Here is a 144,179-nt window from a genome sequence, read left to right on the forward strand (position 1 = left end):
ATTAGAGTCCCTGAATGTTCAGATGAAACACAGAGAAAATATCATCTCGTTTAGAGGAGGTAGAACCATTTAATTGCGAAACATAGTTACTTTTAAAAGCCGAATTAGAATCATTATTCATCTGATTTTTATATCCAATTGAATTATTAATAATATTTTCAATGTCTAAAGGATTATATTGTAAATCAAGTAAACGATCCCCCAAAGAGTTGATACCAGCCTGGCCACTACTCATGGTGGATGGCAGTTCTGCCCCACGACCAAGCCCACCAGACGACAGGTATAAGAAGAAAATATAAGGAAAGAAGAGTAAAAAATAATATAATCAAGGTATGGATAAATAATGACAATAAAATCAAGGTAAGAATAAATAAGAAAAAACAGGGAAAGAGAAGAAAAAAGAAACAAGGAAAAATTAAGAATTCCTCCCCCATGCCTCTCCCATTGAAAATTAAAAGCACTAAAACTCAAAGTAAATGGGTTTGTTCTAATTATATACTGTTGGTGCAAAAAAAAAAACAAATAGTAATACAATAAAAAAGAAACAATATTTGTTGTAACAGAAGATACCATTATATAAGTCACTATTACTATTTTTATTGCATTGGACCAAGCTAACTCAACAAATAATTCAAGCAATACTTTTTTCTTATCAAAACACAAAACGTGTCCGGGCTTCTACAAACTAACTAAACAAAAAAAGAAAAAAAATATTCAGTCATGTAATCCAGTCCATAGAATTGCCCCGGCCATTTCCTTGCCTTCGCTGTCGTTGCGTTTGAATCAGGCTACCAATATCTGGTGGGATTTCATCAAACAAAAACATTTCCACTGGCCCTTCCTTAAGGCGACGAACACATAGAGATGGTGGTATGGATATCGCAATCCAAGTTTCAAAACCTGTTTTTTCCCGAATACTCGTTCGGATAGCTAAAAGTTTTTTTCGAACTTCTCGAACAGACGGGGAGAATCATCGGATAGAAAAACATTCTGATTGCCCATGATAGTTTTTCCACGAAGATTTCGAGCCTGTTTTAGAACTGCAACTTTCATCTCCATATTCTCCATGATAACCTTTATCAGCTTTTTTTCAGGCTTAGCATCAGCTATCGTGTATTTGGGTACCTCATGAATTCCAAGGCATGACGAAATTATACTATCGAAAATCGCCTTAGCGTTTACAGTATCAATCGCTGTAACGTTCCATACTAGAATATTTTTATCAGTTTCTTTACTTTCCAGCTTCATCATTGTATGCCTTAAGCTAGATAACTGCGATTTCAGTAAAGAATTTTCATCAACCAGCACAGAAATGTGGTTCTTCAAATCGTTGGTTTGTACCTCAAGGCTAATCACTTTAGGCTTAATACCTTCCATCTCCAATTTCGATTCCAATACAGATTCTTTGATCTTAGAAATCTTTTGATCTAATCCTTTAAAATTAACATTCAGCTCATTTAACGTAGTTGAATTTTCTTTAACAGTCTGTAAAACTAGACTCAAACTATCAGCCAGTGATGTCAATGAGATTCCTTCCATAGGACTGGATGTGAGAAAAAACTCGTCAGATTTTTCCTTCTTCCTCTTTCCTCCCATTATACAAAAAAGTAATTGAACTCCAAGAAAAAATAGACTGTAGAAATATACTACCACATAAAACTCCTTTAATTACTCACTTTGCATAATATTGGCATCTGAATCTATCCAAAAAAATTTGGACAGCAAATTAACCTTGCTGAACATTAAATGAACGATCCGACGCAAAGTAGGAGTATTTACCTCGAATGCATTCTTGTTTTATCAAAACTTTGTGAGAGTAAATTCGGTTTAAGATGTTCACTGAATGAATGCTATATGTGAACTGATTTAATCAATAGGTGGCTGGTCATCTCATAGGCAGCGCAATAGCGCTGCCCGAGTAAAGAGCGAAATGGCCACAATTTTTTTTTTAATTATTATTATTTTTTAGACTAGTGCACTTCGTATACAAAGATTTGTCGTAGAAACTTCACAAGGGGCCCATTCGATTGGCAATTGAAAGGGGTAGTGTCTTTTTTTAAATTCAAAAGTGATCGAAGGGCAACAAGCCTCCCCACAACCATCATTTCCCCAAATATATCCAATCAAAAGTTTGAGATAGCCTTTTTGTTCAGCGTAGCCAAAAGGACCTGAACTTATTTCTTTGACGATTAACCCCCCCCCCCTACTAGCCTCAGAGCAAGGGTTATACCCTTGGGGCACAGTATTAGTATTAGCAGTAGCGTAAACATATTGCCTTTTGGTAAGATGGTCTTCACCTTTAAGCATTCTCTGAAAGTTCCTAGTACAATACCCGAATCAATTCTTGAGATACGCCCCTTTTGACAATATACATACACTTTGCGTCTTTTGATTTAGTTCTAATTTCCCCTCGATTTTTCAAATGGCGTAGTGTGGTAGGAGTAGTGGTAGCAGCAGCAGTGGGGTAGTTTTAGTAGTAGTGGTAACTTGCAAATATTGCCTTGATGATCACCTCCCTTATCATTTCCTGAAAGTTCCAAATTAGCATGCTCAGTCATTCCTAAGTTACTTTCTTTTGACGATACGTATACACATAACGTGTTTTGATTTATTTGAACACTGTTTGAATGGCTCATTTGAATGAACTTTGTCGTTTTGGAAAGAAAAGCTCAAACAAGCATACCTTTCTAAATATATACCTATTCGCCTTTGACTCTTAAAAGGGCACTAGGACTTCCGATTTCCAATCAAATGAGCCCCATCCGATCCAACATTTATACGGGCACCTGTTCCATAAGGATATTTGACCTGGGGAATAACTTACGATCCTTATCCTTGGGCTCTTGGGGGTTGTGTCCACCCTGAAGATATTGTTATATGTTCTTTGGACTATTGTGAACAAAATGGCTATCTCACAATTTCCATCTAATACGTTTGGGGAAAAGAGGATGTCAAGGAAGGAGAGGGGTAGTTGCCTTCCATCACTTTTACTCTGAAAAGGGAATTAAAACTATACATTTCCAATCAAATGAGCCTCCTCTAAAGCTCACGCAACCACCCCTTGCAAAAAAAAACTTTGTATGCCCCCGATAATATCTTACAACCCTAGCCCCCAGACTCTGGGGGATTTTGCCCCAGGGTCTGGGGGGCTGCCTTTTTGTGTGATCTTTGGACTATTTTTTGAAGAGACAGCTATCTTAAAATTTCTGCCGTATGAATTTGTGCAAAATACGACTTGGGGGGGGGGAGGTTTAGCAACCCGACAGTCACTTTGACCCTTAAAAAAGGCTCTAGAACTTCTGATTTCCAATCCAATTATATCTCTCCGAAATTTATACGACCATTCTATCCATAAGAACCTTATACGTCCCTGGTGCATAACTTACAACCCTTACCCGGTGGGCTTTCGGGGTGCTGTCATCCTCAAAGACATAATTTCCCGACTTTTCAACTACACTGAGCAAAATGTTTATCCCTTTTTGATTGGATGTATTTGGGAAATGATGGACGGGAGGGGGAGGGCTGGTTGCCCTCCAATCACTTTCACCTATTAATAAAGACACTGGACACAGAGTAAAATTGCAAACATCTTAATTAATAATAAACAGTTAAAATAAACATATCATAGAATTGTCAATTATTTAACAGTTAATTGTCCGTTAATTGAGAATCTAAAAAGCTATATAATTGAACTACTTGCATGGGTCACATGTTCTAAATCTCTCAGATTAGGAGAAGAGTTACTTGAGTTACAGGATAATTTTAGGATAACTAAAAATCACAGACTTAGGTTTGTTTTATCAGAATATTCGATCAGGACCGAACAAAATATGTTTCTTCAGTTGAAGGGGAGGAGGCCACCAAAGGATTTTTTCTGAGGTAGGGATGCTTAAGGGTTTTTCATTTTACATTTTTAAGACCAATTTAGGAGCTAGAGAATTTTTTTAGTTTTTAAGAGAAATATTATCTTTATCTTAGTTTTTACGCCCAATTTACGAGTGAGAGGAATATTTCATGGGGGAAGCCAACCCAGTCCCCCTGTTCAAATAGAGTAGAAAAAAACAGAAAAACGAAGTAAAAAATGCAGTCTTGATCTAACGATTCTGATTAGCGATCGATTCTTATGGGCTTCGCCTGTTTTGAAGGGTGTTTTCGGGCTGAAAAACCTCTTCCTAGCTAATTTATCTAGTATAGGTTGCCTCCCCATAGTAGCATAATAAATGTAGGCATGAATGTAAAATGAGTCAGGGGTAATAGGCTTGGGACTGTATTTGCAGAATTTCAACTCTTGTTGATAGAAGATCATTGCCATGTGCTGACAAACTATGTTGTGACCAAAATTGGCCCAGGATTGCACTAAGCCTCCATTATTACTGGAGGTACCAGGGCTTCTTGCTTTCTGGTTCTAAGCCGGCTTAAGCGCTTCGTCGTAGACTTGAGAAGATATGTTGATCCCCGTCCTGCAAGGTTATCCGGGATCATTGCTTTTCCTGAGGTCAAAATAATTTCATTGATTTAAAGAACATAAAAACTGGGAATTAAAATTGTTACAACGTTAAAAGAAAGATAACTATTGTGTCGATATTTTGACTGACAAATTTAGACGACTCGAACTGAACTTATAAGGAGTTTCAGAAACTCATATCCAAGGGGTAGGAAGCATGAAATTAGGTGATACAGAATTTGTTTTCTCAGGCAGGAAGGATGAGGTACATAGACAGGGAGTAGGGCTCATGGTGAATAAGGAAGCTGCTAAGTCTTGTTCAGGCTGGGAAGGTATTAATAACAGAATAACAATTGCTCATTTTGTGACTAAAAAGTTCAGGGTATCAGTAGTTGGAGTATATACCCCTGTTGAATCGATTGATGGAGATACTAGTGACTCAGATGAATTTTACTTACAGTTACAGGAGCAAATAGACAGGGTCCCAGGTAGAAATATGGTGTTTTTACTAAGAAATTTTAACGCCCATGTCGGTAGAAATAAGGATGGATAGTATCCTAGCCGAGGTAAATTTGGCGCAGGAAAGGAAAACAGTAATGGCTATAGACTTTTATAATTTTGTAGATATAACAATCTAGTTATAACCAATGCGGTGTTTGGTCATAAAATGGCCCATAAGTTGGCATGGTATTCGTGTGATGGTACGACAGCAAACCTTATTGATTATGTTATGGTAAAGACTGGCAGGATCAATACAAGATGCTAGGATATATAAGAGTTCTTTTATTGATGTTGCAAGTAAAGTTCACCATGTAGTAGTGTCTAGGGTTAACTTGAAGCTGAAATTCCGGAAGGTTAACTACCTCCCGGAGGTTATGATGCTGGTAGACTCCAGGATGAAAATTTCAGAGAAACTTTCCAGGAAGAGTTGAACACTAAACTTGAGAGATTAAAATTTGACCATGTGAAAGATGGTTGGAATAATTTTAGAAAACTAATTTGTGAAGTTGCTGATGATGTCTTAGGGAAGAAAGTTACGACTACAGCTAGGAATATTATTAAAGAAGCTTTATGTTTATTACAGAGTAGAAATCTGAGTGATAGATCATATTAAAACAAAAAGAATGTAGAGAAAGTAGAAAAAGCATTAAAATATGAACTATGGAGGCGTGAAGTAGAGGTCATAAATAAAATTGCCGAGAATCTGGAAGATGCAGCTAGACGGCATAATAGTAAAATATTTTACTGGCATGTTAATAAATTGAGAGGGAGGAGTCAGTCCGGATTTATCCCAGTTAAAGATAGGAAGGGGGCCACAATTAGTGATAAGAAAAGAGTTAAAGAGAGATGGGCAGAACATTTTGAGAATGTACTAAACAGAGATACAGCTGCAGGAAAAGAAATAGAGAAACATGAAAAAGTTTGTGATACTTTGGATGTGAAGGAAAATTCGTTTTGTGAGGATGAATTAGCGACAGTACTAAAAGGATTAAAAGATAATAAGGCTCAAGGTGCTCATAGTGTGGTAAATGACTTTCTTAAATATGATGGCTCTGAGGTAAGAAATAAGTTACTGAGGACTATGAATATGATTTTTCAAAAAGGGGAAGTACCTAACGATTTTCTGGAAACCTTAATTATACCACTGTATAAGAAAGATGATAAGGATGAGTGTCGTCATTATCAAGGCATTTGTCTAGTCTCTGTAGATAGCAAAGCACTTTCTAATATGATACCTGTTAGACTGAGAGATGATAAAGACAAAATTTAAGAGAAGAAGAGTACGATCTTAGAAAAGATAGAGGATGTATCGACCAAATTTTCACTCTTAGGTTAGTAATTGAGAAGTGCCTTAGTTATCAAACACCTTTGGTCCTCAGTTTTATAGAATTATTCTATTTTATAGAATTTGGTCCTCAGTTTTATAGAGCAAGCGTTCGATTCTGCTGATAGAAGAGATTTAGTAAAGTGATTAGTGCTATGTACGAGAATAATACTTCTACGATTAAGGTAGGAAATGAGGTTAGCAGCTGGTTTTGTATTAAATCAGGAGTTAAGCAGGGTTGTGTTCCATTCCCCTTTATACGAAAGTCACTAAGGCTAGGTATAAGTGAAGATGAAAAGTAACGTTGGGTAACGAAAAGATTGATCAGCTGGGCAGCTTCACTTGCCTTGGTAGCATTATTAGTAAAGACGGTGGGAGCAGTGAAAATGCTAAAAGCAGAATAGCTAAGGCTCAAGGTGTTTTTTCCCAGTTAAAACAAAGTTTGGAAGAATAGGAAGATAAGTCTGCAAACCAAGATTAGAATGCTGGAAGGTACAGTGATGACAGTGGTCAAATATGGCTCTGAAGCATGGGGCTCCGAAAAGATGTTTTCCAGAGAAATTGCCTTTGGACTGTTCTGGATACCCGGCTGACTGACCGCATTTCATACAGTAGACTGTAAGAAAAATGTGGTTTAATCCCGCTTTCTGGGGCTATAATGAAAGAAAGGTTGAGGTGGCTAGGGCACGTTCTGCGGATGAAGGATGAGAGATTCCCGAAGATTGCACTTTTTGGCCAACCGTCTAGGGCTAAACGCAAAGCAGGTCGTCCTCGTCTGGAGTGGGAATATGTCATAAAGAAAGACTTAAAGAAAATGGGAACTACCTGGAAGGGTGTTAAGAGGGAGGCTTTGAACAGGTTGAAATGGAGGAGGAGCATGCGTAGCTGTGTTGGCATCAGGCGGCTTGGTGCTGCGGTGAGTTGTAAGCAGTATTAGTAGTGATAGTAGTAGTAGTAAAACCCATGATTTCGTCCTGCTAGCAGGAGAGGGAAATCAAATAAGCCACAATCACAATAAGCCACAGGTAAGAAAACGAAAGAAAAAGAAAAAAATAGATTATGAAGAATCTCCCAGGAAGGACTCTCTAAACACAACAACAGCCATCGACGGCTGATTCCATTTGGAATGGGCCATTTCAATCTATGAAAGAAAATTAAATAAAAAAAAATAAGTTTTTTTTAACTGAAAGTAAGGAGCGACATTAAAACTTAAAACGAACATAAATTACCCTGTGCTGCTTCCTCATCAACGTCCCGCTCTTTACGCTAAAGTTTGACTCTTTCTCTCGGCTCTACTTTTTGAAACAGTAAAAACCTTTAGCGTAAAGAGCGAGACGTTTATGAGGAAGCAGCCCTTTTCATATACGGGTATTTCTGTTCGTTTTAAGTTTTAATGTCGCTCCTTACTTTCAGTTAAAAAAAACTTGTTTTTTTTTTTATTTAATTTCTGAACGTTTTTTAGTTAATTTATGTTTTGATTTCGGCTCTCCGCAGATGAATAATTAAAGCGAAATTATATTTATTTATTTGGCTAAATGGCTTTCCCATGGTTTTGATCGAACGATTATGAGAAAAAAGGAGGGAGCATGAGGCCCAGTTGCCCTCCAATTTTTAGGGTACTTAAAAAGGCAACTAGAACTTTTAGTTTTCTTACGAACGTTTTCATTAGTAAAAGGTATACGTAACTTACGAATTAGCTTACGTAACAAACTTCTATATTCGTATGTTTTATTACGTATGTTCGCCCACTCGTCAATACCTCGCTCTTTACACTAAAGCTTAAATTTTGTCCCCTGAATCACAAAGGCCGTAGAATAAATAGTTGAAATTAATAAAAGTACTTTAGCGTAAAGAGTGAGGTATTAGGAGGAGGTGAACCCCGTATATGCATAATATTTTCTGTTCGTTTTAAGTTTTAATGCTACTCCTTACTTTCAGTTAAAAAAAAACTTTTTAATATTTAGTTTTTCATTGTTTTATAAATAATATTAGAAAATGCTGCGCCCCCTTCATGGAAATCTTCTTCCCCTATGGCAAATCCCTCCATCTAAAGTTTCTCCCACGTAACCCCCCTTCTCAACTCCTCCTCCTCCTAACCAAAACATTCCCTCAAATTGTCTTTACGCTTCCCAATCACCAATACTATATGCAAACACTGGTCAAAGTTTGTAACTTGCAGCCCCTCCCACGGGGCCTGTGGGGGAGTAAGTCGTCCCCAAAGACAAAGTTATAAGGTTTTTCGACTATGCTGAATAAAATGGCTGTTTTTTTGATCCGACGACTTTGGGAAAAAATTAGCGTGGGAGGAGGCCTAGGTGCCCTCCAATTTTTTTGGTCACTTAAAAAGGGCACTAGAACTTTTCATGTCTGTTCGAATAAGCCCTCTCGCAAAATTCTAGGACCACTAGGTCGATACGATCACCCCTGAGAAAAATAAAAAAAATAAAAAAAAACGAACAAACAAATAAACAAAAACACAAAAAACAAAAAAAAAACACAAAAAAACACGCATCCGTGATTTGTCTTCTGGCAAAAAATACAAAATTCCACATTTTTGTAGATAGGAGCTTGGAACTTGTACAGTAGGGTTCACTGATACGCTGAATCTGATGGTGTGATTTTCGTTAAGATTCTATGACTTTTAGGGGGTGTTTCCCTCTATTTTCTAAAACAGGGCAAATTTTCTCCGGCTCGTAACTTTTGATGGGCAAGACCAAACTTGATGAAACTTATATATTTAAAATCAGCATTACAATGCGATTCTTCCGGTGTAACTATTGGTATCAAAATTTCGGTTACTATTGGTTACTATTGAGCTGGGTCGCTCCTTATTACAGTTCGTTACCACGAACTGTTTGACAAAGACCATTACATCTTCCAACTTAGTACCACAACAAGATATTTCCAACAATTGAAATGGATCAATGTAAAAGAGCTAAGTTTTGTGAGTTAAGTTAAGTAAGTAAGAGTTAAGTTAAGTAAGAGCTAAGGTGTGAATTTAATTTAGACTCATTGCAAAAACAAGCTAATTCCTGAGTCAGTGCAAAAGAACGAGTGACCAAAAGACTCAGTGGCTGACTCAGTGCCAAAACAATTAAGTTCTCTTAGTACTTATTGAAGTTATTGACTTATGAAATCCAGGATTGGTTCGTTAAAAATTCTGCTGCTTGAAATGGGCTCTTTTTTGTACAGATTCGGGACTTTTTTCCACTGATTTATTACTTTTTTGCACTGATTTGGGACTTATAATAGAACACATTATAGTCAAATACAGTTCAAGTTTGTGCTTTTTTTTCTTTAATATTTTTTAAGAATTAAGAATGTTAAGTATATTTTACTGGGGACTGGTCAATTTGTCTTGTAAAAAAAAAAGTAACTTGCCGAGTCCAAACAGGGGCGGATCTAGAGTAAAATATTTGGGGGGGGGGAATAATTGACAAATTTATTCTAAAAAAAAGAGTGACAAAAAACAGAGAAAGGGCACCAGAAAAATCTTGGAGAGGGCGGGGGAGGCAGACCTCCCCTCCCCGGCCCCTTGGATCCGCCAGTGAGTCCAATCATAAAATGAAGAGAATGCAGATTAGATCAATTTGGCTTCAGAACAGCTGCAACACAGGTTTTGTAACTAAACTATTTTAATGGTTTAAGTCGTTTTTCTGGGGGGAAGGAATGCTGAACATAAGAATGAAAAGTAATTGCCTCTCTGAGGAAGTAAAAGGACAAAACATTTTTTATGCGTCTTTTCATTTGTTTTCCTAAAGAAGTTACAACTTTGGCAGTAATTTTAATGCCTGTAGTGAGTAATTCTAGTTTTGTAGTCTTGTTTATTATTTGAACTATCCAAAACCTGCAATTACTGGTAATAATGTTGGATTTACCAGGTAACCATCGAAAAAAACAAGGTTTTGATTTTACAATTCTTACCAATCCAATGGTTCACAATGAGCGGCATTGCGTTATAACCCCATTTTTCCATTTTATTGAAGCATTTACTAATGACTTTCTCTCCCTGCCCCTTTGTTTGTTTTTGTGTGTGTGTGTGTGTTTGTTATTGGTTCTGCTCGAAAAATATTCTGGGTTACATCCATAGCCTGGTTAGTTATATAAAACCACGAAGTTTTATAGGCGTAAAGACTCTAGCTGCATGAGCCTTGCAGCCACACTACAATTTTCTATGGTAAAACAGCAAGAAATGTCGTTAAATAGCTAATAGTATTGGATACCTTGCTGGATACTGACACAGTAAAGTTCAAATAGGTTTCTAGATCGTAAGATATACAACAACAAAATTCCAAATCTAGAAATCCAATATAACTTGAAACAACTTACGTTTATTGGCAAGTACTTTTAAAGCACTAGACAGACAAGTAGCAACGATGATGATTATCTAGCCACAACCAGAACATCCATTCGGCCACTTTTATTGAAGTGAACACGAGTACCAAACTCGATCTTAAAAATCGAAAAGCAGATACGGATGTCAAAATCAAACTTAGAAAACTGAAAAGCAATCTTAAAAATTTAAATAGAAACAAAGCTTCATTTGACCCGTAATAAAAACTGTATATGCTTCTGTCGATAAGACAATGCAGAAGCAGATATAAAACTTATTTCAAGTTTCAATTCGTATTCAGGATACGAGAATTACACGCAACCTACGTAGCATGAAAACTGAAAAAATTAGATAAAGAGAATACCAAAAGTTACATGTTCCTTGTTACTGAAATGATAATAAATTATATAGATAAAAGGAAGATTAGAGACTTCCTTTGTCGTAATATTAAGCTATGGAACTGTAATCTGGACTGGAGTTTTTCGCCAAATACGTTTTGTGATGCGTTGATGTAGTATTATCGACTTTGCAGTGACTATTACAAATTCATATTACATTCTATTTAACATCCTCCGTTTTTTTCTATGATACATTAAATGGTAGAATAAAATAGAATATGCTTGAGTTCTGTTTTTTGCCATTTATCTAGAAAGATTAATTGAGTGCACCTTGCTACTGATAAAACTAATAGTCATACCTCCGATGCCAAGGTTACAGGATTTAGCAGCAACTACAACTGGTAGTTATAGCAAAATGTTTGACCTATAGGTTAAAGCTGTAGAGCGACAATGTTCATCGGATCAGTGTCAAACCCTCTAAAAGCGCAATGAAAGCCTTACCTGTTATTTCTTGCAAGAATTAGTTGAAATCTACTAGGCCTGTGTTAATGGTATGGCTGACAGAACCCTTTCGTCACAGAGGTCCGATCAATCAGGGACATACATGACCACAACTGTGGGAGTTGATCTGGATTTTTGGAAAAATTCCAACAGTATACAAAATAATTAGACTGGCGAACTTCCAATCTTTCGTAGATTTCATAGCAGATTCTTTACCTTAGACCTAAGATTTCCTTGTACCACTAGCCATCAATCATCTGCCATCAATGTTGAGACCCAAACATACTCCCATCAGCCCATTCTTACTTTCTTTCAAGTTTTGTTGAGACCTGAAAGCCCTTTCTAACAAAAATCCGGGTAAAAATAGTGCAGGAACCATTTGCCTCGTGTATGGGATGGATAGTACGTAAAAACACCTGATATAACAATTAGGCACTAACTCTTATTTCCCACCACATTTTGGTCAGAATTCAAGGTTTCCTTCTAGTAGTTGTTCTGATAATGAGAGTTTAAAGGCCTCCCTTTCCAAAACACATTGAGGCCATGGGCCCCTAAAGGCGAAACTATTATTACTAGTTGCTGTTACGGACGGACTCAAAAAGTCAAAGCTCAGACCACAAAGGCCCATTGCCTTCAAGCAAAAAAAAGAATAAATTGTGTACCAATGGCCCCAGGGCTATTGGCCCTTTTACTGAACAACTTTTAGTATGTCGACAAGGGACAAGGTACTATTTTTTTTTTTTTTTTTTTTTTTTTTTTTTTTTTTTTTTTTTTTTTTTTTTTTTTTTTTTTTTTTTGCGTGAAGTAAACAAACACATTCGAGCAAAAACTGCTGAAAACCATGTTGTGTGTTGCTTTATTAGATACTAGAATAATTTGCCAGTTTTTGGATTTTTTAGTTTCCTTGGAATGTATTTCCCTAGAATTAATGTCAAATTTTCCATGAAGAAATTCTGAATCTCCACAAATTCTAAGATTAAGATTATAATGAGGATTTTAAAAATGCTTTATGAGTCTGCTGCTCTTTAGGGACCTCTCCCGGACCACTCAGCGTGTCCCCAGGTGGCCAAAGGGGAATACCCTACAGGTATGTAAGGTATCTCCATAGGAGGCATGGACCAAAGGGGGACCTTGTCCCTGGGGGTCCATAATAGAAACTGGGGTACCCTCACCCGGGCCATAAATTCAGGTGAGCAACGAAGAAGGCTCCTCAAATGTACACTCAACAGGGCCCACTGACATGTACATACGTCCCTTGAGTTACAAATCTTCTCCCAGTAATGGGTTAAATTGCATAGTGACGCAGAACACCATCGTGGGAGAATCCTCTATAGGAGGACAACTGTACCAGGGCGTAAGATTCAGATCTATGGACAACGGCCTCTGCAAAGGGTTGCCTCGACCCCTTCGGGGTAGCTTCAAGACTGGGAACCTTGAGGTCCACTCTATTCCCACTTGAGGAGTGGCGCCCCTCGAGGAAATTATAGTTTAGTAAAGGAAACAGCATTCACATTTCACACGGAATTCTTCTGGGCTTCATATGTTTTGACGGGCATTTTCAGTCTGAAAAACCTCTTCCTAGCTAATTTGTCTACTGTGGGTTGACTCCCCGTAGTAGCATAATATTTACAGGCATGAATATATAATGAGTCAGAAGTAATAGTCTTGGGACTGTCTGTGCAGGATTTCGACTCTTGTTGATAGAAGAGCATCGCCACGTGCTGAAAACCATGTTGTGACCAAGATGGGCCCAGGATTGCACAAAGCCTCCAATTATGCTAGAGGTCCCAGGAACTTTTTGCTGTCCGGTACCAGCTTAAGCGCCTCGGTGTAGACTTGAAAAGATGTATGATCCCCGTCCTGCACTGATATCCGGGATCATTGCTTTTCTTGAGGTCAAAATAATTTCAATAACTTAAAGAACATGAAAGTTGAAACTTGGAACGTTATGACGTTAAGAAATCACTATCGTATCGACCTTTTGACTGACGAATTCATACGATTCGAACTGGACTTATTAGGAGTTTCAGAAACTCATTTCGCAGGGGTAGGACACATGAAATTAGGTGATATAGAATCTGTTTACTAAGATAGGATGCTTGTGCCACGTTCGGCACTACCACGTTTGTGTGTCCACGGCAATTGCCTATTCATTTTAATGATTAATACGGGATCATTTAGGAACATTATCTAAATGAAGCATGAATAATTAGGAGTAAAAAGATGTCCAGTATGTCTATATGTAAGAAGTTGGGCAGTGGGAGGGGAATTGGCCCTTATTTTGGGCCCTAAGAACAAATAAACTAAAATACTTATATGGTTTTGATTTCCAAATTTCTATTAGGATGCGTCTGTGAACCCTCTTTTTCGAAACAGGTTTTCTGTATAATTTAGAAACTTTGTATCAAGGTACGCGCATCAATATGTCCCAAGACGTCTACTTTTTGGAAAACAGCCCTATTAACCTTAATTCGATGCCTTTAGGGGCATGGGAACGGCCAAAACTACACGAATCACATGGATTTCTTCCATTCGACTTCGTCCATTAAAAGGACATAAGGTCTCAGAACTGGTGATCGAATGAGCCCAGAGCCACTCAGGGGGGGGGGGCACGGCTGGAAGGATGCCCACTTTGGTCAAATTTTTCACTATGATGTGGCTCTTTTTTATTATATTTGAGTCGGGAGGGGGCGCGCTAATTGATCTTTTCCCCGGGCACCACCACCTAGGAACAGCTTTGAATGAGCCCTTCCAACTTACGGTCCATTCCTTATGATTAGGCAGAGAAAAAAAATGTATGGGAGACGTCGCTCAGAACCTAGTTTAAACAAGCATATAGACCACGATAATTAACATCAGTTACACATTGTGAAGCAACATTTTGCACATTTGTCAGTTATAGCAGTTACAACAGACAGATAAGCTTTAATTATAAGGCTAAAATATAAAACATATTACTTCAACATATTAATTTTATCACTTCATGCCGCACTTTTTAAATTATTTTTCTACTAATAATTAGTCTTTAACAGTAAATTATTCTATTTGCTAATTATTTTAAGAGAATTGCTGTTAAAAATCCTTACAAATTTTTTCCGGATAAATAACAAGGCGCACAAACGACAAAAAAAAGGAAAAATACTAAAGATTCCAAAAGAAAAAGCCAGAAGGTGAAAACCGAAAAACAACAAGTAACTAGAAGAATTTTAGAAATAATAGCAGAAAGAGCATGACAAAAGCAAACACCTCAAGTGACAGCATCAAAAGCCTAGTTGGTTTTTGGTTTTTCCGTAAAGAAAAGTTCAGAGCTACCATGTTTGGCTCACATACGACAAAAAAAAACGAAGAATAACGGAAAATAATTAGAAAAAGATAAAACCAAATAAGGGTAATTTTCTGCCACTTATAAAACAAAGGATGAAGCTGATGTTTGGGTAAACTTCCTCTAAGCCGTCCTAGTCAAAACAAAAGGAAGAGCTAAGCTTTTGGGGTAGCCTTAACAGAATGAATAAAAGACTAAAAATCAAGCTACAAGTGAAGGACCATCCAAACACTGGACTAAGTGCGAATTCTTTCCCTGACTACTAATGCAGCCTGTCAACTGAGTTGACTAGTATTAAGACAAGCTGATCTTTTTTCTAAGAGAAGGAATGTCAATTAAATCTCTTCATGCTATATTATCTGGGGATAAAAATTTCCTAAGTATCTCTTTTTAAAACTAGGTCTTTGTGTATGTATTTTTTTCCTTTAAAGATTGTGGTGAACCACTTACTCTGGTGCCTCATCAACAAGGACTAACTGATCTGAGTATTTAAAAGTGTAGAGCACTAACGCAGAATCAAAAACGTTATTTTTACTTCTGCCTTAAGAAATTTATTTATTGAAAATTTGTGTTCTTGAAGCCTTTCTCCCAAGTTCTGACTAGTTATGTCAATGTAACATTTTCCATTGGAGTAGAGGACCCTAAGCCAATACCAAGGATAAAATTAGCCCCATCTTTCCGAAAATAGAAAAATCTTCAATCTTGATTTCATTTTTGTAGGGGGCAGAAATATTATACTCCCGTGATTTTTTAGTCTAGGAAAATGTAGTAATGTCGTAAAGTAATTGTTTTACTCAATGAAATTGACCAGGAAGAGGAGGATATGGTTATTTTTTTCTCTTTTTTTTACCTTTTTCTACAGTCTGTCCAATAATCTCAAAATGATAAACATTACAGCAAAAAAAAAAATTTAATTTAGCTTCGAGGCTACATGAAGGTCCGGATAATCTTTCAAATTCTGTCAATTAAAGAGATAACCACGCCTTTTATCGGAGAAATGCGCTGGTAGGTCGAGAAATGCGAATAAAGATCGTTGTAAGTAGGCTTCCTATACATTGAAAACTCGAGATTGGAAACCTTCTTTAGGGTTAGGAAAACCAAGAAAGGAAGCATCCCTGAATCTTAAACCTCAAACGTAAGTTATAGATTGGAATCGAAACTATTCAAATGCGCCGAGAATTCATTCAGAGAAGAATGTCATCATTAAAGTGGGCCCAGAAAGAATGTTTTAGAGGGAAACAAGCCAAAGCAGAATTATTTATAAAATATAATTAGAAACTTTCGAAATAGGAAGATAATAAACTTAATAGATCCATAATTTGAAGGAAAACATGTCCCTTTAAACCCAATATATTAGGGTAATGTGTGGCCAAGTCGAACAAGAATCATGATAGTGTCAATTTTTAGAGTTTAATACGTCTTGAGTTGAAGAATTTAATTTTCTTGTTTTCTTTTTAAGCATGTTCACATGTTTCGACACCGCTGGAAGTTTATATAAATTGCACAATTGTAAATTGAAAACTCGCTAAGATAGTGTTACCGTTTATACTTCGATTTTTTAACTATTCAACAAGATGTATTCAGCTGTTATTTTGCGTGATTTTTTTGTCCTATGAACTGGTTGAAGTATGGTGGCCAAAAAAAAAATGTCCAGTTTTATAGCTAGGAAACTACAGCATGCTACGATAATACCCAAAGGAATATTTTTTTTTATTGATTTGTAGAGACCACAAATCTAGGAGTGGGAAAACCTTTTGGGTAAACTTGTGGTATGTTTGGAGCGTTATTAGTCTATCATCCTTTAAAGTTTCCACTTTCTTTCTTAATAGCATTGTGGATTTACCTTTAGGGCCAGTTTCGATTACTTTGCAAGTAGTTTTGTCTATCAAAATTGCATTTTATCATAATTCTATTTTAAGGTTTTTTTTTTATCATAATCTATCTTGTCCATAACAAAAAACTGTGTTTCAATTTTCTGCTTCGTGATTATTGTGTTTTCATTTTCTTTTTCAAATGATTGAGGATTTTGTTTTCTTGTTTATCTTAAAACATGATGGATAAGGCCTAGAATCGAGCGTATCCTTGAGGATACACCCCTCGTAGTGAGTCCCTTCTTTGAACTTCCCCGTGAGAGTCAAAAACACCGGACTTTACTTTTGTAATATCTTCTGAGACATTTATATGTGTCTTAGCTAGGCTCCTTGGTTTTGACAATCTTGGAAGAATCGGGAAGAAATTGTCTTGATCGTTGAATTTTTCAAAAACCAAAATTTATAATTTTTCTTAGAAGCGGGTTTTAGCTGGATGGAAGTCGTGTCGGAAAGAATTCTATAAAATACCAAGAATTTGGTCAATATCCAGCAAAAATAAACTATGATAAAGGAGTCATTTCAAATCACAGATTTCATTATTAAGGATATGTCTTTCTGGCCTTTTAGAATATGTGTTAGTGTTTTGAAACTCATTTCTCTGGGTAATAGAGCTTTAGACTGTATACCTAAATATAGATCAAATCACACAAAGTAAGGAAGAATCCGATTTGCTTTGCAATCTCGCATAAAATGACATTGGCAAATGAGATTTGAATGTTTTTTTCACATAATTAAAAAAAAAGTAACCATGGTTAAATTCTCCTCGTAAGCAGTGCGTTCTTGACACTGTTTTTATAGCCTACTCCAGATTGCTGCACATTTGTCTTTTCAGGATTTTTAAAATTTAGAGCAAGCAGGGACGTGCGCAAGGGGGCGTCTGGGCCTAGCACCCCCAATACAGCAAATTTTTCCCAATTTCTTGGCGCTTTTTATTCAAATTATTAATTAGAATGTTTTTTTTTATTATACCAAGACAACAATGGGTATATATGATGTACGACAGGAAAAAAATACAACGAAAAAAAAATACTAATAAGAAATATGTCCCTCGTTTTGTTCTATAATCTTTTTATTTTATTTATTTTGTCGTACAGGGCCAGTGGGTCTTACAATGCATATGCCTGGCTGACAAATATGATTAGAGGATGGATATACAAGTTCTCTCCGCTGCCGAAGGTGCCATAAAAACGATATATTTTTTATTTTATTAGAATCCTACAAAAGAACTGTTAAACTAATGTTTTAGTGACATTTTTCACATTACTATCAGGTCACAAGGTTCACTCATAGATTAAGGAACAAAAGGTTGCGTCAGAATTTGATTTTTAAAAACCTATCAGAAAATTTAGACCATTTCACCGGTGGACTACCTTCCGTGTTGGCACATCACACCACCAGGTTTGATGTTGACCTTAACCCCCCCCCCCTCCACCACCAAAATCATGATTTTGAATTTATACAACCGTTTGTCATTATCGTGTATAACAAGCTATATTGAATGTCTTTTCTGAAGTTCTAGTTTTTCCTTTATGAAACCCATACTAAATAGAAGAGTAATTTTTAACTACAAAGCAGAATCAGGTGCAGCAGGAAAACTAAAATTTATCCTAAATAACTTTAATTTCAAATCTGAACAAACTTCGCAACAATAATATAGTTAAAAAAGAATAATCAGAAACAGAATTATAAAACAATATAGAGTGAAAATCACACAAAATGACCAAAGAAAAAGAAGCGACTGAACTTAAAATGACAGTAGAAAATAAATCGACGCCTAAACATTATAAGCAATAAATATGCCTTAAAAAAACCATCATAATCAGTAACGGAATAATTTATAAGACCACAGAGTCAATAATGAGAATTAAGTGTGATAAATAAATTGATGCAATAGAAGAAAGCAAAAGGGTAAAAGACACTATATTTTCATAACTAATAAAACTAGGTAGTAATTAAAAACTTTACGAGTAAAATCAAAAATGGAACATTTAGCAAAGGTTTAATGTTTTACCAAACTGAATCTTTGACATAGAAAAGAGTTTCAGTAAAAAAAAAAAGAAAAAAAAAACGTTTTTCATTTCAGCTTTTAACGACATTTTTCAAATACTTTATCATAATACCATTTTTGATATTTCAGTAGTGTTAGATAAAAACCAGTCGAGTCACATTCCTAATAAGACTGACTTATTAACATTATTACCAGATATTTCGCGGCAGATCAAATGGTGCAGTCAGGAATTTACTCCAAAACTACAGCTGCGATTGAAATTTGAAACTTTAATCTCATAATAAAAAATATAACCTCCAAAATTGAAAAAGTCGTAAAAGGTTCAATTTTGCTTTAAAAAAGAAGTATCTTCAAAACAAATTACAAGTAACAAAATAACCCCAAGTCCGAACCATCTTTAAGGTTTTGTTGCAATCCCGATTCCAAAGTTGTTTCTTAAAATACTCTTCAGTAAAATTTGAAAAATTTAACTTGGACAGTTTTTTCTTATCACTATTAATTTTGAAACATCTATTTAATTCATTGGGTTAAAAAGTGATTACATTAAGTTCTTAAAGTATTTTACGTGACTTACCAATGCACATTAAAGGTATCACTAGTGTTTATCACAATGCAGTTTTAAACTCTTATTTGGCACAAACAATAGAAATATCAAATAAATACCAATTAGCTTCTATCAAACAGTCCGTCTAGACACGAGTGAGCAAGATTATCCCCGTCAACGGTTTTCGGCCATTCTTTAGCGGCATACTCTTTGGAAAGGTTATTTTCATTATTTTCTACCTTCTACTCCTCTCGGTATTCCACTAACGATAACTTTCATAATCATTACAACTATCAATATATATATATATATATATATATATATATATATATATGTATATATATGTATATATATATATATATATATATATATATATATATATATATATATATATATATATATATATATATATATATATGTATATATATATAATATATGTGTTTATAAGTGCAATAGCATCAACAAAACTTATATTTAGCATAAAAAAAGATCAAGTTTCAGTTAACGCCACAAGAGTAATAATAAAATATGTAACGCTTGCAAGCTCTCCACGTTCTTCCGGTGAAACGCAGACAGAAAATACGGAATTGAGGAGAATAAAGGCCCTTAAGGTGCTTTAATTCTAAAGAAATTGAAAACTACAAGTGCCACAAACGGCATAATGTTGCCTGCTCACATCAACATTTTTCGAAAGCCTTGAATAACACTGGCGCCATAAAGCAGTATTGTGGTTTGTACGATTTTACCAAATAAGGCTTTTACAAGAAAACACCAAATGATACTAGACGAGCCCAAGACATAGTTTCTCCCTGATCAGAAATTTTCTGACCTTGTTAATTTATGAAGTCTTTGAGATTACGAACCCCAAAGTTGAGAGCCACTAGCCTGAAAAATAAATTAACTCCGTCGACACCAAACATAAAGTGCATGCCCCATACAATGGCCACTTATTAATTTTAGGGGTAGCCTGAGAACCTCTGGAACAAGTTAAGAGCCTTCTTGGATTTCTCTAATTAAAAAAGAGCTTAGTTTCTGAGCAATAAGAAATATACTATTGGAGGGGTCAGAAAATTACAGGTACTTTTATCAGAGTAAGACCATAGTAAGGCTGAGAACCACTGAAGCAACTAGAAAGTGTTGAAAATGGGAGTAAGAGAAGAAGAAAATTATATTCCTTGATTGGGCCCTCGTACGAAGACTATAAGGAAAATAAGTATATCTTTTAACTGCAGTACCTTAAATAGCCAATATGGGTAGCGAATTCCTATTTTCAACATATGTCCAATAAGGTATCCTTTTACAGATAAATCAGGTTTCCACCTAATCAAGATCCAAAACTAGAATATAGGAAAAAGGGAATGAGAAGGTTAACTGAGAACCTATCTCAACCATCCCGATTCTTTAGATTGTAATAAATATTAAGGTCATTCTCCAAGGTTGAAAGCCAATGCTATTTTCCTATAGCAGTGAAATAGTTTGCTATAACATGAATAGACCCAACAAATTTGCATTTTTTTTTTCTTTTGAGCTTGAAAAAATTAATCAGTGGGGACACCTCTAATTTTTAAAAGTAGTAAAAAATTATTTTTACAAGACGTAAAAAATTGTAAAGTAGCCTCTCGATATGCCACAAGATTCCAAAATTTTTGATCATGAATGTTTTTTTATTATTATCAGTTTTCTTCGAAATTGGCCATTTAAGATATGCTTCCCTTAATATTTATAAGGATTGTACTAATCATACAGCTTTGATTTTTATGTCGTTTTGTAAATCTTATACCGATAAATAATCCCAATAATGCTTAAGTTTGCAGTTATAGGAGATGATTTTTAGCAATAAATTTTAATATCTAAGATTTCCTCCTTTGTCATTGGCTTAAGTTGGCTTAAGTCAAGAGTCTTTAGATATTCTGGAACACCCCTCAAGGAGCAATTAAGCCAATGAGAAAGGAGGAAATCTTGTTACGTATTTCAATGCTATAGGAAATAGCATTGACTTTCTACCAGGGACACTCACATTAAAGGAAAAATATAGAAATTATGCCCAAAACGTAAGCCACGACCTAAACGAAGACTAGGACATATAAAACATAGATTAAATAAAATAGGGTTTATATGTGAAGAACAGGATGAAATTTACCAATTAATTTAGATTTTTTTTATTTGATTCTGGGTAATCAATGAGTTTTGAAAATTATAGAGGGAATTTTATCACCCGATTATCTTATGTATCGCCTTGTCAGAAAATATTGTAAAATACAATGATGACGAAAATCATAACGAAATATAACCCTAATAACCAGGCAAAACCATAAAAATATTATATCACTTAAACTTATGCTGGAGCTTTTTCACGCTGGAACGAAGCGTTTGACGTTCTGCTCAGTCCACGAAATATTGGAATTGGATCCATATATCCGTGAGTCATTAGCAGAGTATACCACCTTAGCATCTCGTCTTCTGAATACACACAGAGCGTATAGCCACAAAACGGCGCATCTTTAGATCTATAAATAAAATGACCAATAACAAGCGATCGATAAACTTGTAACTAATTTGTAGCTTACTGAGCTTATTTTGCTATGTAGTGGCATAGCAAGCAACCCAATGTTTTTAGAAAAAAAAAACGAATATGATACAAGTTGAGAGGCTTGATAGAGCATTACCTTGAACCAACAAATTAAATACGAATGAAACAGCAAAATCAAAATAAATGAGGATAGGAATAAACAAACCAAATAACGACGTAACAGTTTCCACCTATGACCCTAAGAACAGCTTTAAAATAACCAGCAAACTAAAATGCAACTCGAATAGAAAAAGATTTAATATTTACCCTTCGTCACGTGCACTACGGGTATGTGACAATTTTGGATAAATTTACTGAACCCCTTTCAACACTGGCCACAAGAACAGTTAATTGAAAGAAAATTAAAAACCCTAATCATGATCAACCCATGCGAAATTTGGCAATTTCGTTGAATTAATCTAGCTTCCTTATTTTGGACTATAGCCTGAATATTGCAATTACCCCAGTATACATTTTAATTTGTCCTCCGAGCCTGCTAGAATCAGCTTTGAAGAAAAACTGTTCTCAAAGAAAATGTACGTAAGATACGTACGTAGGTAAGATGTCAAAGTTGGTGCTGTTACGTTACCAAGCTGCATATACTGAGCAATTCTGACGGATTAGAGCTGAAATTTAAACAGGGAAAAGAAGACAATCATCCTTGACAAACCAGGACAAAGAGATTTGAAGGGGATCAGCAATGCAATGCAGGTTATCAACAATACAGATTGTAACTGAGAAAAAATATCCCTCAGAAAGTAAATGTCATATCGATAATTTCTTCATTTCAATCCCTTTAATTTGTAAATAGAAAGCTCTGAAATAGAAAATATAGTAGGGAGCTGGTACTTTCAATAGCAACTGCGTGACCCGATGCCCTAACGAGAAAACGAAGCAGAGAAAGGGGAAGCAGCTGTATTAGGTGCACACGAGCTGGTTGTAGACAGATGTCTTGACAACAGTACTGTCTCTTTGACAAACAGTTTGTATTGAGGAAAATGTATAAGTACAATCCTAGATAAGTACGAAATTGCATTTGTACAAGTTTCACAAATAACGGCGATTAGAAAATACAATGGCAGCATAGTTGGGTAGACAAAACGGTCACCTCGTGAGTGTGTACTGCACATACAATGAGTCTCGTAAAACCCTTATTCAAGCCATCTCGTCTACCCCACAACCAGCTTGGAAGGAGTGCCAAATGGAGACGTAGAGGGATAGCTAATCCCATGCAAAAAGGGAAAGGTCAACCCATAGCCTGTTTTGCGCATTCAGTTTAATTGATATCACCATTGGGGAGTTCGTAGAGGAGAGAATCAGGCACAGAGATGCATGATAAGCTGCTGAAGACTTGGACCCTTAAGTAAAAGAGACAGACGTAAGTTGAGCTGTGTCTTATGGGATAAAGGAATTATTTCAACATTTTCGCACAAATTGAAAGTCAATATACCATTTTTTTTGTAAAGTAAGCCATTCACATTTTCTAGTTGATTAGAGATCTATTTTATGCGCCTTAAGGTGATACGAAGCCTTAAGAACTACCAGCGTCGGTTGGCCATTTCAAAAACAAAGATTCCATTAGCGAATTCCCCCGGGGACTAGCTATCATCAAAAGCTGTCGAGCATTTGTGTTTCAACTCAAAAATTTAACTAAAAGACAGTAAAATTTCATTTCCCTGTTGTCGTCGAGTTCGTCAATTAAAGCGAGTAAGACCACAGGAAACTCCAAAAGCGGACAAATTACTCAAATATAATTCGATTGAACTGACTTTTAACTTTGTCCGAGCAGGTATGCTAGAGCGTTTTTAGGGACTCCCCTTTCATGAACTTTAAAAAGAAAATTCTGCTACGTTTAATCGAAAAAACAAAACTTCTTATGATAAGCTAGTTTCACCAAAACTTAAAATCTCTATGTCCGGCACAAAACATGGGAAGTTAAATGTTTTTTTCTAGAATTTTCGGGAAAGTAGGTATCAACTTTCAATTTTCTGTCGTTTAATCGCATCTTTTAAGCAGGCTGTAGAAGTTATGGCAAGACATCCCCATTAATTCTAAATAGTTTGATAGCATAAACAAATATAGTTTATAATGGATGAGATGGGATGATTCTTTAAGGTATCATTTAACCTTAATAGACAAATCGGAACAAACCACTTTAGTAATAGCTTATTTATATCCTTGGCTAATTTAAATAAATAAAAAAAATATCTTCCTACTGCAAATTACGAGTGAATGAATGGAATAACGCTTCACCATACGCAATCTAACCGTGCATCTAACCATGTAATTTTTTCAAAACTATTCTACAGACACCTACAATGGATAAAAACTACATCCACCATGTTTTTTCTCTAACGAAATAAACTTCAAGATACGTTTTTTTTTGTTTTTTTTTATTTCTCAGTTGTTCGTTAGTATCCATCGATGGCAGTTCATATTTGTTTGGATTTTGTGCAAATCATGGATATTGGGGAATAACTCACTTTATTGTTGTTAGGTATTTGATTTTAATTTTTGGTCTTTTATTGAATTTTATTTAATTTTTTGGCGGTATTTTTCATTGGTTTTTTGTACTTTCCGCGTCTGTTTTTCCCTTGATCATATTATTTTGTTCACGCTGATGAAGAGAGGCGGTTGTTCTCTCGAAATATTCACTTTCTGTGTTTTCTTCAGTATTTTCATTTGGCCTTTAAAAACCCCATTTTTGATCGTTTTCTTTCTTTATGATATTTTGTTTTATATATATTCACTCTCTTGCAATTAGTTTAACGACATTCCCTTGTAAAACTTTTCCGATCAACATCAAGACTTCTACCATTAAGTGTTCGACATAACTACTGTGAGACCACAAAGTCTGTTTTTGACACCATATGAGTATTTTACCCCACCCGTACTACTCCAGCTAAGGCCCAAATTGGAGCCAATTTCAGCCTGAACTCAATTGAAGTAAGATACTAAGCTGTTTAAAAGATTAAAGACAAGGTTCAAGCCAAAACCTAGTTCTCTATAAGCGCTAGACTATAGATTTACTGTGATAGAATGATAAATCTTTTTCCTTTGATCCCCAATATCCCTTGATCCCTCCATCCCTTGATCCCTTGATCTTCAATATTTGTTTCTCCAGCTTTTGTCTTCTACCTCCATTCCCTCATGGTTTTGGCCTTCGTAAAAATCACCGCACAAGCAGGCTGGGGCCTTTGGGCCTTGCGAACATGACATCCTACTGTCTTCCTTCGTTTGAAACGGTTGGCAACTCAGACCTTCGAGCCCGTTTGAATGTAACGATCTCAGTCCTTCAGTCCTCTTATGCTTGTTATCGCAACGTCAAATGTCCATTTTTATGGTTTTGGTTTTTTTTTATTTCTTTTTTTAAGTTGTATTTTCGCCTAGGTCCATAACCTAGGTCCATTTTTCAAAAACTATACGGCAGAAAATTTCACGTTTCTATACTGGATTATTTAGCTACGTATTATATAAACATAAAGATAGACACTTGATGAACAGACAGAAAAATACTTTTTTTTTTATATAAACCTTGGGTATAAACAAAAGTACAGAGGTGGCGCAAGCAATTTCTTACAGAGAAGATATCGACACCAAAATTCTCCATCAAGAACAGGATTGACTAAAAATTTAGTTGAGGCAGTTAATTTCAACAATTTACTAAACCTTCATCACTCACCTTTTTAGATTTTCTTTAACTGGTAGGATGGTTATAGAATAAGGAGTAGCTGGTTTCCTTTTTGGCTCATGACCGATGAAACACTGCACACAATCCAAATTCCATTCATGCAGCAGTGATTTGGTTTTCTAAAAAAAAGCTGAAAAAGCTAAAGGAAAAAAATAGGAGCCTAAAATTCTTATATAGTTTTAGGCACCTCCCCATGAAAGAATCTTCATTTTTCGCTTTTCCCTTAACGACACGTATTTCATCGTGCCGTGCACATAAAGTAAGACCTCTTACGTCGCTAGTCATTTCCCCAGTGTTATCGTTAAGCTTTTTACATATGTCTAATCACTCTTAAAGAGATAAATTTGATGGAACAGTCCCCTCAGAGAAGCGGTTCAAGGTGGATGTACAGTACCAAACAAAGCTATTTTTCAAGCATTCTTTCTTAAGCATTCTTTCTTAAGCATTTCTTCCTCCGGTTCATCAGAACAGTCCGAAAGTACTGTACAGTCTTTGTGTATACTAAACCATTCTTGACCGTTAATATACAAAAGGATACAACTTACTTTTTGATCTTTGTGGATTTGAACTCTGCCATCATCGATAACTACAGGGACAAATTTGTAGGTCTTCGATTTTCTATCTGCGAATTGCACCACTTCTAATTCGGGTCTATTGTTCATCTAAAAAAGAAAGAAAGAAAAATCAATGGTTGGTTAAGCCTTAAACTACTACTGATACTAATACTGACAACTCAATGCAGCTGCATTCCTAAAATCACTAGGTACTTCTCCTTTTTCAAAATCATATTCATAATCTTCAGGAACTTATCACTAAACTCACAACAATCATACCTGAAAAACTCATTTGCGATACTATCAGCTTATATAATATTGTTATATTTTAGTCTTTTTAGTATTTTCACAAATTTTTTCTCACAAAATAAATCTTCCTTCATATTTAAAGTGTCACTAACTTTTTCATTCTTTTCTATATCTTTTACATAACCCTATTAAGGTTTAGCACATTCACAAAATGTTCTGTCTATCTCTCTTTAATTCTTAATACCTAATTCTTCTCATTCTTTAATTCTTCATACCTAATTGCGGCCTCGTTCCCATCTGTAACTGGGACATGTCTAAATCCACAAACCCTTCTCGATTCATTAACATACCAGTGCAGTATTCCATCTTATATATCACCTCAAACACTCAGTAGGTAACTTAGACGAGCTGAAAAGGCAGCCATGACGTAGATACTCGAGTAATCAATGAGATTTATGATTAACGAAGCCAGTGTTACCACATGATTAACGAAGCCAGTATCAATATCAATGCTTTACAAATGTTTTCTTGATTAGGATAGGTTTTTTTTTGACAAACAGCTAGTCACGACTAATCTGAACTGCAAAACCAGAGTAGAGGCGTGGGACCCAATTACTTAAAACTATTTCATTATCAAATTTTTTTAGCTAAATAGTCATTCGCACATACCCACTTCTATAGATAGATCGAGCAGTGATATCTGGCTCTTGGTGGAAATAAATACTTTATAGAAATATACGTTTTTGCACAAATATATAGCTTCGTGATTCTAAGATCCCTGAAAAAGTAAAAAAAGAAAAAAATCTAAAGCTTGTTGAAACACCAATACATATAGATTAAAAATAAATGCCGAGAAGCTTGGAAGACGAAAATTTCAGTCATTAAAAATTTGATGTTAACAATGTTAATCATCTGTCAACCTTAGCCAACTATCGGCACAGCCTGGTGCTTCTTTCCCACAATGACTAATACAAATTATTGAAATAATTTTAATCAATCGGTTTTCTAAACAGTTTCTTCGCCTCTACTGCTCTTATATACTTCTGAAGAAGGTCATCAGCAATTTCATTTTCCGCCAAAAATTTAATCTAGTTAGCACAATAGCTATATTTACGGACAGTCACCTACCCTTTCAACGCCCTTTATCCCCCAGACTCCCATATATGGCATCAAAAATTATGAAAATGCCCCAATTAATTCAGGGGCTTCTCAAGTAGAGTTTTTACAGTAGACAGGCAGATAAATTATATCTCGTTAAAACCAGTCTCGCTCGAAGATGCTGTCTACATAATTTTAGGGTTTGCTCTGAAAATCACAATTCGGGCCTTGTACTTTCCATGTACAAGGAACTTTCCATAGCATACTTTCATAACATACTTTCCACACACTACTATCCAGAGATACAATTAAGCTATACAACTTTAGGTCAACACATTTACGCAAAACCACAAAAGTTAAAATCCCTGATTAACCTGGCGAATTAGATTACTGAACAAAAGAACACGGTACCTTTGCTTAAAAATAGAGAATTGTAATTCCTATAATAGCTTTAAGCTAGAGTGAGCATGCCCAAAATTAAGAGAAGAAAAAACAAAGAGCTGCCAAAAGTAGAAAAAAAAAAATCCAAATCAAATCCTAGGTCGAGACCGACTTATTTAGATAAAAATAAAAATCAAGCAAAAATCACTAGTTAAACCGAGGAATAAAATGCTGCAAAAAAGAAATTATGATACCTTTCCGTTGCCAAAGTGAAATGGAAGTAAGAGTCTATCGCTCTCGTTATTTAGCTGTCTTGGTACGGACGAGGAATGTAGCAATAAAAGTCGAACCAGAGGCATTTTAGTCCAAACGCTGTGGTAAGATGACTATTCTCCATTTCAAAGAATTCTAATGAACCTGAATCAACATGTTCGTAAACGGTGAAGGAAGAGCAAGATAATTTATAGCCTCTTTTGCAATGTTCTCAATTTCATATGTCTGATCTTTTCTGAGACACGGATATCAAACAAGAGAAGTGTTATCAAGTAAGGGTTGGACAAAGAAGCAATAATAGTTCTTAGTCTTGTCATTCAAATAATAAACCCTTGAAATGGAGAAAAAAAACAATTAACCAAAAATTTACATATTTTAAAAAATTTGATATATGAGGATTAAATTTAAGGTCACTAAACAAACATATACCTAAAAGCTTTACAGAGGTCTTGGTACTCAGTTCCAAGTCGGTGTAGCAGCTTGTAAAGAATTAAGAAGAAAAATGTCTTAATATCTTTATTATTCATAGTAAGATTCAGTTTATCAAGGTCGTTTTTCAGTATCTTACGTGAGGTATCAATAATATATTCTTAGTAAAGGTACTAACACGTCTCAAACTTTAAACACTCATCCCTAAACTTCGAACAGTTGTGATGGTTATTAAAATTATCAAAATGGATAAAGGAGCTAATTTTGTTATTTGGACAACCATACAAAAAATACTAATAAAATTAAGCACATCCTCGCTTGAGAAGGACAACACTTCCGATTAGACAGAAAACTGCCAAGCATTCATGTAATGAGCTTCCATGCATCAAGTTTTCTGGCTCTGACAAGAGTAACTGAACGGTCCACGTCATCAAATACTTATAAAATATCAGCAAAAATAGAAATAAAATAAATTATCTGTTTTATTTTGGATCCTTTAAATGGTACCTAACATCAAGACTTTGTCCATTAGACTTTGTCCACTCTTCAATTGATTATACACCCTCACTGCTAATCCGCAGGTTTGCATTGGGACATTATTGTTATGTATTCTTCGGGGTAAAAAAATCACAGTACAATTCATTAAGTCGGTTTGAAAAGTATCAGCCACTATTTCAGAAAATGTCAAATGCAGGAAACATAATCAATTACAAGAGAAAGGCCTTAAATTCTGCTATGTATACGTGAGTGGAGCCCATAAACAGTATGTTTTCACTGCTCGTTCTGGAATATATAAGCTAGAACTGAAGACTATGAAGTTATAGTACATTGGCTAAGAGGTTTTCTGGCGATACTTACAACTTCCTGTGAGACATGAATCAAGTCAATAGTTTTGTTCCTGTTGACGGAGAATTTACTTCCTAAATTAGGTTTAGGAAAATACTGGTGTATTTCTGGTCTAGCTCTTTAAAATCCTCGCAAATTGCAATAGCAGCAAAAAGGTAGAGATAGCTAAGTATGTCAGCTTATAACATTGCATCTATGGTAAGAGAGATAGCTTATTCGTGCAAATTGGTCAGTCAATTAGGCTGACAGATTTACCCGTTGATGGTGACTAATAGTACACGTGGGACCCTTGGTCCCGAGTCCACTTCAGTCTCTTTGCCAACTTTATAAGCACCCTTTAGCTGTCCAATGCTCATTCTAGGATTGGCGTTAGATTATCTGTCCAAGATAACGATTTAAAGGAATCTTTCTTTGGACTTTATATTTTTTGGACTAGAGTATATAGAGTAGGGTTTTTGAGCCCAGTATTTGAAGTTATCAATAATAAATATAGAAATTAAACTTCAGATTTTGTGTCAACCATGTAAGGAACCTTGTAAGGAAAACTGAACCATGTAAAGAAAACTCAACCATGTAAGGAACCTTGCCTCACAGAGCTGGTGAGGGGGGAGCACGGCGGTTCCAAGTCCGTTAAAAGACGAGAAGTAGGCAGTGGAATTAACCTCAGAGCTTTTATTTAACCGAAGTTGGGGGATGTACAAGCTGCGGCAAGCGAACGGGATGATTGGAGGCTCTTCCTCAATGCTGGGTACCTCTGGGGACACAGGTGGAACTAAGGTCTAAAATCAAAACATAATATGTTCCTATGTTCTTCGCAGTGAATGTAATTTCCCACAAAGCTTTGTATTTTGAACCACTGAGCTTATTTTTTGCTGTAAGAATATCCAAATAAAGTAGTTCAAAATCAGAACATATTAAGTATACATTTCACAGAATGTGGTTGTTTTTCACCAAAGTTGGTAAGTAAGGTGTTTGAAGTCGCTAATCATAGTCAATACAAAAGCTTTGGATCGGCAAAGAGTGAAGCGTCTCCCACTTTTTTTTTCCGATCCTTGCCCTTTAGAATGGATGATCGTAGAAAGGATAGCGAGGATTCATTAATTTCAAATTCTCAGAGCTAGTATCGACAAAATCTGATTGAATGGCATCCAACCGCCCTTTCTATGTCAGTTTAGTCCATTGGCGCCTTTGAACCCGAAATATACAAAAATACACCTCTCGAAAAAACATGGGACTTGCAACCCCAAGTTATGTGAACAGTCTACTTTAAAGCAGAGACGTGATAGTGAAATCGAATCACATAAATCAAGGGCAATCATGATCATAGGCTTCTATTAATCACAGATCAATCGTGTAAAGGTACTCTCTCATTCAGGTTTATGTTTATAGGGGCACATAAATGTCATAATTCTTCACCTTCTTCTATTTTTTTTGTTATTAAAACGTCTCTAGGTCTGTTTAATGTTATATTTTTCTCCACTTCTTTTTTTACTGTCTTTTTACTCCAAATACTGTTAACCACATTTTCGTTTTTCTTTCTTTCTTTGTGCTTTCTTGGTAATTACTTTGTATAAAATCAGAAGAGTTGCCAAGTCTGAGAAGAATATTCAACTGAGAAAGCTAGTTATTAAATTAAAGTTTTAATATATGCGCATGGACTATCAATATATTTTATATTGTTCCGAGCAAAACTCAGCATGAAAATTAAATTATTGTTTATTGGCAATGAAACTTGGACCAAATTCATTACAAACTGAGAATTAGATGCACTTTACTCCTAGACAAATACAATAACATAGCACATAATTTCAAAAGGCAATAAAGCCAAAAGGCATAAATATGAAGAGGTTCAGTCACATAAGGCACATAAATTAATGAAAAATGTACTTTCATACAAAAAGAAACATACCCAAGAAGCAATCCTCTTCAAGAATCCATCTGTCCTTAGAATCAGCTTGTTATTTTTCCCATCTTCTGCATCCCATTCAGCCCAACGTAAAACTGCTGGCAAAACTGGTTCATCGGGATGAAAGGGTCGAAGCAAATTATCCTTAAGTACCGATTCAACCAGCATACAAGGACCATTATAGTCGAACTTGTTTCTAGTCTGAATTGCTTCAACAATGTCCGAAGCAATGGTAGTAGGAGTTATCTGCAAAATTAAGTTTATCTAAGACCACTGTTCATACCTAGAGGGAAATTTTTGGAAGAACTTATTCCCCAATTTTCCAGAAAGTGTCAGATTGCCACAGAAACAAGAAGGCATCTAATAGAAGAATGTCTAGCTGGGATTAGGTACCGGGGAGGTTTTATAATTTGGATACTAACAGTGGTGGAGGGTAAGGTCGGACAGGTAGCAGGATATATGATAAAGATGAGAAAATCTGTCCCTAGTTCCCAGACAGTTGGTATTTCGTATCCTGAGCTTTGGCTCCGTTTGGTAAGTCCGTTCATGATAGTAATAATAAGGGAAATAGCAATAAGTGCCATACTGGAGGCAGAAGGCCACGAGTTCTGCCTGTGGTGGCATTTGTTTATTTGTTGTAGTTTTTGCTTTATTCCTAAATTTTACTCTTGAAAAGCGGTAGTGTACATACTCCTTATTGTATATAAATAAACAACTGCTTGAAACAAATAAACAGCCGTTGTACGCAACTGAACAGCCACACACAATAAACAATGGGCATTTAAATGCTCTCAGTCTTATCCACAATCGGTCATTGGTCGTACATTGTCGATCATAGGTAAAGACAATGTTATGCTTTCTACCGTACCCAACGGTTCATTGTACTCCCCACCGAAAGCAGAGAATCAGGAGATCGGTACTGCGCTACGCACACCATTGATCAGCCAGCAAAAATAATTATGTCTGTTAGACTTAATTTTATTCGCCATTTGAATCACTCTACGTACTAGCTTAATCTCATTATCTACGACAAATCTGTTTTAGTAGAAATTGAACCTGGCATAAATTAGCTTATAGACGACTTGGAAAAATATTACAGACTCTACACACAGAGCCCTTTTACTCCAATAATTTAAATACAATTTTTGGAGATCTTCATCAAAGTATTCGCTTTTTAGCACCGTTTACTCTTGATGAAGCAAAATTTTGAAATACTAAATCTGCTTAGGTTTAAAAATACATAGATTAAAGATTTCTGCCCAAGGTCAGAGAAAAACAAAATACATGCGAATTATTACACTGAATCGCTTAACCATAATAAGTGAATGAAATTAGTAAGCGTTGAGAATCACTTGACACGTACATACTTAATGAAACAGTTTAAAGGGCAAAACTATTATTTGCATTGTCGTGTTTTTTAAAAGCTAGTAAAGCGTCTCCAATCTATTCTAAGTGATCAAAAAGTTAACAGACGATATAATTCATGTTTTAAATTACAGATGTTGAGGAGGGTGGGGGTGGGAATTATAATCTGGATGATCTTTAAAACCCATATATTGACAAGCCACGAAACCAGGAGTACATGATTGTGTTTGGACTAAGATGGCCTAGTAGGCGATTGATCTTTTTGATTTTCAAGCACGGACAATGCAATTATCACCTACTATGTTTCTTTTTTTTTCTTTTATTTGTTTCTTTGCTGTTGTTTTGTTTCAAACAATAGTATTTATATTCCCATTTTTTTTCAATCAAACCTCGGTTTTTTTGTTTTTTTTTCTTTTTTTTTTTTTTTTTTTTTTTTTTTTAGTCGTATCACTACAAACAAAAAGCCTTCGTCGTAAGATCTATATTTTAAAGTCCATTTTTTGACATTTCAGACTAATAATACCCCAGCATATCCAAAAACCCTCATTTTTCTCCGCACTAAAAAATTCAGGATTTCACGATTTAAACATATGTTTCAGAAGTTACAGAAATCCTTAACTAATCTGATCTACTTTCAAGACAATAATGAACAGAAACCACAAAGCTTTGGTTTGCTGTTCTCAGCTTTTATTAGAAACTGATAATAGTCCTCGTGATAAAAAAGTGTCTCACAACCATTTACTGCTGCAAAGTTAGTACAGTATAATTACTATACTATAACTATAAGTTAGTACAGTTAGTCAGTATAATTTTTCCGGGGTTGTCTCTCTTGAGAGGTGAACCCTCCACAAACAGAGACAGAAGATTAAAACACAAATACTCACGGACACAACCATAGGCTCTGAAGATTCTCTTGGGAATGTGCTAGTCAAGGAGCTCCTCTCAAGGTTGTCACCGCCTAGCTCGATGTGAACCCAGACACGAAGATCACCAGCTTTCCTATAGGGAAAAACATAATAAGTGTGAGAACTTAACAGTTATTTTCCTTTCGAAGCAACTTGGAAATTTTATTCACTAAGTTTGATATGGTATCATACTTGGAGAGTTACGACCAAGAAGTTACAAGTTGAAAGTAAAAGATACAACATGATTGGTCAGAATGGCCTCTTACTTTTTAGATTGAATTTCACCAAGAAGGGAAGGTACATAATGCAAAATAAATCCCACCACGCCCCTTACTATAAAGCTGATTACAACATCGTGCCTGGCACGTCTAATATTTAAAACAAAGAGGTATGCACTTGATTAAAAACACTTAAAGATGGATTTGTTGAATTTTTATGTCCAAATCTTCACTTATACTAGAACACTGGGAGAGAGAAAGCTGTGAACCGTAGTACCACCAGTTGTAGGAAGTCTAAAAATAGAACGGATGCATATACAATCAAGAGGCCGTGAATTGTACGAGAGAAAAAGAAGACAATATTCTTAGTAGTTAATAGGTGCTGCTCTTGGGGTGGATCCTCCACAATCTAATTCGTGCACTGAATTTTATTATTTATCAAAACATTTTATCAAACTTGTACCAGAAAAAACCTTATGCATTCTAAAGGTTTTCAATTTTTACACGTCAAGGTATAATATAGACACAAAATGTTATTGCTGCTATTGTCAAGCGAAGTTCTGATAGAGAACAATCACTATTTTACGTAAAAATCAAAAATCATCAAGCGGACGAGTCCACAAATTCTGGCCACTATGTTTAATAGAAGGCATTAACTGAAAATGAGAATAAAACCAAAATGAGATTCGGTTGGGAATTAAAGAATGTAATCCCTTACACTACCAATAAAAAAAAAAACCACAATATAGAACAATTCCACCACTACATGGTGATGATAACATATTTTCCTACGTATTTAGTAAGTTCAGAAATATGAATTCAGAAGTGGTATTCTATGATAGTGGCTATAAGTTTATATGTCAGGAATGATTACCAAATAGCCGATACTGTGTGTCATAATAATATTTACAGAGAATTAGATTACATCAAACAATATTTGACTATAACATCATTGAGAGTAAAAAAAAAATCACTAAATCCTTCTTATGAAGCTTAATGGGATATGTGGTTTATGCCGAAAATGGCAGTATGGGTCGGTTATTATGAATCAATTTTATATTTAATAAACTCTTTACTTTCCTCACATTTCTTGCAACATACCGTTTGGGGATTTTTCCAGTAGCGATTTCCTGTGCCATCTCAGACACAATCTGAAGCTTCATTTCTTTGTCCAGCTGCTCCGGTGTCAGTCCATACAGTTTTGGATAATGGACAATAAGATCGTAAACCAGCTTCGCGTCATTATGAGCACCACTGAAACGTAATTCAGTATTTGTCTGAAAAAATTAAAACAAGCACAGTAATAAATTTAGCTATAAAAGGAATACATATTCTAAATGAAGAATCAAACCCTCGGTGCCAACTCTCGGATAAATTAAGGCATATAAAGTAAAATACGGCTATCAGATGCCAAAGTAGTGTATCTGCATTTTGTAATTTAAAATCTGCAGCAGATAAGAACAGCTATCATTACACGCAAAGAAGTGATATTCATTAACTATTGCTTAGCTTGTGAATCAATATTGAATCCAGAGGATTTCCTTTCTGTTGGAGGCGCCGACCATCCATGCAGTCGATAATCATTTTCTTGTCAGGACAACAGCCTATCTCCCAGAAGATGATGGTACCATAATTCTTAATGAAGAATCAAACCATGGTGCCAACTCTCAGACAATTTAAGGCATATAAAGTAAAATATAAAGTAAATATCAGATGCCAAAGTAGTATATCTACATTTTATAGTTTACCATTTGCAGCAGATAAGAACAGCTATCATTACACTCAAAGAAGTGATATTCATTAACTATTGCTTAGCTTGTGAATCAATATTGAATCCAGAGGATTTACTTTCTGTTGGAGGCGCCGACCATCCATGCACTCGATAATCATTTTCTCGTCGTGACTAACAGCCTATCATCCAGTGGCTGATGTTACCATAATTCTTCATGAAGAACTAAACCATCGATGCCAACTCTCGGACTAATTGACGCATAAAAAATACAATATGGTTATCATATCTCTAAACAGGGTATCTGGATATCTGCAGCAGATAAGAGCAGCTATCATTACACGGACATAAGTGAGAGTTATTTACTATTGCTTTGCTTTTAAAGCAACGTCGAATGTGGAAAATTCGTGTCTGCTTGATGCACCCACCACCCATGCAGCGGGTAAGTACCTTCTTGTCTAGACTAATGGCGCATCATCCAGTAGCTGATGATACCAAAAATTTTGGCACAAGAAAAATTAAGACTGCCATGAGATACGGTTTCAGCCTTTAAAACTTGGTTTAAGTCTGTTGCAGAAAAATAAATAGTATCTAGAGTGTTTCCTAGGTTTTGCTGTTTTTGTTTTTAATAGTACCTATATCCCGTTCCTTTGTTTTCAAATCATATATCAGCAATGATTCAAGACAGGGAGCATGTCTTAAAACTTAAAACACCCCTAGTTTTAAACATATTTCATCTAGACCAAAAATAGAAGTCGGAAAACACACAAACAAAAAAATCAACTTCCCTAGTGGGACCAAAAAAAGGGATAAAAGTCCTCCAGAACCATTGCTGGCACATAGGATGTCGAATCAACGTTTTAGTTGCAGGGTCTTTTTTTACAGGGACAAGTAACAAGCTTGTCGCCTAACCTTGCTGCGGAGAGGATCGAGACCCGGGCCCCATATTGCCAAGCTGAGCATCAATCCACTTTGTTACACAGAGCAGAGCGACCGAACAGACTTATTAATCAAAATGAGAAAAATGGGTAAAACTGTCATACTCACTATTCAGCTATAGCCGAACTTTCCCGTTCAGTTTCTGTTTGAACTGAAACGCAATAAAACACTTTGGATTTGAACCGACGAGGTCAAATAGCCCCTAATTACAAGTTCCATTCACGTACCCTCTATAAAACTCTGAGGACAGCACATCAATACATACAGCTGCCTAAAAGAACCCTACGACTGCCCTCAATCCCTTCAAGCAAACTTCCTGAAAATAGAGAAACTGTCTAACACTTCGAAGGCATCAGGCTGGGTATTCGTTTAATTTCTCGATCGGTGACCCAACGCAGTGGATCCAACTTCATCTCTACTAGCTAATTCATTAAGAGAGTTCATGAGATTCAGCTCTTTAGAATTCATTTTACAGATAGTCGTTTTGAAGCGCCCATCTTGATTGCGTTTGATTCTCTTGAACTACGAGCTAAATGTAGTTTTTCACTTTAAAAGACGTGCTATTTCCAACTTGATAATCAAAGAATATAATTTATGCTTAAAACCTGATGGGAAATATGACTGTCAGCATACCACTTGGGCTCTGAAAGAACCATCTTGATAAAACCAGAGACAGTCTAGATTAAGGCTGGTATGGTGGTCAATCACAAATCCAAGTATGTCAAACTTAGATAAAATTCTCAAAGCAGTGTCAATCATGGAACTGTCTGATTTAGTACATACACTCCCTCTGTTCTAGGAGGCTTTTATTCTTTGCACTACCCTTTTTTAGAACATCAAGACAACGCAAAAAGGGGCACAGTTAAACCTGCTGCTGCAAGTAGAGACTAACAATCACTGGAATCCAGAGGCTTCACTAGCCAAAATATTTGAGAGAAGGGCAATGGATTTAAGTGAATGGCTCGTCATTTTTACCGACTGATTTGGGTGATACTGCTATTATAAATTACTTCATTTATTTTGTTATCTTACCGACTGAGACTGATCTTTTTCCACTGAATTTACAATCACATATTTTTATCAGCCCTTTCACTCTGATGATAATATAAAAAAAAAAAAAAAAAAAAAGTAAAATAGTAGCACTTCGCATCACAATTTTACCGATAGAAATTTTTTCAGACTGTCTGACAACATTGGGGAAGGGGGTACTGACCCTCTCCCCCACGATACGTAACGTCCAAGCGTAAATAGAGCCCTTTTGGGTTGTAGATCCATTCCTGGCAGTTTGATTTCTGTAGTACAGCAGCTTTAAGAAGGTGCCAAAAAGCTTTTGTTCTACACTTCTACGAAAAAAAGCATGGGAGCAGTAGCAGTGTTAAATATTGAGCAAAGAGCACAGTAAATCTATTTTGAGAGCTATTACAAAATGAACATTATTTATACTTGTTACCAAAATACGGGACAAGCGAATAAAAGAGCAACTCGTTTTCATTTTTCTTTTTGTCGGTGCTAGAATTTGGTGAGAGCGAGTATGGGTATTTCTGGGAGCGTCTAGTGGCAAAATACGGCAGTCGGTTTTCTTACTCAGGAATATACTCGTCCCCAATTTGTTTCATATTTTCATTTTTCGTAGCCACAAAAGACACTCATATGTCCTCACCTGATCTCTGAAGTTAAACCAGAGAAGGGGTCCCGAGAAGATAAGGACACATGGAGTGTCCATGTGTCCAAGAAAACACCTTCTCTCTTCTGAAATTTCGGATCCCTGGAATATACTCCTAGGTATGTGCTTTGATCTGTGCCCTTAATGAAATGTCACAATTTCCATATTTTCCAGTTATTTAAAAAAATACCTCTATTTTAATGAGACTTTCCATATAATTTGCCCATTTTTTCTGTTGTTTAGAAGCTAGGAAAAACCCCTTTATCCTTGGTTCCCAGAAATATATTCTTATGCATGTCGGTTGTTCCATGCCCCTGATGCAATCTTATGATAGCAACGATTTTCCAAATTTTCCTGTAGTTTTCCACCTCCCGAAAGAAATTCCCTCGTACGTGCCAGTCTTTCTTTAAAATCTTAGTTGTGCTCCATGAATAACGTAAACTTTATTCAATGAATAACATGTTAAAACATTCAAAGATGTGAGTTAACATAAAAAAACTAATCATAATCTTACACTTCGACACTTCAAAAATATATGGGCAAACATAAACCGCAAAAATCGAGTACGAAAAAAGGAAACCTTTTTTCGAAATAAAGTAAAAATAAAGCAACAATAGTCAGACTGAATTTTTTTTTTTCAGTTGGTTTTGATTTGCTCTTTTATTTATATATACAAGTAAGAATTCGGCCCTTTTTAATGTTGTCTTGCTTAGAAAATTAAATTGTCTTGATTTTCTGTTAAAAAAAAGAGCCCTTCAAAGACCTTGTTATTTTTACATTATATGAAGCAGCTTCCTCTAAAGCTTGACTAATCTTAATTACACCGTTTTGACAGGGAATAATAACGAGATGTAAAAGTGCTTACCCCAGAAGCCATTAGCGTTGGACCCCAAAGAGGGCCTAAGTTCATAGCTGACATTAGGTTTCTGTCTGAAAGTCTATCGACGAAATAAAGATGACCGAGGATGAATTTTAAGGTCGCAGCGTTCACTTCTGGCAGTCGTTCAATGAGTTTTCTGTACGTTTCTAGGCGATCATTTTCTTCTTGCACTATTCATCACCAAAAAAAAGCATAAACAGATCAACTTTGTTTATAAATTAATTTTGAAAAATGTTTACACAAAACAAATTTTTCAAAGAAAAGTAAAGAGCTCCATTAAGCCAAAAATAAGCGGAAATAAAGTCAAATTATATTCCAAGTGTAAAACTACCATAAATCACTATCAATAGATAAATGAAACTCAAAACGAACTGAAATTAAAATAAACAGCCGAGTTAAACTCTAAACGAGCAAAATATTAACATTAGTACGGCTGATAGCCCCCATACCTTCTCAGGACCAGAACATTATTTGCACTTTACTGAAAAAAAAATGACCGTGAACTGCAGTTTAATTGACCTATACTAATATTTATTCCTTAAAGGATTTGATCATTTTTTATTTGTGAAAGTTAAAAAAGGAAAACATTTAAAACATGTTTTGTTTTATGGTCTTGAGAATTTGTTTGCTGGTCTTGAGAAGGCATAGGGGTTATCAGCAGTAATAATGTTAATTTTTGCTCGGTACGGTACGGGTAATCGGGTAATTTCTGGTCGCTTTAAGTCGACTCGGCTATTTATTATAATTTCCGTTTGTTTTGAGTTTCACTTATTTATTGATAGCGATTTGTAGTAGTTTTACGCTTGGAAGATTATTTGACCTTATTTACGCTCATTTTTGGCTTAATGGACCTCATTACTTTTCTTTGAAAAACTTGTTTTGTGGAAAAAGTTTTTTAAATAAATTTTTGTTTGGCTTTTATTGACATAGTCTTGTTCATTAAAAAATTAGTTTTTACATCTTTTCAGGGTTTATTTCTATAAAAATTAATAGTTTGGTTGGCTATTTGTATGTTGGAGAAACTTTTTCAACAATTTTTAATCCTGACACAATTTAGTAACTCCTGGAATTGACCAGAAAAATAAAACAATATCATTCGCAAAAGATTCTATATATGCTCTTTCACAACCTAGATACACTTACACTCATTTTATTTACTTAAACTGTAAGAGCAGAAGTAGTAACAGTATAAGCCCAAAAAGTTTTAACTTAATACTCCCAGTCGTTCTCGATATATTGCTAAAGTGTCTTCTTGGCAACCATAAACACATTGCTTTTTGATTTAGTTTAAAGCAACGTTTAGTTTTAAAGCATAATGGGTCAATTCCGTAATTGTGGGGGGTTGGCACACTCAATATCCCTAAGAACATAGATACTGGACCGTTCTACTATGCTAAACAAAATGGCTGTCTCGAAATTTTGTCTGGGTGCGCTTGGAAAATGAATGTGCTTGAGAAGGACTGCTTGCCCTCCAATCTCTTTTTACTTTTAAAAAGGCACCAGAACTTTTAATTTTGAATCAAATTAGCTCCTTTAAAATTTTCAATGATATTTCTAGCTATTATAGACTGGTGCTGCCTGTGATATTCCTTATATACCCTTTTCAAAACCTACATATACAGTTTTTTCGTCTAATTGGATCTCCTAAATTAAAAGTATATACAAAGTACCATCTGGTCAGTTCCAAATCTCCCACAACTTACCCTTAAAGGTCTAACTTAATAATATAATTTGCTCTTCAGATATTGCTTTGTCTCCTTTTTGAAAGTCTACTTGTTCATAACTTGTTTTGATTTATCTCAACATCCACCTAAATATTCCTTATAAGCTTCACCCTAATACCCTTAGATTGCGCAGTAGCAACATTTGTAGCAGCATTAGTAGCAATATGCGCATAGCAAGTTAGGTTTCTTCAACATCACCTTCAACACACGCTGAAAGTCTCAGCTCAATACCATCAACCGTTCCTGAAGCATTTCTGATGCGTCCGCTTGACAACCTGTGTGGACGTAGTGTGTTTCGAACTAGTTCCATTTAGCTTCAATATATCCCAAGTTTTTCATCTTAATATCCTTAGTTTTAATAGCAGTAGAAGAAGTATTAGCAGTAGAATTAATTGTAGTTGCCTAAGCTTTAGTGGCTGTAGTACTAATAGAAGTAGTAATAATAGTAAAAGTAGTAGTAGTATGAGTAGAAGCAGTAGCATTAGGATGCAAATATTTTCCTTCGGTTATTCCAACATCCCTCACAACAAGCCCTGTTAGTTTCAGCTTCACACACCAGACTGTTCCTAAGATATTTCTGGTACACCCTTTGGCAACCTGCAAATAGACGCAGTGTTGCGATTCAATTCACATTCCGCCTCAAAATTTCTTGAAAATATCACGTTCATACCCTTAGGCATAGTTGCAACAGTAGTCACAGTAGTAGTATTGATATTTCTAGTAATAGTATTTACATATTGCATTTTGATCAGCAGAATATCCCTTTTATGATGACCTAGAAGTTTCAACTAAATACAATTAATCGTTGCTATGACATTGCTGATATGTCCTTTTGATAACCTGTGCGTTATAAAATTTTCCTCCAGTGCTCTCAGCCTTACAAGTAGTATCAATAGAGGAATTAGTAGTAGTAAATGCAGCAGCAACAGTAGTATTTGCAGGAGTGTACACATATTGCCTTTTGGTGAAATGATCTTCCCCTTTAAGCATTCTCCGAAAGTTACGACTTAATACCCTAACCAATTGTTGAGATACGTTATTTTGACAATTTGCATGCACATAGTGTCTTTTGCTCTAGCTCGAATTTCCCCTCAATACTGTAAATAGAGTAGTCCAGCAGTAGCAGTGGTGAGTTGTAGTGACATTGGCAGCATGTAATTGTTCCCTTTTAGATCATATCCCTTATCATTTCCTGAATTTTCCAAATTAATATACTCATTTATTCCTGTGTTACACGCTTTTGACAATCCTTATACACATAACGTGTTTTAATTAATTTCAACACTCTCCTCAATATTCTTTGAAAGACTTACGTGAATGCCCTTCGTCTTCTTGGAAAGCTAAGTTCAAACATGCATACCTTTCTCAATAACCTATGCTGTGTGTAAACAATGAACAAATTGCCTAGCTTACGGCCCTTGTCCTGAGAACAGTGGGAAGGGCGACATTCCCAAAGGCATAATTACTGGATCTTTCAACAAGGCAGAAGAAAATAGATCTCTTGAAATTTCGATCGGGTATGTTTTGGGGAAAGATAGACTTTGGGGGCCTGATTGTTCCCCGTTAATTTTTTACTCTTAAAAAGGGCACTAAAACTTTGGACTTTTAATCAAATGAGTTCCATCTGATCCAAAGCTTATACGACCACTCTTTCCATAAAAACCTTATATGCCCTAAAATATAACATAAAACCATTACCCATGGCTCTAGGGGGACTGTGTTCACTCTACAGCCATTTTTATATAATTTTTGGACTATTAGTAACAAAATGAACATCTCACAATTTCAATTGAATGCGTTTTGGGAAAAGACGATGTCAGGGAGGGGGAGGTAGTTGCTTTCCGTCATGCTTGACTCTTGAAGGGAAACTAAAACTATACGTTTCAAATTAAACGAGCCTCTTCTAAAGTTCACACGACAACCCCTCCACAAAGCCTTATACGCCCCTGGGGCATAATTTACAACCCTTACCTTCAGACTCTTGGGCATTATGTCCACCCCAAAGACTTTATTATATGATCTTTGAACGATTTTTTAACAAAGGGCTACCTCAAATTTTTAACTAAAAACCTTATATAACCTCAGGGCATAACTTACAACCCCTTCGCTGACGAATGTTTGGGGGGGGTCATTCTCAAAGATATAATATCCAGACCTTTCAACTACGCTGAAAAAATAGTTGTCTCGAAATTTTGACAAGATGTGTTTTAGGAATTGATGGGTGTGTGGGAGGAAAGGCTTGCTGCCCTTCGATCACTATTAAAAAACGACCTTTCAATTTCCAATTGAATGAGAATTTTTTGAAGTTTCTACGACAACAAATGGCCATCTCAAAATTTCTATCAGATGCATTTTGGGAAAATACGAGGAGTGGAGGGGGTATCCACCCTTATCCACTCTCCAATCACTTTGAATCTTAAAAAGGGTATTAGAAAATATGATTACCAATCTATTGAGCCCTCTCCAAAGTTTTTACGATCATGCTTTCTATAAAAACTTATATGCCCCCATGGCATAACTGACAGTCCTTGCCCTAAGGGCTTTGGAGGTTTGTCATCCTCAAAAACCCCGACTTTTTAACAACACTGAACAGCATGGCTATCTCAAAATTTGATTGGATGTGTTTGGGGAAATGGTGGGCGTGGGAGGGGGGTTAATTACCCTCCAATCACTTTCGACTATTAAATGGGGCACTAGCCCTTTCAATTTCCAACCGAATGAGTCTTTTTCGAAGTTTCTACAACAACAACTAAGGTAAAAGGTAAAGAATACGACACTGGACTCAGCCGTCCCTACCGTCGGAACTGATCTCCGTTTCTTGGCCCTTCAGCCAGGAAGTAAAATAGGGGTTGGGGGCCAGCCATCCTGTGCTTTCCCACACCCTTCCTGTTTACCTTCTCCAGATTTCCCCATCTGCCTATTTAGAGCTTGATCGACTCTGTCTGAACTTACAGAGTCATGCCACTGACCCCCGACCCAAACCAAATAATTGGGAATACTAGGATTCGAACCCTCACCCTTTCAGACAAAAGTTCCTAAATCCAGCACACCAAACCACTCGGCTAGGAAGACTTACAACAACGAATAGCCATATCAGTATTTCTATCAGATTCATTTCAGGAAAATACGAGGTGTGGGAGGGAATGGGGTATCCACCCCCCGATAACTCTATATCTTAAAAGAGGCAGTAAAACTTCTGATTTCCAATCCAATGAGCCCCCTGCGAAGTTTATACGATCATTCTTTCTATATAAACCTTATGTCTCTCCAGGGCACAACTTAAAAACCTTTGCCCTGATGGCTTGGGGGGGGGGTGTCATCCTCAAATAAATAATTTTCGGACCTTTCAACTACGATGAACAAAACGGCAATCCCAAAATTTTGATTGGATGTGTTTGGGGAAATGATGGGCATTGGAGGGCTAGTTGCCCTCCAATCACTTTCGACTATTAAAAAGGGCACTATCCATTTCAATCTCCAGTTGAGTGAGCCCTTTTCAAACTTTCTAAAACAAGTCGTTGAATACTAAGTGCCCTGCTCTAAGATAAAATAAAATAAACATACATTGTGCCCGCACCGCTCTTTAATTAGGCAGCGCTATTGCGCTGCCTATGATAAGCGGTTGTGTTATGGAATCTTACACTATCATAGATAAGAAGTTGGAAACTTACTGTTATGCACACTAATCATTGGGGGGGGGGTCAGGATTGGAGTGAGAGTGAGAGAGAGTGGGAGAGAGAGAGAGTGAGAGAGAGAGAGAGAGAGAGAGAGAGAGAGAGAGAGAGAGAGAGAGAGAGAAAGAGAGAAAGAGAGAAAGTTTATTTCCTGTCATTTAAAAATCGCCGACAGAAAACGAGGCCTCCAAATAAACTCAAGCCTTTTCCCAACATATCCACTACAGCGGGGAAATAATCTAAACAAAATGTAACAAACAATACTAAAAAAGACAAAAAAAGAAAAATGACATTCAAACCAAATAAATTTTCAAAGGTAAAAAGCAATTGACATTTTCAAGCGAACAGAGGCTTCTATTCTCAGCAATATTACACACAATAAAACGGTTAAAATGGTCTTACTGAAGGAGTGAGAGAAATCTGAGTATTATTTAAATTACGCAATGATAACTAGTTTGATCTTAAACAAAAAACGGATTGCATTTAAGATCACTGTGCGAGTGCATTGGGAAGATCACTGTGGAGCAGATGGAAAGCGAGAGATGCACAAAAACAATCTGTAGTAAAGAACACTTTACGTACAATAAATTTATACAATAAATTAATCTATAAAATTCAATAACGCAATAATACAAATTAGATAAAGCAAATATAAACAAATGCAATAAATTATTGCACAAAAAAAATATTTATCCAGAATAAAGAATACTTTATTTAGAAGATGATTTTTACTTTACAGGTATCAGGTGATATTTTTCTTAGTACTAACTTTATGCCAAGACAGCAAATTAGCTTTCAGCTGTTCTCGTCTTCATTAAAATGCTTAGATCTTTCACACTTAGCAAGAGCAGTATAGCTGTGCTTAAAAATTCATTTAAATATAAATTTAAATTCATTTAAATAAATTCACAAAAAACATTTAAAATTTTAATTCTAATGTTCCTAGTACCCATTGTGCTGAAACCAATTTCACAGCCTTTGATGCTATATATCTCCCATAGCCGGCGTGGAAAAAGTGAGGTAGTATGGTAGCTGTGCTACTAGGTAGTTTTCATGAAAACGTTAATGATAATTCAGAAAATTTTGTGGAACATACTTCCAAAAGAGCTGAGATGTAGGAGCTCCCTCGGGTCTTTCAAAAATAATTTAAATAGATATTTAGTTAAAGCTCAATAAGTGAAAGATAAAAAAAGAAAGATAAATTAAATTAGATGAAGTTTAGATATTTTAGTATATTCAGGTGAGGTGGTTGTACGTCCGGGGAGGGAGGGAGGAACCCTATGGTTAAGATTAAAAAAATTATATAATGAGGAGACATGTGGTTGTGTCGAAGAGTGAAGTGGGAGCCGTACTGAGTGTTAGTGAAGAATCTTTTATGTTTATGGGTCTCAACGTGAGTTTTGTCACAGAGCAGTGTACTTTAAGTTTATTTATTTACTATTTTTAATTAAACCCGATTGGACCTTGAACCTTGAAAACTATAGATATTTCTAACAGCAAGCTATACAAAGTTATACCTGTTACTGTTCTGAAAATTTTACATATAAAAATAATTTTTGCTCAAAGCAAAGCTGTCAAAACGTTAATTGTGCTGTTAAGTGTTGAAATTTTTGGAATTTTGTCAAATTCTACTACTGGCAGCTTTGGAACTTTTTACATACCTGTCCCAGACATTATTTTCTTTATTCTACGTTGTGAAGAAGATAGTAGCTCATCTCACAAAAAAAAAATATTATATCAAATCACACTTATTAAATTTTATGTTCAGATCACACTTAATAAATGTGATACTCATATCACCCTTAAGAAGGTGTTTGGAAGCACAAAACGGGGCCCTTGCGAGTAAGTTTCACACGATGATATTTTAGTATATTAGATAGGCAAAGCAGCATTATCGTCAGAAATTAGTAATGGCAGTGACAAAAGAGCATTTTGACCGGAGGATGGACGAAATGCTACAGTTAATTTCGCAGTTACAGACTGAAAATAAACTACTCAGAGCAGAAAATAAATTGCTCAAGACTGAGCTCGTCCAAGTGAAGACTTCTACTTTACGAACAGAACTATATACAAGAAAAAATAATAGCATTATGTACGGAATTGAAGCGGCGCAAGGCCCAGAAAATCTTCGGCAGACTGTAGCCTCATTTTTTGAGGCTAAGCTTGGAATATCCAACGCTAACCAAATACGTATGAGTGCCATTTATCGTATTTCAAAGAAATCTAGTCGACTAGAGCCAGAGAGTGTTCTGGGCCTCCGAAGTGGGACACAGCGAAAAAAGGTTGTAGAGCCTATTTTTGTAAGCCTAGATGGCTTTGACCGGTCGATGATCATGAAGGAGTGTGGAAAACTCAAGAAGACGGAGTTCAATATATCGACGGACCTACCAGCGGAGCTTGGTAAAAGAAGAAAGGAACTTTTGTCATTAGGGTATAAGCTAAAAACATTTAAAGTGACAGCTGAGAAAGTTGCAGAAACTCGTCTTGTCCAACGAGGCGTCAGAATGTGGTTGGATGTTAAAAAGTCTAAAAATTCACAATGGGCGAAATATCTAGATGAATGCTTTGACCCAGTTAAAGTGCCAACTATCCAACCTGAGGAATTAGACTCAGAGTCATAATTGTGTGTGTTCCTTTCATTCATAAGTTTGTCAGTATAAGTTGATTGCCAATTGATTAGATTTCTATGTTGATTTTCCCCAATCCTTGCCAGCGGTCGGATGTTGATTAAGTTCTTGAGCATCCCTTAATTTTTCGATATATTTTATATTTTTTCTCCTTCATATGTAGTTGTCATTACAAGTTGATTGCCGCTTGCTTACATTTTTCTGTCTAAAATGTGTATTTCAGTGCTTTTTTTTATCCATGTTATTCCATTTTCTTTGTTTTGTTTTTCTCTTTCAGAGTTCAAAAAACGTTCCTACGGGTGTGCGTATTTCTCATAGCTTTTGCTTCACTTCAAGATATGGCCTTGTCCCCTGGAAACTATTAGGTAAGTAATGAGTTCCTATTCTTCATCCCGGGGGCTAATCACTTCTTCATTACCAAAAAATTATAACCGGTTAAAACAATTAGAGAATTCTTTTTTAGATTTAGAGAAAATTTTTGATGAAAAAATAAGTAATGAAGATGATTTGCCGTTATTTAGTGAAAGTAATTATCCTAGAAGTAAATATGTTGATTTAATAGATTTGACGAAGGGACGCTCTGAATCTCAGTTCTCTGTGCTTCAGCTTAACTGTCAAGGATTATGTCCGTCGTTTATGGAAATAACTCCAATGTGCCACCAACTGCAACCCGACATAATTGGATTATGTGAGACATTCCTTACAGGACAAACGGATAGCCTCCTAGATATTCCAGGCTATAGATCAAATTTTCTACATAGAAAAGAAACTCGCAGAGGAGGATTGGCTATTTATGCGAGGAATGAATATGCTGTGCATATTAACAACCAACTGAGTCGGAATGTTGAAGGCATTTTTGAATCACTTTTCCTTGAGCTATACGGGCCTTCTAAGAAAAAGATATTGATCGGAGAAATATATCGCTCACCCTCTGGTTCTGTTTCTGCTTTTATGGATACACTAACTCAGATTTTACAGTTGATAGGAAACCAGAACCAAGATGTGATCATCATGGGTGATTTTAACATTAATCTAGCCTTTCCTCTAAGAAATAGCTCAGTGAATCTTCTCACTATTATGTCAGGGTCTAATCTTTACCCTTCAATTACAATTCCAACCAGAGTAACAGAAAGTACACACTCACTGATTGACAACATTTTTTCTACATTATGTCCGGCGAAGGTATCAGTCATCACCAGCGACACATCTGATCATTTTCCTATACACACTGTCTTCAACACAGCGAGAATGCCAACTCCACTCGTAAGAACTAACCAGGGTCTACAAGTAATTAATCTTAAAGAGGAGAATCTTAAATTGTTAAATGATGAGTTAAAAAAAAGTTTCTTGGGACAGTGTCCTAGCAAATGAAGATGTGAACGAAGGTTTTGAAATTTTCCACAATGCGTTTGTAGCTGCATATAAAACATGCTGTTTTAAAGAGAAACCAAGAAACCGTGGAAGAAAAAATACACCAATATGTCCATGGGTTACCGAAAGCTTACTCATATGCATAAATAAGAAAAATAAGTTATGGGCAAATTACAGAAACCACCCAAACCGAGAAAACCTAGAGAGATATGAGACGTATAAGAAATGCCTTCATTCAGTTCTGAGGAAAGCAAAAAGAATTTATGTGAATAATAAAATATCGGAAAGTGGGAAGGATGGACGGAAAGTCTGGAAGGTTTAACTCATTAATTCGATTTTGCGACCAAATGATAAGAGAGCAGAATTGCCTTCCAGACTTTTTGTCAACGGGGAGGATGTTACAGAACCCACTCAGGTTGCAAAAGAACTCAGTACATTTTTCGCAAGGATAGGAGGAATTACATCTAATTCTGCGAAAAGTCCCCACAAACCCTACAAGCATTACCTTGGCTCAGCATGCACCAAATCAATGGCAATAATTCCTTTGACATCAACTGAAGTAGAGCTAATTGTGAAGACCTTGAAAGGCACATCAGCATCTGGATTTGACCGGATACACACGAAAGCCCTGAAAGCAGTCCTCCCTTCTATCCTAGAGCCATCAACTTATTTGATAAACCTGTCTCTAAGAAGTGGTGTTTTTCCTTCGATACTAAAAAAAGCAAGAATAATCCCTCTGCATAAAGGTGGCCCTTATGACGATCCATCAAATTTCCGACCCATATCCATATTATCTGTTTTTTCAAAAGTTTTTGAAAAACCCTTATAAAGACTACTTTACCAGTTTCTCGAAAAAAAAGGATTTTTTAATAGTTGTCAGTTCGGCTTCAGGCCTGGTCATTCAACAGAAGATGCTCTGGCATCATTAAGCTTATTCATCAACAGATCACTTGACTCAGGTCTTCTGCCAGCTGCTATATTGATTGACATCAAGAAAGCATTTGACAGTATGGATCATACAATCTTACTGGGAAAGCTGCAACATATTGGAGTGAGAGGGATAGCTCTTCAATGGTTTGGATTTTACCTTCAAAATAGGTGCATCTACATTGGTGACGACCCAAGGAACGACACTACTGTTAAATTTGGTGTGCCCCAAGGAACAATCCTCGGTGCTCTTTTGTTTTTAGTCCATGTAAATGACCTAACTCGTATCCTTAATCTGAATCATGACGACCAAAAATGCTGTAACCTATGCTTTGATCAAACATCTGAGGACATTACTAACGAGCAAGATGAACTTATAGCATTCGCTGACGACACTACAATGACCTGCTGCGGACTCGATATGCCTTCATTCCAGCGGAAGCTTGAAAACATTATAGAAGAGACCTATCTGTGGATGGATGCCAACAAACTTGTCATCAATGTAGAAAAATCTTGCATCCTACTATTTTCTAGGATAGGAACCCTTCACCCAGAAATAACAGGAATTATGACGTCTCGTGGAAAGGTTCAACGACCAGTAAATGGATGTGCTAAATATTTAGGAGTAATAGTAGATGAAAACCCTTCTTTCCTTCCTCACATCCATGCTGGAGAATTAAAGCTTTCAAGGAGTCTGGGTATCATGAAGAAACTGAAGCAAACATTCCCACGTAAAACCCTTACCCTTCTCTACAATACACTCATTAGACCGCACTTACAGTACTGCGCAATGGTATGGCAACCGACATTCAAATCCCATCTGAAAAAACTGGATTCCATCCACAAGAATGCCTTGAAGATCATCAAACACACAGAAGATTATCTCTCGCTGAAATCGCTGTTTGAGCTTTCCTGCTTGGTTTTTGCTTTCAAATTCCTCTCCGGCTTGCTTCCACCGCCTTTTAGGAATCTATTCCGTTTGGTATCCGAACAGCGTCTTCCAATTACAAGACTATCTGCACAGATACATATTCGACATACGCCAACAGTGAGGTCGGATTTTTCGCCTGACATCGTCTGTGCTAAGGCTTACAATACCCTACGGCTTGAACTGAGAGGTAGGAGCTCCTTTGGTTCTTTCAAAAAGAGAATAATTATCTTGTTTTGAATTAGTTTAATTTGATTAAAGAATCTAATTAGAATAGTGATTTTAGTTATTATTGAGTTTTTTTGTGGGGGTTGGAGTGGTTTGCTCCTGGATGAAGAGGTGGGGACTTGTAAGGATATTTTTTGGTAGGGGCCATGGTTGTATCGAGAAGTGGAGAGAGAGCCATATTGCGTATTTATTTTTGAGGGTGATATCGGACTCAGCATGCAGTTTTTGCATAGAGATGAGAGATTATGTATGTTATGACTGTTATATTTTTTTTTAATAAACCCGAATGAACTGAACTGAACTGAATCTGTCACCAAAGTTTTTAGACTACATTCTTTGAAGAATTATAGAACCAATATGATAATATGTTGAAAGTGATTGGACATAGTTCTGCAAACAAACAAAAACAGATATTTGATGCAGATGTTATCAGGCCGGCCTCACCCCTTCACATATTTAAAAAGGTTTGCAATTCCATTAGCTCCTGTATTTTTTTTTTTTTTTGAATTCTTCAAATGTTAGATAAAGGAAAAAGTCTCTTATCATTTACAAGCTTTAACCCCAAATCTCCCACGAATTTTGATTCACCAAACTGGTCTATTCCTCAAAACTTTTTTTTGTACGTAATTTAAGTGCTTCCAGTTTAGACAACAAAATTTGGCTAAGCATTTCCAGAGTACAGTTTACGCACTGACTTGCAGGGTATTTACTATACCAAAGTTGATGGTTAATCTCACCTTCAGCACACGTCCAATTTTCACAGAGCTCAGATGTGAATAAAGGCTCGGGTAGATTTCTGAAAAATCTTTTCAAAGCTGAGGCGACGTCATGCTCAGTGAAATCTTCTTTGGATATATGAACCATCGATGAATCAGCCAGAAAAAGCAACTCAAGCTTCTCAATTCGCGATTTTATTCCTGTTTTTCTGTATATTCCTTCAGAAACTATACCTGAAAAGTATATCATTTTAAACAAGTGCCACTTTTTGGCAGCCTTGTTTCTACAGATGTTAGATAATAATAGTAAATAATAATAATAATAATTATTATTATTGTTATTATTTTTATGCAACATAATAGTTAACAGTAAAATGTATACTTAAAATTGTTAAATGCTCATTTTATTCTTCACCAGTGTCTATAAAGAAAAAATACGTTCTGAGACCATACTGGCTATGCATGACGTATGAAACCAAGAAAGGAAATAATAAATGAAAAAGAGAAAAATCAAATAGGTGAAAAAACGAGGATTTTGTCAGCCAGTAGCAAAATATGAAGACGAATATTTCGACATATACCAATATTTCGACAAGGAACTCCGCCAAGGAACAGTGCTCAGTTTTCTCCTCTTGCAGAGTTCACTTCAGAAGGTTATATTTTGTTGCTGTTTCTTTTGTTTTTTTCCTCTTTCTTGAGCACTGGGAACCAGTTGGCGGAGGTCCTTGTCGAAATTATTGCTTTATTTTCGTCTTCATATTTTGCTACTGGCTGACAAAATCCTCGTTTTTTCACCTATTTGATTTTTCTCTTTTTCATTTATTATTTCCTTTCTTGGTTTCATACGACAAAGAAAAAAGCTGCCCAGGTTCTTTGTTGTTGCTCCTCTCTTTGAATTTCTTAACTTCTATAAACAGTGGCGTTTCAAACTTTTTTTTTTAAAGTTTTTCTTGTACATGTTGTTTGGCTTGTGGTCTGTATTTGACAGTTTCTACAACCAAATCTGAGTTGTACAATTTTCTTGCACTCTCTAAACTTACTGAAAGATGCAGATTGTGGAGTCAACAATATTTTTTGTGAAATACTGCGTTCATTGTATTTACTCTATGCAGGAGGAATTGCAGAAACGTATATGTTTGATTCTACAATTAACCTAGTGTTTCATGAATTCTACTAGCGGTATCTCGGCACATCTCAGTTCGGAAGCAGGAGACTACTGTTTTAATATTGTCGATATAACTCTTTCTCTAAATATCTATTTGATTTGGGCAAGCTTCTGAATTTTATAAATTGAAATGTTATTTTTCAATGTTCAATTCAATGTAACATGAAATGTAATGTTATGTTATTATAATTTTTTCTTCTTGAATCAGCACAAAACATTGTCTCTTACCACTTCGACAAAAATGGAAACTGAAAATCATAAGAAATTCGTCAAAATAATTAGGCAGCATACTAGCTGCATGACTTGCACACAGTACTATGAATGGCAGATGCATCCCATGCCTAAGTCTTAGGTAATTTTTCCTTAAGCAGATTTTTGACAACCCTTTTCACGTCCCTGCTTGTGGAGCAATTACCACTTCCAAATCCAATCATATGACAAAGAGGTATATTTTTCTTTTCAACAAATACTTACCTACAGTCAATAATCTAATAGTAGTTCCATTTTTAAGGAAAACAGGGTCATACAACGCGTAAGCAACATTTTCTTTACAACTATTGAAGTAATAACAGATAACCTCAACTAAGATATAACTAGCAAAACCAGCTTATAAAAATTACGTCATGGCAATTTTGATATTAAAAGTAAAAACTCGTTAAGAACACATAAATCTCAAACAATTCCAGCTGATGCTTGAGAAATTTTAACTTGTATGATGCATAATGTAAGAAATCTCAAGATATCAAAGGTACTTCCCGAGCTCGGGACCAAACCTCAATATCTCGGGTTGGGGAGAAATCCCAGAGAATGACAGCAGTCTTTCAAAGGTCCCCAAATTTTTCGGTGTCTTTCCGAATTTTTCAAACAAGAATTGGGGGGTTTCAACTTATTCCCCTAAAACAACATAACATTAAATTTAAAAGACAAACTAAATTAAGATAACAGCTTTTTTTCAAATGAAAATGGAAAGTGAAGTTGGGAACTTAAAACAAAGAGACAAAGGTGGACAGCCCCTTCTTATACCGGCCATCCTTTAGGCTAAATAGTCAATAAAGTATAAGCATTTAATTATACTCATAATATAGCATAAATCAGACATTAGCAGAAAGAGCGGGGGCGACCACTACTTAATAAATAAATTATTTTTTTTCGTTTGAATCATTTCCCTTTACTTTCAACAGTAATAGACTGGACTTTATAATAATGAGAAAAATACAATAATTAAATATTCTCTGATGCTCATTCTGATACTTAGAAACTTATTGATTTAATTAGGTTACAAGACCACACTGGTTAGCCTTAACAGTAAAAGATGATAACAAAACAAGTAAATTCAATGAATAACATTTTCCAGCCTGATGATATATCGATTTTCTTTTTGTTGCAGTTTGTTCCTCAAGTTTTTTTCCCTACTTTAGTTTTTTTCTTTTTTTAGGCTACTTTATTTGTATCTTTTCGTCTTTTTCTGATTTTATGCGCTGAGACAGCCTGGTGCAGTATCTTGTCGAAACACTTATGTTATATTCTTTCCTTTATTTTTATCTTAACTATGATGAACATATAAAAAAATGCCAGGGAAATCATTGTAAGTACAAGAGCATAAGCCTAGTGTAAAAAAAAAAGAAATAAAATAAAAATAGAGTGGACGATTAATAGCGTGTTTTTTGGCATAGCCTACTGAGTATAAATATTTGCCAGAATTGAAAAAAAAATGATTTCATTATCCGTTTTGTGACATCTGGATACCAGTTGTGCAAGGAGAAACCATGATATTTTACCTCCCAATAGAGTAGTTCAATAAGTCTCGTCGGTCATAAGCGTTAAGAAAGGAAAAAGAGAACACTATCAGACAAAGATATAACAGAATTCTAAAACAAATGTTTAAGAAATAATATCATCCGAATCTATTAGAACAATTTCAAGAACTGAATTATATTACATAATATTTTTTCTTATGATCAGTTTGCTTAGAAATTGCACTTATGACTTATGAAATGGCACTTTTGCTTATTATGGTACTTATGATCAATTTGAAAGTTTGCAAACGGCGTAAGGGGTAGCATTTTTTCTTCTTACACGTAAGCTTGATGGTTTGAGTTCTCAGCAACGTTGACTTTGCAAAGTTTGATTAAAGCATCTTTGCTTTCATTTTGTGTCTTGCAGTAAGAAGTCAAATATGTGGCATAAAAACCCACGTTTTGTAGGAAGCATTTTAGCGTCCTTTCTCTTGCCATTTCCCCTCAAAAAAATCGAAAACGGCGTCTATGAAGATTGTTCATTTTATGCCTACCTTTGTCTGTGTAATCAGCTTTAAAACCACTCAAGACAGTGGGATACAACTTACCATTTAAAGCTATATAGTTGACGAAAGCATCAACAACCACGGGAACATTGTCTTTTGTTAACGGCAACTCATTCAGATCAAGACTCGATGGCACCATCTCATCTTTCAGCATATTGTTAAAGGCTTGGGTTTCAGACGGTAAATCCATTTGCATATAAAGGGTCTCCTCATTTTGTGTATTAATGAATAAAAGAGGTCCACTTTTGTAGGCTAGGTCACAAGTTCCTGTTTCATCAGGACCTAAATATCATGAGGAAAAATTTACCAAAGAATCTTATTAAAAAACAAAAAAAAACAAGAGGATTTAGGTTAGCGTAGACGTACCTTCAACACCGACAAGTGAAAAAAGACACAAACACACGATCTTAAGTTCAATTTATTGGCAAAAGAAATTAATTATTTATAAATGAAGCAATACATTTCAAACACGCAGGAAATAGAGGACAAAGTTATTTGCTAGACAAATAACTAATGAAATTACCTCACAAGCAAGATTATGAAAACAAAAGGAGAGAGAGAAAAGTGGAGAAAGAGAAGCCAAAAAGGTACTTGTATGATATACCCGCTACCGCTCAAGTTGTTCATGTACTGATGCACTTCAAGCCGGTTTCTTCACCTTAGCGTGAGAAAATACAGAGAAGTGACAGAATAGATGGGAAATATATAGTTTGGGCTATATATTTGCACATTAGGGGGTGGAGATAAAGTATTTGGACAGTGTGAAGTTAGAAAGGCATGCAGACCCGCTATACTTTACCCCAACCCCCCCTTCACTAATGTGCAAATATATAGTCCAAATTTGTTTCTAAAGTATTATGTTTATTTATCATACTTAGGTATATTTTATTAGGATTAACCTAACTTTACTTGGTATATCATGCAAGTACCGTCAAAAATATTAAGAAAGCGAAAGAAAAGCATAGGCAAATATCGATTTCAAAAAAGTAAATGGTCTATAAAATTAGAAAACGATCAGGCAAGGATTTCCATTTCTGGCCCTACCAAGCATCAACATCAAATCAAATATATGGGGTTTAGGTCTAATGAGAACAAACATCAATTACAGACCGTAAAATATGATTTAAATAAAAAATTAGAATGGAAACAATAAAATATGATAAACAGGAAGGTAGGAAGACCATTTAAATGATTTAATTTTCTTACACACTCGCAGCGCTACACATCAACCATACGATATGCCACTAGACTTTCATATTAGTTCATCACTAGAATTTAGGAGTTTGCTAAAACCTTGCTTAAAGAAATTTACAAATGGGTTTGAGTACCCTCAGTATGGCGGCTCTTTGATGTAAAGCACCAAAAATACTTGCTTTCAAGTACTCTTGCCTAGGCATTTCCTTGTTTGGCAATTAGAAACAGATGCACCTTCAGTGTCTTGTTACCTTGGAAAAAAATTGGCACCAGGAGAGGAAGGTCCTCAGGAGGGAGAGGTGCAGGTTTATAACAGACACTGATACAATATAATACAAGCTAAAACAGCCCTTACCTTAAAGGAAGCAGTCGGTCTTGAGCGGTTCGACACCCTGTCCGACTTGCAGTATTCTGGATCCTCTCATAGTGTCAGGCGACTTTTAAAAATGCTAGCATAAATCTGACAGATATATTTCGCGACAAGTCTTATGCAGGACTTATATGGCTTTTTTCAATCTGTTTAGTTCCGAGACCCCCAAAATATGTTATTAATAAGCAAGATCTCCATACGGGGCCATATCCATGGGGGGGGGGGGGGGTTTGAACCTCCCCCCACCCGAAATATTTTCTGACTCGTAAAAACGTAGCAAAAATGAATATAAAGTAAAAAGTAAAGGATAGGGCATTAGACTCTACAGTCCCTACCGGCGGTGCTGATCTCCGTTTCTTGGCCCTTCAGCCAGGAAGTGCAATGGGGGGCTGGGGGCCAACCATCCTGTGCTTTTGCACATCCTTCTTGTTTACCTTCCCCAGATTTCTCCAGGTACCCATTTAGAGCTGGGTCGACTCTGGCTAAGCTTACAGAATCACGCCACTGACCTCCGTCCCAAACTGAACAATTGGGTACACTTTTAGGTTTTTAGGCTTTCTAGGTTTTTTAGGCTTTTTTGTGTAACCACCCGAAAAAAATCCTTATGTAAAACCTTCTCGGAAAATAAATCCTGGATACCGCCTTGTCTCCATACATAAATTAATAGTTTGAGACAATAATCAACTTTATCGAAGCGAATTAATTATATCACTAGTTACTGATTACTTCTTGATGCTTATTCATTTTTAATATTTTAAAATTGAATTATTTTAAACTTCTTGAATATTATGATTATTTTAAGATATTTAATATTTTAAAATTCGCTATTTTTTAATATTTTGCTTGTTTAACACTAGACAATGAGAAAAATGATGATGAATCTCCCATGTAAAAGGTCATATTCTAATTGTTTTTGTTTCAAGTATAGAGTAATTGGTATTCTTATCTGGCAAACCTTACGCTCTGAATTAGTTTGATAACAACCTTCCCCTAATTCAATTAGGTTTCGCGACAAAATATTATAGCGTACAAAAGAGTTTTTCAATCCTGAGAAACAGCGTTTATTCAATCCTGAGAAACAGCGTTCTTGAAGTTGAGACGTTTGAAAACTGAGAAGGTTCAACGGTGCTTATTTCGCTGCCCGAAATTGCGATACACAAATAGCACCTTCTATAAATATTTCTAAGCAGCTTTTCAAATTTTATTGCAATGAACCTGTTTTCCTTTAGAGCTAATAGGTAGCTTAAAATATTCTAAATGCTACTTCTAAGTAAAATGAGATTGTTGACTTAATGTTGTTGTTTTTTTTGTTTGTTTTTATGGCACTTGGTATCTACCAAGTGACAAATTCTGTCGGTCTGTCTGTCGGTCCCGATTTTGCTACTTTAGGCACTTCCAGGTAAGCTAGGACGATGAAATTTGGCAGGCGTATCAGGAACCAGACCAGATTAAATTAGAAATTGTCGTTTTCCCAATTCGACCATCTGGGGGGAGTGAGGGGACGGTTAAATCGGAAAAATTAGAAAAAATGAGGTTTTTTTAACTTACGAACGGGTGATCGAATCTTAATGAAATTTGATGTTTGGAAAGATATCGTGTCTCAGAGCTCTTATTTTAAATCCCGACCGGATCCGGTCACATTGGGGGGAGTTGGGGGGACCTAAAATCTTGGAAAACGCTTAGAGTGGAGGGATCGGGATCAAACTTGGTGGGAAAAATGATCACAAGTCCTAGATACGTGATTGACATAATCAGAACAGAACCACTCTCTTTGGGGGAGTTGGGGGGAAGGTTAATTAAAAAATAAAAAAAATTATGTATTTTTAACTTACGAAGGAGTCATCGGATCTTAATGAAATTTGATGTTTGGAAGGAATCGTGTTTCAGAGCTCTTACTTTAAATCCCGACTGGATCCGGTGACATTGGGGGGAGTTGGGGGGACCGGAAATCTTGGAAAACGCTTAGAGTGGAGGGATCGGGATGAAACTTGGTGGGAAAAATAAGCACAAGTCCTAGATAAGTGATTCACATAATTGGAACGGATCCGCTCTCTTTGGGGGGAGTTGTGGTGGGGAAAGGTTAATTCTAAAAAATTTGAAAAAATGGGGTATTTTTAACTTACGAAGGAGTGATTGGATCTTAATAAAATTTCATATTTAGAAGGACCTCGTAACTCAGATCTCTTATTTTAAATTCCGACCGGATCCAGTGTCATTGGAGGGGGGACCGGAAATCTTCGAAAACACTTGAAGCGGAGAGATCAGGATGAAACTTGGTGGGAAGAATAAGCACAAGTCCAAGATATGTGACGGAAATAACCAAACCGGATCCGCTCTTTTTGGTGGAGTTGGGGGGGGGGAGTAATTCGGAAAAATTAGAAAAAAATGAGGTATTTGTAACTTAAGAACGGGTGATAAGATCTTAATGAAATTTGATCTTTAGAAGGATCTTGTGCTTTAGAACTCTCATTTTAAATCCCGACCAGATCTGGAGACATTGGGGGGAGCTGAAGGGGGAAACCGGAAATCCTGGAAACCGGATATCTTGGAAAACGCTTAGAGTGGAGAGATCGGGATGAAACTTGATGGGAAGAATAAACACAAGTTATAGATATATGATTGACATAATTGGAACGGATCCATTCTCTTTAGGGGAGCTGGGGGTTGTTAATTTGGAAAAATTAGAAAAATTGAGGTATTTTAACTTAAGAACGGGTGACCGGATCTTAATGAAATTTGATATTTAGAAGGAACTCATGTCTCAGAGCTCTTATTTTAAATCCCGACCAGATTTGTTGACACAGGAGGGAGTTGGAGGGGGAAACCGGAAACCTTGGAAAACGCTTATAAATGTCGTATGTACGTGATTGACGTAACCGGACTGGATCTGCTCTCTTTGGGGGAGTTAGGGGGTGGTGTTCACTGCTTTGGCGAGTTTGGTGCTTCTGGACGTGCTAGCACGATGAAAATTGGTAGGCGTTTCAGGGAGCTGCACAAACTGACTTGATAAAGTCGTTTTCCCCGATTCGACCATCTGGGGGGCTGAAGGAAGAGGAAAAATTAGAGAAATTGAGATAGTCTTAACTTACGAGTGGGTGATCGGATCTTAATGAATTTTGATATTTAGAAGGACATCATGACTCAGAGCTCTTATTTTAAATCCCGACCGGCATTAAGCTTCTGATTTTCCTTTTAAAGCAGTCTATTGATTCTTAGAATTTTGCCAGAGCTCATACCATATGAGCTCTTCCGACCTCGTCACAAGTGCCATATGAGCTATTAGCTCTTGTTTATAGGCGCGTAGATACCTGAAGGGGTTGAAGCTATTTGATACTTTTAAAGCAGCAAGTCACAACTTTAAATTTAATTCTCTTTTACCTCACAATCCCTTTAGTGCTAAAAAACAAAAAATCAAATAGAAGAATCACAAAATCGCTTGCGAAAACCTGCTAGCATTGGCGGGAAAAATAGGAGACACATAAAAGCTACCGAAGCAAAAAGGGATTTTCTCTCTTTTTCAAGATGGGGATTGGCCCTGTTGGTTTTTAACGATGGCGGTTACAATGGTATGTTTTCTTATTGCAGTTTGAAGTCACATTTGATTGGTTTCAAGCTCGTTTCGAAATTTTTAAAAAATAATTTGCATTATAACAAGTTATTATCTAATTGAATTTGAACAATAGTTATTATTTTAGAATCGGCACCCAATGGGAAATGTTTCCCAGAATATAATTTAAGAAAAAACATTTCTGAAATTTCGGCTCGTAAATTCAAAGGATAATCTGTTAAACTATGGTCCTGAATCGACAGACTAAAAAAAAAAATAGTATCTATTTTTATATTATATCTTTATAAAACTGAACTTTAATTTTGATCATTATTGCATCATAGATACATATTCCAAAGACGACTGCCATCAAAACTTTCGATTTGAGATTAAAAACAGCTATTTTAGATCTAGTAATAGCATAGCGTATCATCGAGATCAGTTTTGTTAATTGGCCTAGCATAAAACTGGTTTAAAAAGTAGCGACAATTGATTCCACTGTTTGGCTCGCACTTAGCTATGCAACAATAAGATAAGTTTATTTTTCCCCAATGAAAACATAGAAAAAAGCTGCAGAGTAAGGAAAAAAACCGAACTGAAGTAGTTTGCTGGTCAAATAACTAATGAAATTACCTCACAACCAGAATTACGAAAATAAAAGGAGAGAGAGAGAAGTGGAGAAAGAGAAGCCAAAAAGGTACTTGTATGATATACCCACTACCGCTCAAGTTGTTCATGCACTGATACACGGTAAACCGGTTTATTCACCTTAGCGTAAGAAAATACAGAGAAGTGACAGGATAGACGGGAAAAAAGCAGCAGAGTAAGAAAAAAAAGCGAACTGAAAAATATAGAGAAAATCTACTTCTAGACAATACAAATGATTTGATAGGCAATGTGCATAGCCTATCAGACGTACTCCTGGAGACTTGGTGGTTCCTTCCAATTTGGGCAGCTGGTTTACAGCTGCTCATTACTATGAAACTTAGTAGAGCCCCTCCTTAAACTTTTGTATGTACTAAAAGGTTCAATTTCCCTTAGCTATCAGAGACAACGCTCTGCTGTACCTCATGCTAAAGAGCCTCACATTTTTTTCACCCCACCAATTCGTATGAAAGGGTTACCATATAAACTTTAGAGGGGACAATTTGGTTGGAGATTGAAAGTTCTAGGGCCTTTTTAATAGCTGAAGTAATGGAAGCCAATCAGCACCTCTCCTGCGTCCTTTTGTGCTACCCACAAATTATAAAAGACGAGATTCTGAAAATAATTTTAGCTCGGTTATTAATGTCTAATAATGTGCCTAAACTTTATTTATCTAATAATGTGCCTAAACTTTTAGCATCGGTTATTAATGTCTAATAATGTGCCTAAACTTTATTTTGTCAAACATAGGCGTGAACTTTCAGGGCAAGTAGACTGGACCAAGCGGACTACAAATTTACAAATTTAAAATACATTCTTTAGGAACCTTAGTAGGGTTTGAAGAACGGAATTCCAAACCAGTTTTTTTTTTATTTCTGTCTGTTTTAAATTTAACTTGATTATCCATTTTTTGCTCGTTTTAGGATTCACCTGCTAGATTTAAGTTTTGACGTGATTATTCATTTTAACTCCTGTTCGTTTTGGGTTATATTTATTTATTCATGGCTCCTCGTTCGAATTATTATAATACTTTATTTCTACTCATTTTAGGCTTTAATACGACTTTTTAAAACTCCTTTTTTTAGAAGACTTAGTTTTTCAATTAATATGCGATAAAATAGAGGTCAAACTTTAATAGAAGAATTGTTTTTTTATTGTTTTAAAAGGTAGAAATGTGACAAAGAAAGGGGACAGCCCTTTTCATATACGAATAATTTCTGTTCATTTTAAGTTTTAATGTTGCTCCTTACTTTCAGTTAAAAAAACTTGTTCTTTCTTATTTAATTTCTGAACGTTTTTGAATTAATGCAGGCTTTGATTTTGGCTCATCGTAAATGAATAATCAAAAAGAAATTTGTATATTAATTTTTGCTTTTTTGGCTAAATGGCTTTCTCAAATTTTAATCGGAAGATTTTGAGAAAACAGGGCGGGGAGGGGGCCTGGTTGCCCTTCAATTTTTTTGGTTACTTAAAAAGGCCACTAGAATTTTAATTTTATTTACGAACGTTTTTATTAGTAATAAATATACGTAACTTACGAATTAACTTACGTAGCGAACTTCTATATCCGTATATTTTTATTAAGTATATGAGGGGTCTCGCCCTCTCGTCAATACCTCGCTCTTTACATTAAAGTTCGAATTTTGTTCCAATTCTTTAAGAATGACCCCTGAATCACAAAGGCCGTTTAATTAGAATGAATGCTTCTTTTGAGATTACTAAAAATACTTTAGCGTAAAGAGCGAGGTATTGAGGAAGGGACGACCCCCCTTATATACGTAATAGTTTCTGTTCGTTTTAAGTTTTAATGTTGCTCCTTGCTTTAGTTGAAAAACTTGTTTTTTTATTTATTTTATCATTGTTTTTTTTAATAACGCTGGAAAATCCAGAGCCCCCTTCATGGAAATTCTCTTCCCCCATGATAAATTCCTACATGGAATGATCCTCCCACGTAACCCCCGACCCCCCACCACCCGAAAAAAATCCCCCCTTAAAACATCTGTATACTTCCCAAAACCAATACTATATGTAAACAATGGGCAAAGTTCATAGCTTGCAGCCTTCCCCCGGGGACAGTGGGGGATTAAGTCGTCCAAAAAGACATAGTTAGTAGATTTTTCGACTATGCCGAACAGACTGGCTATCTCAAAATTTTTATCCGATGACTTTGGGAAAAATGAGCGTGGGAGGGGTTCTAGTTGACCTCCAATTTTTTGGTCAGTTAAAAAGTGCACTAGAACTTTTAATTTACGTTAGAATGAGACCTCTCGTGACATTCTAGGAGCAGAGGGTCGATACCATCACATCTGGGGAAAAGAAAAAAAAACAAACGAATAAACGCGCATCCGTGATCTTTCTTCTGGCAAAAAAATACAAAACTCCACATTTTTGCAGATGGGAGCTTAAAACCTCTAAAGTATAGTTTCTGAAACGCTAAATCTGATGGTGTGATTTTCATGAAAATTCTATGACTTTAAAATGGTGTTTACCCCTTCTTTCGAAAATAAGGCAAATTTTCTCAGGCTCGTAACTTTTAATGGGTAAGACTAAACTTGACGAAACTTATATATCTAAAATCAGCATTAAAATACAATTCTTTTGATGTGGTATCAAAATTCCGTTTTTTAGAGTTTTGGTTACTATTGAGCCGGGTCGCTCCTTACTACAGTTCGTTACCACAAACTCTTTGATAGGAAAGAATATCGAAACGATTCACCATCAGACAAACAACATTTTCGAGACAAAGTTGAACAAAATTTAGACGATTCCAAAGTATACAGTCTCACGTGAAAACTTACCTAATTTCCTTATTTTTCTTAGATCAATCGTTTTGGAAGTTCCGACATTGGCTTGCCAGTAAATTAACGACCGGCCAGAAAGAATAGCAACGCCACTGAAAAATAGTCCAGAAACACCTTCCTAAAATAACGGAAAATAACATAATTGTGTAAAAAAAAAATTAAATATGGCACTGTTAATATTTTGGCCGTTCATAAAAGACTTATGGACTACAATCAGTATAATAGACTTATGGACTGCAATCAGTATAATAGAACCAATAACACGCTTCAAATAGCACGTAATAAGATCCAATATAATTTAACTATTGTATCTGCATAAGACAGGATACAATGATATTTATGGAGGAGGTGTCTCCCTGGAAGACCAAATACATGTACAATTTAAAAATAGGCAAACTTAGAAAGTACCATAGCACCTTTCAAGATTTTTTTTTTCTTTTACTTTCTGGAAGCGTCTGCAAGAGTAGGAGCCTTTGTATGGAAATGTGAATCAGAGTGGACTGATGGGGCAATTCTGTGCCATTTTTGGCACTTTTTTGACGCGATTGCACATTAAATTTTACAAAACGGAGTATTTTATTTTGGGGGGGGGCGTTTATTTGGCGCATTTTCACTACAAATTGGAGCTTCCGGCACATCTTCACTTTTATGGCGGCGCAACTTTAAACAAGACATCTGGCAACAGTATTGGAATGCTCCACAAAACATTGAGGAAGATGAAAAAAATGCGTTTGGGACTTTTTAATTTATTCACCTCATCCACTGGTAAAATATTTTGAACCCCCTCCCTCAAGGTTCGTTCTATGTTCGAATATGATTATAGCTATTGCTGGAAAATCAAAAATCAAGTTCCCTCTTAAATCATCAATATTTCATTCCTCGTTGCCTTTTTACTTCCTCTTTTTCGTGAGCTTCTTATATTCATTTTTATTACTCTTTTTTTTCTACCATTTTGATTATCGCCGTCTAAAAGTTGGTTTAACTTCCGGGTGAGTTTTTAAATAAGTTTGCTCAAATACGATATTCCAGCAATAAGTAATCCATATCAGAATAATATTCAGTGAGGCAAACCTCAAGCCTAATAACAATTACATAAAAAAACTAGTTTTTTTAACTGGAAGTAAGGAGCGACATTAAAACTTAAAACGAACAGAAATTACTCCATATATGAAATGGGTTGTCCCCTCCGCAATCCCTCGCTCTTTACGCTAAAGCTTTTAATTGTTTTAAAAAGCAGAATTGTGGCAAAGAGTCAAACTTTAGCGTAAAGAGCGAGGGATTGCGGAGGGGACAACCCATTTCATATATGGAGTAATTTCTGCTCGTTTTAAGTTTTAATGTAGCTCCTTACTTTCAGTTAAAAAAACTAGTTTTTTTAAGTAATTTCTGAACGTTTTTGAATTAATGCACGTTTGATTTTGGCTCTCCAAACATAAATTATTAAAATGAAATTTGCATATTAATTCCTTTTTTGGCTAAATGACTTCCTCTTAGTTTTGATCAGACGATTTTGAGAAATAAGGGATGGGGAAGGAGGCCTAGTTGCCATACAATTTTTCGGTTACATAAAAAGGCAACTATAAATTTTAATTTTTAACGAATTTTTTTATTAGTAAAAAATATACGTAACTTAAGAATTAACTTACGTAACAAACTTTTATATTCTTTAATTTTATTATGTCAATGAGGGGGTTTGTACCCTCGTTAATACCTCGTTCTTTAAACTAAATCGTAAGTTTTGTCCCAATTCTTTAAGAATGACCCCTGAATCAGAAAGGCCGTAGAATAAATAGTTGAAATTACTAAAAATACTATAGCATAAAGAGCGAGGTATGTATCTCCTCCTAAATACCTCGCTCTGTATGCTAAAGTATTTTTAGAACCCCTCATATGCGTAATAATCTCTGTTCGTTTTAAGTTTCAATGCTACTCTTTACTTTCAATTGAAAAAACTTTTCCATCTTTATTTTTTCACTGTTTTTTTTATAGTAATTTTAGAAAATCCTGCGCCCTTTTCATTGAATTTCTGTTCACCCATGACATATTTCTCCAAGGAAAGATCCTCCCACATAGCCCCCTCCCCTCAAACCCACCCCCACAACCAAAAAAATCCCCTGAAAACGACTGTACACTACCCAATAACCATTATTATATGTAAACACTGGTCGAAGTTTGTAACTTGCAACCCCTCCCCCAGGGACTGTGGGGGAGTAAATCATTCCCAAAGACATAGTTATTATGGTTTTTGACTATGCGGAACAAAACGGCTATCTCAAAATTTTGATCTGTTGACTTTGGAGAAAAACTGAGCGTGGGAGGGGGCCTAGATGCCCTCCAATTTTTTTGGTCACTTAAAAAGGGCACTAGAACTTTTCATTTCCGTTAAAATGAGCCCTCTTGCGACATTCTAGGACCACTTGGTCGATACGATGACCCTGGGGAAAAGGAAAAAAACAAATAAACACGCACCCGTGATTTGTCTTCTGGCAAAAAATACAAAATTCCACATTTTTGTAGATAGGAGCTTGAAAACTTTGCTGTAGGATTCTCTGATACGCCGAATGCGATGGTGTGATTTTCGTTAAGATTATATGACTTTTAGGGGGGTGTTTTCCCCTATTTTCTAAAATAAGGCAAATTTTTTTCAGGCTCGTAACTTTTGATGACAAAGACTAAATTTGATGAAACTTATATATTTAAAATCAGCATGAAAATCTGATTCTTTTGATGTATATTTTAGCATCAAAATTCCGTTTTTTAAAGTTTCGTTTACTATTGAGCCGGGTCGCTCCTTACTACAGTTCATTACCACGAACTGTTTGAAACTTATTGTTGCTCTCAAGTCAACCAGCCAATGTCGAAAGACAACTATACAGAAATTTATTCAACTTTCTGCAACACAATAGTATCTGAGAGTAGATTAGGAATATCGCTATGAAAACAAAAGGATACTGTTGTGGATTCTAGAAGGCTTGGCATTTCAAGAAGAAGATATACCTTTGTGTGCATGATAAAAACAAATAACCTTAATAAGAAATATAAACCACAAGATAACGAATATTGATTTGCAATACAGTACAGACACTGGTAAAAAGAAATTATGTACAAAATCCATTTAAAATGTCGTTGGCCTGGATAGAACAAATATTTACTTTAAATGATATACAAAGTATTTTTGGACTTGAGTTTATCTATTGTCTTTGCTAACAAATGCAATTTTTTCACAGTTTATTAAACGGGTTAAAAACGGGACGCAAATTGTCTGATAATAAGAAAGAAAAAGCCAAATCCGTATTTTCAGTTTACTTCATTATCCAAAGACCATCCAGATTACGGAGTACGAGAAGCAGAAGGCGCAAGACATTAAGCAACCTATAACAAGCAATCACGGCAATTTATACAATTATTGGGGGGGGTTGTGTGTTATAGAATCTGTGTTGTTTTGTTGTATAATGTGTAATATTATGTAATCTGTGTTATCTTAAACTCCAGTACTGCAGCGTAGGATCAGAAATCAGCCATTAACGTCTCTGTAAGATTTTGCAGAAGCCTGTTAGTTTATTCCAGCTAAATCCATGAATAAACACAGCGTTCTTTTCCTTCTTTTTTTTTTCAAGGCTCAATACCTTCAGTTGAGGCTTCTGATCATGCAGTGATCATGCAGATTATACTTACACCCTTTTTATACTTACCAGGCTTTCACCTCCATAGATGATACCGGATTTCGGTGCAATACGGCACTTTACGACGGGGTTATAAAGACGATTTTTTCAAAAAGCACCTAGATATGATCAAGAGCTTTGAAAACACTCATTAAACATTTGTTCATGATGTTACTTTTACCTTACTATTTTTGCTATCAGGAAACAATTTACAAAAATTACCAAGGGGGCATGAAGGGGGAGCATCCAAAACGGAGGATTGTGAACTTCAAGCTGTAAGCTTTCAACAACGGAGATTGTGGTCCTATTCTTTTCATGTTTCCCAGCCTTTTCAATCTATAAACAGTGCCAAGAAGTGCCATTTAGGTGCCATATAGCACTTTATGGCAGCGTTATCAAAACAAATTAATAAAAAGCGCGTATATATAAATTAGCTTTCAAAGGAGTATTTAAACATCTCTATGATGATCCAGTGCCCCACTAGCAGCGAAGAAAAAAGAAGACGCGTCAGTGCTTCCCTAAAAAAAAGGTGATTTTCCTTGTTGTTCAAGGTGGGGGACTACATTTTTCTGAGCATTCTAATCCCAATAGTACACTTCCGATTTTCAATGGTTTCAATGGTGTCAACCCGACACCATTTTCAGAGTTCCGGGCTTAATTTCAAGATTCCCAAAAACTTCTTTTCACGATAACTTTACTATTAAGATTTATTGAAATCATATCATAATCTTAATTATATAATAATCTTAATAATATAATTAATAATCTTACCGTTCTTGAACCGGCTACAGATGGAACTTCTTTGTCACTAGACAGTTTTTTTATTGTTTTTTTTTTCAAAAAACTTTTATACTTCCGGCTACTACGGGCCGTGGTTCAATCTCTGCTGAGTTTCAGCTATTACTACAACCATGAAGACTCTTTGAGGGGGGGGGAGGGATCGGAAGAAAAAAAACAAGTAGTGCTGTTTGTGGAGAAACGTGATTCCCGAGGATTTTCAAGGTGAGGGGCTCCGAACCTCCGATTATGCCTTTTCGACTACAGTAATTTTTTGACTGTGTTTTCTATGTTCTGTCATGTTTGAGGGTATTAAGCCTCTTTTTATTGTGCCTTTTAAGGAGGTATTAAGCCTCCTCCGATTATGCCTTTTCAACAACAGCAATTTTTTAACTGTGTTTTTCATGTTCTGTCATGTTTGAGGGTATTAAGCCTCTTTTCGGCATTCTTAAAATATATCCCGTAAATGCTAATACAGATATGGTCAGAACCCAAAGAATATTCTGTAACTTATTTGCATAATTTACGTCATAATCTCCCCTTACGTAGCTGATTAACGTTATTTGATAAAGGGGATGCATAGGGAATCTAACTGCCTATAGTCAATTAGCTTTCAGTTAAAAAGACTTCTTTTTTACTATTTATTTTCTGAACATTTTTCAACTAATGCAGGTTCAGATTCGGCATCGTACATGGAAAATTAAAACAAAGTTCGCAAATTTTTTTTGGAAGATTTATTCCTTATATGAAGGGTTGCCCCCTTCTCATTATCTTACTCTTTAGGCTCAAGCTGTTAGATCTTTTCAAAAAAAACTTCCTATTCGAATTAAAAAGCCCCCATTTTTCAATAAACCCTTAAAAAATAGTGACACATTCAAACTTTAGCGTAAAAAGCAAGGTATTAAGGAGGGGGACACCCTTCATATATGGAGAGGGAAACCCTCCCCCTCACTGAAATCTCCTTCGGTGAAGTTTCATCCAACGTAAAGTAAACTTTTCCCCCGTCAAATTCCATCCTCATTGAGAATCCTCCCTGTAAAATTGCTTGCGGACGATCCAGCCTGAAAAATTCCTTAAACCAATGCTAAAGATCCAGCCTTAAAAAGACTTTAACCTATAATCGATTTCTCGATCACTCCAGAAATACCCCCTTCCGTGGAAATTATTTTCTAGAAATCAAAACATGCAGAAAATAGCCCCCAGACGATTCTGCCGGAACATCTCCACATGAAAAATTGGCAGAAACATGCCCTAAGCATCTCAACCTTTCTCCCATTATAGCCCTAGAAAGCGAGATTGAACTACACTTTTCGTAAAGCCTACTGTTTGATATACGGTCAGACAGCCGGGTACCCAGAACAATCCGTAGGCAATTTCCCTGGAAAACATATAGCTAATCTTCATCCGCGTTTCGGAGCGCCCATACTTCCGAGCCCATTTTAACCACTGTCATCACTGTAGCTTACAATATTCTAATATTGATTTGCTGACTTATTTTCCTATTCTTCAAAATTTTCTTTAACTGCAAAAAAATACCTTGAGTCTTAGCTATTCTACTTTTAACATCTTCACTACTCCCATCGTATTTACTAATAATACTACGAAGGTACGTAAAGCTTCCACCTGATCAATCTTTCCGTTACCAACCGTCACTTTTTCATCTTCACTTATTCCTAGCCTTAGTGACTTATTGTATCAGATTAACGACGCTTCTTGACTACTAAGGTCCCTGCGTCGGCCCTGCAGTAAATTGCTGCAACAGGATTCGATTTCTTGGTCCCGTATTACCAAGCTAAGGTCAAACCCACTGCGCCACCACAGGACTTTTACAGCAATAGTCAAGGAAAGCTTCCTTGCTAAATAAAAAAAAAAAAAAGTTCAAGATTGGATACATGAAAAAATATTCCTGCCGAGCTTTAGCTAAAATGTATTCCACATATTGTGACCATTCTGTCTTGTTTTTAAGTGGAATGTATTTGCTATTGTAAAAGAATGAGTTGCACCAAATCCGTATTGCTTATTTTAGACATTGCAAATGCTTACTGTACCTTCCCATTTCAAATCATAATAAACATAGTATTGAGAAGTATGGTGCTGTTAGAGTGCTGTATGTTTGTCTCATTAAGACAAACACAATTGTGTTTGTCTGTCATTAAGGTTCAAGTTATGTGTGTTTCTGTGCAGTTAATTTTTCTTCCTTTTTAGTGTAATTTACTCCGCTTGTTTTGTATAAAGGCGGGTTATAAATAGAATATTATTCAATTTGCTCACATTTTCACCTAGGATGCTTATGGCAAAATTTAAGTCCAGGAGATTTTTTCCTTCCTATTTGATTCCATTGTCTCCCATTGCCTTTCCTGTGCTTCTTAAGACAAAATGCATCAAAATGATCCATATAAATGGGAGTGCCATACAACGATAAAACCTCTACTGAAGCTCTGCTCTCAACAGAATCGAACGCTTGCTAATAATCTACAAAATTGAGGACTGTAACTTTGTCTACAACATCTCTCATTTTAAAAAGTATCATATTACTAAGTAATTTGCTATCTACAGGGACCAGACTAATGACTCGATAATTACTACACTCACTCTTACCACTTTTCTTATAAAGTGGTTTAATTAAGGAATTCCTAAAATCGCTAAAATCCCCTTTTTTCAAATGTTTTATTCATAATCTTCAGTAACTTATTTCTAACCTTAGAGCCACCGTATTTAAGAAACACATTTACCACAATATCAGCACCTAAAACCTTATTAATTTTTTATCCTTTTAGTACTGTCGCTAATTCTTCCTAACAAATCTTACTTCACATCTAAGGTTTAACAAACTTTTTCACTTTCTTCTATATCTTTTCTTGCAACTTTATCTCGGTTTAGCACATTCTCAAAATGTTCTGCCCATCACTCTTAAACTCTTTCCTTATCACAAATTGTGGCCCAGTTACTATATTTAGCTCGGACAAGTCCAGATTGACTACTCCCTCTCAATTTATTTTGACACACCAGTACATTATTTTACTAATATGTCGTCTAGCTGCATCTTCCAGATCCTCGACAATTTTATCCATGGCATCCATTTCACACCTCCTTAGTTCATATTTTAATGCTTTTTCCACTTTCTTTACATTCCTTTTGTTTTCTTATGACCTGTCACTCGGATAATTCTTGTACAGGCCCCTTCTCCTCTCTTTTAAACATAAAGCCTTCTCACTAATATTCTTAGCTGCAGTCCTAACTTTAACTTCACAAATTGTTTTCCTAAAATTATTCTATCCATCTTCCACCTTGTCAAATTTTTAACTCTTCAGTTTAGTATTCAACTGTTCCTGAAAAGTTTATCTCAAACTTTCATTCTGGAGTCTACCAACATCATAACTTCCCAGAAGGTAGTCACCCTTCCAAAATTTCAGCTTTCAATTAATCCTAGACACTACCACATGTTGATCTTTACTTTTAACATCAATGACAGCACTCCTATATACCCTAGTATCTGGTATTGATCCTGCTAATCTTCGGTTTACCATAATATAATCAATAAGATTTGTTGTCTTAGCATCACGTGAATACCGTTTAACTTATGGGCCATTTAATGATCAAACACCACATTGGTATACCTGCAAAATTGTAACAGTCTGTAGCCATTGCTGTTTCTTTTCCTACACCAAATTTAGGATTAAATTAATTTTTTTTTAACTGAAAGTAAGGAGAGATATTAAAACTTAAAACGAACAGAAATTATTCCGTGTATGAAAGGGTATGTCCCCTCCTCAATGTCCCGGTCCTTACGCTAAAGTATTTTATTGTTCTAAAAAGTAGAGTTGTCAGAAAGAGTCAAATTTTAGCGTAAAGAGCAGGGCGTTGAGGAGTAAAAAAATCCCTTCCCCTGCGGAAATAAAAAAAATACAATAAAATTCTCAAATCTGGAAAGCTTTATTTTCTACAGGGGGGGGTCTCCGGGGAGTATTTTCCGCGGGGACATTTTCCTCGAGTGGAGGTATTTTTCGAGGGATATTTTCCATGGGAGAGTGGGAGTATTTTCCGCGGTGGGGAGGGGGGGTTAAACGCCTAGAACCCTTCCCGGAAACCAGCACAGGATGGGGACCAACGCATCTTCCCAAGCCTACACCAAAGCGCTTATGCCGGCTTAGAACCGGACACCAAGAAGTCCCCTGGACTTCCATTATGAGTGGAGGCTTTACGCAATCCTAGGCCCATTCTTTGTCACAAAATGGTTTTCAGCACTTAACGATGCTCTTCTATTAACAAGAGTTGAAATCCTGCACAGACAGTCTGAAGCCTGTTACCTCTGACTCATTATATATTCATGCCTACAAATATTATGCTACTACGGGGAGGTAACCCATAGCAGATAGATTAGCTAGGAAGAGATTTTTCAGCCCGAAAACGCCCAACAAAACAGACCAAGCCCAGAAGAGTTAACCATTAGTCAGAATCCTGTGCAAATGATGTGTCGTTTATTTCAATACAGCAACCCCTTTATGAAATTAGATAAAAAAAAACATTTTTTAATCATAAGTAGGGATCTACATTGCAACTTTAAATAAAGAGACTTTTTCCATATATGAGGGGGCTTCCACCTTTTAAGCCCCTCTCTCTTTACGCTAAAGTTTTACTTCTTTCCCAATTGTTTAAAAAATACTTCATAAACATTGGGGGCTATTAATTACAATAAAAAGCTTTGAAAAAGCAATAGAGACATTAGTTTAATGAACAAGGGATTTAGGAGGGTGGAGCCCCACTCATATATCGACTAATTTTTGTCTTTTTCAATGTTGTTCTGTACTTTTAGTTGAGAAGACTTATTTTTTTTAAAGTTAAATTTTTGTTTTTTAATCAGATCATGCCAGAAAATTCGGCTCCCTCAAGGTGGTTTCCGGCACCATCCCCCCTCCCCACTCTGCACCTAGTGACACTCTTTCATAACAGGTAATTGAAAAGTAAAAGAAAAAAGCTTATTAATCATACTAAACGGACATTGTGTTTCAACCAGAATTGTTCGTCATTAAAACTAAAAGTAATTAAAATCTAACCTGTATTAGGCTGGACTCTTATTACCTGGATTTGGTTGGAGTAGCTGAAATACATTTGGTTTTCTTTTAGTGCGGGAGGGGAGGGGGATGACGAAAGGCATTATGAATTATGTAAATAAAAGACATTAACTTTACATGATAAGTGTTTTGAGTGATTTTGATATTGGCCATGAAATCTACAGGAAGTATAATATTACTCTAAATGAGTTATTAAGGAAAACGAAACATAGATATTTTAAAAACGAATTTCAAGCAAACGATGGGAACCCAGCTAAGACTGGGGAGGTCTTATCTGTGTTATATGGTCTGTTTTAGATCAATCTGTTCTAATTTATTAAATCAATCTCTTCTTAATTAGATCTAATCTGTATTAGATCAGCTATTGGGGAAAAGAAAGTGGCATTACCAGAGATGAGTGGGAATCGCGGTGCTAGTCAAATTACCGATGAAATGCCTCAGCACTTTTCTCAAGGTAAAGGTAAAGGATACGGCATTAGACTTTACAGTCCCTACCGGCGGTTTTTTTTTTAGCAATACTTGCATGGCCCTAGTGATACTAGTCTTTTTCTTCGGAGAACTAACCAGGAGGAGGTGACAGAAATTGTGAGTGAAATGCGAAATAGGGCCGCTAGAGCGGATGTGTTGTCTCTGAAAGTAGTGAAGTATGTTTTACCCGTGATATTGCCGTGTTACTTTGATTTAATGAATGGCTGTCTTAAAGAAGGAAAATTTCCCGATCAATTTAAACATGCCAGAGTAGTGCCATTGTATAAATGTGGTGAAGATTTCGGTTATTACAGACCTATTTCGCTACTCCCTATTCTTTCTTAAATTTTTGAAAAAACATTATATAAACGAATTGGCTGAGTTCTTGAAGAAAACAAATTTCTTTTATGTAAACCAATTTGGTTTCAGAAAGGATACTCTACGGAGCGTTCAGTTCCGTATTTGACATCTATGATTATTGGTGCTTTGGATGAGAAGTTGAAAGAGGCGACTACATTCATAGACATTTTGAAGGCGTTCGACACAGTGGACCATGTGATTCTTCTGAAAAAGTTGGACATGGTATTAGAGGAAATACTCTTAAAATTATTTCATCATATTTGAGTCACCGATCCATGTATGTGCAACTGAATGATATTAAATCAAGTGATAATTATGGTCGTTGTGGTGTTACCCAAGAGTCCCATCTCAGCCCTCAATTCTTCTCAATATACATTAATGACATCCATCAAGCAACCTGTGATTTGACAACGAATGTTGGAAGTGGATAAGAAACGAATAAACCTAGGAAATCTCTTGTACTGTTTGCTGATGATACGAATTTTCCAGCTGCGGAGCGCACCGAAACAAAGCTTTTAAGGACACTGAGTAATGATATGGAGAAAAAGTAAAGAAATGGATAAGGCAAAATAAGCTGAAAGCAAATCACAGCAAATCGCGTTTCGTTGTTTGGGACAGACTACCTTCATATTACCCTTGGTTACAAGAGCTTGCAGTAGGAGGCTCGACAATAAGACGTCAGAAGTCAGTGTGATACCTAGGTGTAATAACTGATGAAACATGAAACTTTTCAGAGCATGTACAGTGTAAATCGTCGAAAGTAGCAAGGAATATAGGTATGATAGGGAAGCTAAAGCATCAGCTTCCGAAGAAAGTTTTTCGGCTTTTATATGTTTCATTAGTCCATGCTTGTTTACTATACTGTTGTTCTGTTATGTTTGGAACATTTATATTCACCTGAAACCTTTGTGTGTTCTCCAGAATTCAACTGTGCGTGTTATTTATAAAATTGATAGACTTGCCTCAGTTAGAAATATTTATCCACGAATCCATATTTTACCGTTTTCAGGGCTGTGCTTACTTTATAATCTTCAACTAATGTATGATATCTGTGTATATAAAAATAAGTTGTTTGTCTATTGACTGACGTCATGTTTGTGTGTCGACTGACGTGATGTTTGTCGACTGACGTCATTATAAGGATTGAGCATTATTCCGTCATGAAGTTGTTTGTCGACTGACGTCATATTTGTCGACTGACGAAATTACAGACCGGGACACCGGGACACAAATAACGACCGAGACACCGGGACACAGGGAATATAATTGACGACCGGGACACTCAAAGAGAAATTACAGACTGGGACACCGGGACACAAATAACGACCGGGACACAGGGAATATAAATGACGACCAGGACACAGGGACACAACTACAACGGGGACGCCGGGGGGGCACAGGGGGGATATATAAATGACGACCGGGACACGGGGAATGTTCGATTAGCAATCACCATCAACAAAGCTCAAGGGCAATCATTAGAATAATGAGGTGTAGATCTGAATACGGATTGTTTTTCCCATGGACAATTGTAAGTTGCATGTTCAAGATTCGGTAAACCTGACAATCTATTTATATGCCCAGACAATGGGACAGCGAAGAATGTTGTATATTCACAAGTTTTACGTAGTTAAAAACATATATATATATATATATATATATATATATATATATATATATATATATATATATATATATATATATATATTCACAGGTGGAACACAGGGACACAACTACAATGGCGCGTAACGACTTACGCGCGTGGGGGGCTTGGGGGAGGGGGCGCGAAGCGCCCCCACCAACTAGGTGTTGGGGTGGCACTTCGCGCCACCCCAACAGCTAGTAATTAATAATATTGCTCCAATGTGTCTTCGTCATATGTTTAAGACAGCTGCTAATGTCCAAGGGCATCTAACAAGACATGTTGGTATGCAAAGAAGGTCGATTAGAGTATTTGCGAAGTTAGCTTTCTCTACTCGTCATATTCTTCCAGTGCTGTGGTCTCAGACACCTCTTCTATTAAAACTTGAATTAAAATCAAGTAGTTGTGGGCATCAAGCCGTGGCTAATTGTAGAAAAAGCCAAGACATATAGTCCGAGTGAGTCAGATGCAAATCTGGCACAAGGCATTTTAGGACTGTATAAAAATGATATCAGTTAATACAGAAGTCTATCTATCATCCGTCCATACGTCATTCCTAGGGCAAAACCAAGGTAGTAATTAGGGATATTTTTGGAAGGTCTGGCTTTTGTGAGCAGTAGAGACAGCATTACCTGCAGGTTTATGAACTGTAATTTTTGTTTTCTTCTGAAGTAGTTCTATATGTCTAATATGTATTGTATATATTTTTTTTTTTTTGCTTTGTTGTGAATGGGAACCCAAATGCACTGACGTAAGTGGATGTAAGTTTTTTTTTCGAGTGGCAATGCAAGTCTAGGTTATTGGGCTTCGTGCTTTTTTGTTGATTTTTTGTAAATAAATTATGTCTTCATCGAAAAAAAAACCTTGTGGCAATTAAATTGTCCTCTTAGAACTATAAAATATTACATACAGATGCCTACTGGTACAGAAAGTAGCCCCGGAAAATTCCCCCACACGCAAAACTGAGCAGCTACAGAAAAAGTACAAAACAGGTACCTCAAAATGTCGATCAGATGTCCTAAGGAGAAACATGGGACTTGAGAAAAAGGACTAAAACTCTCAAATTCCAATCAAACAAGTATCCTCCGAAGTTTCTACGGCCACAAGGGGGGAGGTTAGTGATGAGGAAGGGGTACCCCTCAAATTCCGGATAAATTCCACCAATTTTTACTGTTTACCTTCAAAATAACGGAATACACCAGCAAAATTCCTGGAAATCAAGAGGGATTAGATACTATTGCCTACTTCAAAGTTTATACAACCACCCTTCCCATAAAAATCTTTTATCTTAACGAGTGGCAACTTGTATAGCTTACAGTCCATGTCCCGGGAGCTAGAAGTGGGGTTGTCAAACCTGGAGATATGGTTATTTGACCTTTGAATTATTTTGAACAAAATGGCTATCTCAAAATTTTGTTCGGATGCGTATGGAGAAAAAATGGCGAAGGTGGTGCCTTGTTGTCCTCCAGTCACTTTTGACTCTTAAAAAGAGCATAAGAACTTTTAGTCTGTAATCGAATGAGGCCCCCTCCGAAGTGTATACAACCACCCCTTCCATTTGAAGTGCCGTGGGGAAAAAACAATACATTGAACCTTATGGCTCTTTACTATAGGCAATGCTATAGCATTGCCTCTGACTTAAACAGGTGAGTAGAACTTTCAATTTCCCTTCTAATGAACATCCGAAATTACCAGGGGGAATTCTCTGGGGGGAGATTTTCACGGGTGATATTTTTCCGTAGGAGTTTACCCGGGGTATTTTCCATATGGGGAGGATTTTTCAGGGGGAAACGCCTAGACCCCCTATTGGCAAACCCTAACCCAAACCTAGAATCCCAAAACTTCATATTCTCTCATTTTGGACAGAAAGGAACGAAACAACACCCGGGCAGTATAACTATTAGAAGACAGCAATTTGTGCATTTAGTTGACACTCTGCCACAGCAGTCGAGCTTCATATTCTTTTATTTAAAATATAAAAAAATCGGGAAAACCCCTGGGTACCATAACTTTTCAAGAAAACTTTTTAGATACCTTGCGTCTGTCTAGTCGCGTGTAGCTTACAATTTTGCTTTTAGCTTTTAACCTTGTGTGGGCTGGATACTCTATAGCTAGATAATTTCATTATTTTTCCTCTTGTAAAGCTAGAATTTCTCAGACATCGTATTGGAACTTTAATAACAATTAAACATAAAAATGTCGTGGCATGTAACAACATTCATTTGTTGGTTGCATGCTTTCTGCAAATTAAGAATTCCAAAAATTTCGGAATACGTCTAAGAACAGCTAAATATAATGATAATATGAATGATTACCACTTAACATCTGGGACCATTCCTGGAAAATGGTCCCTGAAGAATCCTGAGTCGAAACATCCCCGTGCGTAAAATATTGGTGGTGGGGCAAGGGACTTCAATTTTACAGATTATAGATCCCTGAGTGATTCTGAGTTCAACAAGGTACAATATGTCAATCTTTTTTATTATAGGTGTATCCATGACGCCCTTTCTTTAACTGACAATTTGTCTACTTTTACGCTCTTCCCCCGGGGACTACCATCATACTATGCGTCACCTTCAGAGGGATATTTTGTAAGGTTGTCAACCATTTCTTGTTCAATGTTTGACTTCGGATTCAAATATGACTTGTCGTGGAGCCACGTGTGTGCCCAGGTCACCAAGAATGACAAAGAGCCTGCCAGCCTATTCTGTCCCTTTAAAAGGCAACAGATCTTAGGCATTGCTATTAACTGAGTTCCCACTTGTGGAGATGGGGGAACGCGGTGTAGCGTAGTGGAGTGTGGTGTGGCGCAAAGATTGCACTTAGAGGGGAGGGTTATACTTGGTGGCAGAGATGGACCCACCCTCGTCAAAAATATTGATCAGATATACAAAAAAAAAACTCCCCGCACTCGTCCTTTTTACAAGGCTTTTTGACTTCCATAAACTACCAAAAAACGGGATTTTCATCGTTTTTTAGCTGGTCAAACTAGTCTTAAATAACTTTCACTTTATTTACACCAATGTTTGTCGCTATTGAATTATTAAACTTGCAATAGACAATTTTGCTAAAAGACAAGAGCGAATTAAGAAAATATATAGCATTCCAAACTAATTCGGTAGTCATTCTGCGGCACACTATAAATATACATAAGGATATATATTTGTATACAATTCTTATACTGTGTTCTGCATTACTTTTAGTTTCTTTTTTTTGTTCGTTTTTTCATAGCAGAGTATTGCATACTGAACTATTTCAGTTTTGGAAAAAAAAGCGAAAGTGAATTGTTTTAAAATGAAGAAACACGAGCCCCATCCCTATTTAAGACATCGCCAGACGTCGAATATAATGAAATTTTCAATAAGCATAGTCAAACATAATCGGAGTGTTTTGATTCGAGAAGGGGTGGATCTTCACTTTTTCGGACAGAAGCAGATAAGTCTCTGGCACGAGTTTGAGTTTAGGTTAGATCATTTGCCATTTTTTTTAGTAATAGTAGCCAAATAATTTATTTTCAGACCCACAAACTAAATCAATCGGTAGCACACCAAAAGCGTCACGTGCAATAGAGGAAACCAAAATCAATAGGAATCGACCGAGCCCATTAATGAGGCCATAATTGTATAATCATTATCGAAAAATGCTTATAAATAGATAAATTTTGGAACCACTGTTATTTCTGGCTCAAACTTTGCAATTCAACGAATCTTAGCCCTGGTGCACTGCTACAGCAAATTGACTATAGTGACTTTTTTTACTTATCAGTTTTGTTAATTGAAAAAACAAAGATAAGATGGAACTCTCTCAAGAATACCAGGCAAATCAGATTAATAATAGAACCCGCGCTGTCTCGAGTTGCCTCCCTGTCTCCTTTGTATTTATGCATATCGATATGTATATATCGATTTTTGTATATCGTTTCTTGTTTAATAAAGTCAAGAAAAAAAGCATAAAAACATGAATGTACATCATGAAACATTTGCTATTAAATACTGCTAATACAACTACTAACAACCCACCACAGCATCAAGCCACCTAACGTCAACAGAGCTACGCAAGCTATTCCATCCCGATCTATTCAAAACCTCGCTCTTTACATCCTCCTAGGAAGCTCCGATTTCCCTTAACACATCCTCCCCAACCGAGGACGTGTTTCCTTGCGACATCCTCCTACCTTAACCAAGGACGATTTGCAATCCGTTTAGCCCTAGACGGTTGGCCAAGGAGGACGATCTATGGTAATCTGTCATCCTTCATCCGCAGAACGTGTCCTAGCCATCTCAGCCTTTCTAGGGCTAGAAAGCGGGACTGAACCACACCTTTCGAACAGCCTACTTTTTGAAATACAGTCAGTCAGTCAGGTACCCTAAACAATCCGACTATTGGTAGAAATACAATTGGTAGAAAATATGCATTACGGTATTTCTACAATTGGTAGAAATAATACATAATCCAGCTTTGTTCTTTTCTTTAATTTGATGGGAGGGGAGTAGTCTGCTGGTCAAACATAAAGAAAGCTTGGCAGCTTCTTTAGGGAGCGTCATTCACGAGCTTGCTAGCAAAGATGGCTTAACTTTTCATCTAATATTCGCAACGAGCGGACAGCTGCCAGACCGATGTTCGCAAAAAGACAAGAATTGGCTTGACGGAAGGCGAATCCTGGCTATTAATGGAAAGTATTTCTCGCTAGTGGCTCAGCCAAAGTCAAATTACTAAAATCAGAGCTTGAAAAAGCCTAGAGATTTCATTGTTTTCTTTATTTTATATATTAATACCTTCATAAAACGAATAGTATTTTGAAAGACTTTGCAGAACAGTAGCTTTTATTCAATTAATAATACCAGTTTACTGCAACAAGTTAATTAGGAAATGGAAGCGGTCGACTTTTAAATATCTTGGTTTTCAGCTGATATTCGTAAGAATTTTCATTAGCTGGTCTTATTTGCCAGCTTCACTTTCAATCAGATATTCGCGAGTTGCGCTTTTTAACCATCAAGACATGGCTTATAGCAAATTACTACCTTAGCTTATTTTTAAATTTCGAAGAACTAAAAAGATAGGTACGGAATATGCTTATACTACGCAAAAAATGAAATAAATATAGTATCACAAAAGAAAGTACGTACCTTGCAATAAACCTTTGCTAAAAACCAAGCAGTATTGGGTAGACAGCCGTGGGGTATTTTAAAACAAAGGTTTGATAAGAGATTTAGCCACTGGAAGGCCATTTGATTGCAGGAGAGAAAAATATAAATAGTTTCACGTTTATCTAAACAGAGGACAAGTTGGATATCGTTGTTTTTTCCCAGCTTCAGAGATATCACTTTCCGTGTTTGTTCAATCCGTTTCAAGCTTTTGGAATCAGAGAAGTTTAAGTGAGTTGAATTGACAGTGAGTTTCATTAATGATGAGCTTTTTTTATCAACACTTTTTCCTACGTAAACCAAACCTTCGCTAAACTCACCAGATACTTTGATTGTCTCATCATGTTCAATACTTATTGATTGTTTTAACGGAGACACTTTAAAAGAGGAAAGTCGCTTTATTTTTTCACTGATTTTAGTCATCTTCTTTTCGTTTCTAGAAACAGTAGATTCACTAAATATGAGGGATGGATCACTCATAACTGACTCTTGGTCAACTCTTACTGACGAAGCATCTGAGGAAGACATCCCTTCGCTTTTTCCACTTAGGGAAGCTTCGTCACCTCCTTGCAAACTTGGGCTTGAAGAAATATTACTGTCTTCATTATCATTACTTTTGTTTGGCTTGAACGACATATTTGAAAAGGAAATGCCTTTATTTTTCTTACCATTTTTATTTTTCTTGTTTCTGACAGGAATAGGATTCACAAAAATCGAGGACGGATCAGCAGTGATAATCTCTCCATGGGCTCTAATCGACGAAATTTCTAAGGAAGACGCATCATCACTATTTGACACTTCATCTTCCCCAGACAAACTAGGACCTGGATTAACACCAACTTCGTCAATAACAGGAAAATCAGTCATAAGACCTTCATCAGACAACGAGGATTGCTTTAAACAGGTGTTTGGAGGCTGGCTACATGAATCAGCTATAATTTCAAAAGGATCAACGACATTAGGTCTTTCTGGTTGACAAGATGTCTCATCGGTATCTGATGATGTAGTAAAGCAATAGAAAAGAGGATCGAATTCCTCCAAAACTGTTGCAACGTCTTCAGTTCCTTTCTCTTTCCCTCCTGCATTTCCAGTCCGACTATCATTAAAATTGGTATCAATAGGCTCAGCTAAAATAAAGTTCTCATAAACACCGAGAGGTTTGTTTCTTTTAATGTGTTGTTTCTTTGTATTGCTAGAAGATTCAAGCGCAATACCTAAAGCACTCTCATTGCCCAAAGAAAGACTAAGTTCACTAAGAGCTAAGTCTTTAACTTCCACCAATTTGGACTCAAGGAAATTTGTTTCCAATTCAGGAAACCATGACTCTTTATTTTTAATCGATCTTTCAGATATCTTAGGCACCTTTGGATTATATTTGTTCATTTCTTCAAACTTTTCTTGAAGAGGAGAAAGAAGTTCAGAAAAACATTGACTTTTTTGGGGATAGCCTCCCAAGGAACTATCGTCAGATGGTGTTCTATGCACCTTAGAACTAGAAACGTTTTTGTTTTCAACCTCTGAATGACAGTGTTCAATTACGTCTGTCAATCTAGGTGAAATTTCAGGCAGTTTAAGATTATATTCATTTTTTTCTTCAGGATTTGGTTGAAGAGGGGCAGCTATGGTTGCGCATGATGTATTTTTTCTAACAGCATCGACCGGAACATCAAATAGATTATCAATTTGATTAAATTCCGAAGAATCCTCTTCACTACTTGATCCTGAGCAATGTCTGACTAAAGAACTACTGACATTACTGGTGCAAAAAGGATTTGTCCTATTTCCCACAATTTCACTTTTAGAATCGTCTGTCAGTACACACGAAAAGGGATCTTCAAATAGGTTAAAATTATTAGCCAAATTATCTGAACTAATAGGAAGATCTTGTGAACTCTTCCATAGGATATTTAACTCGTTTTTTTCCTTGTATTCTTCCTTAGGGGCAATCAGAGTACTAAATGTACGAACAGGCACTGGTGGTAAGTTAGTAAAAGTATTCACTCTAGGATACAAACTTTTCGGTCTTTCGGGAACTGGGGGCAGGTATGACTCACTTTGAGGCTTTTGATTATCATTACATGACAAGTAGTTCAAGGACATATTTTCATAATTAGAGTTAATTTCTTTCCTAGTCCTTGCAGCTGGTACAGGTAGCTTTGTTCTTGCTGCAGGAATCGGAGCACCTTTATTAATGGGAATTGGTTGGTTTCTGCTATTTGAATTCATCTTGGAAATTATGGACAATGCCTAAATCAGCTATCTGAAAAACAAGCAAATTAACACATAGATGGATACAGACATAAGGAACTAACTTTTAAGGTGCAAATACATCCCAACTGAATTTTAGGCAGAGTGCGACTATGGGTTAGTAAAAAAATAAATTTATAAAAATGATGAAGTTTTGAAGTATAAGCAATACAGTCACAAAGCAATGTCAACAAGCCGATAAAAATCATATAGCCTACAGTATAATTATGATTTGCACTGTTATACATTCCTGTTACTAACACATTTCAAATAAAAAGCAAAAAACGGTGTTCATTATATATATTTTTTCCATTAATACTTGCAACAAATACAAATCAGATAACATGGTTTTACTTCAGCTGTAATTAATAATACTTACAATGAGCATTTTCATCAGTTGTAATCAAAAAGCTTATCATACCTTTCCCTTTCCATAAATATTTTTAAAATTATTTTAGTTCTATTTTTTATCTTAATTATTTGTTTTGTGTCCAGCTCCCTCCCTTGAAACTGATTTTAACTTAGACTGATATGAATTACACCAATTATGAAGTCTATTATTCGTCTGACCTGTTAGGTTCTAGGAAGATTTCCCAAGTGAAATAGAATCTCCGAGACATTGTGCCAGTAAAGACTGAACTCACGGAAGATTACAATCACAATAAATTAAACCCATATAAAATGTTCAGGATTGATAGTTTGAGGGCCGCAACTGATAGTCACACTTACTCAGAGACGAAATTCCCACACTAAACACATTCACAGTCATATCCAATCACACTCATTTAGGCTTTAAAGATATTAAATATAAAAAAAACTTTTTTAACTGCAAGTAAGGAGCAACATTAAAACTTAAAACTAACAGAAATTATTCCGTATATGAAAGGGGTTATCCTGTCCTCAATGTCCCCTTCTTTACACTAAAGTTTGACTCTTTCTCACAACTCTACTTTTTAAAACAATAAAAAACTTGGAGAACCCTACTGTAGAGGTTAGACGAAAGACCACACTGCCTTCCCATAATAAACAAACACAAAATAGAATGAATAGGTCTTTCCAAGACAGTGAAAATCAACATATATATAAATATATATATATATATATATATATATATATATATATATATATATATATATATATATATAATATATATATATATATATATATATATATATATATATATATATATATATATATATATATATATATATATATATTAAAAAGTAGAGTTCAGAGAAAGAGTCAAACTTTAGCGTAAAGAGCGGGGCGTTGAGGAGGAAAAGCCCTTTTCATATATGGAGTAATTTCTGTTCATTTTAAGTTTTAATGTCGCTCCTTACTTTCAGTTAAAAAAAAACTTTTTTTTATTTAATTTATATATATAAACTTACCTTAAAATGTGAGAATTAAAGCTAATAATGTTTTTTTTTTTAAACAGCCCTAGCATCCTTACTTCAATGAAGTTCAACCAGGACTGATAAATAGAATGAAGTGAGATGATAAATTCATTCAAACAAAACAGAATAAAATGATTAGATGCAAGTTTTCAAAGCTAACCTTGCGTTTTTTGCGGCCTTCCTCAAAGGTCTTTTTGTAACTGGTTCAATACCACTATAAATTGGTTTAGTAAAATATTTTGTTAGATCGTTTTTAATGAAGTTTAAGTACAAAGAATTTAGTGAGTACTCCCCCAAGTCCCTATTCAAAGAAATATTACTGTTTATTTTGAGGCTAATTTCGATTGATTCCCGAACCACCTGTTTTATCCCCAAATCATTACTAATGACTGAAGATTTTTCAAAAAGTATTTTGTGGGAGGGATTATTAAATATATGCCAACCTAAAGCAGAATCAAAGGAGTTATTAGAACTGTTTGAAATTGATGCCTTGTCTATGTCTTTTTTATGCTGGTGTAGGCGTTTTTCTAGATTCTGTTGAGTCCTGCCAACATAGTAATTTCCACAGTTGCAAAGTATTTGATAGACCCCACTTTGGCGAGTAACTGGGGTTTTATGTTTACCAGAATTTAAGACATTAATGATTTTAAAATTAATAGTAAAAACTAAAATACAGATTATTTTTTGTGCAAAAATTTTTTAATTTTATTGTCATTTTTGGGATATACAAAAGATAGAAAATATTTGAGGGCTTATCAATAGCATCACATTGTGACATATCTTCGATTTTATGGGAATGTCTTTTCAGTCTACAGTTAATTATCTTATTGACAAAAGGAATGGGGCATCCTTTACCAAAAAGAATCCATTAACAAAAGGAATGGGCATCCATTACCAAAAAGAATATCTCTGATAAAATTTATTTCTGCGTTTATATAGTCATAATCAAGTTATCAAGAATATCCCTACTACTATTAAAGTGACTAGTGCCACAAATATTAATCATACCACAAATACTCTTGATGTCTTCCACAACCAATTCACAAGGACATGATATACTTTTTTCAATGCATGGTCTAACAGCAACCATCTAGGAAATTTAAATTTTAATAATTTAGCATTATTTAAACGGCTAAATTTAATTAACAGTAAATGTTTGTAACTAAAGAAATTTTTAAATGTATTCTACTAATTAATAGTTAATTAATAACTAAACAGTCAAACAGTATTTCTTGCCCCCTGATTGTTACACCCTGTTGAAATCTATAATAGAAGGATTAATAATGCACAAAACTATCACGCCTCAGGTAGAGGCCTGAACCCTTTGCTCCATCCAACCTTGCAAGTATAGATATATCACACCATTTAGGAATGTGGATCATTTAGGGATCACTTTGGGATTTAAATATTTCATCACTTATAATTAATTTATAAGTAAACGGAAGCAATTAGATTTAAATCAAAGAAAATAACTTGAATCAACATCAATTTATCCATTGCTATTGATTTTTATCAAATATAAGAGGAATACTGAAGAAAATACTTTGAATTTCTGCCAACAAGTTAATGGTAACCGTTTTGTCAGACTCTAAAGGAGTTCTATTATTAGGCTTCTTCTAAGGCCGGGAAATTATCATAGAAACCAATCATGTAAAAGTTTACAGGAAAAACGCAATCAGAATTAGCTAAAGTACATCCAGAAAAGCGCAATAGTGAAATATTTTTAAATTATGAAAATACCCCAGTGCACTCTGCAAGCATCACAAAAGAAGTTTTCAAGAATTTTGGTTGGAACTGTTGCCTAATCCACTCACCCAGTCCCGACCTCATCTGACCTTATCTTAGGGATACTCTCAAAACTCAAAAGAACAGTTGAAAGGTGTCTGTTTTGGTGATAATAATAAAGCAAAACACACAGCAAAACATAGCTCAAAAGAATTTATCCATATTCCTTCATATATGGTTTTAAAAAATAGAAGCACCACCTGGAAAAGTGCATCAACTTTGTTGGAAGTTATGTTGAAAATAGATCCACTGTAATAGAAAAACCAGAGCTAAGAGCTCATATGGCACTTGTGACGAGGCCAGAAGAGCTAAGAGCCAAGAGCTCATACGGTATGAACTCTAACAAAATTCTAAGAGTCAATAGATTGATTTAAAAGGAAAATCAGAGGCTTAATGCCGGTCGGGATTTAAAATAAGAGCTCTGAGTCATAATGTCCTTCTAAATACCAAAATTCATTAAGATCCGATCACCCACTCGTAAGTTATAAATACCTCATTTTTTTTAATTTTTCCTCTCCTTTTAGCCCCCAGATGGTCGAATCTGGGAAAACGACTTTATCAAGTCAATTTCTGCAGCTCCCTGACACGCCTACCAATTTTCATCGTCCTAGCACGTCCAGAAGCACCAAACTCGCGAAAGCACTGAACCCTCCCCCCAACTCCCCCAAAGAGAGCGAATCCAGTATGGCTACGTCAATCACGTATCTACGACATTTGCTTATTCTATCCACCAAGCTTCATCTCGATTCCTCCACTCTAAGTGTTTTCCAAGATTTCCGATTTCCCCCTCCAACTCCCCCCAATGTCAACAGATCTGGTCGGGATTTGAAATAAGAGCTCTGAGACATGAATTCCTTCTAAATATCAAATTTCACTAAGATCTGGTCATCCGTTCTTAAGTTTAAAATACCTCAATTTTTCTAATTTTTCCAAACTAACACCCCCAGCTCCTCTAAAGAGAACGGATCCGTTCCAATTATGTCAATCACGTATCTAGAACTTGTGCTTATTCTTCCCATCAAATTTCATCCGATCTCTCCACTCTAAACGTTTTCCATGATTTATGTTTCCCTCCTCCAACCCCCTATGTCCCCGGATCCAATTCGAGTCGAAAATGGATCATCTGAGACATCAGATCCTTCTATATATCAAGTTTCATTAAGATCCGATCACCTATTCGTAATATAAAAATACCCCAATTTTCACGCTTTCCAAGATTCCGGTTTCCCCCTCCAACTCCCCCAATGTCACAGGATCTGGTCAGGATTTAAAATACGAGCTTTAAAGCACAAGATCCTTCTAAATATCAAATTTCATTAAGATCTGATCACCTGTTCGTGAGTTACAAATACCTCATTTTTCCAAATTACCCCCCCCCCCCTCAAACTCCATCAAAGAGAGCGGATCTGGTCCAGTTATGTTAGTCACGTATCTTAGACTTGTTTTTATTCTTCCCATCCAGTTTCATCCTGATCCCTCTGCTTTAAGTATTTTCTAAGATTTCCGCCCCCCAATGACGCTGGATCCAGTTGAGACTTAAAATAAGGGATCTAAGTTACGAGGTCCTTCTAAATACGAAGTTTCATGAAGATCCGATCACTCCTTCGACAGTTTAAGATACCTCATTTTTTCTAATTTTTAGAATTACCCCCCCACCCAATTCTCCCAAATACAGCGGATCTGTTCCAATTATTTCAATCATGTATCTAAGACTTCTGCTTATTTTTCCCACCAAGTTTCATCCCAATCCCTCCACTCTAAGCGTTTTCCATGATTTTAGGTCCACCCCCCAAACTCCCCCTAATGTCACCAGATCCGGTCAGGATTTAAAATAAGAGCTTTGAGACACGATACCCTTCTAAATGTCAAATTTCCTTAAGATCTGATCACCCATTCGTTAAGTTAAAAATACCTCATTTTTCTAATTTTTCTGAATTAACCCTCCCTCCCCAACTATCCCAATGAGAGCGGATCCGTTCTGGTTATGTCAATCATGTATCTAGGACTTGTGCTTATTTTTCCCGCCAAGTTTCATCCCAATCCCTCCGCTCTAAGTGTTTTCCAAGATTTTAGGTTTCCCCCTCCCAACTCTCCCCCAATGTCACCAGATCCGGTCGAGATTTAACATAAGAGCTCTGAGACACGATATCCTTCCAAACATCAAATTCCGTTAAGATCTGATCAACCGTTCGCAAGTTAAAAATACTTCACTTTTTCTATTATTTTCCAAATTAACCAACCCCCCACTTCCCCCATATGGTCAAATCGGGAAAACGACTGTTTCTAATTTAATCTGGTCCGGTCCCTGATACGCCTGCCAAATTTCATAGTCCTAGTTTACCTGGAAGTGCCTAAAGTAGCAAAACTGGGACCAACAGACAGACAGACAGACCAACAGAATTTGCAATTCCTATATGTCACTTGGTTAATACCAAGTGCCATAATTATTAAAGAGTAAAAATATTCCACGAGTTTTTTTTAATTCCCCTCCTATTTTAATACTATTTACAATTTCAATCAATTATTGACTTTAGATAACAATTAAATACTTGTTTTGTTCTTTAGTTTCATTCTGTTACATGTCATTAAAACCAGAATGAAGCAATTATTGAAAGTTTCCATAGTTGAAGGACTGCTCATAGGTTTATGCCCCCTTCCTCCCCACATTATGCAGGAGATGTGACAGAAGAGTAAAGAGAATAATTTTTTGTTTGAAAAGTTTTCACTCTTTTTTAAATATTAATTAAAAAACTTTCCAAAAACGATGTTTTTCAAAGAAAAGTATAGGCCATATTAAACTTTTGATCAGCAGGCTATTACCCCTCAAACCCCCAAATTCCAAGGCTGGCACATGTATCTGGCAAAACACTGACAAAATAATTAACTCTCCTGAAAGCTAGGATAAAAATAAAAATGTATCTAGCATAATACTGACAAAATAATCAGCCCCTTAGACTTCAAGGAGTAGATGGGATGTGAGGAATTTGCCAACTCCTGAGTTATTGTTATTTGACTTTTGGAGTATTTTGAACAAAATGGCTATTTAAAAATTTTGATTGGATACATTTGGAAAAAAGGGGATGGGGTTGGTTACCCTATAATCACTTTTGACTCTTAAAAAGAGCACTATAACTTTCAATTTCCAATCGAATGAGCCCCCTCTAAAGTTGATATGACCATCCCTTCCAAAAAAACCTTATATGAACAATTGGCAACTACCATAACTTACAGCCCTTGCCCCAAAGGCTGAGAAATGAAACTTTTTCATTTGAAATCAAACGAACCTTCTCTGCATTCTATACAAACACTTTTTCCTTAAAATCGCATATATTAACAATGGACAGGTTGCATAACTTACAGCCCTGACCTTGGAGGTTGCAGGGGTTAATTCAGCCCCAGAGGCATAGTTGTTTGACCTTTGGACTATTTTGAACAGTACGGCTATCATACAATTTTGATTGGATGCATTTGAGGAAAAGAGGGCATGTGGGGGCTAGTTACCCTCTGATTACTTTTGGCTCTTAGAAATGACACTAGAACTTCTGATTTTCAATTAAATGAGGTCTCTTCAAAATTTATACAACCATGCCTGCTATATAAAGCACTTCTGGGGAACAAAAAATAAATAATATACGCGGAAGCTATTTAAGATTTATTCATCTATAATTGTGTTGCAAGACAAACACTTTTGTATTTTTTTTTTCCTAGCACCCTGATTTCAGCTTATTCCTAGAAAGTGGTAAGGGTCTAACCTCTGCGGTTTTTACAGAAAGTGTGGACCTTAGGCTGGATTGATGAATATGACTTTGCATATTGGAAAGCTTTGCAGAACTCTTGCCTGGGGCCAAAAATTTATTGTTTCTACCCATTTCTGTTCATGATTTCAGCTGAGTTTATCATTTGGTTTTTTGCACTTGGGATTGTGGTAGAGAAAGGGTATCAGATGTACCTCTTACTCTTTAAAAGTTCTCTCTTTGCTAAAGAAATTAGAGTTTATCCTTTGCTCCTTACTAAGTGATGACATTAGAAACTTGGCCTACAGCAAAAAAGTCAACTTTTGAACTAAGAAAGATATATATTTTTTACAGCAGTCCATAGCTCTTGATGAGCTGATTAAAGTATATGTCATCCATTTTCTGGTAGAAAAATTCCTTCATGAGATATATCAGTTTGAAAGTTTAAAGGGGTTGACAACTTCAGTAGTAAGGTACATACTGAAACCAAAAATAGGTCAATACAGATATGGTATCAGAAGTGCCTCTTAAACTTTAAAAGTTCTCTCATTGCTAAAGGAATTAGAATTTATCCTTTCCTACTAATGTGATGACATTAGAAACTTGGCCTACTGCAAAAAAGTCAACTTTTGAACTACCTCTGCGGTTTTTACAGAAAGTGTGGACCTTAGGCTGGATTGATGAATATGACTTTGCATATTGGAAAGCTTTGCAGAACTCTTGCCTGGGGCCAAAAATTTATTGTTTCTACCCATTTCTGTTCATGATTTCAGCTGAGTTTATCATTTGTTTTTTTGTGATGACATTAGAAACTTGGTCTACTGCAAAAAAGTCAACTTTTGAACTAAGACAGATAGATTTTTTTGACAGCAGTTGATAGCTATTGGTAAGATGCTCAAAGCATATATCATCCACTTTTTGGTAGAAAAATTTCTTCATGAAATATACCAGTTTGAAAGTTTAAAGGGGTTGACAACTTCAGTAGTAAGGTACAAATTGAAACCAAAAATAGGCCAATACCAATTGTGAGACATATAGGGGTTTTAAGTTGCTGTACCTATTATTTGTTTCCAGTTTATTTGATGGTAAGACCAATTTGGTTCTAGTGGTAAGACATGTAAGGGACTTGTAAGTAATAACTGGCTGTTAGGCTACAATCATCTTCAGCAATGAGGGGTTTGCAACTTTTGCTAGTTGCAATTAGGAGTTTGCAACTTTTGCAAGTTGGTGTACCTAGTATTTACTTTAAGATCCTTACAGATTATCACAACACTTTAGTTGATGAAGCCAAACAAAGGTTGCTGCAACACCTCATGTTGCCTATACAATGTAGATCTAGTTGCATCTGTTATCTTTATGTTTGCTATGATCATTAATTTTAATTCCTGTTGGTTTTAGTTTGATTTATTCTTTAATAGTAATTTCTGGTTGCTTTGAGTTTCAGCTATAACAGGAATTAATTTATGTTGGTCTTGAGTTTAATATGACTTTTCTTTTTCTTGAAAATTTTCTGTATGCAATGTTTTTGCAATTGATTTTTGTTTGTTTTTATTATCAAAGTTTTATATTTGTTTATAAAATAAATAGTTGTATAATTTTTCATATCTTAGACATAAGAATTAGAATATATGACTATAATTTATTAGCTACCTGTTGAATTGTATTTTCATATAACCTTATTTCTGCTGGTTTCAAGTTTAACATGGCTCTTTGCTTTTCTTAGAAAAACATCTTTTTATGTGAATTTTTTTGTATTAATTTCAGTTAGTTTTTATTACCAAAGTTATTTATTGGTTTATAAAATGGATTTTTCTACTGTTTCACATCTTAAACTTAAGCAACACTTATAAGAATTATAGCTTACAACCTTTGCCACTAGGCTCTAAGGGTTTGTGTCAATCCTAGAGACATTGCTACATGATCTTAGGAGAATTCAGAACAAAACACAGTTGTCTCAAAATCTTGACTAGATGCACAATGTACAAGGTAATAAGTTACTTTTTAGTGCTCAAAATGGGATTTGGTATAAGTGTAGATTTGGAACTATTGAGAAGGAAACACAGTAAACTTCTGAAAACTATTTTTTTTTAAACCTAAAATACTAACTTACAACATTCCTAAAAGTGCTTTGCTTTACTTTACCCTCTAATCCCCTAAATATTCAAATATATAACCTAAATTATATAATTTATATACATTTTTCAGTACATCACTCTTTTGCTTCAACTTAATAGCCTACCTGTAAATTGAATCAAAATTGACAAAATCAAGAAACAAAAATAAATGGGAAATTTATTATTTGGGCTATATATTTGTGCATTAGAAGGATTGGGGGGTAATTTAAAGCAAAGTGGGCTACTTTTAAGAATAATCTAAGTATTTTTAAGATTTTAAGTTGCTTTAAAAATTTTATTCTTCTCAACAGCCTCAACTGTACACTGATACCTGGAATTCACCACAGAAGCAATTATTGAATTTGGAAAGAGTATAAAAGAGGCATCAAGTGATGTAAGCTAGGCCTATTCACTTTCTTCTAAACAAAATTGTAGGCTGTGAAAAAGTTGAAATTTACCCTTTACTTTTAGCTCATTAACATGTTTCCCTCAGAGGAGCCATATCTCTCTGTTATTACTGATTAGGCTAGTTCAAAGAGAGAAAAATAGGCCTATGCCTAAACTAGAAGTTGAAGAACCAACATTAATAAATAAAAGCCAAATAGGCACATAATAAATCACTGCTGTAGCATTTTCATCCCAGAGAATTCCTCCCCCAAGGAGCCGATATATCCCTTGCCAATACACAAAACTTCGCTTTTTTTTGGATTAACTTGTCAAATTTTTTGACATTACACTTTGAACCAAATATTGATATGAAATTAGCCTCAAAAAACCATAAAAAGCAAACTCTTCACCAACAAGATTTATAAATTACATACCACAAAACATCAATGCATCAAAAGGCCTTCAAATACCCTTAAACAAAATCCTTCCCAACCTTAAACTTGAGAAGCACTTTCTTTTTTCAAAACTGTTGCTTAGTTTGTTACGCAAAAATAATAGACATCTAAACTGGTTAATTATAGGTAGCGCTAAATAAGCATTTAAATAGTCTTCACGTCAACTGTAGGCAATAAATGAAGCAGTTATTTCGAATTATATAATTTGACTTATTTTTACTTTTTTTACAGTTTTACTTTTATGTATCATATATTTGAATGTAAATTTTAATAGTGCCTGCAATTTTGTAGAAGTAGCAGTAACCAAATAACGATGCTTCTTGACTGCTAAGATCTCTGCGTCGGCCCTGCTGTGTGTTGCTATAGCGGGGTTCTAAATCTCCGGCTTTTGTGCTACCAAGCTAAGGTCAAACCCGCTACGCCACTACAGGACACCTAGAGTTTTAGTCCTTATCACATTCTAGTTTTAAATATCTGCTGTCTTGTAGAAGAGATGACGAGAGTAACACTCTTTCTGCAACTCATAAACTAAGGAATTGCCCTGGTCGTCTTCAGGAAAGTCTTCAATGAGATCATGCTTTTGATATTTTTGATTACAAAAATGATTTTTAAAAAGGGGAGGTATTGTGAAATTAAAAAAAAACTTTCTGAAACTCCATTACTGGAAAGGCGATAAGAATGAGTGCGATAGTTGAAGAAGTGATAACTCGATTTTTTGTAGGAAGTAATATACCTAACATGATGGTACTTACCGGACTAAGAGGTTTGGTAAATAAATTCTTATGAGAACAGTGTGATTTCAGAAAGGGGATAGGATTAACCCACCTGATTTTTACTCTTGCACATTTCTACAATTTGTACATTAACAGTTCTGGAAACCCCATTAGTTTATCAAGTTTTATATTACAAGCAGACATTTGATTCAGCAGACAGTGAAGCTACAGCAAAAGTTCTAGCTTTGTGTAATACACGACATAAGTAAATTAAAGATATTATTTACATGTATGAGAATAATTTTACCGTGGATAAGGTGAAAGCAAGATTAGTGGTTGTTTGGCATGGAATCAAGAGTTACGCAAGATTGTCTCTTAATCCCGTTTAAATGGATTACTCTTATATGCTTTGTCTAAGAAACACGGCAAAGGCTTTAGGATAAAATGGCATGAAAGAAGAAGATGAAACTCATGGACTACGATTATACCGATGATTTTAATGTCCACGATAAAAAGATTAAAGAAACAAATGAATTTTAGAGGTTTTGATGGTTTAGGGTTCAACAATAGGTTTTAGAATTAACGCTGAGAAGACTCAGTCACTCAGTCTAGGAATAAATGATGATGAGGTGGTGATGTTAGGTAACAAGAAATTGGTAAATTGGTCATCTTCGATTACCTGGGTAGTATTATTAATAAAAATGGAGGATACAGTGAAAATGTAAAAAGTAGAGTAGCCAAGGCGCAGGGTGATTTTCCACAGCTCAAATAACTTCGAAAGAGTAGTATGAGAAATCTGCAAACCAAGATTAGTAAATTGGAAGCCACGGTCATGAGAGTGTTCAAATATGGCTCTGAAACGTGAGTACTTCAAAAGGCTAAGGAAGATTTTGTGAATCTCTTCAAAAGGAAATATATATATCTAAGGATAGTTTTAGATACTTGATCCAATAACTGTATGTCAAACGATAGGAAACATGAAAACTCGGATTCGATCCCGCCACGATCCATAATGAAAGAAAAGTTAAGACGCATAGGTCACGTTTTACGGATTAGAGATTGTTAAAGATTGTGGTCTATGGCCATCCCCCTGAGTTCAAACGAAAAGAAGGTCGTTCCCAATAGGGTCACGATTTAAAGGAAATAAAAACTACATGAGAGGGGGGTAAAGAGTAAAGCGTTGAATAGCTGGGAGTGAACGAGGGGTATATGAAGCTGTTTTGGCCTCAGATAGCGCGGTCAAACTGATTTATATTATTTCAAGCTACTTGAATTTGACGTTATTTTTGAAACTATTCAATTGCCAGACTCTTTTATGAGATCCTAAGAATCACTACACTACCGTCTATGTTTGCAAAATAAATTAACCTGCTAAGATGATATCCTCAGTGAGTTACAAGTCTAAGTCCAGCCCAAAGGAATGGTATAACTTGGTAACATATTTTCTATTTAGTCCGTGACCAAGCTCGGTCACTAACTAAACCATTTTATGCCTTGATATAAGAAATATTATTGACATGTCTGATAAATAGTCAAATTTTGAAAGTACTTGAACTTTATTGTTTCATCTTGATTAAATGAGTTTAACAAATATAGCTGAAAAAATTGTGGGGTAAAAGGTGAATACGATAATATAACCTTAAGGTGGTGTTCAACGAACTAAGAGGAAACTGCTAAAAACAGTAACCCATGAACATTTTCTCATTATCCAGTATATTTATTTATACACAAATTGAAAACAAGTCGTTGGGGAAATTATAGGTGATTTGGATCTCGTGGTGAATTGAAATGCAAATGGGGAAAACTAGACTTAAACTTCCTCATTTCTTAAATTTTTTTCCGCTTTTGTGTTTTTCAATTTGATTTATATTTATAAAGCTGTTGTTCGACTTTATATGTAGGATTATGTAAGTAAAAGTAACGAGATTAACAACGCTCTTGACTACTAAGGTCCCTGCTTTGGCCCTGCCGTGTGTTACAACAGCAATATTCAATCTCTGAGTCCCGTATTACCAAGCTAAGGTCAGCCCACTGCCCCACTACAGGACTATAGTATTTTAGGAAATTTAGGATAACACTTTAAATTTCACGCCAAATAAAATTTCCGTGTTTAACTCAATCGGCATGCTTTTCTTCGTAAATATTTGTGCTTTTGCGTACCAATAAAGAATGATTTGCGACAAATATGGATCAAAAAATAGATGGAAGAAACAAACCAGACTCTATCTGGACACATTGCAAAATCCGTACACAAGAGTCTAAAAATAGCCACAAAATACGTAAAGATCCGGAATTGTTCAACACACATATAAAACTTTGAGCCTTAAAATCCAAATCTCGGATTTAGTAAATATTTACTATGGGTATGATTAATCAGTAAATCCAGAAAACACTACAGTTTCTACAAAAAAGATAAATCCTAGACAACCATGGATTTTAAGTTAAAATTGTGACTAGACTTTTCTGCTTAAAACAGCTGCAATCATCACTTTCTGACGAAATAAGTGATTTTTACCGAAAATTTCCCGATTAAATTTTCAAGGATCTCATTGGAAATTTTAAAAATATTGGCTCCTTACAGGCTTAGAATAGAATTATGTAATTTAGGAAAATACGCAATACGATGTATGATTCAGCTTCGATAAATTTACCACAACGAAGCATCTTGGTCCATTAATAATGTGTTAAACCTGATTTTTCTGATTATTTTAGTCTTGATTGAAACGGAGCACAGTCTATTTAAATTATTGTTGCAACTCAGTTTAAAACCATACTTGTTTAAAAAACAAAATTATGTCACCAGTCACCAGAAATATTGCACAAAAAAGTCTTTCTTTTTAAAGTGGGTGCCAGCCAGCGAAGTCTCATGCAGGGTTTTGGAAAACCAAAGTTATGACAAGGGTCTAGATTAAACCTTTGCAGACATTAGTAAATAATAACGAAAATCTACAACAATGACAGACCAGAACGGGGATGAATCTAATTTGTTTGATCCATAGGTGATTCTATTACAACTTTTACAAGCAACCACAAATCGGAATATTCGGATTGATCGATTGAAAAAATGGTCCTAATTATTCAAAAAGGTATCATCGTCATCGAGTTTTCAGGATTTCCCTTCAGTTCGCAGTTCTAACTATATACAACGGATGTGGCATTGTTCTTCTTCTACAAAAGGTCAAAAAATGTGGCTTGAGTAAAATTCCTGAAATTCAGACTTAAAATACACGGATAAGTAAAGGTATAAAAAAAAAGAAAAAAAAAAAAAAAGTGAAAAACATCACCCTTTTCTCTACGTGCAGTTTCTTTCAATAATTTGTTTGAAGTTTGTCTTCTGGCAGAATTTGGGCGAAATGAGAAAACAAATATTTGTGAATCTTGGAGAGTTTTTGTATAATTATCTTGTTGTATTTTCAGTCTGGAAACTCCAAAAAATTTAACCAAAAACCTTAATGACCATTGGGCCAAAATTATGTGCAGTAAAGATTACAATTCGTTTTTGATTTTAGCATAAACTACATCAGAAAATCTTCCCTAACAGATAACACAGCATTGCATAGAACCAATATGTATGTCATTCAAATTATTTGAACTTATCAAGGGACTTTCGACCAAATTTTCTTGAATTTCAGGGCAGTGCTTATTTAAATCGTCAAGTAATTTTTCTTTTATTCCTCCCCAGCCCTTGGTTTTATTTATCATTGGGCCCACCAGAAAAACTTCTCCACGCGTGTGTGACCCACCGTATCTATTTATTACTCATTTTGCCAGTACTATATCTTTCATATTTTCTATTGTGAGGGAATTAGAAGCACTTTCCAAAAATGTCCTGTTGACCCGCAATTTTAAGGCTAAAAAGATTTTATTAGTAAGAAATTCATGCTGGGAAAACGTAACGTGGTAGCTGTTTCTTAGGAAAGGTGGCAAAGTTTGGATAGATTCCTCTGGATTTCAATGCCAAAGGGTCGGCAAAGCAAAGTCACTTGATGACAACCGTATACTCCAGATAGTGGCAGATCCAAGGGAGACTGCCATGCGGTAAGCCATTTGTATATTTCTTTGGTGGTAGTATTTGGATCGTTGCCAGGCATGTAAATAGGGAGGGGGACAGGGCTTTGATCTCCTTGACTCCCGCAATCGCCTGAGTAATTTCTTGTGGTTTTCATATTCATCATTAATGTCTTTGTGGTTGTTTACTTTTACGTTTTGCTGTAAATCTCTATCACAAGTGATAATATGTCTCTATTCCTGCTGATTACCACGCTAATTACTGCTAAGGTGTGTATTATACTTTCTCTTGAACACCTGAAGAAGAAGATTTTTTGAGATTACACCTACTGGGCGCCTATTCCATATGGCGACGGATCATCGAACGAATCTTGTCTTCAAGTATTCTTGGTGGAGCGTGCGCTGCACCAGGTGGTCCTGTCGAGCTGCACTTTAGCAAGTTGATCACAAAGCATTTACTCTATCTGGAACAAATCTTGATGCCTCCTCGGATGGGTGGCAATGCATGTGTTTGTAGAAGACGGACATTGAAGCAACTGCAGGGATTTGACATTAGAGTTACTAGAAATTGCCGCGCGAACTACTCTGTTTCGGACACGTTGAAGATGAGCGATGGGGCAAGTTGGAGGACCAGTAAAGTGTAGACATGCATATTCCATGACTGATCTGATACGTGACGTAAATAGTGTCAGAATGAACAAGTCATGGGGGAGGATTTTGCATCTTAGGATGACTCCTAGCTGACTGGAGCAGGAGGGCCTCATTTTGCCGAGGTATTCAGCCCACGTGGCATCCGACGAGAAATTAACTTTAAGAAGGTGTGGTGTGTCAACTCTTATTATTTTCTCTACTTTGAAAATAAAAGCACAGGGATCCTTTACATTCCATGCCTTCAAAATTTAGAACTCGTTTTTTTATGTACTGAAACTGACAAGCAGCTTAGCTGTCCAACCTTTTTTTCAGGTCGGCTTGACGCTCCTTATGGGGATTTCTGGGGTCTTCGTCTTTCACGATGGAAATCTTTGTCGTTGCATCATCATTTAAGCGGTAAGATTTTGTCCACAAAGCTATTCCCTACATCGCTTTTGAACACCAGGAAAAGAGTCGACTTAAGAATACTTTATTGGTGTGCTCCGACTAAAACCGGGCATTCTTTTGAAATGAAGCCGTCAAGAACGACCCTTGTTGATCGCTGGCGAAGGAAATCAGCAAGCACTTAAAGTAGACAACCATCAACTCTATGGGCTTTTAATTTGCGTATAAAACCCTAGTACCATAAGCGATCAAAGGCTTTTCCGATGTCAAAAGGAAGAAGGTGCATGTCATGCTCCTGTGGCAAGAGCTCGACCCACTCTTGGGGCTGCGTAATTAGACAGTCTAACGTAGATTTGGCCCCTTGCTTTTCTTGATTTATATCAATGAATTGAGTAAGTCGTCAAAGGATCTCGGATTTACAGTGTTGTTTGCTGATGATACAGGATGTAGTGTCTCTGGACCGAATGATCTGATGCTTCAGCAAAATACATGTCAGTCAATTAATAGAATTCTGTTGTGGTTTAAGTCTAATACTCTGACAGCAAATTCTAAGAAGACGAAACTTATTATTTACTCTTGGACTTCAACTTCTTGTCCTGGACTACAGTCAGTTGTGGCTTCAAAAAACGTGCGTATTGAGCTTGTTAGCTTTGCACGTTACTTAGGAATTATCATTGATGGAAACCTGTCATTCAAGCAACATATTAGCCATCTCCAGTTGAAATTTAAGTTGAAAATACTTGGGAATTATCATTGATGGAAACCTGTCATTCAAGCAACATATTAGCCATCTCCAGTTGAAGAATAGTGTTTCAGTCAGTTCTGTTTGTTGTTCAGTGTCGTAAGAAGGCATTGCCTGCGTATTTTTACTGAGCTGTTACAGGTACTGGATTAGGTGGATTCATGTTAACAGTTTAGGAGGCAGTGGATCGTTTCTTGCTCCTTCCTTTTCCTTGCAGAACTCTGGAGAAAACCGGTAAAGAAGACAAACAATTATTTTTGTACTTTGCAATTTGTCCTCTTTTTGCTGGAAAGGTTTTGCAATAATAAAAGGTATTCATGAATATTTTTTTTCCTATCACCTTTTCAAGTAAAATCTTGTTTGATTTGTCTCCTGTAGAAATCAAGCCAATGTATCTGTAATTACTATACTTACTGTTATCACATTTTCCTATCATGGGGGTTAATTGAAGTTTTCCCAAGAACACAAAGTTCTTCCCCCTTTTCAAAAAATCGTCAGCCGCTAATTAAATACGAGGAATTGCGTTTTTCACTTAGAAATAGTTTATTTACAGTAAGGAATACGTTTAGTAAAAATTTTAATCTATCTATTCCCCTGTCAACAATAAAAAATAAAATTAGGGAATGCCTAATGAACATACAATTAGTTAATAAACATGTTTATGTGTACATATGTGTATGTGTATGTTAGTATACATATGTGATTGCACATACATCTGTATGCCATTTTTGTATGGCTTGTTTGGGGGGGGATTTTTTCCCTTTTCCCCAGTTGCTGAGTAGAGTACAATTTAATGAAATCATGAATATTGTTTTTTTGGTGGGTTGAGGAGTCTGGAAAGGTGAGTTACTTATTGTTTTGTATTTTATTTTTGATGGTAGTTTGGAATAGAAAATTAAAGGTTTTTTTTTTAATATATATATATATAAGTGGAATATTAGTAGAGGTACAATAAATTTAAATTTATGTGTTAAATGTTTTTATTCCCAACTCTGGCGAATTTTCTCTCTTTCGGGAATTTAATATGTTGTGTAAATATAAAACCTTGAACCTTGACCGTTTTCTACGAAAACAGTTATTGTGTCTCAGCTAATAAGTGGTGTGCCTCGAGATACTGATAAAGAGTCTTATTGATGATTCTTTCATAAACCTTTACTACACAGGACAGGAGACTAATTGGCCGATAAGATCCTGCATTAATAGGATGGAAGTGATCAGATGCAAAGATCACTTCCAAACACTACTTAACCAATCCCTGTCGTCAACTCCTGGTCGTTTCCCACCTGGTGTTAAAAAATAACCTTAATGTAATCAAAGCGGAAATACTCAAAGCGATTAAGGCCCTGAAGAACAACAAAGCCCCAGGCCAAGATGGTATCCTGCCGGAAATATACAAACAGTGCCCCGAGATCACAGCAGAGCAGCTCCATGGTATCCTTGGGTAAATATGGAGGACCAACACTTTTCCAAAGGAGTCGAAGACATCAGTTATTCTCCCTTTTTACAAGAAAACTAATAAAACTGAGTGCGAAAATTATCGGGGATGAAATCTAATTGACATTGCAGTAAAAAATTTCGGGATTATCCTCCTTAACAGCTTCAAGGGAGACAAGAACTCATGAAAATCAAGCCGGTTTCCGTCCTGGTAGAGTCTGCACTGACAATATTTTTGCACTCCACCTCATTATCCAGTAGTTTGAAAGGTATAATTTGCCTCTGATTCTGATATTTCTGGACTTTGTTTCCGCCTTCGATTTCATCACTCGCCAAACACTTTGGAAAATTCTTGAAAATGATGGAATGTTCCTGAAATTTGTTGAACTACTTAAAGCATACTACAAGGGTTCTCTGAGCCGAGTTTCGAGTTTACGAAGAAGAGACTGCAGAATTCCCGGTTGAGTTTGGATTAAAACAAGGCTGCGTCCGGTTTCCGACTCTGTTTAACTACGGTACTGAATGGGTGCTTGAAGATGCACTATCTTCTCATCCAGGAGTTCAGATTGGACAGAAGATTTCATTTGGAGACCTTGAATGCGCTGATGATGTAACAATCCTCTCGGACCCAGAAAAGAGCTCAAACTATGCTCGATGAGGTAATTACCTGGACAGACCGCATTGGCTTGAAGTCAGTACAGGGAAGACAAAATTTATGGCAATAAATCATACTGATCCTATTTCGTTAACTGTAAATTAAGTGCAGTTGGATCAGGTCAAAGCTTCACATACCTTGCCTCCCAGCTTTGTACTGATGGATCTTCTGATGCCGATATTCAGCAACGATTGCAGAAAGCAAAGAGGGTATTTGCTTCCCTTAGAAAAATGTCGTGGAATGGGCGTAAAATAAGCGTAAGAACTAAAGTTCGAGTATACCTGGCTTTGGTTCGAACAGTCCTTCTTTATGGATGCGAAACTTGGTAAGTAATGCGACTACATGAAAATGCACTGAAGGTGTTTGAGCATAACTGTCTGCGTAGCATCCTCAGGTTAAATCTGAATGGTCGCATATCAAACGTGGATATAAAACAAATCTATGGTATCAAGAGATGTGCTGCCACCACGATCAAGGAGCGTTGACTGAAATGATTAGGCCACGTCTTACGGAAACCAACATAGCACTTGCCACGCCAAATCCTGAGGCTAGCTGACCCACTTAACTCATGGCAGAAGGACAACAGAAAAGCTGGTGGAACTTGGTTAAATTAGACCTTCAACCTATCGGGGGGTTCGGAAAGTTCAATGGCTCCCATTTGCAAAGCAGCTGGGAGTAGACCGCATTATGTGGTTCAAACAGGTCTCGATAATCCTTGATACCGGGCAATGTGGAAACGCCTGATTCCCGCCAAAAGTGCAAGAAAAAAGTACACTAATAGGTTTACCATCTTCCTTAGGGATAGAGACTACACAAGCAATTTTCCAAAGTTTCGGGAATGTTCTTGCTGCCAATAAAATTAAAAACAGAGAGGCGAGAGGACCAGCGAGTTCAGGGGCAAATCTTTTTAGGACGATATTGGATAATGTATCAGGCCCTGAAGCTTTGGTGACATTTAGTTAAAAGAGCGTTCTAAAAACCTAGCTACTGCTTATGTATACACCAGTGATTTTCACTTCTATTCGTTGTGAAAACGGGAAGGGGAGAGTCCTGCGTCATCATGTTCAGAGACCTTTTCAAAAGCTTTTGCAAGAGCAAAAGGTTATCATCACAGCTCGAATTTACGAAAATTGTTCTCTAAAATTTTGGGCATTGCGCTATTTACTCGTCTTTAACGGTAAAAGTTGAGTGGTAGGGGGGGGGGGTTAAGTTTAACATATTATGTTTAGCTCCAGGAACACACAATTAGCAGAGAAGCACTTAGGGATTTTTCGCAGGGTTAAGGCCGTGATTAAGTGAACTTGAAAACATCGAGGCTCAGAATTGAAATTAGGGTAGCCTTCTGTCTCTCAATTCTCTAGAGACTGTTGATTGTCAAAAACCCTTCAAGCAGTACTTATTCATTGGCGGAAATAACAGGTTAATTATACCAGCTTGTCAATCTGGTCTCTAGGGCGATCTGAAACGATTCTTTCAGGAAAAAAACTTGCAAAAATTTCAGGTAGCTGAAAATATTCTATAGGACTGTTCGAAAACAGGAAAATACATCGAAAAATGGTTGCAATCATCTTACAGGCTATTGTCCTCTGCTCATAATAGCACAGATTTTGTTCTAAAAGCAATATCCTTCATAGAGTACACTTGTGAAAGAGAGCTAGACATTTTCTAAGATTTCTAAGCAATTAGAGGAAATAGAGCAAAATCCTAGCAAACATTTTGTAGCATCTTCAAGAAGCTACGGCCCGATATGAAAAGTGGTATCTTCTGCCAATGAATACTTGAGTACTTTTTAAATATAAATTTTCAATTTTAACATGGGATTTTCGATTTCTATCAGTTCACTTAATCACGGCCGTAAAATTCTCTCAGTTTCACAAGGGTATAATCTGGAAACGAGGTACATCAGTAAATTGAAAGACACAATACACATCAAATTTTCCGAATTAACTGCAAAGTCTTAGGAATGGATTGGGGGATGAAGTTGAAAATTTCTATTAGTATTTGGACGGATGGAAGATAGGTGGGGAAGGGAATATTTTTTTTTCTGATCAACAAAACGTTTTTGCACTATAACCTCATATGGGATTTAGATATCCACACAAAGTTAAGTAAAAAGGTAATCAAAGGACGCTATGTGCTTCCAAGTTGTCAAACTGGTGAATCTGCGATATCTCATGAACAGCGTGGGGCATCAATTTATTTCTTTTAGGGAGTGATGATAGGAGAGAAGGCCAATTGAACGTTGAGTTTTGACTTCGGGAAGAGGTTAATCAAAGGAAGCAATGTGTATCCAGGTTATCAAAATAAAATATGTGAAACATCTTAGGAATGATTCAGGGGCAGGGGCGTAATTTTCTATGTGGAAGGGAGGGGGTAATTTCCCAATCCAGACTCCAATGTGCCACCATCCCCAACTGAAACTTAGTTCCAACAAAATCTTGTCAAAACTAAGATAAACATGTGTGATTCAAGAATTCAGAGAAACAGGTCAGTTATCTTTAGCCTTTGCCTTGACAGCACTATGTGACTCATTTTTCATTGCCATTTGATTTGGGAGAATAAGCATCAGCTTTACCCTCACCCCCCAAATTTTGACGAATATATGCCACTGCTCCGGGGACGCACTTGAAACTTCCAGATAGTGTAGGAGATGGAGGAGGAAGATTTGTTTTGCTTTAGAAGGGGCTAAATAATGTTCGTATCTAGCTAACTTAAATGTTTTTTGCACTAGAAGGTACTACAGAACTTATAATTTTTTCGCAATTAAGCAAGAAGGTAAATCAAAAGACGCTGTGTTGCCACGTTATCAAAATATCATAGCTAGACTAAGTTGAGAGCTGTATGGGAGATTAAGTTAAAACTTTCTGAGATTTTTGTGGGGGAGGGGGGCGGAGGCAAATAGACATCGAAGTATAACTTGGGAGGGAGGACGAGAGGGACTAAAAATATATTATCTCTCATCTGCTTAAGACTTCTGGCACTTCGAGCCCCCCTGGCAATAAAATACATCAACTGTGAAAATAGTAATGAAAATCAAAAGTAGCAATCCTAAGGCTAGTAACAAAGTAATGAAGTAGTAATCGCCTTCATTGTATTTGCGCGTTCCATGTCCGGTAAGCACCTAACTTTGAAAGTGAAGTGTTTGAGTTGTTTATCACTTGCACAGAAGAACAATATTTATGGAATGATGGCACAGAACTTCTTCTAGACAGCCGAGAAAAATATTTCTAAAAATAAAAAAAAATACTATAGCGATTTGTTTGGGGAGAGAAGGGGCTATATAACGTACGTGTAGAGGGGGCGGAGCCAGACAAAAAAAATGTACTAAACGCACTTTTTCTGCTTCGAAGTCAAAACAACGTAGCTGAAACCTCAGGCGCGAAAATTATATGGAGGTATTAATAAGCGAGCCAGTGCCAGGTTTAAAATTACGTCTTAATTTAAACAGGAATTATTTTAATTGTAGTTCAAGAATGTGGCATTCAAACTTGCAAAATAAAACTCATTTCACTCTTTCTTTATTCCAAAAATACGTCAAGTTCTAACTACAACCTCTCTTATTGTGTTGTTTCAAAAGAGCACAAGAAAGAAATGGAAAAAAACACATATTTAAAAATCTTTTGTCTATGATTTTGAATAGCGGCAATCTTGTAAAGAACAAGCCACGGCCCATAGTAACCGAAAGTTTAAAAACACATTTTTGTTAAAAAAGTATTTTAGTGAAACAAATTGTCATTTATAACTATTATTTCGGTTAATCTTACTAGCAAGAGTTTTTTTGTTTTTTTTTAAGGCTTGAGCGTCTCAAAAATGGCAGTGGATCGAATCGGGAAGCACACCATTAGAATTGTCATGGTCAACAACCGTGTGCAGGAGAATTACCGTCCTTCCCCTTGAACAACAAGGAAAATCTTTTTTTGCATGGCTAGCACTGACGTGTCTCCTTTGTTTTTTTGTTTTTTTACCAAGGCTAGTAGACTACCACATCATTATAGAGAGACGTTTAAATTTAAAAGTTAATATTCATATCTATGTGTCTATTTTTTAATTGTCTCGATAGCTCCATCTGCAACTGTCGTATCATATGCTTAGTCAAAATCCTTGCCTAAAGGTATACAGTCCTCTTCAGGTACAGTTTCCCTCCCACGCCCCTTAGTTGGTTTCTAAAACTGTCTACTGACTAGCAAGCTACTGCAACACCAGAGAGAGAGAGAGAGCGCGCATTTCAATATCTTGATTATTTGTGTTGCGAGAGCAACACTTTGGTTTTGTCGTGTTTTTTTTTTTTTTTTTTTGTTCCTAGCACCCCGATTTCAGCTTATTCCTAGAAAGTGGTAAGGGTCCAACCTCTGCGGTTTTTACGGAAAGTGTGGACCTTAGGCCGGATTGATGAATATGACTTTACATTTTGGAAAGCTTCGTAGAACTCTTGCCTGGGGCCAAAAAGGATGGTTTTTGCTTGTCCTTGAGCCAGAGCCTATAGTGGGTGAAGTGAAGAGGAGTTGTATAGCCTATGTCAGAGAGGACTATCAGAAGTTATGCAGCCAAGCTTTCGTTTCATCAAACCATGTTTCTGCTTTCGAGTGGAAAGCTCCGTTCTAGCAGGCAAGCAGGCAGGCACCAGTTTCAAATTGAAGATGGACTAAAATCTATAAGTGTTAAATATATGCGACAGTTACCCTGCCCCACAGCCAATATATCTTCTTTGAGTGATAAATAGAAAAATTTAGAGAAGCAAAAAAGCGGCATTTTCCCACGGGTCCGAAAGTGCTGCCATCTATTGTTTCTACCCATTTCTGTTCGTGATTTCAGCTGAGTTTATCATTCGGTTTTTCGCACTTGGGATTGCGGTAGAGAAATGGTATCAGATGTGCCTCTTAAACTTTAAAAGTTCTCTCATTGCTAAAGAAATTAGAGTTTATCCTTTGCTCCTTTCTAAGTGATGACGTTAGAAAGTTGGCCTACGGCAAAAAAGTCAACTTTTGAACTAAGACAGATAGATTTTTTTTTTCGACGGCAGTCGATAGCTTTTGATGAGCTGATCAAAGTATATGTCATCCATTTTTTTGTACAAAAATTCCTTCATGAGATATATCAGTTTGAAAGTTTAAAGGGGTTGACAACTTCAGTAGTAAGGTACACACTGAAACCAAAAATAGGCCGATACCAATTGTGAGACATATAGGGGAGTTGCAAGCAACAGTCGGCTGTTAGCTCATAATCATCCTCGGCAATGAGGGGTTCGCAACTCTTACTAGTTGGTGTACCTATTTTTTGTTTCCGTTGTATTTGATGGTAAGACCAATTTGGTTCCAGTGGTAAGACATGTAGGGGACTTGTAAGTAATAATCGGCTGTAAGGCTACAATCATCTTTAGCAATGAGGAGTTTGCAACTTTGCGAGTTGGTGTACCTAGTATGTATTTTAGCATCCTTACAGATTAACAACTTCAGCGTTTAGTCGCAGCGAGGAAACAAAACCAAAGTGTTGCTCTCGCAACACTTTACTCGGCGAAGCCGAGCAAAGGTTGCCGCAACACCTCACGTTGCCCATGCAACGTAGATCTAGTATCTTGTTCCTTTTATGTGTGTAAATTCACCTTGATAACCGCTATCTTAAACTACCATTTGGTACTAAAAATGACATTTTCCAGCCCCCTTAGTCGATTTAAACTAAAATCACATTTTGAGAAAAAAGTGTAGAAGAATACTTTGATTTTGGAATAACTGCTATTACCTATCTTTATTTTAACAGTAAAAATTAATTAGGAAAACAATTTTTGAGAAATTTTGGTAAAGAGCCTGATACGGTAATGTGTCTTTTTTCCGGTAATGGTAACGCCGAGACCTTTCATAGAGCTCATTTAAAAGCTAATGCTTACATCTGAATGTTTAATATCAATTTGCCTTGACAAGGCCATCACAAGGTGACACATGGCACCATGGGACTTTTTATCTGATTTCCTGATTGAATACAGTTAGAAGCAATAACAGTGTACCATTGAAATCTCCATGGCCGAAAGCCTTTAACCGGATACCTAAAATCCCCCTCTTGAATACTCAACCTTTGGTTTTCGTAATAAGTGAAAATTAAAAACGTGTTTCGAAGATAAACATCCTAATAAAAAAAATCATTCAAATTCAAAGCTTGTTAAGGAATAATGTTAAATATCATTTGCACTTATCCAAAAATTGAAAGTAAGTTTAGAAATTACATTTTCGGAAGTCTTGAAACAGAGTGAAACCCTAAGCAGCCATTCACACGGGGTTTAGTCGTAATCGTAGTCACGACTACGAATTGACAAAAACTTCCTGCTCACATGGGTCTCAGAGTCTGAGTACCAGGCGTAATAATACTTAAATTTGGACCAACTCAATAGCAACTGAGATTAGGCTTTAACCAATCACATCGAAGATTAGTGGCAAGAAATTTGACAAGAATCTATTAACAAGGGAAATAACAGCATTTTATACAATTTTGGAAAAGGCTTATGCCAGCTTTGCCTTTTACTGAGGCCATCTGTCTTGGCTTTACTGAGCAAGGATCCCAAGTTGCACTTAAAAACGCAAATTTGAGCAAGTAGCCTCCCAATTGCCTCCCATGCATTTTGCTTCATCTAAGTATTCTTATAATTTTCTGTCTCATCATACAGAAACCTTCTGTTCTCCACAAGCACAATAAATTCTTCAAGAAAATCAACTCTTATTCCATTCCATATCTATACCACTTGCTCAATTATTAAGCCTAGAACTGTGACCCCGAGACACGTGCGAACGAGAAAATTTGGCCAAGTCGTATTCGTAGTTACGACTACGACTAAGCTCCGTGTGAACCGCCACTGACGTAACTTGTTTTATCTTTTTTCCGGTGTTAGCGCAGTACTGATACTTACAAGAGCGTCAAAATGTATAGAAAAGTGAAGTTTTCGCAACTAAGGTTTTATTTACCCCTCAAGGCATGTATGAACTGGTAACAGACTTTGATGTCACACAAGTATATTATTTGGGGGCAGGAGTAACACACTGGATAATAATATACGATGTCTACTTGCTTTAAAATGGCAATAATTGTGTATTTTTTCTCGAAAACACAGTATAATTTTTTTTTTCTGAAGATTAGCGAAGTAACATTTTTGGGTTTGAAAGAAGCTCTAGCAGCCTTAATTTACTTTGAGCCTTAATTTTGGAGGAAAAAAACCATATGACTGTCGTGAAATGGAATTGAACTTATGGTCCTATAAAATCAGGAGGGATCATTTATACATTATGCGAAATTACCATTGAAAATAAATTTGCATACATCAGAGGAGGAAGTGCTAAAGAATTTTTTTTCGGTCAATCGTTCTGAATTAAAATTAGAGCATCAGTCGACTAAAACAAAAACAAATAGAAAGAAAAGGATCGTAATGTTTGTAATCAGTTTTGCATTAATGTTCGGAATCTGTGTTGGAAAAAGCTTAACAAGTTGGATTATCTAAAGTAAATAGACTAATAAAATAAAAATAATTTAATAATCCTAATTTTGGAATTTGAAGAAACAGAACACGTAGATGGGATATAGTATATCGAATGTTCAGGGCATTTCGATGAGTGTTAACTTTCAAGACACAATACCAGATCAGAGACAAGAAATTAAAGGAAAAACCCAAAATTGTGGTATGGAAAAATATTATATAAGGTCGGGAAAACGGAGAAACTTTGCAACTTAAGTCAATTGACACACAGTGTTACTGCACTACAATACTTCTGGGGCAGGGACGCAGCTTGGGTTTTGAATTTAGGGGGGTGGATATCAAGAATGTGCTGACAAAATCTTCTAGTGTGCCGACAAATAAGCTAAATTAAATCAAAAGCATGAGCTAAATTCCAAGGTGCCCCTGGTGAGTGCCGACACCTTGGAACTTTGGGGGGGAGTCCCACCCCTTAGCTGCGCCCCTGATTTTGTGAAGGACCAGTTTATTTCAATTATAAGTGTTATTTAATCGAGTGTCTGTCCGTCAACCATATCGGAAGTCATATTCTTATTGTATTCAATGAGCAATATAGAACAAGAGATAACCTAGATTTTCCTCGTTCAGCAAGACCTTCGCCAAATTATAACTGTCTTAGTAGTTCAGGCTTTCGAAATCAGCAAGCTGGAGGGTGGGATAGGGTCGGTCAAGAGTGTGAATATACTTTGACTGGTATATGTAACACTAAATAGATACGCACCTATTCGGAGCGATAGCGGATGAGAAAGAAGGCTACACAGCTAGGATGGGGTCAATTGAATCGCCCTAAAGAAAGACCACGGGCAGAAAAGAACTGTAACAAGAGCACTATGAGAAAAACAAAGACGCTGTCAGATCAAGAATTAAAAAAACAAGAATGAAGCACAGCGGAATCTGAAGAACGGCTCAGGGTATTAAGTTGAACTTTTCAAGACATGTTGAAGGGAATTTTGAACTTATCATCCTTTTGAAAGGGATTTGCAGTTTACTGAACACAGTATGTATTTTGAAAGTCTTCTCTTTTATAACGTTAATAGACATAAAAATGGCCGAGACTTTCACGAACAAATATCAACATATATCAAACTGTCGATTTGTGTTTTATTATATCTTTTCCGTTATCTTGGTTTCCTTTTTTTATTGTTGTTATGACGAATAGTGTCTCTGAGTTCACAATCAGTATTGTTTTCAGTGAAGCGCAAGTGACATTCTGGTCTTTACACAGCACAGGGGATGTTAGTCCGACTCCTGTTTACGGTGGTTTCTATTCGTTTTGATTTGAACTTGATTATTTCTTGTAATTTCTGCTCGTTTATCGGTTTCACTTATTTATTGATAGTTATTTTTGTTGAACCACTATTTGACTTTATTTCCGCTCTCCGCAGTGCAATGTAACTTTTTACTTTTTTGTGGAAAAAGCTACTTTTAAATAAACAAGAGCTTATATGGCACTTGTGACGAGGCCGGAAGAGCCAAGAGCTCATATGGTATGAGCTCTAGCCAAATTATAAGAATCAATAGGTTGATTTAAAAGGAAAGATCAAAGACTTAATGCCGGTTGGTACTTAAAATAAGAGCTCTGAGTCACGAGGTCATTCTAAATATCAAAATTCATTAAGATCCGTTCACCCACTCTAAGTCATAAATACAGCATTTTTTCTAATTTTTCCTTTCCCTTCAGATGATCTAATCGGGGAAAACGACTTTATCGAGTCAATTTGTGCAGCTCCCTGATACGCCTACCAATTTTCATCGTCCTAGTACGTCCAGAAGCCCCAAACCCGCCAAAGCACTGAACCCCACCTCCTAACTCCCCCGAAGAGCGAATCCAGTACGGTTACGTCAATCACGTATCTACATTTGTTTATACTAAAAGCTCTTCTATCTGCTGAATCAAACGCTTGTTCATAATCTCTATAACTGAGGACTGGACGGGCCTAATCATTCACACTTCTCAGTTATATTTCTAAGAGTGAAGTCTGGTCAGCACAACCTCTCTATTTCCTAAAAACCTGACTGTTCTTCTCTTAAAACCATATGCATAAGAGTTTAAAAAGCATCTTAACATTAAGTAATTTGCTTCCTGTAGAAACCAAGCTCGTGCGTTTTAATTCAGGTTTGCCTAAAGGCCCTAGGTGCTTATCTTTCAAAAATTATACTTGTAATCTTTAGTAATTGATCTCTAACGTCATAACTAGGCTACCATTATTCAATAGCTTATTCGCCACAGTGCCAGAATTTTGGGCCTTCTTATTTTTCAGTTGTTTTGGTAGTCATTAACTCTTCTTGGCAAAATAAATCTCCAATCTTGTCAAATTGTCGCACTTATTCTTTTCTATATCATTTCCTGTGAATCTACCACTGTAAACAAATTCTCAAAATGTTAAGTCTATTTAGCACCCCTCCTATTACTAGTAGAGACCCTGTTTCTATTTTTAACGGGGACTTTCAAACTAGCTACTCCCTCTGAACTTTTATACGTACCAACACATTTTACTATTATACCGCCTGGCTGCATCTTAAAAAATGTAATCCATGGCATCCACTTCACAATACCCTTAATTCATTTTTAGATCTTTCTCTACTTCCCTTTCATTCCTATGTCATCTCACTATAAGACCTGTAAAACTCCTCAATTTTCTACCAAACTTAAAAGCGTTTTCACTAATATTCCTAGTTGCAATTCTGAATTATTCCATCGATTTTCTAAATTGTCAAATTTTAGACAATAGTATCAAACAGTTCGTGGTAACGAACTGTAGTAAGGAGCGACCCGGCTCAATAGTAACCAAAACTCTAAAAAATTGAATTTTGATGTCAATAGCTACATCAAAAGAATCGCATTTTAATGCTGATTTTAAATAAATAAGTTTCATCAAGTTTAGTCTTACCCATCAAAAGTTACGAGCCTGAGAAAATTTGCCTTATTTAGGAAAATAGGAGGAAACACCCCCTAAAAGTCGTAGGATCTTAGTGAAAATGACACCATCAGATTCAGCGTATCAGAGAACCCTACTGTAGAAGTTTCAAGCTCCTGTCTACAAAAATGTGGAATTTTGTATTTTTTGCCAGAAGACAAATCACGGGTGCGTGTTTATTTGTTTGTTTTTTTTTCCCAGGGGTCATCGTATCGACCAAGTGGTCCTAGAATGTCGCAAGAGGGCTCATTCTAACGGAAATGAAAAGTTCTAGTGCCCTTTTTAAGTAACCAAAAAAATTGGAGGGCGTCTAGGCCCCCTCCCACGCTCATTTTTTCCCAAAGTCAACGGATCAAAATTTTGAGATAGCCTTTTTGTTCAGCATAGTCGAAAACCATAATAACTATGTCTTTGGGGATGACTTACTCCCCCAGAATCCCTGGGGGAGGGGCCGCAAGTTACAAACTTTGACCAGTGTTTACATATAGTAATGGTTATTGGGAAGTGTACAAACGTTTTCAGGGGGATTTTATTTAGTTTGGGGGTGGGGCTGAGGAGAGGGGGCTATGTTGGAGGATCTTTCCTTGGAGGAATCTGTCATGGGGGAAGAAAAATTCAATGTAAAGGGCGCAGGATTCTCTAGCATTACTATAAGAAAACAATGAAAAATAAACATGAAAACGTTTTTTCAAATGAAAGGAAGAAGTAGCATTGAAACTTAAAACGAACAGAGATTATTACGCATATGAGGGGTTCTAAAAATACTTTAGCATAAAGAGCGAGGTATTTAGGAGGAGATACATACCTCGCTCTTTATGCTAAAGTATTTTTAGTAATTTCAACTATTTATTCTACGGCCTTTCTGATTCAGGGGTCATTCTTAAAGAATTGGGACAAAACTTACGATTTAGTGTAAAGAACGAGGTATTAACGAGGGTACAAACTCCCTCATATACATAATGATAATTAAAGAATATAAAAGTTTGTTACGTAAGTTAATTCTAAAGTTACGTATATTTTTTGCTAATAAAAAAATTCGTTAAAATTAATAGTTGCCTTTTTATGTAACCGAAAAATTGCATGGCAACTAGGCCTCCTTCCCCATCCCATATTTCTCAAAATCGTATGATCAAAACTAAGAGAAAGCCATTTAGCCAAAAAAGGAATTAATATGCAAATTTCGTTTGAATAGTTTACGTGTGAGAGTCAAAATCAAACATGCATTAATTCAAAAACGTTCAGAAATTACATAAAAAAACTAAGTTTTTTTAACTGAAAGTAAGGAGCGACATTAAAACTTAAAACGAACAGAAATTACTCCGTATATGAAATGGATTGTTCCCTCCGCAATCCCTCGCTCTTTACGCTAAAGTTTGACTCTTTGCCACAATTCTGCTTTTTAAAACAATTAAAAGCTTTAGCGTAAAGAGCGAGGGATTGCGGAGGGAACAATCCATTTCATATACGGAGTAATTTCTGTTCGTTTTAATGTCGCTCCTTACTTTCAGTTAAAAAAACCTAGTTTTTTTATGTAATCTTATTAAACTCAAACCAGCTTCGTAGCTTCCCGGATGTTACCATTCCTAAATTTCAGCTTTAGATCGACTCTTGACACTACAAGATGATCTTACTTTAACATAACAAACAGCACTCTTTCATACCCTTTTCTACACCAAATTTACCTACGCTATGATTACCATCAATCCCTATTCCTAACAACTTAAGCCTTAACATTTTCGAACAGAATTACCATACTTCCACCCGAATCACTACTACCTTAATCATTCGGTTCCACAAGAGCATGTTCTAAGACTGATACCTTTAGCTTACTAATTGTCAAATGAGAATTCAATTTATACCTTCCAAACCTAATTAAGACTTAATAGCTTCCTTTTTCAATACGAATCTTAATCCCTCCTTATCCACTTCATCCTTCCTGAGGGAATATTTTACATCACCTAATGTCATGCTTCCTTCCCCGAGGACATTTCTTAGCCCCCAGAAAAAGTCTGTTTAAAATGCCTGAATTTCCCTGAAACACGTGAGATAACTTATCAAAACTAGTAGTTTGACAAATGTCAGTTCATTTGTCAACAGATAAGCAAGTCTATCATCCGTACATGCGTCATTCCTAGGGTAGAACTAAGGTAGTCATTGAGTTAAAATCAAGTAGTTGAGGTTGACCAAGAATTTAGAATTGACACAGGGCCGTTAATTTGCACCTAATGACAAGCAAAGAAGCGTCCAAAGCCAAGTGGGTACCATCCACACCGAGTGTCAGACAGGCACTTTCTTCATTATAACCACTGTGGACCGAAATATATCTTATCACTTAGGCCCTGTTTCTAATACAAAATACCTGGATTTTCTAGAAATTTTCGATGCGATTAGTCATCTTTTTCCAAGTTGTGATGCAAGTGCTAAACAGCAGAACTCTAGTTTATTTTTTTGTAATCACAAGCTTCTGCATATCTAGAATAATACAGGTTAACCAAGAAGAAAAAAAAATCCTAAAATAAATCCATGATGTGTAGAAAACGTACAAATAATAATTTAATATCAAATTTGTTTCTTTATATAAAAAAAAAGAACAATGAATTCATTTTTCAAAAATTTAGATATACTGATGACAGAGTAAAATGGGCAGAAGGTCCACAGTTAACGTACACTAAAGAATTGTATACCAGTTAAAAATGATAACTGCAGAACTTAATCAGTAAAGGTACTATGATGGCATCTATCGACCGGTCTTAAGCTGTGCATCCACTGATTGCTGAACTGATGACTTGGATCTCTAGACGACCTAAAGGCAGAACTCATTGCAACTGACATAGTAATTGTAAAGTGTTCTGCCAAGACCAGAAATAATTTGAAACTGTCCATAAACTATACAAAATCACTTTAGGTTATGCTTCTTCCTCCTCTTCTCCTTCGCCCTCTCCTTCACCTTCCTCTGCAAAATAAATAGCAACTTACACTAACCACTACAAATATATCAACAGTGGAGTAAAGGAAAAAATGAAAGAATAAGCGAAAGACTGACGACACACAAAAACTTGGCGAAAAAGAATAAAATTGGAGTTTATCTTGGAAAGAAGTTCTGTTTGGACCAACACCCAATCTATTTTCACGTGTATGGCTCATGTAGAGTAAAAACTATTAATTCAAAGCATTTGTTTACTTTTTTGTTACCGAAGCTACCTTAGTCAGCTGTATTAAATTAATATTTAAATTATACTCAAGCTTACACAAATCCCTAAAAAAGTGGTAAGTTGTGGGAGAGGGATTCAGCAGCTACCGTTTTATTTCTCTCTTCAAGAGGGAAACAAGTAAAAATCTTTTTGCTTAAGGGAATCAATGGCGCGACTGTAAGATCAGCTAGAGTCAAGCCAGTACTGAATGGGTACCTGTAGAAGTCTGGGTAAGGTAAGCAAGTGTGCGAAAGCACAGGATGAATAACCCCCAACACTTCTTTGCACTTCCTGGTTGAAGGGTCTTCAAACGGAGATCAGCGCCGCCGGTTTGGTCTTTCAATGGTCTAGGGCATTTCTATCACCTTTAGTGTATTTAGGGCCAAATTAAAAAAAATCCCGATTACGCTTTTCTGCCTGCGTGCAGACAGGTTCATCAATTGTCAGAATCAAACTGAACCCCCCCTTAAAACAAACTTAAATCACCATTCTAATAAATATAAATGAAAATTCTGAAGTTTGATCTTACTTCCAAATACATATATTTTATACTCCATAGAGTACAATTTACCTTCACATTTTATACTTCATCACATTCAGCTAGTATTGCTCTACTATTAAGGCTTAAGCTGTTCTACATGCAATATTTAGTACCTTGTGACACGGCATTTTTCAATATCAGGTCATTTCTGTATAACAAACAAGCTACATTTTATTCGTTATTTCCATTTCAGCTCATGCAAACACAGGGAGCAGCAAGACAAACTGGATCCCACTGCGAAATTGGCATTTAACCCTTGAAGAACACGAAAATTGGTCTGCATCAGAGAGCAAATTTAAGCAAGCATAAAGAAATTCTAAAAAGCCTTTAGAAACAAGCCACAAATGCTTATACCTCATTCCTGAAGTTATATAATCACTTTTATGGCGTTTCTAACTGAAGATTACTAAAACATTTAGTACTTGTTTTCACCAAATTAAAAAAAGAACAATGATGGCAGCCATTCCTGGCAAATTCATTAATATGATTAATGTAAAGACCTTACTACATTTATAGCTTAAATCCACGAATTTCTTGCTATTCTTTTACAAGAACATCCCAAATAATAAAGAGATAAGAATGAAGCGACTTTTGATTAGAGGCTACTAATAAGCTTTATCCTCTAATAATTACTAAGACATCTTGAAGGAGCTAAGACAAGAAACGTGACTTACCATCTTCACCTTCAGCTTCTTCGTCAAATTCCTCTTCTCCTTCGGGTACTTCCTCCTCTTCGTCATCTGCTTCTTCTTCTCCCTCAACATCCTCATCTTCTACCTCTTCTCCATTTGTAGTTTTCTGTTTTTTTACTTCTTCCTTTTCCTGAAACAAAAAAACAATTTGAAAAGAAGAATGCACAGGTTTAAATTTAATCCCAGTCAAAAGAGGCAGGGGCGTGTGTGATTTTTGTGCTTCACAAGAGCTTAACAGAATTACTTTTTTCTTTATTAGAAAGCTATGATTGAAGTTTTGCCATCAGTCAATGTATCTAAACCCATCTACTTGTCAAATTTATACATAATATCTTACGTCCAACACTTGAATTATAAATTATATGGAAGTTCAGAAATTCCCCCTCATGTTGTGTGAAACAGAATTTAGAAAACATTTTAACAGAAAATCGTCCTTATAAAGGCGTAAAAATAAAAATAATTAGCCACCCAATAATAATAAAAATATCTTAATTTCGCACCACTAAGGACAATCTATATACAAGAGCCAATGTTACTTAATTCCTTTTCGCTTTTGAAAATAGGCAAGTTAACTTAACACTTTTGGTTCTATATTAGCATCTTTTCTTTTTGGTTGGAACTGAACTATTTTTTTTAATTATTTTTAGGCTATTTAGGTGGAGAACTATTAAGACTACTAGAAGCAGTTTTGTAACTGAAATAAAAAATTTCATTTTTTGATTTTTAATTATTCTAATTTTTTGGCATTAAGATCACATAATCACAAGAAAAAGTTCAGCACTTTTGTCAAGAGTAGATGTGAATAAAATTAAAATAATTACTGAATTCACTAGGTTACCTGAGATTTTCTAATAAAGGTCAAGTTTTTTTCATTTCAAAGTTTTAATAAAATTTATTTTTAATTAGTTTAAATTACTGACCTGGTAATAAAGAAAACATACCACTTAATGTCTTTTTTTCTGCACTTTCCTGATAGAAGTGCTTCACCTGCAAATATAATTTTAAGCACATGAACCTCCAAACCTTCAAAGATGATGCCTTTTCTCTAATATTTACGTAGGTAAAAGGATAAGGAATAGCAATTTACTTAATTATATACATAAGTGTTGGTTAATAAATTTCAACTACAGATACTTTACCCCCACCCCCCAGTCTGCAAATATATAGCCAACTTTAGTTCCTCAGTTTTCTGATTCTCAATTGTCAGTCAAGTCAAATTACAGGTGAACCAATTGAAACAAAGAGTAACATTAATAGCAGTATATAAAAAAATAGATGTATCTATAAACTGTATCTTAAAGAGAAGGCAGGCTATCATCTTTGATAGTCCATGTATATTCTAAAATTCTTGACACTTACTTTTTGCTATCTTAAAAAGGGGTTAACATGGCTGAGATTTAAAGCTTTGATGTTTCTATGCCCACCTATTTTTAGAAATCTTGGGAGAAATCCCCAGAAACTTGGAAAACAGTAGAAGCACTGAACAAAACAAGTGATGAGCCAAGAAGAGGTGATGTCAAACTTTTAACTGCCATTCTCAGGAAACATCTGACACAGTTGCGTACGTGGCCATGGAATTCCTGTTGTTATGTGGACCTATGGGCAGATCTTTTCAGAATGGATCTACATACTAACCTATGCCCAATGAAGGTGTTCCGAAGTCCCTACCACGACTCCTCCCTCTGGACAGCATTGACCTCTGGTGATGTTTAAAAAAAATTATTATAAAAGTGAGCCCTAGCGAGATAGACCTTCATCTTAAATGGAGTAAGAGAAGTGTTTTCAGTTAAACAACTTAGCTTAATCCCATTTTAGACTTGGTGGTTTCAAAGATCTGAAAATAATTCCCTTTATTTACACAAAGATGTGATATGGCTCAACATTCTAAACAAATAACAAGAAATGCATTTACAAAACTAAAGCCAGAGAAAAAGAAAATGAAAAGTAAGGTAGAAATTTATTTTTGTCAGAATTCAACAAATTTCAAAAAATTAGGGTCTTCCCCCAGTAGCCTGTGTCTTGACCTTGTATTCAATAATGGAAGTTTTGTTTTCTTAACCTAACCCTTTTACAAGATAGTGAAACTAGCGTGTCAAGAATTATACCTACCTTATTCCCAAGTCAGTAGCCTAATTTAAACTGTTTCATATTTACTGCCACAATACAGTCTCTACCAACACAGTTGCATTACTAAAACCCCTAAAGGACTAGATCTTGTCCCAGGCTATAGGCATACTAAGTGCTGACAATGATTGCCAGGTTTGGGAGTGAATTCCAAATTTGAGGGTAAGGAGAGCAACTGGAACATACTGATGTTGGTGTTGATAGGATCTGGGAAAGCATTACATGGGAAACTGAATGTTAGGCTAAACTGTATTTCTAGTTTTCCAAACTAATTTTATTCCTTAGGCAAATCCAGTCACATTGATTAACAAAAATTTGGAAAAGATATGAACATACTGTACCCTGCATTTACTAGTGAATTGATAGTTAGCCTATATTCAAAAGAGAATCCAAATACAGGTAGAATGTTCAGCTTATCCTGAAGCCAGTTAGTCTTATAGACTATACATTGAATGAAAATATAAGCCAAATTACAAAATTTACAGCAAAAGGGGGGGACAAATTGGGTAAAATTCTAGTTAATTGACTTCTTGCTATCTTGGAAAGGGTTTAGGTTAGGAAAATGAATTGTATACCTAAAACGTTATTAAATGGAATTGAGCGAAGTTATGAAGCTGAAAACAACTTTGCTGTACTTCAATTGAGTAGAGGAAGAAGTGGAGGTAGTTGCTTCTAAATACCTTCCTGGGACATACTTTAGTCTATAGATAGCAAGAAGTCAATTAACTAGAATTTTACCGCAAATTGTCCTTTTTTTAACTCTTCCACTGTAAATTGCTAATAAAAAATTCCAAGATCTAAAAGGGACAACAAAAACACAAGGCATATACTCCCCCCTGGGGCTAATCTAGCCTAACAAAAAATTCAGTAGCTAAATTGGAATCCAGATGTTAATATTCTACATAATAATAGATTATTCAGTTGAATGATTACGTCTAGGCCCCTTTTTTCCCTGGCCTATCGTTACTGAAGAAAAGTTGACCCGAGTCTAAAATATCCATTATACTAAGCTTAAAATCGACAATAAAAATGCATTGCCTACCTCGGCACCTCTCTTGGTCCCCTTTTTTTTAGTCTCAACTTCCTCCACTACTTCTGGGGCCTTTTCTGCTGTAGACATTTTAGATTAGAATCTAGAGGATTTTCCTTCGTCAAGTTAACCGGTCAAATGAGAGAATTCAACTAAACGAGCATGGTCTGAAAAATCAGATTCTCGCGGGCTTTCAAGAAAATGTCCTCTGATTGGCTAAGCATTCGAATGAAGCTTCTCCCTTCAAGAAATTTGACTATTTTTATTATATGTAATTTGAAAAAAAAATGTTTAAAATTTATAAAATATGACTAACAAACCTTTTTTATCCCCAAAAAGTGTTTTTATTTAAATTTTACAAAGCAAAAGAGTATTGAAAAAATAGACTACTAAACAGAGACTTGACACTTTTGACGTACTAAATTGAAGACAGGGGTGTTCTTTGTCGTTTGAATGAAGAACAAAAGACAAAAAAGCATTTTCTTTAAATGTTATACAGTTTAATGTTATATATTCTAAAACATATAAAAATGTAAAAAAAAAAATTTCGAAGTGAAATCAGTCTGAATTTCAGTGGCGAATTCAAACTATCTCTGCGCATATCTCAAATTTTTTGGCGGTAAAACTTGACGGAAGAGGCGGGCTTTTCATCAGAAATATCATAGGCGAAAATAAACATTTCAGTGTTCTTTACCGCGTCGTCTGTCTTTTGTTGAAGGTTATCATAAATAACTTGCAAATAATTGCTTCAATAATTTTTGAATAACGGATTTTGGTTGTTATTGCAATACAGTAAGCAGCAATTGACAAAATTGCATATTGTTTTACTCCGTGCTCTTAGAAAATAAAACAGATTTGACTGAAATAGTAATTGCATTTGGACCTTTTTTTTTGCTTACAGAACAAATAAATTACCTTCATGACATCATGGATTGTTCATCTGAGACACTTTGAACTCACATATTCCCTCCTATGATAGTGTAACTATTTTAAGCAAAATGGATGTAATTGACTGTATTGTCAAGTGCCTTAATTATCCGTCATAATAACAATATATTACGATTCATTCAAATAATTATTATGGTCATCATAATAGCGAAAAATAGTCAATTCGGGCGCGAATACAAATTTAGCTCTTGTTAAATAGTATTTTTTCTAAAATTAATATAAATATTTTGTAGAACAAGACATTAGTCGCGTTATTTGTTAACGACCAAGCGTTAAAGATAATGCCATATCCATCAATTCTGTGATCCATTTGCATGGACACCCATAAGCTGAATTTTAGGAGCGGAGGGGGGGGGGCTCACCTGGTCTAATCGGCACTTCCAATGCCGTGTAATAAAAATCTCAGAACAAAAATATAAGGCAGTATCATTCAGCTAGGGAGAGCTGGCTGAATGACACCTCTTATGGGTACCCATGTCCATTTGACATGAATGAAATAAAAATTTGAATTTATTTTAAAAAGATCCTTTTCTGTCTCTTCATTGATTATCTTGGCTGTCGCAATTGTTATCCATACACAGCCTAAGGTGAGTCACCAGAACCACACCCCTTTTAAGGGCAGTTCATTCATATATGTAAGGGAAATATTGTCATAAATCTTTAGAAAGAAAAAAGGTAGAATGATATATTGCATTGTCTAGTGCTTATCCCATATGATATTCCCCTTACCGGTTCTTCGTATCTAAAGAAATATGAAATGGCATCCCTAATTTTAGTAATTTATTTAAATATCATTCGGTTCTCTGTTTTCGACTTACTTATAAATAGCCGAGCTCGAAAAAAGTCGTATATATAATTTTCTTTTGTCAAATATTTCTTTGCCTAAAACAAAGTTAAAATAGGTAGCGCTAAGACTTAAATTATAGGTGGTAGTGTATACCTGGTACGCAGAAATGTTTTTTCTTGGTTCCTTAATGAGTTTCATTATTTACTTTCTGAAGATCCTAATTTTTATGAACAATATTTTGACATGAACTCAACAGTATCTTTGAAGTATAGTAAGATTACAATATAAGATGCAGCCTTGCGCGCATGTACAAGGGTGGCTGAACACAAACAAATGTGGCTGTATATGCCACCACATATATTGATAAATAGGCCCACTGCCAGTGGCTGGGTATCGAAACTGACGCAAAGATATTGACGAGCTCATTTCAAGCGTAGAAGGTTTAGTAAAGAAGAAAGAGAGTGATACTCTAAACATAAAAATTTTTTAACATTTTTTATGAAAATTATATGTTTTACAATGATTCTCGTTTATTTTAATATAAGTTTTTTCTTGATAAGTAAAGAGCAATCTCAAAATTTAAAAGGAACATAAATTAGCATGCTAGACACCCAGCTTAAAATAAACAGAAACTGGATCTACGGTGCCAACGGCTTGTGAAAGATTGCTGTAGCTGTGGCCCATGGATCACAATTGTGGATCAACGCAAGCGGTCATGCGTATTGGATTAGACTCGAATTTTCTAAAGGTGCAGACACATCACTAACTGCTAACCCCTACCAAATTTAATTGATATTCAATACACTGTTTTCACAAATATGGGTAATAAGAGTGCAGGCCTTCCCTGACATATTCGTATAAGTATATACTTAAAACTAAGTATATGAGTCGAAATACTCCTTCAAATGTCGGAATAATCATTTAAGAAGAATAGATTTTCGAAAAATTGTTTACAGGCAAAAAAATAATTATAGAAGGCAATTGCCTAAAGAAGGCAAACAATTGTATTTTTATTTTATTTTTCGTTATCTAGCTGGTATAAATGGGTCTCCGAGTTCTCAGTTTGAATCAGTGGAATGAAACCGTTTTTCATTCAATTTCGGCTTCACATTATGTCTGTTAATTTCGAATGAAAACAGAACTTAACATATTTCGCCCAGTTTTACGCGGTGTTTTACGGACAAAACAAAAAGTAAATCAGCCAATTAAATCAGTCGTTATTGTGTCAGAGTATTTATTCTTGTAGCAATTTTGTAAAAAAGTGGAACTTAAACCTCAAGAGCAGGAGGTTTAGGGGGCAGTAGCCCCTGCATATATTGAATAACTGTGTTTATTTTTAGTTACAACGTCTTTGCTTTCATTTGAAGAAAAAAAACATATTTTTTGTTCTTGTTCGTTTTCAACATCTTTTCTAGGATTATCCCAAAAATGTGAAAGTTTAAATTTTGTCAACGAACACTTTGAGAAGATTGGCTCATTTTGGTGCATTTGCTTAACGCAATAAAACTGGGTTCTCTAAATGTGAAGAAAGCTGCTACCCACGTCAAATACTTTTATAACTTTTCCGATTTTTTTTTCAGCAATGCTTCAATGTTAAAAAAAAAAAAAATACTGGTTTCAGTTAAAATCTATCGTTTCCAAAAACGATTGGAGGACAGTAATGGGTTAAACTGCATGGTGACGTAGAATAGGATCGTGGGAGGATCCTCTATAGACGTACAACTACGACAGGAAGCAAGATCCAGATCTACGGACAATGGTCTCTGCAAATGGCTGCCTCGACCCTTCCGAGGTACCTGCAAGACTGGGGACCTTGCAGTCAACTCTATTCCCACTTGAGGAGTGGCACCCCTCGAGGAAATTATAGCCTAGTAAACGACGCAGCATTCGCACGGGATTCTGGTTAATAGATAATTCTTCTGGGCTTGGTCTGTTTTGACGGGCGGTGTTTTAGGGCTAGAAAACCCCTTCCTAGCTAATTTATCTACAATATGCTACCTCCCCGTTGTAGCATAATATTTGTAGGCATGCATATATAATGAGTCGGAGGTTATTGGTTTCAGACTGTATGTGTAGGATTTCGACTCTTTGTTGATAGAAGAGCATCGCCAAGTGCTGAAAACCAGTTCCATTTCAATGCCAGTTCCATCTTGGATGACTTCTGCATAGTAGGTTAAATCATTTCAAAGGAAGGCTAAAGAAGCTACGTTCAGCAAAGCATTGCCACGTTTATCTTTATTTGAATTTTAATAAGTGTTTTAGACAAGATAATTCTCCATCCAGAACGATCGTCACAAGCTGAAAAAAAAGAGTCAAATTCACGCTTCAAGTCACAAGGCGCTTAACTAAACATGGTTGAGGTATTTTCTCGAGGAATTTTAACAATTTGTTTTATTTTTCTCGAGGAATTGGTACACAAACATAACGCTAGCATATTCAGGGTGCCGAATGCAGTCTACACGTCTCATCGTCATTAAGCATAACAACAGCGTAGTCTCGCTATTTTTGACCAGTGCGCTAGCACACGTGAAAATTTTAGAAACTGTATCAAACATTCAACGTTGGAACCAATCAGGGGAGGATCCAAAGGGTCTGTGGGGACATGGCCCCCAAGATTTTTCTGGCGCCCTCATTTGTATTTTTTCTTTTTTATTAGACTTATCAATTTTGTCAATTACTGGCGCCCGTGTCCAGATTGGACCCTCCTAAGATGTTGCTCTAGGTCCACTTTTCGATTGGTAAATAAACGTACTTTGTATTACCTTTCTCTTCCAGTTCTTTATACTTTCAATAAGTTTCAGGACTAAGATAGGATTAAAGGTTGTTTTTTGTAGATATATTATTTTTGACTATAAGTTAGCCATCTCTCTCTCTTACTGAGATCGAAGAATAGACATGTATATTTACATATAATTAAATAGAGATGCTTTTTTTTACTTTCCTCTTCAATAACTTTATAGTTTTCAATAGGTGTCAAGTTTCAGATAGAATGAAATCATGACATGACATAGATGTATAAATTTAGACTATAGGTTTGCCCCCCTCTCCCTGGTGGATTAAAGAAACAACAAAATGCCAGAATCCAAGACATATCCAGTTATTCTCACAATATACATATATAAACATTTAACGTTTAATCACCGCTGGTTCAGTGGAAAAATTCTCGCCTGAAATCGGCCGGCTTGCGTTTGATTCCCACTCATTTCGCTTTTTACAATTATTTAAAAGATGAAAATGGTGATTATTTAAATGATGTTTCCTTTTAATAAAATTTGGAGAGAAGAGGAGGGTAATGAGTCAAATATAGCATTAAAAATAACAGCAAACGTCATATTAGTAATGCTTGTTTATTCAAAGATTGATAACACACGATGGGTTAAACCTGTGGTCAAAATTTATATATTTATGAAAAGCTAAGCTTTCATTCAGTCTAAATCATGAAACCCTATTGAAAACTGGAAGACACTTTAAGAGAGAAAAAAAGTACGTTTCTTCACGAAACATGTTAATATACCTGTTTGTTCTTGGTTGCCAATTACAAAGAAATGGCTGAATTTGTAGTTAAAATTAATGTATCCCTGAAAAGCCAAGCTTTTATTCTGTCTAAATCCTGAAACCCCTTTAAAGGCTACAAAGAACTTGGTACTTACGTGTTATAGCAACCTCACTTTGTTCTTGATCTGTAATGAAACCGGTTTTCTGTGTCCACCCGGAGATAATCAGCTTAGCCTGAGCGAGAGAAACTACTTTGCAGGTATATTTTAATTAATTTAATAGGGGTGGCTAATGTTAGGTATTTAACATAATGCGTTCTGCGCGGCCTGCTTTCCATAATTTTTTCTGTATTTTCCATAATTTTGTTACTAAAATATTATATTTTCATCATAAGAAAAGGTATGTTTATTTATCGGAAAAAAAATTAGAACAAAAAGGAATTAGAACTTCATGGGCCCAATGTTTCCAATATTGGAAAGTTTGGTGTAAGACGAATGGACCACATTCGATACCCTGATATAATCATTTTAACGACATGTGTTTCATGGGGCTTTGGTTTTGCACTTGGCTACTAAATGCATAATGCAATGATAGAGCCAAGGGAGACAGGGAATACGGGTTTGTAATAGAAAGAAGGAGGGACGAAGCTACATAGCTGCATGTAAGATACACCTGGTGATTCCCACCACGCAACCCAGGTGTGGCTGCAAAAATATTTTCAGAGAGGTTCTGTAAAATATTTTAAAGGGGCAAAGCCTGTGAAAATATTTTCCACGTGGAAAATGTACTAGGCAATTTTTTTTTTTTTTTTTTGACGCAAAAGTCTCATTTTTCTAAATGTTAAAAAATTCGTAATGTTGCATAACTGGATTAACTGCATAACTTGTTAATGCAGTCCAAGGGCCTTTTTTCGCCGAGGCTTCATTTGTCAGAGAATTATAATCATCGATTTGTCATTGTATTAAATAAAAAAAGTTTTTTTTAAAGCGAAAATAAGAAGCAACATTAAAACTTAAAACGAGCAGAAATTATTCTGTATAGAATTATAATTATTTCAATAACTATTCCGTACAGAATTATTCTGGGTGCTGAGGAGGGTATATGGAATAATTTCTGAAGGTTTAATGTCGCTTCAGTTACTTCCAGTTAAAAAAAACTTGTTTATTTCAATTTAATTTCTGAACATTTTTGAACTAATGCAGATTTTGATTTTGGTTCACAGTACATGAATAATTAAAACGAAATTTGCATTATTAATTTTACTCTTTTTGGGCTAAATAGCTTTCTCAAAATTTTGATCAGACAATTTTTAGAAAAAAATTAGGGGGGAGGGCCTAGTTGCCCTCTAATTTTTTTTTGGTTACTTAAAAAGGCCACTGGAGCTTTTAATTTTACGTTATTATTAGTAATAAATATACGTAACTTAAGAATTAACTTACGTAACAAACTTCTATATTCGTATATTTTTATTAAGTATCTAAGGGGGCTCGCTCCCTCGTCAATACCTCGTTCTTTACGCTAAAGTTCAAATAGTGTTCCAATTCTTTAAGAATAACCCCTGAATCAAAGAGTCCGTTTAATTAGAATAAGTAGCTCTTCTGAAATTACTAAAAATACTTTAGCGTAAAGAGCGAGGCATTGAGGAGGTTATGAACCCCCTCATACACGAAATAATTTCTCTTCGTTTTAAGTTTTAATGTTATTCCTTATTTTTGGTTGAAAAAACTTGTTTTTTTTATTTAATTTCGCATTGTTTTCTAAATATTACTGGAAAATCCAGCGCTCGCTTCGTGAAGATTCTCATACCCCATAAAACATTCCGGGGTAGCCTCTTACCCCGGCCCCCCACCAGAAAAAACCTGAAAACTTCTGTAAACTTCCCAATAACTAATACTATATGTAAACAATGGGCAAAGTTTAATTTGCAACCCTTCCTCCAAGGACTATGGGGGATTAAGTCGTCCTCAAAGACATTGTTATTATATTTTTCGACTATGCTGAACAAAATGGCTATCTTAAAATTTTCATCCAGTGACTTTGGAAAAAAAGGAGCATGGGAGGGGGCCTAGTTGCCCTCCAATTTTTTGGTTACTTAAAAAGCACACTAGAACTTTTAATTTCCACTTGAATGAGCCCTCTCGTGACATTCTAGGATCACTGGGTCGACATGATCACCCCCGGGAAAAAAAACAAATAAAAAAATAAACACGCACCCGTGATCTGTCTTCTGGCAAAAAAATATACAATTCCACATTTTTGCAGATATGAGTTTGAATTCTCTAAAGGTTCTCTGATACGATGAATATGACGGTGTGATTTTCATTAAGATGCTATGGCTCTTAGGGTATGTTTCCCCCAATTTTCGAAAATAAGGCAAATATCCTCAGGCTCGTAACTTTTGATAAGTAAGACTGAACTTGACGAAACTTATATATTTAAAATCAGCATAAAAGTCCTATTCTTTTGATGTATAAATTGGTATTAAAATTCCATTTTTTTGAGTTTCGGTTACTATTGAACCGGGTCGCTCCTTGCAGTTCGTTACCACGAACTGTTTGATTACTAACCTTGAAAGAAGATGCACATTATCGAAGTCGTTTATAAATGGCATTCTTCAGACAGCTTATAGCCGTCATGAGTGTCGATGAAGAAAGAAAAGAAAAAGAAAAAGCTAATCAGCACAAATTTGTTCATAGCTTAGCTTTTCGAGAGTAATCCCTGAAATAACTTTAACGACCATAAAACGTAACATTCAAAAATGTCCGCTATTTTTTAATAATTGAGAATTAACTCTCATGAGAAAGAATTAATTCTCATTCTATGAGAAACAATTGAAACAAGAGCTAAGAGCTCATATGGCACTTGTGACGAGGCAAGAAGAGCTAAGAGCCAAGAGCTCATATGGTATGAGCTCTAACAAAATTCTAAGAATCAATGGATTGATTTAAAAGGAAAATCAGAGGCTTAATGCCGGTCAGGATTTAAAATAAGAGCTCTGAGTCACGATGTCCTTCAAAATTTAAAAATTTATTAAGATCTGATCACCCACTCGTAAGTTATATATACCTAATTTTTTCTAATTTTTCCTCTCCCTTATAGCCCCCCAGATGGTCGAATCTGGGAAAAAGACTTTATCAAGACGTCCCGATATTTTCACTCAAGTGTTCATTCCTTCAAGTGTTTTCCAAGATTTCCCCCTCCAACTCCCCGCACTGTCACAGGATCAGGTCGGAATTTAGAATAAGAGCTTTAGAGTACAAGATCCTTCTAAATATCAAATTTCATTAAGAAATTATTAGAAAATATTTTTCCCACCAAGTTTCATCTCGATCCCTCCAATATAAGCGTTTTCCGTGATTTTAAATTCCCCTACCCCAAACTCCCCCGAATATCACCGGATCCGGTCGGGATTTAAAATAAGAGCTTTGAGACACGATATCCTTCTAAATATCAAATTTTATTAAGATCCGATTGAACCTTACCGGTTTGTAAGTTGAAATACCCCATTTTTCTAATTTTCCAAAATTAACCCTCCCCCCAACTACCCCAAAGAGATCAGATCCATTCTGGTTATGTCAATCATGCATCTAGGACTTGTGCTTATTTTTCCCACCAAGTTTCATCCGGATCCCTCCACTCTAAGTGTTTTCCAAGATTTTAGGTTTCTCCCTCCCAACTTCTCCCACCCCCAATGTCACCAGATCCGGTCAGGATTTAAAATAAGAGCTCTGAGACACGATATCCTTCCAAACATCAAATCCCGTTAAGATCTAATTAACCGTTCGTAAGTTGAAACTACTTCATTTTTTATTTCTTCCGAATTAACCGGCCCCCCACTCCCCCCAGATGGTCAAATCGGAAAAATAAAAATAACTTTTTTAAATTTAATCTGGTTCGATCCCTGATACGCCTGCCAAATTTCATCGTCCTAGCTTATCTGGAAGTGCCTAAACTAGCAAAACCAGGACCAACAGACAGACAGACACTTGGTTAATACCAAGTACCATTAAAACAGTTCAATTGTGGATTGACAAGCTTATTTTTGTGGGAAAAGGATTTAAAAAGCTTTTGAGATGATTACAGATGCCACATGGATGAGACGAGAGAGGGGCAGCCAAAAATGCCGTTATGATGTAAAGTGTTTTGGGGGCACCACGAAGGGGTTTGCTTGCAAAAACACGAACCAATGGAGTTAAAGCATAATTTTTTATCAGGAATATATCTAAAAATGGTTAAAAATGATGAAGGGAGCTAAAGGATGCTTTGGGTCAGCCATTCATTGTCTTAGGCTGGGAATTGCCATGGAACATCGCAATCTAGCAATGAAATGGCAAGTTTCTGCTGTTCAAATAAAAACAATGGTAACTTTTTAGTTTATAGACTTATTTTTTAGAGAAAAAAGGTCGAAAAACCCTTAGGTGTAATAATTTGCCCCTCAGAGGTTGTCATTGGTGGTGAGGAGAGGGAGGGGGGGTAAATTGTGTCACGCTGGCCCCAATTGCTAGGAATCAGCAGAATAAACGCTAATGGGGATTTTTTAATTAAGTTTAAACGTTCGATTCTAGATTCAACGAATATTTTTTGCAGTAAAATTCCCGACAAAATGTCCGATAATGCCTACTAGAGAGTGCCGTGTGTCAGCCATTCATGGTCACAGGCTGGGAATTGTAATGGAACATTGCAATCTAGCAATAAAATGGCAAATTTCCGTTGTTCAAATAAAAACAATGGTCATTTTTAGTTTATAACTTTTTTTTGAGAAAAAGGTTGAAAAACCCTTAGGTATGATAATGTGTCACCCCCTCAGAGGGTGTCATTGGGAGTGGTAAATTGCGCCACGCTGACCTTAATTGGAAGACGTCATCAGAAGAAACGCTAATGAGGATTTTTCCTTAAGTTCAAACGATCGATTTTTGTGTAAACGAACATTTTTGCAGGAAAATGCCCGAAAATGCCATAAGTGCAATAATGCCTGCTAGAGTGTGCCGTGTATCAGTTTCACAGGGGATAAGACAACGGAGTCTCTCAAACCCTGTAAAGTTATTTTAAAATACACAAAATCATTTATTTAACAAAAACTTCACTTTTTAATGAACGCCAAGTAAAGTCGCTGATGTTTAAACATCACATAAAATATGCATCAATGTTTCAAACTGGGGTTTTGTTTGTTCAAGATTGCCTCTAATATATGATAAATTCAGTGTAGTGAAGAAGAAAAGAAAATACTTTTGATCATACATGAAAGTGTACCATATTCTAGCCATAATGATGCTCTTGCTTTTATTTCATCTCTGATATGACATTCAAGTTCCAATAGAGTAAAAGACTCAATCACTTAAAAAAATGAGCTAAGAGCAACTCACAATATTTTCTGATAACACTTTCTAAAGTGTCACCTAACAAACAGTTGCATACCAAATTTAAGCAATTCCGAGTAATCGATTTTCCTCTCTGCATGTCAGTTATTGCAGCCATATGGGAACATGCAATTCACTTAATGATTCTAGTATGCGCGAACAGGGGATTCTCTTTGCGTGCAACAGGCTATCATGTAAAATGTATTAGCCGAATCAAAAAGTTAGAAAGACCTTCACAGTCCAACTGGTCAGTGCTCCATTCCATTGAGGGATAATCCCTTTCGAGCCTAATGTGGGCAAAAAAGTTTCGGTTAATAATGTTCTCTGAGAGAAAAAAAAATCGTGAAAGAAAAATGAAATCTCTTTAACTACTCTGTAACATCCCACGTGTATATCGTCAATACGTAGCACCCAGATATGTGTCCTCTTCAGTTACTAACGGGGGCTCCCCGTCTAACTAATGAACTCTAACAAGTCCTATTATGTTACACACCAAAACCTATTACATGACAACCAAAGTAAACCCTCCCTATTATATAGCAGACACACGTATGTCTTGGAAAATATTTCCTTTGATGTAACACGGACTTGCTTGCTGTCGTGGGAATGACGAGGGACGTTGTAGAATGGCAGGATAGGGCTGTTGTGGAAAGCATTATGCTGTCATTACTCACTGGTGGTATTTGACAGAACTACTACACGAAATTCTTTTTAATTATCTTACATTTCTCTTTGCCAAATTTTTCGCGTTTCCCCTCCTCAATACCCTCCCCTTTACGGTAAAGTTTGACTGTTTGTCTCAATATTTAAAGAGCGACTACTGAAACATGGGGCCATTTAATTAAAATAGGAAGCCTTTTCAAAAGTGCTAATAGCTCTAGCGTAAAGAGCAAGGTATTGAGGAGGGGGAACACCTTTATATACGTTATAAATCTGAAAATTAATATGTAAATTTTGTTTTATTTTTTAATTTACGTTGACCCAAATTCGAGCCTCCATTAGTTGAAAAACGTTCAGAAATTAAATAATAAAGCAAAAACATAAAACGAACAGAAATTATTCCGTACATGAATGGGGCTGCCCTTTCCTCAAAGCCTCGCTCTTTGCGCTAAGTTTTTACTGTTGTAAAAAGTAGAGTTGTGACAAAGAGTCAAACTTTAGCGTAAAGAGCGAGGCGTTGAGGAGGGATATCCCCTTTCATATATAGAATAATTTCTGTTCGTTTTAAGTTTGAATGTCACTCCTTACTTTCAGTTAAAAAACTTTTTATTATTTAATTTATACTAAGAGTACTTGCTTGGTATTATACCAAATCTTTCATAACTTCCATCCGAACTTTTATTTGTTTATTTTCTTATGCTACCGATTGGGCATAAAGTACAAAAACAGTTAATTATAGTAAAATTATTGCAGCTGCACTCGAAATTTTATTTATCAAACAGTTCGTGGTAACGAACTGTAGTAAGGAGCGACCCGGCTCAATAGTAATCAAAACTCTAAAAAATTGAATTTTGATATCAATAGCTACATCAAAAGAATTGCATTTTAATGCTGATTTTAAATATATAAGTTTCATCAAGTTTAGTCTTACCCATCAAAAGTTACGAGCCTGAGAAAATTTGCCTTATTTAAGAAAATAGGGGGAAACACCCCCTAAAAGTCGTAGAATCTTAACGAAAATGACACCATCAGATTCAGCGTATCAGAGAACCCAACTGTAGAAGTTTCAAGCTCCTATCTACAAAAATGTGGAATTTTGTATTTTTTGCCAGAAGACAAATCACGGGTGCGTGTTTATTTGTTTGTTTTTTTTTCTTTCTTCCTTTTTTCTTTTTCCCAGGGGTCATCGTATCGATCAAGTGGTCCTAGAATGTCGCAAGAGGGCTCATTCTAACGGAAATGAAAAGTTCTAGTGCCCATTTAAGTGACCAAAAAAATTGGAGGGAATCTAGGCCCCCTCCCACGCTCATTTTTTCCCAAAGTCAACGGATCAAAACTTTGAGATAGCCATTTTGTTTAGCATAGTCGAAAACCATAATAACTATGTCTTTGGGGATGACGTACTCCCCCACAATCCCTGGGGGAGGGGCTGCAAGTTACAAACTTTAACTAGTGTTTACATATAGTAATGGTTATTGGGAAGTGTACAGACGTTTTCAGGGGGATTTTATTTTGTTTGGGGGTGGGGCTAAGGGGAGGGGGCTATGTTGTAAGATCTTTCCTTGGAGGAATCTGTCATGGGGGAAGATAAATTCAATGGAAAGGGCGCAGGATTTTCTAGCATTATTATAAGAAAACAATGAAAAATAAACATGAAAACGTTTTTTCAAATGAAAGGAAGAAGTAGCATTGAAACTTGAAACGAACAGAGATTATTACGCATATGAGGGGTTCTAAAAATACTTTAGCATAAAGAGCGAGGTATTTAGGAGGAGATAAATACCTCGCTCTTTATGCTAAAGTATTTTTAGTAATTTCAACTATTTATTCTATGGCCTTTCTGATTCAAGGGTCATTCTTAAAGAATTGGGACAAAACTTACGATTTAGTGTAAAGAGCGAGGTATTAACGAGGGTACAAACCCCCTCGTATACATAATAAAAATATAAGATTATTAAAGTTTGTTACGTAAGTTAATTCTTAAGTTACGTATATTTTTACTAATAAAAACGTTCGTTAAAGATTAAAAGTTATAGTTGCCTTTTTAAGTAACCGAAAAATTGGAGGGCAACTAGGCCTCCTTCCCCACCCCTTATTTCTCAAAATCGTCTGATCAAAACTAAGAGAAAGCCATTTAGCCAAAAAAAGAATTAATATACAAATTTCATTTTAATAATTTATGTGCGGAGAGCCAAATCCAAACAGGCATTAATTCAAAAACGTTCAGAAATTAAATAGAAAAACTAATTTTTTTAGTTGAAAGTAAGGAGCGACATTAAAACTTAAAACGAACAGAAATTATTCCGTATATGAAATGGGTTGTCCCCTCCGCAATCCCTCGCTCTTTACGCTAAAGTTTGACTCTTTACCACAATTCTACTTTTTAAAACAATTAAAAGCTTTAGCGTAAAGAGCGAGGGATTGCGGAGGGGACAACCCATTTCATATACGGAATAATTTCTATTCGTTTTAAGTTTTAATGTCGCTCCTTACTTTCAGCTAAAAAAATTAGTTTTTTTTTATTTAATTTCTTTAAGCATAAATTCCCGATGTAAAACCTTTAAAATCACATTTCTAATCTTTTAATGCTTCATAGTTTAAATATTTAATCGAAGTGAGTTTGATAATTTTCCTTTAAATTTATAATATAATTTAACGAAAAATGGATAATCTAATTTTTACTTCATTTTTTAGATTGATTCCACCATGTCTGCCAAATACATTTTTGTACTTGAATTAAATAAAAAAAACAAGTTTTTTCAACTGAAAGTAAGGAGTGACATCAAAACTTAAAACGCACAGAAATTACTTCGTATATGAAAGAGGCTGCTTCCTCATCAACGCCCCGCTCTTTACGCTAAAGTTTGACTCTTTCTCTCAATTCTTCTTTCTAAAACAGTAAAAAACTTTAGCGTAAAGAGCGGGGCGTTGATGAGGAAGCAGCCTCTTTCATATACGAAGTAATTTCTGTGCGTTTTAAGTTTTGATGTCACTCCTTACTTTCAGTTGAAAAAACTTGTTTTTTTTTATTTAATTTCTGAACGTTTTTGAATCAATGCATGTTTTGATTTTGGCTCTCCGCAGAGGAATAATCAAAACGAAATTTGCATATTTTTTTTTTTGGCTCAATGGCTTTCTCATAACTTTGATCGAATGATTTTGAGAAAAAAAGAGCGGGGGACGAAGCCTAGTTGCCCCCCGATTTTTTGGTTAATTATAAAGGCAACTAGAACTTTTAATTTTTTACGAATCTTTTTATTGTTAAAAGATTTACGTAACTTATAAATTAGCTTACGTAAAGAACTTTTGTATTCTCATGTTTTTATTACATATATGAGGGGATTCGCCCCATCGTCAGTACCTCGCTCTGTACACTAAAGCTTAAATTTTATCCCAATTCATTAAGAATGACCCCCTGAATCACAAAAGCCGTAGAATAAGTAGTAGAAATTACCGAAAATACTTTAGCGTAAAGAGCGAGGTATTAGAAGGAGGTGAGCCCCTCATATGGGTAATAATTTCTGTTTGTTTTAAGTTTTATTGCTGTTCCTTACTTCCAGCTGAAAAAACTTTTTCACTTTTATTTTTTAATTGTTTTTTTTTAAATAATGCTAGTAAATCCTGCTCTCCCTTCATGGAAATTTTCTTCTCCCATTACAAATTCTCGAAGGAAAGTTCCCCCAGCATATCCCCCTCTTCTCAACACCTCCCCCAAACCAAAAAAATCCTCCTGAAAACGCCTGTATACTTCCCAATAACCATTACTATATATAAGCACAGGTCAAAGTTTGTAACTTGTTGCCCCTCCCACGGGGACTGTGGGGGAGTAAGTCGTCCCCAAAGACATAGTTATAAGGTTTTTTGACTACGCTGAATAAAATGGCTATCTCAGAATTTTGATCCGTTGACTTTGGGAAAATAATTAGCGTGGGAGGGGGCCTAGGTGCCCTCCAATTTTTTTGGTCACTTAAAAAGGGCACTAGAACTTTTCATTTCCGTTAGAATGAGCCCTCTTGCAGCATTCTAAGACAACTGGGTCGATACGATCACCCCTGGGAAAAAAAAAAACAAAAAAACAAAAAAACAAATAAACACGCATCCGTGATCTGCCTTCTGGCAAAAAATGCAAAATTCCACATTTTTGTAGATAGGAGCTCGAAACTTCTACAGTAGAGTTCTCTGATACGCTGAATCTGATGGTGTGATTTTCGTTAAGATTCTATGACTTTTAGGGGGCGTTTCCCCCTATTTTCTAAAATAACGCAAATTTTCTCAGGCTCGTAACTTTTGATGGGTAAGACTAAACTTGATGAAACTTATATATTTAAAACCAGCATTAAAATGCGATTCTTTTGATGTAGCTATTGGTATCAAAATTCCATTTTTTAGAGTTTTGGTTACTATTGAGCCGGGTTGCTCCTTACTACAGTTCGTTACCACGAACTGTTTGATCAATGGTTAACTACTTAAATACATCTGCGGACAGAAGATTCTCCTTGGAATATGAAAACTATCAACCAGATTAGTTTTACGAAAAAATACATTACAGTCCTAATGACACGGCACAAGTAAATTTGAATTAAAAACATAATTGCCGAAGCATTTTTTCCAGCGAAAAAATAACATACATCATTTTGGAGAAATTAAAACCTCCAAGAATACCGAGAACCGAATGAGCTGTAGGAAGAGAGCGGAATTGAAGGGATGGAGATTTTAACTCCATTTGAACAAAAATGTCGCCACTCCTTATGTATAATGACAACCGTTTTCTTAGCCCAACATCTTTTTTTCCTACCTTAGAAAGAACAACAGTTTCTTATTGGGATGAAAAAAAGTTAATATAGCTTGCTATAACGCTTTTTTTTGCTCTCCATATATATCTTTCGAATCAATAGTGTTCTTCCTTTTAGAGAGAGAAATTGGATCACCTACATAGTGGGGTTCCGAGAAAGGTTTCTTTTTTTCGTACTTGACTAATTATGTGCAATACGCTCCTTTCATCTACGTGCGTTACAAACAAGAGATAAGGACAATGACTTAAAATTTGGCAGTCATCAGATTGTTCGGACATTATGAATAGCGGTACCAGGTGGCTGGGCACTTTGATAATTTGACAGATATTTATGACCATTGCTTTGGGGGACGTAGTAAAATTTGACCTTGGTGAGTGAATTTATTCACTGTCTCTTTGTTTTGTTTCCAGTTAGTAAAGAAAAGTAAGGTGATGCAACTGGGTGTACAAAAGTGGAGATAATTCTTTGTTAATAAATGCTATGGAACAAACAATTTTAGCGGATATTAATCGTCTATTCGATGACCAGCTGCGGGAATTAATCTTATCAAAAGGCCAAAACTCACAGATCTTCACAAAATCAGCATATTTGGACATGATCGAAAAAGTGAAAATTTCTAAAAACAAAGTGTCGAATAAAAAACCGGAAGACTATCAACGTTTGCGAAGATTCGATATTGTTTCTATTGGAGAAGAAGAAAGACTGATAGTCCCCGCTAGTGGGGGAAATGTAATGAGGTTTTACGTGCACACCGAAGAAATATTTCAGATATTGCATAGCACACACGTATCAATAGGGCATGGGGGAAGAAACCAAATGGTCAATGTTCTAAAGTTGAGGTATAAAAACATTACAAGGGAGATGATTGTGACATATTTAAATTTATGTGTGACCTGTGAAAGAAAACATAGTGTTTCTAAAAAAAACTTGGTGGCTAGACCGAGTTTAAGTAGTGTAATTAACGCAAGATGTCATGTTGATTTGATTGATATGCAGTCACAAGAAGATAATCAGTATAACTTTATACTTGTTTACCAAGATAGTCTTACTAAATTTCTTCAGCTTCGTTCACTTAAGAGTGACGACCCTAAAGAAGTGGCGTATGTCCTTGTAGATATTTTTACAATATTTGGCGCACCAAACGTTCTGGAAAGTGGTATTGGCAGAGAATTTGCAAGTAAGGTCGTTAAAGAGTTTTCTGTCATATGGCCCGATTTAAAAATGGTGCACGGAAAACCGAGTCAGAGATCATTAGAGCAAGCAAATCAAGATATAGTAGCCATGCTTAATTCTTGGTTGGAAGATAACCATACAACAAAATGGTCAGAAGGGCTACGGTTTGTCCAGTTGATGAAGAATAGATCTCATCACGCTGGTATAAATTCCAATCCATATGAGGCCATGTTCTCAACAAAGTTAAAAATAGGCCTGAAAAGCTATCTACCTCAACAACCTTTGGTTGACATTAATTCGGAGGAAGATTTGGAAACAATTTTAAACGACAAGGATGAAATTAAGTCAAAAGTGCCAGAAATAGTCCAAAATACTGCCATGAAAGAAGAGCACCCGGCCCAAGCACCCGGTCCAAGCCAAATCTCACACCATTTGTTCATATTAAATGTTCAACATGACAATGCCATTAAAATAGAAACAGACCCATCTCTCTACGACAGTCAAGAAGCTCAACGAAGTTGCAACCTAATGCATCAAGAACCAGCAGCAGACAAAGAGCAGTTTTAACATCTTTAGGAACAAGGTGAAAAGTCCTAAAGGACTCAAATCTTACATATGTTACCACTAAAATAAGTAGGCCAATAGTGGAAGCATTTTACGCTAGTTTTAGTTTTTACTAGTTTTATTGAATCAACATAATACAACTTATACAAGGCAGATAGAGGTAAAATTTGATTCCTCTCCTTTAGCACAGAAAATAAACCAACAATAATAACAAAAATTCACACTTCCAGGAAGAGGAAGAGCAAAGAAAAGAGGGAAGGGGGCTAACAGAAAAAAGGTAACAAGAGATTAGGATAGTAATCACCATAAAACCTTTAAAATGTTAGAATAGTCTATGACTGTAAGCTGAAAGAATCATCTTCTTTAAATCCTTTTTAAAGGTGAGCAGCGATGGTGATCCGTATAGTTTGCATTTATTTGCAATGAGAGAAGGTTGATGCCTTTTAACAGTATAATAGGTGACATCTTGAATAACATTAACACATACGCACAACTCCTTTTGAAATATTTTAAAATAATTAACTTTTATATTTGACAGTAAATTAATTTTGAAAGTGATTTTTCTCATTTTAGCAGTGATTATTCACAATTATTTTATTTTAAAAGCATTTTAAAGTTGTTAGTGATTGCGTCTGTTTTATATAACTTGAATATTAAATACTGACATCGAAAATTTACACTCGTAAAATTATTTCGTCGTACCGGTGTAATACAAATGCAAAAGATACTGCAATCTGAGACTGGGGAAACTGCGACAGTGGAACCAAAACCTCTTAAACATGTTTCCATGACAGGGAACCCTGTTCCGTTACTGAATACCTTTAATTGCCATCAGAATTTTTTTTTTACTCATCGTTACTCCGCACATTTATTTTCGTACTTATATTTTAGCCAGTAAACACTAGGGAATATTGATCTATAAAATTAGGCAATAATCGGTTTATTGCTGGTTGTATACGGAGACAATTAGCTTCGATTTAGTGGAACAATACATTGTAGCTATATTTTAATGAATATTTAGTTGGTATTTTGGTTAGGCTACATTTTAAATGCAGCTCCGCAACACTTAACCCAAGCGTCTCAGTTGTTTCAACCCTGTACTTGTGGATCCAAATTCTCGAGTGTGTACTGGATAACAGATAAGTACCTCTATCTTTATCTAAATTAATCAGATTGCAACTCGTACACATTTTTTTCAAGGAGACATTTCTTCCAAACATTTCAGAGATGGAGGGGAGACGAAGGATGAAAGGTCTTTATTTAGAAATATTTCGTGTTTTCTCCCAATCTGACAGGTTTCTAAATATTTTTGGCCTTGTAAAGAGAGGGGAGGCCAATCGCCTGGTCTTTCATCCCCAGTGCCTACCCATGATCAGGGCTGTTCAATGTTTTAGACTTGCTGGTCATTATTAAGGACGAGACTTGATCGGGACTCCAAAATATTAATAATATCTGTCCAGTGGAAACATTTTCTCGATTTGTTATTCAACATGTAAATAAGTGATTCGTATTAGGATAAAATTGCCAGCTAAGCTGTATTCAGTCTTTCTGAGCTGTAATTGACTTGCACTGCAAATATTGTAACACTAATTCAGTATTGATGCTATCAAGATGAAGATGTGAGCGATATACATTTTGCAAGTTCTTGTAATAAACCACGGCACTTGTGCCCAAGCCACACCCAGAAATAGGCCTAAGTAACAATGAGTTATTAAGAAAATATTCAATAGTAAGTTCAGACCCCCCACCCAATATTATCCCCCCTTCCCCCGGAAAACGCCCCCCTGCAGAAACTAACCCTCCCGGAAAATATCCGCCGTGAAAAATACCCTCCCCGTGGGAAATACCCCTCCATAAAATACACCCCCACTGGAAAATAAGGTTTCTAAATTTGAGAATTTTATTTGAGTTTTGATTTACTTAGGGGGGGGGGGGAATTTTGGTACTTGTGTATTACACGCCATTCACTCAAGTTGACGCTGTGTAAAACTCGAGAACAAACCGTTTATGGCATTTGGTATTAACCAAATGACATATAGCGATCGCAAATTCTGTCGGTCGGTCTGTCTGTCTGTCTGTCCCGGTTTTACTAGTTTAGGCACTTCCAGATAAGCTAGGACGATGAAATTTGGCAGACATATCAGGGACAAGACCAGATTAAATTAAAAATAGTCTTTTCCCCGATTTGACCATCTGGGGAGGGAGTGGGGGACGGTTAATTCGGAAAAATTAGAAAAAATGATGTATTTTTAACTTACGAACGGGTGATCAGATCTTAATGAAATTTGATATTTAGAAGGAACTCATAACTCACAGCTCTTATTTTAAATCCCGACCAGATCTGGTGACATTAGGGGAAGTTGGAAGGGGAAACCAGAAATCTTGGAAAAAGCTTAGAGTGGATAGATCGTGATGAAACTTGGTGGGTAGAATAAGCAAATGTCGTAGATGCGTGATTGACGTAACCGGACTGGATCCGCTCTCTTTGGACGAGTTGGGGGGGGGGGAATCAGTGCTTTGGCGAGTTTGGTGCTTCTGGATGTACTTGGACGATGAAAATTGTCAGGCGTGTCAGGGACCTGCGCAAATTGACTTGATAAAGTTATTTTTCCCGATTCGACCATCTTGGGGGGTTGAAAGGAGAGGAAAAATCAGAAAGAATATGTTATTTTTAACTTACGAGTGGGTGATCGGATCTTAATGAATTTTGATATTTAGAAGGCCCTTGTGTCTCAGAGCTCTTTTTTTAATCCTGACCGGCATTAAGCCTCTGATTTTCCTTTTAAATCAATCTATTGATTTTTAGAATTTCGCTAGAGCTCAAGCCATATGAGCCTTTGGCTATTCCGATCTCGTCACAAGTGCCATATGAGCTCTTGTTTCATTAGTTCCTTCGTTACTTTAAAAACAAATTTGGCCTATAGATTTGCACATTAGAGGGAAGGGTCGAAGTACAGCGGGTCTGCATGCACAATGTGTTAGGTACAATTATTCTGCATATTATAAAGTAGGAATTGTTTTCTGACTTCAAACTGTCTAAATACTTTACCCCCCCCCCCTGATGTGGAAATACATATCCCAAATTATATATTTCGCATATATTCTGTCACTTGTCGTTGTCTTGTCTCGCGTTAAGCTGAAAAAAACTAACGAAGAAACCGATTTGTTCTCGAGTTTATACAGCGTAAACTTGAGTGATTGGCGCATAATACATGGCCCAAAATTCCTTCCCCCTACAGAAATAAAAAAAAACTCAAATAAAATTCTCAAGTTTGGAAAGCCTTATTTTCCACAGGGGGGGGGGGTAAACTCCTTGAATCGGTTAGGATAGGCTAGTTTAGGTTAAGTATTTAATATAATGCAGTCTGGGCGCCCCCCATCCATAATTCTTTATTGCAGTTTCCATAATTTTGTTCCTAAACTGTTACATTTTCATCATATTTTGGTATATTTCATTATGATTAACCTAACTTCACTTCTTGAGTGCGGTGGCTATAAGACACAAGTACCCAAAATTCAAACTTTAGCATAAAGAGCGAGGTGTTGAGGACAAGGCAACCCCCTTCGTTTAATGTTGCTCCTTATTTTTAGTTGAAAAATTGCATTTTTATTTAATTTGATCGTTTTTTAAATAATCCCAGAAAACCTGGCCCCACCTCCATGGAGAAATACCCTCCCCGTGGAAATACCCTCTATACAATTCAATCCCGTTGAAAATTTATGCAGGACAATTACCCTTAACAAGTCCGCGCGTAGAATTGAGATGGAAAACAGAAAGCAAGACATATAAGAAGAATTTTGCATAGGAATTCCAACGAATTCCCCCTGTACATAATTTCCCCTGGCAAGTTTACCCCCTGGAAACTTCCCTCCCCATAGAAAATTCCCCAGCAGAAAATTCTTTCCCCTCCCACCCTAAAATGTATGCATGCTTACCAATAACAAATAGTATGCGTAAACAATGGGCAAATTGTATGACTTAAAGGCCTTTCTCCTGGGGTTGTAGGAGGGTCATGTTATATCCAAAGGCATAGTTATTGGGCCTTTCAACTATGATGAATCAAATGACCATTTCAAAATTTTTATCGGACGATTTTGGAGAAAAAAGGGGCGGGGGCCTAGTTGCCCTCCAATCTTTTCGGCTACTTGAAAACGACACTAGAACTTCTAATTTTCGTTCGAATGAGCCCTCTCAAGATATTCTACGTCTACTGAGTCGATATGATGACTCCTGAAAAAAAAACAAATAAACACCTTGATCTTTCTTCTGGCAAAAAATACAAAATTCCACATTTTGGAGATAGGAGCCTGAAACCTCCACAGTAAGTTTTTCTGATATACTGAATCTGATGGTGTAATTTTCATTCAGATTCTATGACTTTTAAGGGATAATTTCTCTTTTTTTTCGAAAATCAGGCAACTTTTCTCAGGCTCGTACCCGTTAATGGGTAGACAATTAAGGTAGATATATTTTAGAAAGTTGTGGATAAGCTAAGCAGTGGAATAACGGGGAAAGATCGGGGTCAGGAAGGGGAAGGGGATTCCAAACTCGTAAGGAATATTTTAGACAACCAGGAAATCTAAAAATGATATTGTCATATATTAGCGTGCATGGGCACCCATAAGGGGGAGGGGGGGGCAATCCTCCTAGATGAATAAAACTGCTTTACATTTTTATATTTTTGTTTTGAGATTTCTATTATACAGCATTGGAATTTCCGATTACACTGGCAGATCCAAGGGGGACCCCGGGCCCCTAAGATTTTTCTGGCGCATTCTTATCCTGTTTTTTTTTCTTTTTTACTCTTTTTTTTTCAGAATAAATTTGTCAATTTGGTCATTTATTAGCACCTTTGTCACATTGCCCCCCCAAGATTTTGCTCATTGGCGCCCTTATCACACTGGAACTCCACCAAGATTTTGTTCTAGATCTGCCTCTGGCTGATTAGACCATGTAAGCCCCTCCCAAAAATTCAGCTTATGGATGCCCATGTTAGCGTCCCCGTCTCTCTCTGAATGCTAGAAATAAGAAAGCACGGGGAGGTCTTTATTTTAAAGCAGGACAACATCAGCAAGGGGAAACTTCACTGTTTGGTGATATATTAAAATATCTAGAAAGGGAGAAGTCGGAACAAGGTCCTTACTTTTACCCAATGTTTAGGGATGGGTGGCGTGACTTAATTCATTTTTGGGTTTCTTGAAGAATTAAATAGTCTGAAGGAGGACATTTTTCCGGGGTAGAATACAGGTAAGGAATGGGTGGACATAATTTTAAGTGATAATAGCTTTATGGCATATAAGAAGTGATGTAAGTTTGTGGGTACAGGTATGATACATAGTGACCAATTCATGTAATTTATTTATAATTTAATCTGGATTTAAAGGTGTGCATTTGTTTGTGATTTGTATAGTTATATTTTTTTCATTAACCATGTCACGTAAAGGCTGTTAGTGTTAATAAATATCATATTATAGTCGCACCCGTCGGTAAAAAAGCTAAGATGTATAGAAAAACAAATGTTTTTCCTTGATTTTGACGTCACGCGTGCATTGTTGAAGCGGAAATTCAAAGGGCAAGAAATTGATTTAAGTATAATCAATTTACCGGGGTTGAGTTGCATGGGGTTAAATTAAACGGGGGTTGAGTTTTGAGTTTAACAAGGGTCGAGTTAAACGCTGGTTGAGTTTAACGGGGGTTGGGTTGAACAAGGACTGAGCCAAATGGGTTGAGTTGATTGGAGTTCGGTTACATCCGACTCAAATGAATACATTACATCCGAACATGTTTAATTTGAAAATTGAAGATAGTTCAAATCGAGAAATTATGAACGGTAGGCCTAGGCTATACATAAATGGCGCTGTATACGTGCATAATTTTGATTTTACCGTCAAATGTGACTATAATCGGTACTTGTTAATTATCACGAACATTCTCAAGAATTTTGCTCTGTAAGATCTGACAAAAACCTGTTTGCCTCACTACAGTCGGTTATCATTTGCGCGTTTTGAATGAGTAAAACTATGATGCAGGTATATTTAAATTAAATATATAGTATATAGAGGGGGATTCGGTAAGTTAGGTATTTACTATAATGCGTTCTGGGTGACCTGCTTTTCATAATTCTCTGTTGTAGTTTCCATAATTTTGCTTCTAAAGTATTATATTTTCATCGTATTTTGGTATATTTCCCTAGGATTAATCTAACTTTGCTTCTTGGGTGTGTTCTGTATAATTAACAAGTGCTCCTATAACGTACCCTGGGCAGCTTCTTAGCTTGAGGAGTGGTAGTTAGTAACCAGAAGTTTCAGATCAATACATATATCTACACAATCTGATATTTATGCTGATTCCAACTATGTTTAAAACCAGATTAATGACTAAGGCTAGGTTTTCTTACCTTTTACCGTACCAGCACCCCTTGGAATTCTCCCCTCTTCAGAACATCCCACAAAATGTTTGCTGTAACGCACCTCGTTACATATACGCTATTAGATTTTCGTATAGGACTATGTATATTCTTTCTAAAAACCTCATTGAATCCTTTGTTGCTCAACCAAGGTTGTCAGGGGTGTAGATCCAGAATTTTTATTGGGAAGGAAAGAGGGGTCGATGTCCACAGAATCAAGGTACATATGCAATATAATTTTTGTTTCTCCAAATTATTGGGAGGCAATCGCCCCCTCCAAACGACGCCACTGAAGGGTGCGTGGATATGCAAAGACCAGCCTTGTGGTTTAAGTATCTTTGCTTTCCTATAGTTCAAGTCTAACTCTAAGGCTTCAAACCGATTAGCCTCTATTAGGTCTCGGGGCTCTGAAGTCTCATAGATTTTAGGAGTGGTCTACGATTACGTACAATTCTCAAAGAGTTCACCGTTTTTTTGTTTTTTAACCCCCCCCCCCCTGCCGCAGAAAATACTTTCGCTCGGGCTCATGCACAGTCCATTTTTCTTTTTCACGCGAGACAAGGAAGGGTTTAAAATATATAAACCTAAATAAATCTATTTTAAAACTTTTAATATCCTATCTTTGATACTGTTTATGATTTAAGCGCTTATAACAAAACGCTTAAGACCTTGAGCAAACTTTGATAAGCAAAATCTCGAATAAGTGCATTTTTGGCGTATAGTATAGAACTCAATCGCTTCGATTCGAAGCTAACACATCATATCTGCAGATAAATACGTAAGGTCTATTCTCTCATCAATGAAAACTTTTTTTGGAGGGGGAAGGGGTTTTGTTTTATTGGAAAATAGAACCAAACTCTAGCAAAAATATCGCTGGCCAATAAATTGTTTTTCTGTGTTGTTGAAATTTTTTATCAATCACCTTCAACACTTCACTCAAGTGTCAAACAGGTTCCTAGAGACCTAGACGGTCAAATATGTTTGAGTCAATCGATTGACGGAAGCTTTTGATCAAAATGATTGACCGTCTAGGGGCTCCTTAAAGGAGGTTCTAGAAGGTTAGTGAGAAATTTCCAACT

At 36.0% G+C, this 144,179-nt stretch overlaps 3 protein-coding genes across 5 annotated transcripts in view; all 3 read right to left on the reverse strand.

Moving 5' to 3' along the window:
* LOC136039045 (uncharacterized) overlaps positions 1-16,670 on the reverse strand; it is a 143,859-nt gene extending 127,189 nt beyond the window's left edge. For all 3 annotated transcript variants that reach the window (XM_065722551.1, XM_065722541.1, XM_065722544.1), the window contains exon 1: positions 10,599-16,670. The gene's annotated coding sequence lies outside the window, so the exon portion shown is untranslated. The remainder of the gene's footprint in view (positions 1-10,598) is intronic.
* A 2,930-nt stretch (positions 16,671-19,600) lies between these two features.
* On the reverse strand, positions 19,601-92,424 carry LOC136039033 (uncharacterized). The gene is made up of 12 exons (XM_065722535.1): positions 92,324-92,424; positions 80,208-82,485; positions 63,098-63,218; positions 54,586-54,825; positions 51,098-51,310; positions 38,867-39,051; positions 34,772-34,947; positions 33,432-33,546; positions 31,186-31,428; positions 25,992-26,108; positions 25,438-25,565; positions 19,601-21,693 (listed from the first exon to the last, which is right to left on the reverse strand). Exons 2-12 carry the CDS (start codon positions 82,449-82,451, stop codon positions 21,522-21,524), a joined length of 3,954 nt encoding a protein of 1,317 aa, XP_065578607.1. The 5' UTR covers positions 82,452-82,485; positions 92,324-92,424; the 3' UTR covers positions 19,601-21,521.
* Positions 92,425-113,878: 21,454 nt separating this feature from the next.
* On the reverse strand, positions 113,879-119,121 carry LOC136039080 (neurofilament light polypeptide-like). The gene is made up of 3 exons (XM_065722567.1): positions 118,929-119,121; positions 115,745-115,892; positions 113,879-114,291 (listed from the first exon to the last, which is right to left on the reverse strand). The coding sequence occupies exons 1-3, from the start codon at positions 119,004-119,006 to the stop codon at positions 114,245-114,247; spliced, it is 273 nt and encodes a 90-aa protein (XP_065578639.1). The 5' UTR covers positions 119,007-119,121; the 3' UTR covers positions 113,879-114,244.
* Positions 119,122-144,179: the final 25,058 nt, after the last annotated feature.

The sequence above is a fragment of the Artemia franciscana genome, chromosome 2, assembly GCF_032884065.1.
Source record: "Artemia franciscana chromosome 2, ASM3288406v1, whole genome shotgun sequence".
NCBI lineage: Eukaryota > Metazoa > Arthropoda > Branchiopoda > Anostraca > Artemiidae > Artemia > Artemia franciscana.

Excerpts from the sequence above, each read along its gene's own strand:
- LOC136039033 (XM_065722535.1), bottom strand. The coding sequence starts at position 82,451 with ATGAATTCAAATAGCAGAAACCAACCAATTCCCATTAATAAAGGTGCT. Across the intron at positions 54,826-63,097 it reads AAGAAAAATAAGGAAATTAG|GTCCTGATGAAACAGGAACT; the intron begins GTAAGTTTTCAC and ends CATGATATTTAG. Across the intron at positions 25,566-25,991 it reads AAATCCACAAAGATCAAAAA|AAAACCAAATCACTGCTGCA; the intron begins GTAAGTTGTATC and ends GCTTTTTTTTAG.
- LOC136039080 (XM_065722567.1), bottom strand. The coding sequence starts at position 119,006 with ATGTCTACAGCAGAAAAGGCCCCAGAAGTAGTGGAGGAAGTTGAGACT. Across the intron at positions 115,893-118,928 it reads GGACCAAGAGAGGTGCCGAG|GAAAAGGAAGAAGTAAAAAA; the intron begins GTAGGCAATGCA and ends TTTTTGTTTCAG. Across the intron at positions 114,292-115,744 it reads AGAAGCTGAAGGTGAAGATG|AGGAAGGTGAAGGAGAGGGC; the intron begins GTAAGTCACGTT and ends TTTATTTTGCAG.